The 106949-nt window shown below is 35.4% G+C and overlaps 4 protein-coding genes and 1 long non-coding RNA gene across 5 annotated transcripts; all 5 read right to left on the minus strand.

The window, feature by feature from the left end:
• Positions 1-8664: 8664 nt before the first annotated feature.
• On the minus strand, positions 8665-62329 carry LOC123550447 (endoglucanase-like). Its single transcript, XM_053522580.1, has 4 exons — positions 62300-62329; positions 54607-54716; positions 12870-13191; positions 8665-8960 (listed from the first exon to the last, which is right to left on the minus strand). Exons 1-4 carry the CDS (start codon positions 62327-62329, stop codon positions 8883-8885), a joined length of 540 nt encoding a protein of 179 aa, XP_053378555.1. The 3' UTR covers positions 8665-8882.
• A 509-nt stretch (positions 62330-62838) lies between these two features.
• LOC123526552 (transcription factor Maf-like) lies at positions 62839-76037 on the minus strand. Its single transcript, XM_053523247.1, has 3 exons — positions 75889-76037; positions 66220-66330; positions 62839-63150 (listed from the first exon to the last, which is right to left on the minus strand). Exons 1-3 carry the CDS (start codon positions 76025-76027, stop codon positions 63101-63103), a joined length of 300 nt encoding a protein of 99 aa, XP_053379222.1. The 5' UTR covers positions 76028-76037; the 3' UTR covers positions 62839-63100.
• LOC128548441 (uncharacterized) lies at positions 67912-73905 on the minus strand. The gene is made up of 4 exons (XR_008367043.1): positions 73783-73905; positions 71689-71827; positions 70927-71016; positions 67912-70579 (listed from the first exon to the last, which is right to left on the minus strand). It is a non-coding gene; the product is annotated as an uncharacterized LOC128548441 (long non-coding RNA).
• A 10875-nt stretch (positions 76038-86912) lies between the features above and the next one.
• On the minus strand, positions 86913-89609 carry LOC123541039 (uncharacterized). Its single transcript, XM_053522581.1, has 2 exons — positions 89322-89609; positions 86913-88660 (listed from the first exon to the last, which is right to left on the minus strand). The coding sequence occupies exons 1-2, from the start codon at positions 89607-89609 to the stop codon at positions 87935-87937; spliced, it is 1014 nt and encodes a 337-aa protein (XP_053378556.1). The 3' UTR covers positions 86913-87934.
• Positions 89610-89617: 8 nt separating this feature from the next.
• LOC128548160 (uncharacterized) lies at positions 89618-93453 on the minus strand. Its single transcript, XM_053522582.1, has 2 exons — positions 93254-93453; positions 89618-90664 (listed from the first exon to the last, which is right to left on the minus strand). The coding sequence occupies exon 2, from the start codon at positions 90662-90664 to the stop codon at positions 89618-89620; it is 1047 nt and encodes a 348-aa protein (XP_053378557.1). The 5' UTR covers positions 93254-93453.
• Positions 93454-106949: the final 13496 nt, after the last annotated feature.

The following is a 106949-nucleotide window of genomic DNA, read 5'->3' on the forward strand; positions in this document are numbered from 1 at the left end:
AAGACCACATGGCTGTCAACATATGATACCCTTTGATTTTAGGAGTTAGTAAATGAAAACAAGGTTATGCGTGCACTTCATTGTAAAATATGTGTAGCTTCTAAATGAAGACTTTGGAGCAATTTTGCCAACAGAACTGGAGAATGAAATTTCCACTGGACATAATCCATTTGCACAATTTCACCCTCCGATTTTGGTAAAAAAAACCGTTAAAATTAGAGATGTGTAAAAAATGTGTTCTAAAGTGGAAATTTTTAAACAGTATGAAAGGATATTTTTGAAAAAAAGAAGCATTTTATCCGCCTTCACCAAATGTAAAAGGAAAGGATTTAATTTTAGGGGTGGGGTGGGGGTATTTTGTCCGCATTCCAGCCGTCAGATGAGATAGGAAACTGGATAAAGTGATTCCTCAATTGGTGCCAACCCAAATCTGTAAATATGATCAACCATCTATCTGTTGGAGGTTTCTTGAAGTTCAAGGTCACACTGACCCATTCTCAATCTGATTTTCAATATCTGGATAATACTGTGTCCTGCGTATTACTAACACAATTATGCAGTCATGGTAGCAAGATGTTGAAAAACCGCGACGTGTCAGACTTCATTGTTGAAAAGTTGAAATTACAGTAATACAATGATGAAAATGTGCGAAATAATTTCGAGTTTTCCACCATTGTAGATCAGTTATTTCAAGTGTTTTTTTTTTGTTTTGTTTTTTGTCATCGTGGTTTCAGGTTTTCACAATCGTGATTTTTAATCCCCCGCCACCAGTGGTGGGGGTTATAGGAATGGTCTCCGTCCTTCTGTCCGTCTGTCCGTAATACTCCGTGTCCGCTCCATATCTACTAAACCCCTTGAAGGATTTTCATGAAACTTGGGTCAAATGATCACCTCATCAAGACATGTGCAGAACCCATTAGTCAGCCATCAAGGTCAAGGTCACAACTTAGGGTCAAAGGTTTGAGCCTTCCATTTTGTGTCCGCTCTATATCTCCTAAACCCCTTGAAGGATTTTCATCAAACTTGGGTCAAATGATCACCTTATCAAGGCAATGTGCAGAACTTATGAGTCAGCCATGCCGGCTCAAGGTCAAGGTCACAGCTGAAGGTCAAAGGTTTGAGCCTTCCATTTTGTGTCTGCTCTGTATCTCCTAATTCCCTTGAAGGATTCATTTGAAACTTGGGTCAAATGATCACCTCATCAAGGCGATGTGCATAACTCATGAGTCATCCATGCTGGCTCAAGGTCAAGGTCACAACTCAAGATCAAAGGTCTGAGCCTTCCATTTTATGTCCACTCTGAATCTCTTCAACCCCTTGAAGGAATTTTATAAAACTTGGGTCAAATGATCACCTCATCAAAACGATTTGCAGAAGTTATGAGTCAGCCATGCCAGCTCAAGGTCAAGGTCATAACTTAGGGTCAAAGGTTTGGGCCTTCCATTTTGTGTCCACTCTGTATCTCCTAAACGCCTTGAAGGATTTTTATTAAACTCGGGTCAAATGATCACTTCATCAAGAACTCAAGAGTCAGCCATGTCAACTCAAGGTCAAGGTCACAACTCAATGTCAAAGGTTTGAGCTCTGTATCTCCTAAACCCCTTGAAGGATTTTTATGAAACTTGGGTCAAATGATCACCTCATCAAGACGTTGTGCAGAATTCATGAGTCAGCCATGTCAGTTCAAGGCCAAGGTCACAGCTAAAGGTCAAAGGTTTACCCTTTCACTATCCATAGCAGTGGCGGCGGATTTAGCTGTCTTTCAGACTGCCTTGTCCACTTTACACCATGCTACTTGCGTAATGTTGACTTTTTAACATTAATAAGAAATGGCGATGGCACTGACCCTATTGATGGTCAATGCCACATCAGCGTATAACTTTAAAATAGTTTCTGACCAATAACTTGAGATGGCTTTGGCTTGCAGGTGCTAAACATGATAATGCTTGTTAGCGTGTACTTGTCAAAGGTCAAGGTAACTCTGAACATTGCTTTTGAAAATGATTAGAAAAAGAATAACTTAATATAGGTAAGAGTATAGCCTTTTCTGAGTAGGTGTTTGAGTTCATGAAGTCAAGCTTACAATGACCAAATATCAGGAAAATACCCTCCGACTGCTGACAAGGACATTAAGTGCTATAAAAGCGACTGCTTACTGCATATTGTCAGTGAAATGTTACCAAGCGCCTGTACCCTGGAAGCATTACTAGTTTATTTTGGAACCTAATCCACTTCGTAAACATTTTGTATGTTTTCTCAGATTTTAAGCGATTAATTAAGAAATACAGTCTATAAGAAGAGATCCGTATAAAACTTCAAACGCAACCAAGCAAAACAGAGGACTCGGTTTGATTGAGTCTGTTTATGAGATGTAATGAAATGGGCAGTAGATCTCATGCCCCCTAGCAACGCCGTAAATAGAACTCTGTTATTCAGAAATATTGAACGATCCAGAAAATATTACAACACAATCCCAGTAGGGGAGACTTTGTAACCTCCGGCATTTAAAGACTGCTGTAGCGATAATAAAATCTATAAGACGTGCCTTTTGAAGCATAGAAGGCAATCAAGCAAAATGAAAGCAGACCGAGTCTGTTTCACAGAGGTAATGAAATGTACAGTTCTTCTCACGCCCCCTAGCACAGTTTAAGCGGAACTATGTTATCCAGATACATTTGACTCCATGATCCATATATGGGGAGACATTAAATATGACCGACACAAGGGGCTTAAACTGTTATTGTGATCTTAAATAATATCTATGCGACCCGTTGCAAGCGTAAAATTCATCCAAGCAAAGGCAAACTCTGTTTGGTATAGTGTGTTCATAAGAGGTAACGAAATGTGCATCATCCCTCTCGCTCCATAGCACCTCTTTATTCGGAAGCTTTGAATGGACTTCATAATCCCTAAAGATCAGAAAATATTACAACACTGAGTCAAAGTACAGGCCGCCACATGGCACATGGATACTGCACCACGTTGTGATATACATATGTGTGGATGATAACACAAAAAGATCCTTTGGAAGCATAAAACGCAACCAGACGAAATAATAGCAGATTCTGTTTGACTGAGCCGGTTCACGAGAAACAAAATTTAACAGCAGGAGTCAAATTACGGTTAACTTTTTACGGAGTTCTTGCGGGGGAGTGGGGTGGGGGTAGGGGAATAAAAAGCTATTTTGTGAAAGTGGTCTTATCTTTGCATATATTTGATTTCTTGCAAAATACCCATATAATAAAAATGTGTCGGAAAAAAATAAATCGAGACGCTGTTAAGACCTTCAAACAAAATCACCATCAACATGGAATTTTTAAAAAAAATTAATACTGGTTTTCATTTATTTTCTCAATATAAACTTATCATTTTTATCAGACATTTTAAACGACGGTTAAATGAGTATCTGATTTATTTGCGAAACAGTTTTTATACTGCGCTCAGTTCAAACAAATATCTGGTTGAGATATGGCAAGTGATCATTCCATCGGTACTTGCGTATTACAAGCAAAAAAATAAAATGTTCTACAGATAATGCTAGACTTACAGGCATGAAACTGGGATGATTGCTCATCTTATACAAACCCTATTGTGATGACGGTCAAGGCCACATCAGTGAATAGCTTTAAAATAGTTTCTGATCAATAACTTCAGATGGCTTTGGCTTGCAGGTGCTAAACATGATAATGCTTGTTAGCGTATGCTTGTCAAAGGTCAAGGTAACTCTGAACATCGCCTTTGAAAATGATTAGAAAAAGAATAACTTAATACAGGTAAGAATCGCCTTTGAAAATGATTAGAAAAAGAATAACTTAATATAGGTAAGAGTATAGCCTTTTCTGAGTAGGTGTTTGAGTTCACGAAGTCTAGCTTACACTGACCAAATATCAGGAAAATACCCTCCGACTGCTGATATGAGAATACTAATAGATGTAGACGTTAAATACTATAAGAGCGACTTTATCATGCATCTGTACCCTGGAAGCATTACTAGTTTATTTTAAAACCTAATCCACTTCGTAAACATTTTGTATGTTTTCTCAGGTTTTAAGCGACTAATTAGGAAATACAATCTATAAGAAGATCCGTATAAAACGTACAACGCAGTCAAGCAAAATAGCAGACTCGGCTTGATTGAGTCTCTTTACGAGATATAATAGAATGGGCACAGATCTCACACCCCTAGCACCGCCGTAAATAGAACTCTGTTATTCAGAAATATTGAACGATCCAGAAAATATTACAACACAATCCCAGTAGGGGAGACTTTGTAACTTCCGGCATTTAAAGACTGCTGTAGCGATAATAAAATCTATAAGATGTGCCTTTTGAAGCATAGAAGGCATTCAAGCAAAGTAACAGCCAACCGATTCTGACAGAGGTAATGAAATGTACAGTACTTCTCACGCCCCCTAGCACAGTTTAAGCGGAACTATGTTATCCAGATACCTTTGACTCCATGATCCATATATGGGGAGACGTTAAATGTGACCGACACAATGGGCTAAAACTATTGTTGTGATCTTAAATAATATCTACGAGATCCTTTACAAGCGTAAAATGCATCCAAGCAAAAGCAGACTGTTTGATTTAGTGTGTTCATAAGAGGTAACGAAATGTGCATCATCCTCCCGGTCCATAGCACCTCTATCATTCGGAAACTGAATGGACTTCATGATCCCTAAAGATCAGAAAATATTACAACACTGAGTCAAAATAAAGGCCGCCACATGGCACATGAATACTGTACCATGTTGTGATATACATATATGTGGTTGATAACACAAAAAGATCCTTTGGAAGCATAAAACGCAACCAGACGAAATAATAGCAGATTCTGTTTGACTGAGTCGGTACACGAGAAACAAAATGTAACAGCAGGAGACAAATTACGGTAAACTTTTCACGGAGTTCTTGGGACAAAATAAAAAACTATTTTGTGAAAGTGGTCTTATCTTTGCACATATTTGATTTCTTGCAAAATATCCATGTAATAAACAAAGAGAATTTCTCAAAAGAAATAAATCGAGACGCTTTTAAGACCTTCAAACAAAATCACCACCAACATGGATTTTTTTGCAAATTTTTAATACTGGTTTTCATTTATTTTCTCAATATAAACTTATCATTTTTATCAGACATTTTAAACGAAGATTAAATGAGTATCTTATTTGCGAAACAGTTTTTATACTGCGTTAAGTTCAAACAAATATTTGGTTGAAATTTGGAAAGTGACCATTTCATCGTTGCTTGCGTATTACAAGCAAAAAAGAAGTTCTACAGGTAATGCTAGACTTACAGGCCTGAAACTGGGATGATTGCTCATCTTATACAAAGCCTATCGTGATGACGGTCAAGGCCACATCAGTGAATAGCTTTAAAATAGTTTCTGATCAATAACTTGTGATGGCTTTGGCTTGCAGGTGCTAAACATGATAATGCTTGTTAGCGCATGCTTGTCAAAGGTCAAGGTAACTCTGAACATCGCCTTTGAAAATGATTAGAAAAAGAATAACTTGCTCAATGCATGTAGGTGTTCGGGTTCATGAAGCCAAGCTTACACTGACCAAATATCAGGAGAATACCCGCCGACTGCTGACATGAGAATACTAATAGATGTAGACATTAAATACTATAAGAACGATCGTTTACTGCATATTGTCAGTGAAATTTTACCAAGCATCTGTACCCTGGAAGTATTACTAGTTTATTTTGGAACCTAATCCACTTCGTAAACATCTTCTATGTTTTCTCAGGTTTTAAGCAACTAATAAAGACTTAAAATCTACAAGAACGTAAAACGCAACCAAACGAAGTAGTAGACCCGGTTCGATTGAGTCTGTTTATGAGACACATTGAAATGGGCAGCAGATCTCTCGCCCCTAGCAATAGTGTAACTGTTATTTAGAAATATTAAACGATCCAGAAAATGCTACTGTCAACACAATCCCAGTAGGATAGATTTTTATACTACCGTCATTTAAAGACTGCTGTTGTGATAATTATTAAATCATATAAGACAAAACCTTTGGAGTATAGAAGGTAACCAAACACAATTTAGGAGAAGTAATGAAATGGGCACCACTTTTCACACTCCCTAGCACCGGCTGAAGCCATCATGGATTTTTTTTACAAAATTTTGATACTTGGTTTCATTTATTTTCACAATGTGAGTTTACCCTTAAATGAAAGATCTTACAAGTACAATGTATCTGATTATTTGCGAAACTGTGTCTCTAAGATTTTATATTGCGTCAAGTTCAAACAAATATTTGGCTGAGATATGGCAAGTGACCATTTCATCGGTGCTTGCGTATTACAAGCAAAAACATGTTCTGCAGTTTTAAAAGGCTTATATCTGTTTGAGATAATGAGGCCGGGTTAGAAAGCCAGTTTTTCCACTAAAGTCATAAATCTACCGTCCATTTAAACAACTTGTTATAATTCGCTCAGCTCATTTTCAGTTATTATACTAAATTGTGAAACATGATCTACAGCTGATGTTAACCACTGTCGACATGTTAATTCCACCGCCACGCGTGTATGTTAGAAGAAGCCAGTTACCCTTTTAATGGAGCTACTGGTACAAGTTTTCACGTCTTTGGTGTGACCCGGCCAGGAATCTAAGTAAAGACCTCCCGCACCCGAAGCGGACGCTCTACCACTTGGCTACCGGGGCGGTGAGATTTTAAATTCGTTGATAGTCTGCCCGTCCGTCATTGGCAATTGGTTAGTTTATTCTTTAGAATTGTCATATCTAAAGCAGTCTTTATTAAACTTGAGGACCGATGTATATGGTTCTTGCTTAAGCTTTGTTTTGTGCCAACTACAAAAAAGTATATCAAGAGTTATGGCCCTTGATTTATCGTAGAATGTTATATCTATATACTGGTATTTTACCCTCAGGTATACCATTCTTGAATATATTTAGGCAGAATGTGAATGACTATAATATCTCGGTTAAGTTTAATCATGGAAAAATAGACTTGTAAGTACAGAGTTATGTGTCCTTGATTCGTAAAAAACGCCATGTTTTACAATTCATATATTAACGCACTTCATTTATTAAGCAAACTTTATCTATATTTATATAGAAAGCCAGATCGGAACAACAGTTATATACTCTTTTTCTATTTCGGTATGTTAACATTCAAGCTCAATACATAGAACGTGTGTTTATCTGTAGGATCTTGTTGATTTGGATTAACGACGCAATGGTACCTACTTATATCAGTACGAGTGAAGGATCACACCAGATGGTCTAGAGTTATATGCCCCTGATTTATCAAAAAATGATGTATTTCATGTTAATTAACACGCGTTCACCAATATCCTATTTATGTTTAGGCATTATGCTAGAATGTGACTGAGCAGGCAGCATCTTTGGTCAGTTAGGTCCGGTATACCGAGAGTAAGCATGTCCTTAATTAAGCCATTATTCTAGTTTATCAAGCGTACACTATAAATGCATAATGCTTTCACCAGTGTTAATGGTGTTTTTATCGTGTCTAGTAATACTTTTGATAAAGTTGAACATTTACTGAAGAATTATCCTCTATTGTTTAGCAATATTTCTATGTAACTTATTGAGCTGGGACTCGAAAATGTATTAATACATACATTACATATACCAAACTTGCTAATATTTGCATTCATACACTGATATTCGAGTGTGATAATTTATGTTGCGTCTATGTGATCTTGACATTGAACTTGCCACAGAGAGCATTGGTATTCAGGTGAAGATTAAAAGGGCCACCATGGTCAGTTACTCTTTTCATCAAGAACTGACATACGATCGCTTTGAAAGGGTAAAGTGAAAGATATAATTTCTAAGGTGCACTGTACCACAAAGAAACATGTGGAAAAAACGTTATAATTATTTCGAAGGCGCACTCACTGTACCTACTTTTAGTTTAATAATTTGAAAGTGCACTGTACCACAAAGATACTAGTACATGTGGAAAAACGTTATAATCATTTCGAAGGCGCACTCACTGTACCTACTTTTAGTTTAATAATTTGAAAGTGCAATGTACCACAAAGATACATGTGGAAAAACGTTATAATCATTTCGAAGGCGCACTCACTGTACCTACTTTTAGTTTAATAATTTGAAAGTGCAATGTACCACAAAGGTATACATGTGGAAAAACGTTATAATCATTTCGAAGGCGCACTCACTGTACCTACTTTACCTACTTCTAGTTTAATAATTTGAAAGTGCACTGTACCACAAAGATACATGTGGAAAAACGTTATAATCATTTCGAAGGCGCACTCACTGTACCTACTTTTAGTTTAATAATTTGAAAGTGCAATGTACCACAAAGGTATACATGTGGAAAAACGTTATAATCATTTCGAAGGCGCACTCACTGTACCTACTTTACCTACTTCTAGTTTAATAATTTGAAAGTGCAATGTACCACAAAGATACATGTGGAAAAACGTTATAATCATTTCGAAGGCGCACTCACTGTACCTACTTTTAGTTTAATAATTTGAAAGTGCAATGTACCACAAAGGTATACATGTGGAAAAACGTTATAATCATTTCGAAGGCGCACTCACTGTACCTACTTTACCTACTTCTAGTTTAATAATTTGAAAGTGCACTGTACCACAAAGATACATGTGGAAAATTGTTATAATTATTTCGAAGGCGCACTGTACCTACTTTAGTGCAATGTACCACAAAGATACATGTGGAAAAACGTTATAATCATTTCGAAGGCGCACTGTACCACAAAAGTACATGTAGAAAAAAGTATAATCATTTCGAAGGTGCACTGTACCATAAAGAAACCCGGACATATAAAGAAGACAAACAAAAGTAGTATCATCATTTCGATCATTGAAAAGTTTGTGTTTTATTTCTTTCAACCATCTGGATGCCTTCCACAGAAACACTGATGATACATTCTGTCGTTTGGCGTTCTGGAATCTTGATTGTGAGGCTGTAAACAAAATAATCAAAGCACTGAGAGTACTGATGGGGCGGTGCATTTCAGCTGTTTTTTGTAACATTCTTAGATGAAAGTCAAATATTGAGAAAGGAACCTTTGGTTTGCGCAGGAGATTTCGTATGACTGAGGATGACATTCATGCCAAATATAAGATAGATTGCATGATAAAATGTGAAACACCACATTTTATCAATTATATTCAAAGAGTTTAATAAATTCAATGTGGATAGTAACAAATGTAAGATGAATTCTTTTTATCACATGTTAGCCTTTCTTGTCGAAACACCAAATATTCGACTTTCTTCTGCTATATAAACAAGTCAATTTGACCGACGTCGCCTATACTATAAATAACGTCAATGTCAAAGTTTTATTACAATAGTGTTACAGTAGTATCGTTTCTATTTAATGGCTGTATTACACTCCTGCAACATCAAATATGTAATAAATAGAGAATATTAGGTTACTGTCATATAAATTTAAATTTATTAAGTGAGTCAGAGAAAATATAAACAAGAGGGCCATGAAGGCACTGTATCGCTCACCTGAGGTATTGACCTAAAGATCATCAAAATTAACATTAACATTCTGACCAAGTTTTATTAAGATATGGTCATAAATGTGGTCTCTACAGTGTAAACTAGCTTTTCCTTTGATTTGACCCGAGGACTAAGTTTCTGACCCGACATGCCCCAAGTTTGAGCTTGACCTAAAGATCATCAAGATTAACATTCCGACCAAGTTTCATGAAGATACAGTCATAAATGTGGCCTCAACAAGCTTTTCCTTTGATTTGACCTAGTAACCTAGTTTTTTACCCCACCTGACCCAAATTTGCACTTGACATTACGATCATCAAAATTAATATTCTGACCAAGTTTCATTAAGATATTGTCATAAATGTGGCCTCTACAGTGTAAATTAGCTTTTCCTTTAATTTGACCTGGTGATCTAGTTTTTTTATTCTAGATGACCTAGATTGATAAACTGAACCTTACGATCATTAAGATCAACATTCTGACCAAGTTTCATGAAGATATAGTCATAGATGTGGCCTCTACAGTGTTAACAAGCTTTTACTTTAATTTGAACTGATGACCTAGTTTTGACCCAAGATAACCCAATATCAAACTCGTCAAAGACTTTATTGAGGGTAACATACTGGCCAAGTTTCATTAAGAGTGGGCCCAAATTGTGACCTCTGGAGTGTAAACAAGCTTTTCCTTTAATTTGAACTGGTGACCAAGATTTTGACCTCAGATGACCCAATGTCAAACTCTTCCAAGATTTTATTGAGGGTTCCATTCTGACCAAGTTTCATTAAGATTGGGTCAAAAATTTGACCTCTAGAATGTTTACAAGCTTTTCCTTTGATTTGACATGGTGACCTAGTTTTAGAGCTAAGATGATTCAATCTAGAACTCTTTATTAAGGGTAACATTCTGACTAAGTTTCATTGAGACTGGCTCAAAAGTGTGACCTCTAGAGTGCTAACAGTCAAATTGTTGACAACGACGACAAACGACCGACACAGGGCGATCACAAAAGCTCACGTTTGAGCACTTTGTGCTCAGGTAAGCTAAAAATGAGGCTTAAAAATAATTTTACTACATTCAATTTGATCCGAGTCTGTCTTGCATATAATTCTGGATATCATAACTAAATAAGGTTTTTTATATACTGACAGTGATCATTTAGTTATGGAATTGTCCTCTTTTTAAAAATCTGTTTAAGATCAGCACATAAAATGCGAGTTCACTGTAAGAATATTGCAAAAAGGTAATGTCTACATAATGTTAATGTTAATATTATTCAAATGTTTTGTCAAAAGAATTTTGATACTAAACCTACGATTATAACGATTTTATGCTGAAAATTGCATTATTTCCCAGGGCTTTTCACCAGCAAATCGGGAAGAGGTCTAGGCCTTTAAAATTGGAAAATTTCTGCGCGATAACTGTCCAGATTGGGAAAAAATGCCATTTATGGAAAGATGTTGTTAGTGAAAAAAAATTAAAAAGTAATAGATATTTTAGACTCAAATTTAATTTTTACTGTTATAGATTAGACTATACACCACTTTCCAGACTTCCAAGTTTCACAAATCTAATCACAGGCCGTGTTTTTGGTGTTATTATTACCGGTACCCTCGATTTTACGCTTATTTACTACACAGTCCAACCATGACCTCTGATTTCTTTTGATATTGCCACGCAATTGATTGATTTATACATGTAGTAATATTTCCTGTCATATGACATTTTGTTGGGAGAATTATCAACCCTAGGTAAACAGAGAAAGATGAATTAAATTTATCTCCCCTGAAGCACAGACTAAAATCTCAAATCTGGGACACAGAACATAACGGATTAGACTGGTAATGCGCAACACACAGTACTTTGCGATATAGTAGGACAAAAAATCGATACCCGACAACCGCTTCCCCGATAAAACTAAAATGTAATGTAAAATGCAAAATTTTGTCCGAAGTTCAGTTGAGTTGTATACCGAATTATCCATCTTCACCAAGCAAACGAATGACGTGACTTATACACACGCCATAACGCCGCTTGACAGAACAAATAGGCAACCCGTATCCTCGATGATTTTATTCAATAACACTCCATTCCAGATGCAATATATTCCTAGATTGAATTGCAGAAAGCTAAAATCCTGAACAAATGCTAACATGAGTCACTTTTCGTTTCCTCAAGCGTTTCCGTTATAAAAACTTTTATGTAGTAATTGCAAATACGGTATGCATACACTATACATTTGTACCATGGTCTCACGAACCTAATAAAAGTCCAGTTTATAATTATAATCGCATAGATATGTTTTTTGCAGTTATTCGAAAGAACAAGATGGCGTCGTTTTAAGAAAAAAAGTAAATAAGTAGTCCGCCAAGCTACAAGTCATTGACCTGTATATATTTTTAGACAATTCAGATTAAAACCAAGTGTTTTCCCTCATGACGTCAGAGTGTAAAAATAGTCTGGCTTACCTGCCCCTTCACTGTCGTACTAAAACACATAGTACGACGGGAACCAGACTAGTCTAAAATAGCCGTAATATAGGTCATATTCATCCGCTTTGTTTTAGGTGCTCTTCTTTATGAGAGGATGTAGAAAGTGGATGCGCTTTGCCGTTTTGCACTTAGAAGTGACGGGCTTTCATTTTCCCGTCTTAGTTCCATTGGAGGCGGAGCTTACGCACCGCCCCAAAAACCGTTTTTTATCCTACCACTACGCATTTGTCAGGCCGATATCGGCTTGCCGTGTAAACCTTGAGGTTAATTCAGTCAATAGAGGACTACTTTTTCAACGACATATCCAATGCAATTTGTAAATTGAAGATCATCATTGTACATTTTGAAATAATTACTACGAGTATACTAGGTGGGGGTAGGGGACTACTTTTCACTTTTATTTTTGCGTCAATCTGAGAAATAACATGGTGGCATATTTCTATCAGCCACATATCCACTTATCTATGCTGATGCTGTAACTTTTCTTGAAAGTGCCACTTATTCAATTATTATCTGGCATTTATCGCATTATCCGCGTAAGTATCTTACCAGGACAAAATTGTATAAAGCTTAGTACTAAAATTACGTTAACATGATTCTGTATAACCTTCACTTTGTCTATACAGACAGTCAGGTAGTATTTTCTGGTCATTACCCCCATCACTGAAAGCATGGAGTTTAACCTAATGGTTCTTCTTTACGAATTCACTTACAGCAGACATCTAAATGGTTGCTATATAATTTACTCACTTGTTTCAATAAATGTGTAATATTTTTCACAAAATATAAAGGTTGATGTTTTATTCAAAGTATTCCGTACTGTGTTCACGTGGCTGGCATGCAAACAGTAGAGCAAACAGAAATTTACTAACGCCGTTACAATCACTCCATTCCCACGTGACCTCCGGGTTCTTTCCTTGCCAATCTCCAAGCTGATTGTTACCCTTTTCAAGATCAAAGTGCTCGCCGTAGCCATACTGGTTCACGTATCCATTCGATGAGCGCTGACTGCACCAGCTCAGATTCGGATATTCGTCTGGACACAGATTGGTCGCCATGAACACTTTAGACTGACCCTCAGGTACATGTTGTCCTTGTCCATCAACAAAACCGCCTGAAATATTTTTAATAGACGAGTTCCGTTTGTGACAGGAATGGCCGTACCGGCGACAGTAACCATTAGAACAAATCAACACCCTTTACTCTTATCGGATCTGTAGTTGACAACTGAATATCATGTATAACTAAGTTAGTATTCCCAGGAATATCTGTCAGTACATCTGAGAAATTTTCTAACAAATCTACTACTTCCTGTTTACTTTCTACTGGTAACTCTGGATTTACCTCTACATCTTTGTACGTTTCTGTACCCTGCTTTATAGGACAAAAAACTATATCCTTTTCTACTCTACTTGAAAACTCATCACTACTTTCATTCGGATCTAATCTGTCATAATCTCTCTGATCCTCCTCTACAATAGCTGCTCCAACCTTACTCAATATACCCTTATCTGGTATAGACTTACTATCATCCTTCCTTTCACAGTACTGTTTCAGCATGTTTGCGTGAAAAGTTTTCAACTTTCCGTCTACATCTATCCTGTAATCTAATCTATTTACTACCTCTACTACTACGTAAGGACCCTTCCAATGTAACAACAACTTATTATGTTTCGTAGGCAACAATATAAGTACCTTACTACCTGCCTTAAACCTCCTATCTCTAGCCTTCCTATTGTAATACTTCTTGTATCTAGCACTACTTTTTGCTAACTGTTTCTGAGCTATCTTACACGTATCCTCCAACTTTTCTTGCAAATCCATAACATACTAGTAAGTGGTTTTAACCTCATCATTCTCTGTCTTACCAGCCCATAACTCTCTTAGCACAGTTATCGGTCCACGGATTGTTCTACCGTAAAGTAACTCAAAGGGAGAAAATCCCAAACTTTCTTGCGGAACTTCGCGATAATCAAACAACATAGCATTCAATTACCTATCCCAATCTTTAGGTCTCTCACTACACATACGCTTCAACATCTGCTTCAAACTACCGTTAAACTTCTCTACTAAACCGTTACACATAGGGTGATACGGTGTTGTAGTTAACTGCCTTAATGACAATAACCTACTTACTTCTGCCATAAGTTCTGACGTAAACTGCGATCCACAATCGGTAAGCATTTCCTCTAGCACTCCTAATCTACTATACATATCTACTAATGCCTCTGCTACTCTCTCAGTTTCAATACTAGGTAGTGCTATGGCTTCCGTATATCTAGTAGCATAATCTACCATAGTCAAAATATACCTGTTTTTCGTATCAGTCATAGGTTCGATCGGACCAACGATGTCGACAGCCACTCTCTTAAACGGAGTATCAATCAAAGGCATTTTTCCTAACGGAACTTTACTTACTCTACCCTTAGCTATAGTACGTTGACAAATACTACACGACTGACAGTACCTCCTAACCTCTGCCATTACTCCTGGCCAGTAAAATTCGCCTAATACCCTATCACTAGTTTTCCTTACACCTAAATGGCCTGACAGTAACGAATCATGTGCAACTTTCATCCAGTTTCTCTAAGACATTTAGGTACAATCAACTGTCTACTTGTGTCTAAATTCTGGGCGGTATACTCTCTATATAACAATCTATTCCTAATCTCAAACCTAACTGAACCTTTACCTCTACACTGCTTAATCGTACCTTCCTCAGCCTTCTTTCTACACAAATCTAAAGTGCTTTCTTTCTGTTGCTTTTCTAAGAATTCCTCTCTAGATACATCTAAAATCTGAGACGGAACTTTAAGCTTTACTTGCTTCTTAACTTTGGCTTGCGCCCTAGTTTCTACTGCTGACGCTAAACTACTAAACTGAGGTTCTACAGCTCCCTCTACATTACCAATTATAACATCATTGGTAGGATTATCTACAACCAACGCCTCTACTGTACCCTTGAAATACGGACAATCAATATCTATTCTAGCTACATCTAGCCTATGTTCACTCCCATCTATTTTACTTACATCTACGTGTTTTCTCTAAAAACTGACTTGCTTCTACTAAGTCCCGTTTCACTATCACACATGTACAACCTGTATCTCGCATAGCGGTTACATCCCTACCATTACAAGTACCGGTTTTGTAGGACATGTACTTACACTAAGCATACCTAACTCCTCAACATCACTGAGTTCTATAATACTATTTCCACTCTCTGACCTACTTGACTTACTCCTATCTCTATCTCTATTTCTTCCTCTACCTCTACTCCTAGATCGGTCACGGCCTCTACCTCTATTTCTATTTTCCTTACTATTTCTATTCTCCCCTTTACTACTTTCCTGCTCTACCTCTACCTCTGCTGCTGCATTAGCACTGTTACCGTACTTTCCGCTCCTACAGTAATATGAACTATGCCCTATTCGACCACAATTAGTACACTTCAGTACACCAAAGGGTTGATAACCTCTACCTCTATTAGCAACATTGCTACTACCTCTATTACTAGTGCCTACATTACGTCTACTAGGATACTGTCTCTGAGGTAGTTCATATGGTTTATGGCTCCGGTCATTACTGGTTCGATTCACGACATACTTGGGACCTCCACGAGTCTTTGCAAACAAAGCTGCATCTTCTGCTACATCCTTAGCTTTAACTAACCTCTTACTACTCAAATTCTGGTATAGTTCTCTATTACAGACATCTAAAAATTGGCCCCTAAGAATAAAATCTAACAATCCTTCGTACGTTTTCTCTACCTTACTCAATCTAAGCCAACCATCTAAATATCTACTTATTCTGGCTAGAAACTTCACAAAGGTCTCATTATCACGAGGCCTCTCAGTTCTAAACTTTTTCTTATAGCCATCGTCAGTGAGTTCGAACTGACGTAGCAAAGCGGCTTTCAGTTTATCATAATCCTTCCTATATTCCAACGGAAGCCTATCAAAAACCTCTCTTGCCGTACCCTTTAGAAGGAACGGTAAGTTTAGTGACCATATCTCTTTATTCCAATCCTGCGCAACAGCGTACGTTTCGTACACATTCAAGTACGCATCCATGGAATCAATTTTCTCATCAAAGGGAGACATCTTAACCTTTACCTTTTTCTTACTCATCTTTTCTAAGTCTGTCTTAAACTTATGCTCTGTTTCTAATTTCCTACTTTCTGCTTCCTCCTTCTCTGTTTCTAACTTCCAAGCTAACATTAACTTCTCCTTTTCCATTTCTAACTTATCCTGTTCTATTTTACGTCCGTATTCTAACTTATCTAATTCTAACTTACGTTCATACTCTATCTTTTCCTTCTGCAACCTAGCCTCTAACTCTAATCTTTCCTTCTCTGTCTCTAAACTACTTTGTCGTTCATATTCTATCTTTTCTTTCTGCAACCTAGCTTCTAACTCTAATCTTTCCCTATCTGCTTCTAATCTATTCTTTTCTGCTTCTACTCTTAATCCTCTTAATCTCTCTGCTGTTTTTCATATTCTATCTTTTCTTTCTGCAACCTAGCTTCTAACTCTAACCTTTCCTTCTCTGCTTCTACTCGTAATTTCTCTGCTTCTAATCTATCTTTCTCTGCTTCTAATCTACTATGTCTTTCCTCACGTTCCCTAGCCTGCTCTTCCTTAACAAAGTTACGTAACTCCTCTCCTTCATAACCTAACTCCTTTCCTACCTTCGTTAACTCTACTACACTAGTCATGTTTAAATGATTACACTATGTTAGCACTACACAACACTACCGTACTGCAGCAACTATAACAACCTGAGACACTAAATAAACAATCGTGAGGGAATACTAGACTACACTAGTTTACACTAAAGCTATACAGTTACCACTGAAGCCAAAACAAAGTACTATACGTATATACTATACAAAACGTCCTCACTGAAATAATAATACACTAAGTTGCGCAACAGTACTATGTGTCAATCAAGGTTGCATAGGCAACAATCAACAATGTAGAGTGAGAGTAGGCTGTAACAATACCCTAGCCTTATCAAATATCAATCAACTGTAACTAGTGTTAACACTTTAGTGTAACAAATAAAACAAATATAAATCAAAGTGATTTATCCTAAGATAAAGTATAGGTATTACACAACTGTGTAGCACTAAAACTTAAAAGTTGGTAAAAGTATATGCAAGTAAACAAGCTTGCTAACACACACAAATTAAAAAAAAAGATACTGTATCTGGTATGTATACAGTACACTAATACATAATAGGATCACTGGGAGAAGTAGGGCGACGCACAAGTAAAAGTGAGTAGGATAACTCTCCTTGTCAAGGGCGGTCACTCTCAGCACAAATATATGGTGGCTTAATCATAGAGTGACACAAAATAAACCCAAAAGAAAAAAAAGGAACGAACTCACCGCAGAATCCAAGTACCGTTTGCAACTGTCTATCAGTCTGTGACCACTAAAGCTGGTTAGCTGAAGCTATGGATCTGTCTTGTCTTGTCTTGTCTGAGGTAAGACGTCACTCTGAAAAATGAATAAAACTATTATATGTGTACCAATAGAAAAAAACAAGAGGAATCTTTACAAATTATTGCTGCAGTTAAATGGTTGTTTATAATGTTCGAATAGCTACTGTGTCTGGTCGACCAATCCCACTTCTGACACCATTGTGACAGGAATGGCCGTACCGGCGACAGTAACCATCAGAACAAATCAACACCCTTTACAATATTTACAAATTTATTTACATAAGATGATTATTAACAATGCATAGATGATATGAAAAAAAAACTGATTATAAGAAAGAAAAAAAATCAAAGTTCAGTATCTCCGGATATAAAAGATCTTACAGTTCCATTCTAAAGTGACGTGTCACAGTTCTTTAATTTAATTTCGAACTTTAAGTAGCACAAACAATATCAAAAAGTATCTGGAAATAGAGTCCCTTTAAACCGTGTATACGTTGATTCCGTATTGGCTCCCTATGGTGGTAGGTGATTGCATCCCTGAGCTGACTTCAGAGGATAACAAAAATCAGCGTCTTTGCGGTTTACGGCACAACCATGGGACGAAAGCTCTGCGCTGGGAATATCACATCCAGGCGAGTGAAGACAAGTGAACCTCGGGCATTGTACTTCCGGGTTATGACATCACCAGGTAAAATCGTCTGGCGGAAGAAGCTAAAATATATAACATATGGTAAGCACCATAGCAAAACAAATAAGTCAGGGCATAAAACTGCTCCTTTGGGTACACCATACCTCCGTAGGCTCCCATAAATAATACGTGCTACTTATACAAAATATATGTGCTACTAAGTTCAGACGTCACGTGATTACATTACATCACTTATTACTTCCATTATTACAAAAATTACTTACTTAAAAGACTAAAGTCAAAGTATGAAAAGATATGAAAAGCTTATGATGAAACATTATAGATACGGACATGATAAACTGCAGCTATTATTTACAACTACAAATTAACAAAATTCAATTTAAATCAAACGTTATATCATAGTTGGCATCCATATACTAATGCCATACACTACAACGGACATTAATTAGATGTGCTATAGACTGGCACACAATTTCATATTACAATAATATATTACATACATGGTACTAAACTTGCCATATAGATTTATACATAACAATACAATGCAGTAATGGCGTTCCATAACAACGAAATGTTTGACTTAAGTTTTTGAAACAGTGCTTTACAATTATCATGTTACAAATTTCATTATAAATCTAACATCTTATATAAACGAAACGTTTAGACTCCTCTTTCTAAATAATTTACAAAAGTCTGAAAAATTTAATAAATTGTAACGATTACTGAATGCATAAAGGGAAGTAATTGCATTAATATGCAAATTTGTAAACCTGTCAATTGTCATTGGAGTAAAATGACAGTATATATGCGCATTAAATCACCTTTGGTGATGAGCTAGCTTTTCACTGACGGGATTTGTGTGGCACTGAAACGTTATAAAATTATCCTGATATACCGAAACTAGCTAAAATCATATGCCAAAAAGTAAATGTTACAGAATTCTGTAGAATGAATAAAAATTTACCAAATAAAAATGGTAATGCAAAATCATAAAAAAATCTAACAAATAAATTTCTTACCTCGATCGAGCATAAAGGGGGGGTCCCAGCTAGGTGTCTGCGCAAAATGTTTTTTGATTTTATTTATACTTTGTGGTAATATACCTACATGTATTAAGTTTCATTAACAAGTGTTACTGTTATCAGTTTTGACTTACTTTTATAGATATTCACATTTAAAGTGGGTGGGGTAATCTGACATTCACACAACATGTTGCATTTTAAATTGTACTGAATACTTTTTCAGCACAGAGCCACAAAGTGGTCTAATCAAATTTACTGATTTTCAATGGACGAACTTTACCAAAAAGCTAAAACATTTTTCATTAGTTGAGATATTAAGGTGTTATTTTCAGCAGATATTGTAAACTAAATAAACATTAAAATGACAGTATATCAGTACACTCTGATTAATATTGGAAGAGTGGTACATTCTCAAACTGGGAAAAAGTGGGTGGGGTAAATAAATATTCGAAGCAACACTACAACAATTGTGCAGTTGTTAAGAAATTGCCTCAGATTGTCTATTACTATCTTAATTTTATTAAATACAGCATTGATTGATAAATTAACAAAAAAAATCCCACTTTATACATGTGTGTCATGGAAAAGGCATGGACCTTGAACATGACATGTAGACAAACCAAATTAACCCTGAAAGCTGAAAGTATTTAACAAAAGGTTTTGCCTGAGGCAGTATACTTTGGGGAAAGCTATTGTTCAAATTAACATTAAATTTTCTGCATTGATTTTTCCATGGCACACATGTATAAAGTCTTATTAAAAAGATTTTTTTTTGTTAAAATTTATCAACCAAGTCTGTATTTAATAAAACTAGAATGTGTCTGTAGGACATATGGTGTGCCCCCCGCCCACCCCCACCCCCGACTGGTACATTTGTCACAAATAAAGGGAAATAATTCAAATGTTTGCAGTCTTAATGGGGTATAGCCTCAAAAAAAATATGAAAAGGATTCATTATTCTATACCATATACTTTTTGAGCTATGAGCATCACAAACAAAACATCCACTATTTTGGCTATTTCAAGGGCAATAACTCTGTAATGAATGCTAAAATTCACATGTTCAAAGGTCACATTATGATAAAGACTCAAGCAAGGTTTCATGAATTTAAATTTAAATACTTCTGAGTAAGGCACCGAGAATATTTCTGAGTAAGGCACATAATTAAGTAAAAATGTGCATTTTTTACTATTTCAGGGGCCATAACTCTGGAAATAGGGGGCAGACCCAGATAAAAAATAGTAGGTGCGCAAGTTCATATCATAATAAACACTCATCAATTTATATCAAATACTTTTTGAGCTAGGCGTGTCACAAGGTGAAAATGTGCATTTTTGACTAATTTAGGGGCCATAACTCTAAAAAATAGGGCGCAGACCCAGATTAAAAATAGGAGATGCGCAAGTTCATATCATGATTAAGACTTATGCAAGGTTTCATGAATCTATATCAAGTACTTTTTGAGCTAGGCATGTCACAAGGTGAAAATGTGCATATTTTACTATTTCAGGGGTCATAACTCTAGAAATAGGGGACGGAGCTAGACGAAAAATAGGAGGTGTGCAAGTTCATATCATTATAAAGACTCATGCAAGATTTCATCAATTTATATCAAATACTTTCTGAGCTAGGCGTGTCACAAGTTGAAAATGTGCATTTTTTACTATTTCAGGGGCAGTAACTCTAAAATTAGGGGGCGGAGCCAGACGAAAAATAGAAGGTGCGCAAATCCATATCAAGATAAAGACTCTTGCAATGTTTCATCAATTTATATCAAATACTTTTTGAGATAGGCGCGTCACGAACTTCGGACGGACGCACGGACGGATGGACGGACGGACGCATGGATTAGAGCGAATCTGTATGCCCCCACCACTCATTGGGGCACAATTAAGATAGTAATAGACAATCTGAGGCCATTTCGTAACAACTGCACGATTTTTGTAGTGTTGCTTCGAATATTTATTTACCCCACCCACTTTTACCCAGTTTGAGAGTGTACCACTCTTCCAATATTAATCAGAATATACTGATATACTGTCATTTTCATGTTTATTTAGTTTACAATATCTGCTGAAAATAACACCTTAATATCTCAACTAATAAAAAATGTTTTAGCTTTTGGGTGAAGTTCGTTCATTGAAAATCAGTAAATTTGATTAGACCACTTTGTGGCTCTGTGCTGAAAAAAGTATTCAGTACAATTTAAAATGCAACATGTTGTGTGAATGTCCAGTGCATAGTTATTTTATCATGAAAGTTTCAAGTAAAAAGTTAGAACCATTTTTAAAAAAATAACAGAAATTGTGTTCCTGGCTGGTCACATGTCAGATTACCCCCCCCACTTTAAATGTGAATATCTATAAAAGAAAGTAAAAACTGGTAACCCCCCCCCCCCCCCCCCCCACCCCCTTTCTAGCAAGAAAATAATTCAGACATCGATTCGTCTATAATGTCGGAAGGTGGTGTGCGCAAGGCATATCTAGTCCAGTCTATTTAAAGGGTAATGTCCCGCCAAATACTAAATTTCATGGGATTCACGGCCTATGCGTGAACTCTTACTATTTCTATTTCCACGGGATTCACGATATAGCCGGGAAATCTGACTACTTTGGCGCGGATTGAAATTGACAATTTGAGGCCCATTATAGTGGTTTTGGGGATAAAAACATAAATTACTGAAGTTTATAAAATATCAACTTTCTTATTACTGAGCAGAATTTAATGAAATTTACATGGAAATTTAAGTTATGAAATACAGAAAAATATGAGAGGTATTTCATGCGTGAAATCTGACATTTACCTCAATAACTCAAAAATTTACAGAAAGATGATGCAATACCTGCATTTACACTACAGATAAAATAAGGCCCGTATGTCAATTTGTGACAATCATGCTACTGCCATTCTTCTTTTGAACCATTTTCCTATTTAGTGCTTGTATACCTTGACAAACCAGAAAATGCAGTTACTATTATTCTATCTATATAAGTACATGACTCCACAGCAAATAATACGCTTCATGAAACAAACCGGGAGATGAGATGTTTTGAATTAGATAAGTTCAATAAAATGTTCACTATATACTACAAGAAAATGATTATTCAGTGTCGTAAATTTCAATAATATGAATCATAGTGCATTTGCGACCAGCATGGATCCAGACCAGCCTGCGCAGTCTGGTCATGATCCATACTTTTCGGTTTCAAAGCCTATTGCATTAGAGAAACTGTTTGCGAACAGCAAGGATTCTGACCAGACTGTGCCCGGCTGCGCAGGCTGGTCTGGATCCATGCTGGTCGCAAAGTCACTATGTTGGTTTTCTCATGGTGCGGCTCATATAAACAATTCCATTCTATTAGCTTACAGTAACTCATGACTAAAGACAGTGCAATTTTGTAATAAAATATATTACCGTACGAAGCTGCCACAACGACAGCTAGAACAACTACTGCAAATAAAAGTTTCCCCATCGTTTTTCTGCTCACTGTGTCAGAAGTAAAACAATCTAACCATTGGCTTTTTGAGCACTGTCGGCTCTTTCTATAAAGAGCTGTTGGACCTAGTTTCGTCACTATATATGTTGGTGTAAGTAAAAATACAGTACTTTTTTCGCACGCGTAAATATAACTTGTACATTGAAAACTCAATAATTTGATTTAATTGAAAAAAGATTTCTGCCAATATCTTGATAAAGAAAAATGTCATACCAGTAAATGTTATTTTACCTCAATAGCTAATATTTACAAAAATGATGATCTGATTTTATCATAAACGTGCAGCCACTCTTCTTGAAATAATAATTTACAAGGATAAAATCAAATAATTGTGTTTCAACTAAAATACAAGTATGACGGAATCACATGTTTGTTATTACTTACCCTAACCGTCACCTTAATGACTTTTAGGTCATTTGCGCTTATTAATCATCGCGTTTACGTTATCATAAACAATAATTCTATAAAAAGAAAGAATTCTAACAAGATCCGATTTATTTTCCTATTTAACAAAGAAGGCTGAAAACAGTGCCTTCGAATTATTATACAACAATTCACTGTTCTGACGTCACAATTATTTAAGAAATGAAATTTGTTTTTTGGTGTTCATGCGGAATGAACGACAGAATAGGATCGGCAAATCCATGTTTAATTTGCCGATCCTATTCTGTCGTTCATTTCGCATGAACACCGAAAAACAAGTTTCATTTCTTATATTTACATTATATTTCCTTTCCATTTGTAAACAAGACTGAATTATAAGTTTCACACATTTTGTTGCATTTCACATTAAAATCAACTTCCCAGCCATTCTGTTCACCAGACGGAACAACTGCGACGTCATCTAAGGAACGTTCTCCCTGACTATACGCGGACGTCGTCAAAGCGGCGGCCTGTTATCACTAAGCAGCGGTGACGTAACTTTCGCGCCTTTCCTTTTGCTGTTCATACGAAATGAACGTCATAATTTTTAATGGAAAAGAATATGGCAAATGTAAATATTACGTCATATCGTCTAACGGCATAGCGGCGCGCTGGAAAAGAAACCGACTGAAAACTGGCAAATATTTAATGAATGCCGTCAAGGATGTACTTTAAAGTCCTTGGTAACGTGTTAAAATCGAAATAATATATCTCATTTAGTGATTTGCTCTTGAATAAAACATTGTTTGTCGTTCAGAGCGTATTATCATATCACTTGTGATATAATTCCTTCGCATCTGAACTCCAAACAATGATATATTCAGCGACAAAACACTAAATGAGATATAGGCCCCTATTATTTCTTAAATTAATGAAAACGGTATGCGCGGCATGTGAAAACAGCTGTAAGATTTCTGACTTCTTTCGCTTCATACGGTACGAATCAAGTTCCGAGAAATGTTGCGATTATATATTCAATGTGATGCAATTTAAATTTATCGTTATTTATCTGTTCGCCTATCCAGTCTTTCTTGGAATCTAGACATTTTGTGCGCGTCAGGTAACATGCATTGTTAAAAAAGGTGTGAAGATTAAAAATCTTATAAAGAAATTGTTAGAACTGTCTTTTCTACTGCGCAAAAATATTGCATCTGATGTCCACTCGATGAAAGATGTTTTTAACGTACCGTACCATCTATATTATACATGTGTTTTTATGTAAAGGTGTCCAGTAGTTTTACATTTACGTAAATTCTTTCTCTACGACTTCCACAACGTCGTACAATATAGTTAAATATGTGTGGTATATTTTGAGATGTATTTATGCATTTGCATGTTTTACTGAAAGGCCCCCGTATGGTTTAGGTAGGTCTTCATATTCAGTACTTTTATAAATTATAAATAACAAGAAATATCTTTAAAAATGATGGTCGGCGAATTGTAATAAGGAAAGAAGATTATGAATTTTTCATCTAACATTCATCTTTCATCTAACATTTTGCAAAGTGCAAAACTAAACACCGCACTTTAACAATTTAAATGGTTCTGTTTTAATTTTTCGCAAAGGTTTCGTAGGGTTGCAGTTTTGTTTCGTTTATCCTTAGACGAATAATTACAGCAGTAGTTTGATGAAGATTCATGAAGCGGTTCATGAGAAGAGGTCATTAAACGTGTATATATTTTTAGCTAAATTGGTCCCTATCCCCATTTGTAACAAAATAGCAGGAGACCTTACGATATTGTTACACATCGAGTTTGATAAAAATCCATTACATTTAGTGGTTTAAAGCGAAAAAACATATCTACTTTTGCTATAGGGGTCCCAATGGGCCCAATTCCTATATAAATAAATTTGGAAGAGCCCCTAAAAGATGCCCAGACCAGTATGACAAAGATCCTCGAGCTGTTCATGAGACGCTTAAAAAGGTTTTTCAATTTTTAAAGCTCTACACCCCAAAAAGGTAAAATTCCCCCCAAGCTAACAAAGTTGGCGGGGGCCTAAAAAAGATGCTAAAAAATCAATTTGAATAGAAACAAGAAAAAATCAATTAAAGATTTTTTTATTTTTTTTTATTTATTTCTAAAATAGCCCAAACTAAAATCCCGCTTTAAAAACCAAATGATTTCGCTTTTCAAAATCTTTGACAATGACTCACCCTAAAAAAAAGTAAGGGTCAAGCAAAACACACAATTGTAATTATGCAATATTTCTGTTTCATAAGAAAAGTTTGACCGTATCTATCCATAGAAAACGTATGCAGCGTCCCTTCGTTTCAAATAAATAAATTCAGTCATTAATAGCATATTTTTAATAAAACAGATTTCACGACCCCCAATATTTGCATACCATACTAAAAAAAAAATTTTCAATATAATAATATTAAAAATTAAACAAATAATAAAGCAAACAATACTTCTTTTTTAATTGCAACCGAATAACCCCAAAAAGCAAGAAACCTTTGCATGTACAACGACAATTGAAAAAGGGAAAAATTTTTTAAAACACTTCTCTACATAAAAAATCTTTCACACCCCCTTTTTCATGTGATACGCAGACCGATTCAGCTTTTTTCTTTAATTGATATTTTTTGGTATTTAACGGGTTTTTAAAAATCATATTTTTTAAAACCTACTTTATCTTTTGAGATATACAATATTTTTGCAAATCTACTACCAAAAGTTAGCTTAAAACTGTAAACGCGCGTTTAGGATAACGCTTTGTCACATTTAAACCAGCGTAGCACAATAACAGAGTGAAAAAAATTTTGACACTCTCGCCAATCGGGCGAGTGTTGCTAAATCTTCCTTTTTTGGAAAATTCTAAAATGCATTATAAACATTTGATTTGGGAAAACTGAATCCGTGCATAGTAACGAAAACAAATTTTAGAAGGCGTTCGCCGAAAAACAGCTGCGAAACGCAAAAAATTTTGAAAAATCTTTTTTTAATTTGGGGGAAAAGAAAAGGAATATTTTCTGAATGCCAATCAGAGCATAAAGGGTCCCAAATTTATCTGATTCATTCCGGCTTCCTTTTACCAAACAACATTTAAAAAAACACAACATAAGTAACTAAAATATCCCCAATATTAAAAATTCATCCAAATTTAAAGCATTCAGTGTATAGGAAATTTTTTATTTATTCTGAACCAAGTTTTAAACAACAACTTTTTACGTCCATTTACTTGAAAAAAAAAACAACAAACACTTCCTTTGTATGTTGTAACAACGGTTGTTTTTCGACTGTCCTTACAGCACGTGATATTTTATATATTATACACAAGACCTTCCAGTTTTTTTTAATTTAAAATGCCTTCTAGCCATTACCAAATAAAAAAACCCAAAATTAAATGGTCCTTAATCTGTAATTTTTAAAATGTGACAAAACGGGATAATATTTAGGAAATATCTTATCTGCAAAACCGAAAAAAATGGTTAAACGTATTTTAGTAACACCGTTTCATAAATATTTTTCGGGTTTCGAGGGGTAGGTTTCGTGTGATGAGTATTTTTAAAGTCTTTCTAAAGGCTAATAAATCGTTAAATTAATTTTTTTTAACCAATTTTCTCACAGCATCGTTTATTATTCAAAAATTTTCAATTTTTTTATATATGACAATGTAAGACGCGGTCCGTCTTTGAGTAAAGCATCCTTACTTCATGTAAAAAAACAGATAAAAAAAAAAACACCACATTTATGATAAAATAAGCTTTTAAAAATATAATGAGCCGCACCATGAAAAACCAACATAGTGCGTTTGCGACCAGCAGGGATCCAACCAGTCTGCACATCCGCGCAGTCTGGTCAGGATCCGCGTTCCTTTCAAAGCCTATTGCAGTTAGAAAAAACGATTACGAACAGCAGGGATCCTGACCAACTGCCGGGATGGATCAATGCGGTCGAAAACGCACTGTGTTGTTTTCTCATACCGGCTCAATAATCTTCCTTGTACCTTACACTCTTATTCTTTAGACTTTTATAATTCCTACGATACCTGGGGAAAAAATTGCACGCTGACGAAAAGAACAACCCCCCGCCGAATCGGAAAGCAACGCAGTTAAGTACATCTATCGGTAGTCCTCAACATTGCGTGAAAGAGAAAAGAAAATTGCTCCCAAAATAAAAAGGTGGGGAAACAAAAAGCATTTCTCGGTTTTTTTCCCTCGCTATAAAGATTTTTGTTTGTTTTAAAAGCTTTCTTTTTGCTTAAAAAATTATTCCACTGAATAAATAATCAAAAAAATTTATCCGAAATCTTGCATATTTAAATTTTAAATTCTGCTAGATTTATAAAAAAATATAATCAGTTTCGGGTCTTAGAACCACAAAAAATTTAAAGAAAAAAATTTTTAAAAGCGAACTTCAGGGAAAATACCACTAAATGTAGTAAATATAGCTGTTATTTAAAATTAAAAACAACGAAAAGAAAACATAGAAAAGGTATAAAAGGGTTTTAAAAGCAACGGCACGTGCACTAATTCTTTACATTTTCCTCTTTTAACAAAGGGAATAAACAAAACCTTAGATTCTATTATTTAAAACTGGGAGCTGGTAATAAAAAAACCTTTTTGTGACAACCCAACCAACAAACTATTAATTTTTTTTCAAGGGACAAAAAACTCACTAACAAGGTAATGGGGAACCCCGAGGGTCCCCCCAACTTAACTCTACATAGGGTTGTTCAAAGGGGGCGCCTTTACTGCAGTCTAGGGGAAAAAAAAGGGAAACCATTTGAGAAAATTGAACCTCTATCAAAAGATATTCTAAGGCCCCCTTATGAATAAAGCGGTACAAAGGGAATCTTGGGAGACACTTGAACATCTACTTGGGGGTGTTCTAGGGGCGCCTTACGCTAAAGGGGTAAAAACGGAACCATTTAGAGAAAAACAAAAATATTTACAAAAGGTTGTTCTAAGGCGCCTTATGCTGAACCCGCATATACATCGCCGCATAAACGTTTTTTTTTTTTTTCGTTATGCGGTGTTTTAAAAAAGCTAAAGGGTTTTTTTTCCCGTTTTTTTGGGTTTTTTCCCAACGCATAAACTTTATGCGGCGACGCTCAACCAAAAGCAAAATTGCATATTGGGGCGCAACTTGCCTTTTTGCCACAAAAAAGGGGATTAATTTAACCATTTATTAAAAAGCTAAAAAATACAGTTCTAAATTTTCAACAAAAACGATGGTGATGACGTTGATGTGTGATGATGATGCGGCGTTGGAAATGATGTGGGGGGGGGAGATGATGATTTGGTTTTAATTGTGGAGATGATTTTTGGGGGTGTGATTGGGAGATGATGGGGGTTTGTGATGAGTTGTTGATTATGAGATGTTAAGACAAGGGCGAGCATTTTACGTCTTTTTGAAAATTACGGGAATGATGATGATGATGAAAAATTATGATGATGCTGGAGGAGATAAATAAAGGGGTGGTGGTTGTTGTTTGTGGTAGATGATCGTGGTTGTGAGATGTTGTTGTTTAAAAGATGTTTTAAAGATGGGCGTAGTAATTACGTCTTTTTAAAAAAAAATACGGGAAAATGAGGAAAATTGGGTCAAATTTAAGGAATATTTTAAAGTTAACCCAAAATTGAAAGTTAAAAAAATTATACTCCCTTTGGGAGTTTTTCACTCTACATTGTCTTGGTTCAAATGACTATGCAAAAAACACAATCAAAAAGAAAGACTCCTAGCCCCTAATCACTCTGAGTCCTTTTGTTCAATCCCAAAAAACAAATGTTGTGTTAAAATTTTTTGGAAACAATATAATTCAAAAGTTTTCCTTCCGTTGCCCGGTAACCAGAGAATACACTGAGACCTAGACGGAAAAAATTTCACAATCCCAATTCCTGGGTTTTTGACAAAAAATCATTCTTTCTCATCTTAGCACAAAGAGCACATGTGGAGCTGTGAGGGTTTTGGATTTTTTTTCCTCGTTAACAATTGAAATTTTTTTTTAAAAAATTTGAAATGAGGTTGAAGTGTGCATTGCAAGGGACAAGCCCGCATCTGACAAAAAGGGGAGAAATTATGTTACGTCTCGACATTCATTTTCTGATTTTTCCCAAATACGGGATGTGCGTTTGTAAAATAATTCCCCCTTTTGTTGGGGCCAAACCATTCAAACGTTTTTTGCAAAAGATCAATTTTTTGGGTTTACATTTAAACCTCTTAATAAAACTTTGTCAAATTTCTCTCGAAAAAATCTGTTTAAAGCTTTTTTAAGTGTACAAAAAAAAACTAAGTCCGACTTGATGAAACTTTATCACCACTGTTGTACTAGTATGTTTTTAAAAACGATTTCGGGGGTTTCCCTTTTTTTTTTTTCATAAGACAATGAAAGGAAAATTACAACTTTCCTAAATTTTCTTAAACTTTGGGATGATTATAGAAATTAAACCCCAAAGAAATTTATGAGAAAAAAACGGGATCACCTCCTACTTTTTGAGTTTCTGCCCTTGAAACTGAGATTTTTACATTTTAGGTCATTTTCAAGGGCAGATAACTTAAATTTGCGTCTAGTCTACCAATTGTTATTTGAAAAAAAGGTTCTTAATTTTTTTCCCTGTCATTGTACCAACTTTAAAAGACTTTCATCAACAATATCCTTCAAAAAGTCTCTTACGCAACAAATAATTTTTTTTTTTTTTAAATTTTCTCCCTTTTTTTCAAGGAAAAAGCAATTGCTTACTCATTGAAGTATAGCAATAATTCTATTTTTAAAGAATTATTTAAAACTTTGCAGAAGTCTGAAAATTTAGATAACAACGAATTTGAAAATTTTTTGAAGTTCATTACTGATTTTGAGTTACTACCCCTTTAAAATAAAAAAAACAAAAATCCCCAAATTTAAGGGAATAACTCAAAAAATAGGCGGGGGACCCCCCATTTTTTTTTCATAAATTTTTTTTCCTGATGTGATTTTCTTAAAACAACCAATTTAAAAAAAAAACAAAAGGAACAGTTTTGGCAATTTTCCTTTTTGTCTATAGAAAAAAGAAACACAAACTCCAAAATCGTCTGTAATTGGGTTTTTTTTTGCGGCAAAAATGGCCTTTTTTTTCCCCTAAAAAAATCCCGTTTAAAGCGTTGAAAATCACCGCTAAAAAAAAAACACGTTTATGGCGGCGATGCGTTATGCGGGGTTTCAGTGCAGTCAGGCGGTACAGACGGGAAACCCTCGTTCTTTTTGCGCAACGGGTTTTTAATCTTTAGCGAGACATAATTATCATTTAGCGTTAGTTTTTTTATCTTTTAGCGACCTCGGTTTTTTTATCTTTAGCGCGTTTGGGTTTTATCTTTAGCGTCAGTTTTGTATCATTAACGTATTGATCATTTAGCGAAATTGTTCATTTTACGTTTATTGACTGAATGCGACCCTGGGGAAAAGATGATCAGCCGTGCAGAAAATCATGTCTGCACTGGCCCCAAAGGGAAATCACCCCTTGCCGCAAGCAGGCAAGGGGTTAAAAAAACATGTGTTGCTTTTTCAAAAGCAGTCTTTAGTTTTAAACAATATCGGGAAAACTACCTCTAACAGTGCATGGATAGAAAAAGGAACAAAAGAAATTTTTTTTAATTTTTTTATATATATTTTCCCGATTAATTGAAAAAGATTTTATCTATATTTTTTAAATATATAGAATCTTAAACAGCTAGGACTACAAGAACAACAGAAAAAAAATATGAACAAAAAAACAAGGTCACACACGCCCCTCCCCCTCCCCCTCCCTTCCACCCCTTAAAGCTTTTTTTTTTTTTTTTTTTTTTTTTTTTTTTTTTTAAAAAACAGTGTATATCATAATATTTTATTTTGAAATCACCCAAACCACTGACTTTAAACTTCCAAATGCCTTTTTTTTTTCCCCCTACCGTTCAATTCTATACAAGAAGGGTAAAGCTGTTTTATGGAAGCCCCCAGAATAATAAAATTTTAAAATTGGGTTTAAATTTTATTATAAGAAGATAAAAAAAAAAACATGTGCATCAATTTTACAAAATTGAACATTCGCGACACTGATACTTTCATAAAAAACATTATTTAATTTTCAATTTTACCTATTAAAATGTAACAAAAAACACGCTATTTTCCTTCAATATTAATTTTCCCCACACATTATCTTATCATTTTCACCAATTATACGGGGATATTTTATTTAAAATTTTTTTGTATTTTTTTATATAGCATTGTTTAACTTTACTTGTCCATTACCGGGATCCCCTCTTTGCATATTTTCGATCTTTTACCCTATTTCAAAAGCCTTGCCCTTTTCCCTGAGGGAAAGCAGATGCAACTCCGGAGCGTAAAAACCCCTTTGCCTTTAGGGGAGCAAAAAATGGGCCCTTCATTTCCCCGCCACTCTTAAGATCCTTTGGAACAAATTTAGTTTGATCCGACATCAGTTTTCCGACGGTGCAGCCGCGTCAGGGATCCGGCTTTGCATTGCCACAGCACCCCCAAAAGTACAACAACCCCCAAATTTTCCATAATATGTGCACACTCCAGCAAATTGTCCGTCTCCCTTTGTCCCGAGGACGGGGCTCTGTCCGGAACCCGGCCTGCTCCTCTTCCGTAAAATCCTCGCCAGCATCCCCGCCATTACATTTTATCTTCAGGGCACGGGCCCTTTTACTGGTTCTCTGAGGTAACAGACAATAAACCCTTTTTAAAAAAAAATTGACATAATTATAACGACATATTCAAGTGTATCCACATTTGGGGAAAAAATTAACAGTATGTAAACCCGCATTAAATATTCGCGAATTTTTAGGGTTGCTTATGTTTTGTTTCCTTTTTTTTTCTTTTGTTTTTTTTCTTTTTTTTTTTTTTTTTTTTTTTTTTTTTTTTGTTTGGTTTCCTTTGGGGGGTGGGGAGGGGGAGCAAACATAGAAATTTCCCGCTGTTTTGGTTTTTGTTGTTGTTGTTGTTGTTTTTTTTCTTTTTTAATGAAAAAAAGGAATTAGCTGAGACGCAAAAAAAAAACTGAGAACAATTGAATCCCAAACAGCGTCTAACATTCTTTTTTTTTTTTTTTTGCCATTTCTTATTTTTGGTCTTTTACCTTAAAACGTTGGGACTCCTGTCCGAATACAATAATCAATATTGGGGCAAAATATCACGATTTCAAAGACTTTGACTTTCTGATGAACATTTTAGCATCTAAATTTTTAATATTTTTTAAAAGAAATAAAAAAAAAATTTAAAAAAGGGTAGATAACATACATGTATGTCAGTGAACATAGGTTTGTAAATTAGGAACAGGTTGTTAGCTTTTTATACTTATTAAAATATACAGAAACTATATTTTAAAAAAAATCTTTTTCCCTATTAGAAATTTTTAAAATCTTAACCCTGCATAAGTTAAAATCTCTTTACCTGGGAAAAAAATTATATTGTTTCATTGAAAAAAAAAAACTTCTTTTCAAATTTTTAATAACACTATTTACAAGTACGCTTTGAATACATAAATTTTAAAGAAAAGAATGGCACAAAATCATCAAACAATGCTTAAGATGTAGATCATGGAGACCGTTTCATGTGCTAACGGAATGCTATTTAATGATTTCATTAATGTTCAATTATCAATCTGATTTCTTTTCAGTCCACAAGTAAACTAAAAAATGCAAAACATTTAAGAACATTTAGTGTATTATTATTATTATTTTTTTTTTTTTAATAAACTAGAAATTGTAGTTTCTATTACTATTATTTTTTTCTGAACTATGAATATATATGGAAACTATTTTAATAATTAAAAATGAACAGTTTGTTTCTCAGTAATTTTTCGAATTTTGTAAAACTCAAAACCACTCACCAGTAATTTCAACAACAAGATACGCCAGTAACGCTATCGCAAAGCTAGGAAAACGTTCCATTTATTCTCAACAGAGTTACAATTATAAATGTCCTTTCCTTGTCTATTTGCAACCGTTTGTGTGAGTCCCGGCGTTCGTCGAAGCTTATATACAAATTTCGGAAGAAAGACGTGAAATTTGAGAACGTCAGTTGCAATTTGCAGTTTTACCTGCCAACCGATATCACATCAACAAGTCGGCAAGATAATGATTAATCCAGTCTACCTAAAGTAAATGACATTTCTTGAATGTATTTAAAGCGCTGCATATAAAGGATATATTGTTTTTAATCTGGAAGGCCAGACTGGAAAAATTTAGCCCGGTTACTGTTGGGACGCATTGGATTATGGAACGCCACAGCTGTCTTATGTCGGGACATTTCATGTTATCACATGTATGTGACAGAGTGTGGTCTTAACTTGTCAAAACAGTTTTTTATTATGTTAAAAAATATGTTATCGCGCCTGTCAAAGTGTGGTGTTAAATTTGTCGGAACAGTGTCTTATTATATTAACTAACCAGGTGGACGGATAGCTCAGTGGTTTGCACACTGGCCTTCCAATCCTGAGGTCGGGGGTTCGATCCCCGGCAGCTACTCGGGAATTTTTCAGAAACGCTTTTCAGTGTTTCCCACCCAAATAGAGGTGTACTGGTCAGGAACCCAGGCAATCCTTGCGTGTATCAGTGCTAACACTGGGCACGTTAAAGAACCAGGCTGTCTCTTCGCAACGAACTAGGTTAAGTTAGCCGGACAAGGCTGTATCTGATTTCTGATCTATATGCCGTGGGGGCTTTGTCTCACTCTGTCCCTCTGGTCAGATCGCTCTGTGTCTGTACTAGTAGGGGATGAATTATGCGCCCTGTGTGGCTGCATTTGAACTATGTAAAGCGCCTTTGAACGTGAAATTGATCATGAAAAGGGCGCTATATAAATCTGGTGTAATAATAATAATAATAATAATAATAATAACCATGTTATCTTGTCAAAATGTGGTGCTAACTTGTCGAAACAGCGTCTTATTAAGTTAAAAAATTATTTTTTCATGTCAGTGTGATGTTTACTTATCTAATTAGTGCCTTAGTATTGTCCTTAAGTATTGACCTGGCACTCATTAATCTTCGCCAATATTTTCGGGCGTTTTCGTTAATTTACGCAATATTAGTATCCTGAAAGTATCTACATTACTAAAGTAACATGTAAAGTTAATCGATGTCACGATGGCGCAGAGGTAACGTGTTTCACTTCCACGCACGTTAATACGGGTTCGAAATCACTTACCGAATAGATCTTTTTCTTTTTCAATTTAATGTAGATCTATTGTAATGTTATCGTTTAAATTATTTTATGTATCATATTTCATGAATTCTAATTGTTTTCTCTTGTAGTATCTATTTTCTTGAACGCTGGAGACAGGTAATTTGTCTTTTTATCTAAGATACTTTTAAAACAATTTTATTCCACTTTTTACAACGGGTAAATATGAACCTTAAATATCACGATACGTTTGATCAAATGAGTAGTAAGTCTGCATATAAAATTTGGGGGAAAAAAAGATATGGTCAGACGTAGGACTCGAACCAACAATCCTGATACTGGCAGGTTAACGCTTTGCCCGCACTGCTACCTGCACATGTGGTAGTATATCAAATAAGAATTATATATGTTATATTTAGTTATATCGCTATTTATGTTCGGACACCGAAAATTAATTTACGGAAATATATGGAATATTCATGTGTGCCAGGTCAATACTTACGGACAATACTATGTTAACTAGGCATGTTAACGTGTCAAATTGTAGTGTTTGTTGTCAAAACAGTGTCTGATTATGTTAAAACGCTATGTTATCATGTCAAAGTACCGTGCGATCTTGTCTACCGAATTTGCTATTATCATGTTAAAAAGCTATGTTATCTTGTCAAAGTGTGGTGTTATCTTGTCAAAACAGTGTTTTATTATGAAATTTGCGTAATATTGTTATGTCACAGTATGATATGAGCCGTGCCATGAGAAAACAAACATAGTGGGTTTGCCACCAGCATGGATCCAGACCAGCCTGCGCATCCGCGCAGTGTGGTCAGGCTCCATGCTGTTCGCTTTTAAAGCCTATTGGACTAGGAGAAACTGTTAGCGAACAGCATGGATCCTGACCAGACTGCGCGGATGCGCAGGCTGGTCTGGATCCATGCTGGTGGCAAACCCACTATGTTGGTTTTCTCATGGCACGGCTCATATTAACTTGTCCAAATAGTGTCTTACGTTAACTAAACATGTTATCATGTTAAAGTGTGGTGCTGACTTGTCAAAAAATTCTCTAATTACTAGTATGTTACTAGTAAATGCTCTGTTAATTTCAAAACACTGTGTTATCTTGTCTACAAAGCGTGCCTTCTGAAAGAAACAAAAAAATGGTGATATTGCTTCCCAAACCAAATTACCATATTTAGTATCCAGTTTCCTGTTCAGGAGGTACGATAAAGAAGTTTCCCAAAATGGTACATGTAATCAAGCAAAGGAATGATACGAAGCACATATTGATAACTTCATTTCAATAGACATACTGCTTTCGATAGCAGACAGAGCCTTACATGGTTATAATGACTTTGTACATAAAGTGGCAGCCACATTTGGTTATGAACATAAAGCATCAATTCTTGTAAAATCCTGTTTTCGATAATTGTTTTCTCATATATTAGTCAAAGACTTGATTACTAATTTACCCTGCAAAAGGTATGATTAGATACATTGCTTTTTATTACATCTTCAACCATGAAAATCTGTGTGCAATATTGACAACAGTACCTTCTAAAAGCCCGTTGTGGAAAACAGACGTACTATGTGATGGCATGTTGTGTGCTTGACCGTCCGTTTTCCATCATATTTCGTATCTGGAACATAGCTAAAAAAAACTTTCAAAATATTGCCTTTAAACTTGCGTATTTAGGTAGATAGCGATGAGATTGTGTGCAGATCGGAAAGTCGAATGCCAATGTCAGAAGGTCAAATTTATCCCTCATATTTCGTGTCCGTAGCATAACTTAATAAATATTCAAGGTATTGACTTTAATCTTGGAATATAGGTAGGTAGCGACAAGACAATGTGCACAGCGTATAAAACGAGTAGGTAGGTAAAGGTCAAGGTCATAAATCAAGCTGAAACGTCAAATTTGTCCGTCATTTTTCGTGTCCACGGCATAAATTAATACAAGTTTAAATTATTGAATTTTATCTTAGCATTTTGGTATTTTGGTAGGTAGATGATGTGCAGAGCGCATGAATCAGATCAATGTGTCAAGGTCATAACATAATAAAAAATTTGCATATATGTAGGTTGCAGTAAGACGAACTGAACTTAGACCGTTGTACAAGTGTCAAGGTCACAAAGCTTGTTCAAACGTTTTTATAGAATATACATGGATTGTGATTAGTGCAACAATTCATATTACTCACTTCCTCCACAACACACAAACCATAAATATCCCCCCCCCCCCCCCCCCCCCCCCTCTCACACATACACACACCATCACTACCACCACCAAACACGCAATCACTTTTATAGTTTCTTGTGCCTTAATTAGGATTCCGCCATTACCGCCACACAACCTCCATTCCTCTCCCCACTCCCACTCCACCCCCACCCCAACACGCCCTTCTTTTCAACGACATACCGGATAAATAAATCTTAAAATTTTATTTCCTCAATTTCTAATCTAGAACTTCGGGTGTAGCTTTGCTGAAACTATTGACTAACCATGTAATTACGAATACTCTCTTTACTACAGCCTTATCTACTTTACCGGTTTTGAATATAAAATGGGAGTGATATAAAACGTTGTAATTTGACGAGGGTGCAGAATAAAACCGCTTTTATATTTTTTTGCCTCTTTCAAGCTGTACAGCGAGGGTGCACTCGGAATGTCTGATATGATGTAAAATCAAATTATAAGCTGGTGTGATACCGCCCTGGTGAAATATGTGGAGAATGAATTACAATGATTCAGTTTTGCAAACCTTGTTTGCTAGTTCAAACGAATATTTCTACATTTAAACAAATTTTACCGGGCAACAAAAATAGATTTGACGAGTTTAACTGAACAAAAAATAGACTACTAAATTGAATTTAAAAAGCAATGTTTTAGGTGAAATACTGAACTATAACTTTGATCAGGGGTCTCGGACATGGGGAAACAACTATTATTATTATAAACAAAACGCGTTTTAATACAAAACGGACGCGAGAAGCATGTTCGTTTGTTTGCTTTTTTTCTTAGGAGAAACGGGATACACTAGGAACATGTGCTGGGCCGACCATTTGACCATTTGAACTTCTGAGGTCGGTAGCTGGGAATTATCTTGGAGCCAAAATCTTCTTTATGTTATTCTTTCTATTAAATTCAGAATATCTTTTTTTCATCGTAAAGCAAAATTATTTTCTTTTTCTTCCAAATGTTCTTGTTATACTTTCTTATTAAAAAAAAACAACTAATAAGCACAATACAGAGGACAAGAAATAGCTAGATACAAGTCTCTTCAAGATTCAGTTTTTTAATACGATATTATATATATATAATATATAACTTTGATCAGGGGTCTAGGACATGGGATAACAATTATTATTATAAACAAAACGCGTTTTAATATAAATGAACGCGAGAAGCATGTTCGTTTGTTTGTTGTTGTTTTTTCCCAGGAGAAACGGGATACACTAGGAACATGTGCTGGGCCGACCGTTTGACCAGTTAAACTTCTGAGGTCGGTAGCTGGGAATTATCTTGGAGCCAACATCTTCTTTATGTTATTTTTTCTATTTAACTCGGAATATTCTTTTTCAAAACTTGAAGACCAGAATATCTTTTTTTTCATCGTAAAGCAAAATTAATTTCTTTTTCTTCCAAATGTTCTTGTTATACTTTCGTTATTAAAAAAAACAACAACTAATAAGCACAATACAGAGGACAGGAAATAGCTAGATACAAGTCTCTTCAAGATTCAGTTTTTTTTTAATACGATGTTTGACAAGAATATGGTTCCTAATTTTGACCACTGTCATGTACTTCTATAAGCAAAATGGTTCAAATCTGCTATTAATATATATCATTACTTTAGAGTCTATGACACAACGACAGAGAAACATCTGTTCAAAGCCAATATGGCAGATGTGAAAAGTTCAATATCATATCGAAGATGAACTTAGTGAAATGTTTGTACTAAACATATAGACAGAAACATGATAAAGAAAGATCTATAATATCAGTGTGCTAGTACAAACCGTCAAATAAAGAAAGGAAAAATACGAGAATTAACTGAAAACGGACATGACCTCCACCCTACCTCCAAAAATATCTGAAAACATCCTCATGATAATTAAAAAATTAAAACCCATACAAAATAATTGATACCTGCATTTTACCCGACTAACCTATTTTGCCATCTTGCTGTAAAGTTAAAATGAAATAAATATTTGATAACAATATCAGTGTACTTGTAAACTAATGTTCAGGACGTTATTTTATCAATTAACGTAAAATGGGCACGTTCTCGCTTTTGCGCGGGATTCGGTTATAATTATTGATTAGTATTCTTTTTTCCATGATTGCAATTATACGCGATTTGCATGACAAAAAAATTAGAAAGACAGATATCTGGTTACGACTTGACAATATATTAGGCCAAGTCAATGTTTTTAATGTCTCAACATTTTATTGAATGTTAACATTTTATTGAATGAATGTAGCAGTATGCACAATATTCAATGTATAAAGTGGAGTTTAAATCACATTTTAATTGTTTCTACAGGGTAAGAAAGTAATGTATCTGTATACTGGAAAGAGACTGACTGAGCAAGTTTGCAGACGAAGTTGTGAAAACACATTAATTCAAGGAACGGCCTAAAATGTCCCTGTGTCATCTTATACTATGGCTGTATTTTTCCATAGACTCTTCCACGCGTTAAATACTACATAATTATTAACGACTGTTACAACCCAATAACTATGACGCGCCAGGTATAAAATTAGTGAAAGATAGCAATCGCTGATTGGCCGAGTGTATATATCGATGTAAACGTCACGCAGAGCTCCCTTTTATTTTAGATCTTTTTTCTTTTTTTTAAAGTCTACAACATATTTTTAATCTTAGAAAATACAAGTATTACTTACCAGTCAGCACAAGTTTCACGTGCACCGCGCCTCATCTAAAAACAATTTCCCGGAAAAATAAAGCAATGCTTACCGTATGATGAGCAATTAAACAGTTATTTATCGGGTTTTGGAAGCATGCATATAAACTCACATTAAAATATAATAATGCAAGTTATTATAAATAAAAATCGGAAATTCAATTTATTATAAATTTGCAAGAATATTTCTAATGAAAACCGTTACCTTTCTCGTTAGTTACTACTGTAGCATAATTATTGGCTAACTTTGCGACTTTAAAAAACGGGTTTCGTCGGACTTATTTCATTGTTCATTTGTATCAAACGATGTCTTATATATTGTTCTAAATTTCCTGAAAAATTTATTCAGTTCTCTTTGGTAGTTTAAAGTTATTGCGAAAAGGCTACTGGTAGAGTTTGAAAAGTTGTTAATAAATATAGTAATAATTTCCCTTACAAAGAGACATAGCTTCTTATGTTCAGGCATACTGATCTTTAGGCCTGCTGTTAATCTACGTGATTAATATTAAGATTTAAGAAAATGTCTTCTTCTTAACATAAAGTAATTTCATTCAAATAAATAATGCCATTTAATTAAGAAATGATTTTTTTTTTCGGTGTTCATGCGAAATGAACGACAGAATAGGATCGGTAAATCCATGAATCGCGTTCATATTCTGGCGTTCATTTCGCATGAACTCCGAAAAAAAAATATTCATTTCTGATATTTACATTATATTATAGATTATATTATAAATTGCACATATTTTGTTTAATTTAACATTAAAATCAGCTTCCCGGCCATTCTGTTCACCAGACGGAACAACTGTTACGTCATCTCAGGAACGTTCTCCCAGACTATACGCGGACGACGTCAAAACAGCGGCCCGTTATCACTATGTAGCATTGACGTCACGTTGACACCTTTCCTTTTGTTGTTCATACAAAATATTTACGTTCGCCCTATTCTTTTCCATTGAAAATTATGACGTTCATTTCGTATGAACAACAAAAGGAACGGCGCGAAAGTTACATCATTGCTGCTTAGTGATAACCGACCGCTGTTTTGACGACGTCCGCGTATAGTCAGGGAGAACGTTCGTAAGATGACGTCGCAGCTTGATTATTTGACGAATAAACAATCAAATAATAGGATATCTAATTGCAAAAATGTACTTTTTTGACATAAACAATTGTTCGTAACTCGAAATTTTATCTTCCTAAGTTGAAATTACATGTTAGGTAAGTCGGAATTTCAAGAAACTATATCAAAATTTCGAGTTACGTACCTCGAAATTTCGAGTAAGTATCTGGCACCCGCTCTCCCATCGCCGCCCCTGCCAAATGTCAGCCATTTTTACTGCATTGATAGTAAATGGTAATTTTTAAAACATGCTAAATTTGTAACAAAACATATTCAATGTTTGAGATATGTGCTCAGTGTGTTTTAAAAGCTGATATCTGGCAGGGGCGGAGAGAGGGGTCGGCTTGACCTCCAAGTGTCTGTGCTTATAGCCCTGCTCCGCGGCTATTCAAATTCTGTTGTGTGTATGCAACCCATTACAATAGGTAACAGTTAACGGCCACGTAGAATTTTATATAAAATAGACTGTATTTTGATAGGCGTCACTGTTCATAGTCAGGATTTCCATGCTTTTTCAGTGACAATTTAAGGTTAAAAGATAGGATTGGAGCAGGTCTTTATGCTCTGCATGCCATGCATTCCAAGTCCAATACTACCGCTTTAGATTTCCCGCAGTAGCGTACTATGACAAGTCTATATCTGCATGTAGTTCTCGTGTGGCTATCAGTGTGTAACATTATCGTTTTCGCATTAACCGTTAATAAATAGGCTATAGTATTTATTTTTAACCATCGGTATTCAAGAAATTACTAGAAGTGTTAAAGACCCACCACGACCTAGTGACCTACTTTTTCCTCCCACAAGAACTTGTTGCAAATGATTCTGGTAATACTGGTATAATACAGCTATTCTACGAGATGACAGGTGGACAATTTAGGCACTGTTTTCACAACTTCGTCTGCAAACATATCCAGTCATTCTCTCCTCAGTATAGTTTTATAAACATAGAATAATAACTATCTTACACTGTAGAAACAAAGTGCGGACTAAACTCACCTTTATACATGAGGTACCGTGCATACTACTACATTAATTTAATAATATATTTAGACGTTAAATACATTGTCTTAGCCTTATATATGTCACTGTCAAATTGTTACTAGACACTTGTAACTTGCAACAAAACTATAACGACCAGTCTGACTTTATATTAAATTTGATTCTTCATACCAACAATCATCATTCTTATTATAGATTGCAACAGCAGCAGCAACATACATTAATCATTACTGTATTTTGTCTTATGAAATTTCACCAGTAATACCACTGCTTATAATCTTAAAAACTTTTCAAACTTTGAATGAAAACCCATATTCAATTTGACTCCAAAATCTCACTACAAAATTAGACCCCAAGGTCACTCCAAGATCTCACTTCAGACTCCACTCCAAGACTCCACTCCATATTTTGTCGAATGCCTTTAAAACTGAACCTCAAACAAGAGCTGTCACTAATAGTGACAAACGCCCCCGAAGTGTGCCCAAGAATGCTACAGTTGCCTGCGCAAAATATGCCAGAATAGTTTAGGTATGAATCATTTTCTGACCAGATAAAAAAAAGTTCTCCGAAGGTAACCTTGACCTTGAAGCTAGGGGTCTGGGTCTTGAGCATGACACACCAACTCATTAAAGGGAAGAATTGTGACAAGTAATTTTAACATCCTTTGATGAATGGCAGAGTTATTGACCGGACAAGAAACACACAATGTTAACCTTTGACTTCTAAGTGTGACCTTGATCTTGAAGCTAGAGGTCTTGGTCTTGCGTCTGACAGGTCATCTCAATATAGGGAACGTTTATGTCAAGTAATTTTAAAATCTCTTCATCGATGGAAGAGTTAAGTAACGGACAAGAAACAGACCATGTTAACCTTTAACCTCTTAATGTGCCCTTGACCTTAGAGTTAGGGGTCTGGTTGTTGTGCATGAACGTTTTCTCGTTATGGGGAATATTGATGCCAAGTAATTTCGAAATCCCTTGATGAATGGCAGAGTTACGAAACGGAAATGAAACAGACCCTAAAAACCTTTGACTTTACTTCTGAGTGTGACCTTGATCTTGGAGCTGGGGGTCTGGGTCTTGCGCGTGGCACATTGTCTCATAATGGTAAACTTGGTTTGCCAAGTTGTTTCAAAATCCCTTCATAGATGACAGAGTTATATACCGGACACGACAAAGATCCTATTAACATTTGATTTCTAAGTATGACCTTGACCTTTGAGGTAGGGATCTGGGCCTTGCGCATGACACATTGTCTGATTATGGTTAACATTTATTTGAAGATATTTCAAAATCCCTTCATGGATGGCAGAGTTATGGACCGGACACAAAAACAGACCCTGTTAACATTTGAACTCTAAGTGTGACCTTGTACTTGGAGCTACGGGTCTGGGTCTAGCGCATGACACGTCGTCTCATTATGATAAACATTTATGCTAAGTAATTTCAGAATCCCTTGATGAATGGCAAAGTAACGAACCGGACACTAAACACACCCTGTTAACGTTTGACTTCTAAGTGTGACCTTGACCTTGTAGCTAGGGGTCTGGGTCTTATGCATGAAACGTCATCTCATTAAGGTAAATATTTATGCCAAGCTATTTCAAAATCCCTTCATGGATGGCACAGTTACAGCCCGGACAAGAATTTGCAGTTAGGTCGGACGGACGGACTGACATTGCGATTTTAATATGCCCACCTTCGGGGGCATACAAATAAAAAAACTTACTATAGTGTAAATAAAAAGTTATTTGCTGAAACATCGTTTAAAGATGTAAGGGAGTTATTAATAAATAAATAAAAACCTAAAATTATCAAATGTTTTTGTTAAAATTCACGAAATAGATATATGCTTAATAACCTAATAATAACATAATATATTAAGCCGCATTAGCTTTAGTTGGTTTCATTTGTGCGCTAGTCAGTTACAACTATGCTTTGCACGGAATGTCACGGTTCAGAGGGGTAGGTAGACTGGCTGTACTCATCACTATAACCCGGCGCTGAGTTAACAAAATGTAGAGAATCTAAAGTGGTAGCATATTCATGGCATGCATGTAGAATTAAAATATAATTTCGTTGTAGCCAACGCAGTCAAAAGTAACATCATGTGAAATACATTGCTATTTTAACCTTACAGCTTTACAGACGATACAATTTCAAATGACTTAAAATTTGATATTTTCTTCAGCTTTATTTTTGTGTCTTGATAAAAGAATTAAGAAGCGTGACAAGCAAACAAACAACACAGAACAAAAAAAAATTATATCCGGGATCATGATGACGGAAACTTGACACAAGCCAGACATCCAGGTTATTGCACACATTTTCACAGTTATAATTATCAAGTCCATGTTGGTGCATGTTTATTACAAACAAGGACCGGTTGTTTGAAACTTTATCAGGCGAATAAGCTAACGGTTGGTTAACTTTTAGGGTTATTTTTCGACATTTAAGAAGATTTAGAAAAACAAATGTGTGAGTTAAGAATTATGAACATTGAATAATCTTTACAATAAAATCAAAACATCATACTTGTTTCTCCCGCCAAGATTAGTGTTTTGGATCAAAATTGAACCAGCGGTTAGTTTAACAGCCGACTGAAGTTTTGAACAATTGGGCCCAGGACGCTTCTTAATTACCGTAAATCGCATAAACTTACAGATATGAATAACTGCATCTTGATTTTTGATTGAGACACGCTCAAAAAATACCAAAGTATTAATATCTTACACCCAGACATCCTGGGCCATTGCACCAACCTTGTTCAGTTTTTTTTTTTTAAATATTTATCACAAATAGACGTTTCTTTATTATCATAAATTTACATATATGAATAACCAATTATGCTTCATTTCTGAAATTTTGTATAGACACAAAAAAATACAAAAAGAAAAATACATTATAAATATCCTTCACACAGACATCCGGGTTCGTTGTGCAGCTTAATTAGTGTTTAACATTTTTATCACAAATGTGATACTTCTTTGTTACCGTGGTTTACATAAATTTACATATGTGTAATCCCTTATGTCTCGGTCATAAAACCGATGTCCGTACGGTTTTAAAAAATCGCAGGAGTCTACCAATTTTAGAATCTTTACGGTGTCTGTACAATCTTAGCGTCTATATAGTCACGGTACCTACGGGCCCCGTACTATCTTTAGAGGATACAACCGTAGGATACCCGTACGGACATCGTAGACAAGTCGTGCGGAGCTCGCAAGGAGCCCGGCCGTACCTCGTCCTGTGCTCGTGGATTCGAATGGCACTCGTACTGTGTCTGTGCGACAAGAATAAATCAGTTTGGCGACGTCTGAAAAAAATCCGTTTAATCGTAGTAGAAGTGCTACGAGTATTAAGTCATTTTGGACACGAGCCTGGTGCAGCGCGAGCCGCAAGTGCATCAGTCTGAGATGATGTGGCTCCATTCTGTACCACGCCTCGACATTACTTGGTGGAACTTGATATATATTCCTGTTTTTATACCACCTTGAATCACCAAGGAAGTACGGCCACCTATAACGTCCTACGAGCCTCCTTAATATCCTACGGACATCGTACGTTGACCGTGCGAGTCCCCTGCGATAGTCGTGCGAGCATCGGTAAGCCTTGCCGTTTTCCAAATCTGCACGGACATCGTGCGATACCCGTACGGGCTCTTCCAGGGCCTGTGCGGTTCCCGTACGGTGCTCTTGCGAGTTGATCCCGACTTCGAAAATCTCTGCGAGCTCGTAGAAAACTCGGGAGCTCGGTGAAACATTTTCACCGAGTTTCCGAGTCCTCTTCGAGTTCAAAAAATCCGTACGACGCTCGTACGAGTCAACGATGTCCGTACAGACGCCGTATGAATTTGCAAAAATTCGACTGAAAACCTCCTCGTACGGAACTCGTAGCGTTTTTGTGACTGGGGTATGTATTATCAGTGATTTTAAAGAGGCATTTAAAACTGAGAAAAATGCGTCGATATCAGAGCGTGAAAAAATCAGAATTTTGAGAACTGGTAGGGAGTATATAGTAGGGTATAGTATAATGGTGCACTTATACTGCCTTGCTATATGAGCTAGCTTTTATAGCGATGTGGCAGAGTGTCTACATTAGGTGTGAGCGGTCCTAGGTTCGACTTCCGGTCAGGGCTGAAATATTTTCAGTCTGTTCTAAGTATTACACGTACACAGCACTTCATCACATTGCAAAATCCGTCTGCCAGATTCAGTCGTGGAGATTTTAAAGAAATAAATGGCTCACAACGAAACCTGTGCAAACACGATTATCTGCAAATGAATGAATTAACGCATAGCATGTTAGGGATGTCGGTCACTCTAAAAAGCCTTTGTAACGAATTTCTAAGCATATTGTCACGGATTTCAGTGGGGTTTTTTTTACCATAACAGAAAATGAAAAATGGTTGGCATTTCACAGAATTGATATGTCTGTCCAATATTTAAGTTCTTTTTGATAGTTTCGTGTTACTTAAAATTGATGAATTTTATTTATAAAGTTGTAATTTTATGAAGGAGTTTTCTTCTTACCACTGTATTCTACATTAGGATTTTCATTTCCAAGAAATCGGAACTCGCAGTATAAACTTTTTACCTCACCCAGGGGAGGTAACTCTTGTCAAGATGACAACGATATTCCCAAACCGGAAGTCACATTTATACAATAAATACATGTGACTAACTGAGTAAATTCAGTTTTGTTTCTTTCCCCAAAGAAAATGTTGAGGGGAGGATGGGACGGTTATATGACAGTGGTAAGAAGAAAACTCCTTCATAAAATTACAACTTTATAAATAAAATTCATCAATTTTATTTCACTCATTTTCTTCTTACCACTGTATTCTATATTAGGATAGATTTAAAAGCCTTACCTCTCAAGGATGGCTGGGAATTTTCTTTCTGTATTTCAGTTTCTTCAAACTTCACAGTACAAAAAAGGATTATGAACACACACAAATAAAAATTAATACACACATATATATATATAATGCACATCCAATCTATGAATGGTTGGGCACATCAGAGTTACTCTTTGTAACTGTTATCATTTACATACACATATAAACTTTGATATCATCCTGTGATAAAGTTAAAAACATTCACTGTAATTTTATTTTACTGTCTGTTCCAACTCGCAGAAACTAAAACTTTTCAAAATTCTTCCTATTTACAGCCTGACGAAAAAACATTCATATCCACATTCCTTAGATAAAACTTAATGAAAGTTTATTCCCTTGACCAATCAGCGGAGTCAAGGATGCTCTTTACAGACGCTCCATTAAACAGTGCCCATGAAGGGCCAATAGCTCTAGTTGAGTGAGCCTTGACTTGGATTTTTTCTTCATATGCCATTTTGATTGTCTGAACAATCCAATTTGAAATAGTTTGTTTCGTAACTGGCTTATGTGGTTTAACATATGACAGAAATAACTTCACTTCATCTGTACCATCTGGAAGTTTTCGAAAAATGTCTGTTCTTTTCAGATAAAAATAAAGTGTCCTTTTTGGATCCAACTTCTTGTTGTCATTAAAACAAGGAACAAAAATCTTAGAACCTTGGTGAGATGGGCGATCCTGCTTGGAAAGTCCCTGTCTTAAAAATGTTATGCCTCTGCTCTGTATGTTTGCATATCCTTCCCCAAGCCGGAGCGCTTGTAGGTCGGAGCACCTTCTGAACGTTGTGATACCTGTTAAAAATACACATTTAAGAGTTAAATGTTTTAAAGAAATGTTTCAAAGGTTCAAAAGGGGGTTCTTGTAACATTCTAAGAACTTTTAGTAAATCCCATTCAGGAACAAGTCTCACTGTGGGTGGTCTCAAATTAAAAACACCCCTCAACAGCCTGATAATATCTGGGTGTTGACCAACTAAAACTTTGTCAACTGGGGGCAAAATTGAAGAAACCATTGACCTGTAGCCACAAATAGTTCTATACTGTAACCCCTTATGGAATAAATATGTAAGGAATTCTGCACAATCTGTTACAGAGGCATGATAGGGATTTTTACCCCGTTCAAGACACCAGCTATGGTACTTGTTGAACTTGCAATCATAATCTGATCTTGTGCCTTTTCTCCAAGATGCCTTGAGTAATTCTGAAGCTTTCTTTGAAAAGCCTTTGTTTCTGAAGTGACTGTCGATAATGGCCATGCCACTAGATTGAAAATTTCTGGAGATGGGTGAAATATTTCTGTTTTTTGGTTGATACAGAAGATTTTCGATCAGTGGTAGTCTCCTTGGGTAATCTATGAGCTTTTGGAGGAGACTCGTGTACCACGTGCGTCTTGGCCACTGGGGCGCTATCAGAATTATTTGGCATTGATAATTTGACATGTGTTCTAGAACTTTTGGTATCAAGCATATTGGAGGATAGGCATAAGCCCAAACATGTTGCCATGGAATTGACAGTGCATCCACAGCTAAAGCTCTTTGATGGGGAGTCCAAGTGCAGAAGACTGGAAGTTTGTGGTTGTCTGGTGACGCAAATAGGTCTATCTGGGGATAGCCCCATAACTTGAAAATTTTCTGAACAATCTGATTGTTCAGAGACCATTCTGAATGTCTGATTTTCGTTCTGGACAACTGATCTGCTAGAACATTGTGACATGAGGCAAAATGAGCTGCTTTTATTGATATTTGATTTTTGACAGCACATTGCCAAAGGTCCCAAGTTCGACTGCAAAGTGATAGGGATTTTGTCCCCCCTTGTTTGTTCAGGTACTGTACTACTGTGGTATTGTCGCAACGTACTAGTACTTTTTGATTTTTCAGGATTGGTAGAAATCTGAGAAACATGCGATGTACTGCTTCCAACTCCAAATAGTTGATGTGCAGTAATTTTTCTTTCTCCGACCAATTGCCCTGATAAATCTGATTGTTGACATGACCCCCAAACCCTGTTTTCGAGGCATCTGTTGTGACTGTTACTGAGGCCGACCACTGGTGTAACGATCGGCATTTGGCCGTGTTGGTTCTTTGTAACCACCATGTTAAATGGTTCTTTAATTTTTGTGTTAAGGGAATATGGAAGTCCAGACTTTGGACTGTGTATTTCCAATTTCTGAGTAGATGTAACTGAATTGGACGGATAAATAGTCTGGCATTGGGAATCAATTCTATTGAATTTTGCTTACTCCATTTAAAAATAACCTTAGGGCAGACGAAAAACCTACCTAAATATATTATCTAAGAGTAAAGCAAAATAGAGAACTTTTACCGCTTGTAACTCAATATTTTTAAAGATGTGTAACTCTACCCCTTCTGTTTAAGTAGTAAATTCACTTTAAACACCAAGAAATCGCTTATAAGATTCATCTTTTTCCACTTTTGTACAAGAAATCAATAATAAGTCTTGAAAGAAGGAAATACTTACTAGAAAAAAAGGAAAATAAGGAAAAAAAATTGGCCCCAGTAGGGCTTGAACCTACGCCCCCTAAGAATTGCAGTTAAAATAGGTTTTTGGTAGGAATTGAATACTCTTCAAGAAGAAGGTTCTCTATTAGAGATCTAATACATTAAACAGTAAACACTTCAATACATAGTAAAGACATTTTAATGTTCCGTGCTCTTCTTATTTTTGAGCAGCATACCTATTATCATGGATGGTAGCTCGTTTTTTCGTCTCCACTTCAGACCTGGACATTGTTTATAGCAAAGAATCTCAGGTGCCGACGCAAATATTCCGCCGATATAGCAGATTTCGCAAAGAGTCGATATGGATATGCACCGTGAATTATCTTACAACTCAACATCTCTTAAGTCCTCATCAGTTAGGATTCATCCAAGATGACTCGACCACAAATCAACTTACTTATTTGTATAACTTCTTCACAGAGGCCATTGACTCTGGCAAGGAAGTGAGAGCAGTCTTTTGCGACATCAGTAAAGCATTTGACCGAATGTGGCACAAGGGTCTGCTGATTAAACATAAACGATTGGGCATAAATGGTTTGCTGCTCTCCTGGATTTCCTCTTATCTCTCTGGTCGAAGACAATCTGTTGTCATACCCGGTGCTCAATCAAAAATCAAATGCCATCGATGCCGGGGTACCACATTGATCAATATTAGGTCCCCTTCTGTTCTTGACGTATATAGATAACATTGTCATCGATATACAGGCCAACATCAATCTCTTTGCCAACGATTCGAGTCTCTTTCTGGTAGTCGAGTATCCTCTCTCCGCCTCACGTACTCTAAAAATTTATGAACAATGTCAAATCGGGCTTACACTTGGTTGGTAAAATTTAAACGAAGAAGACTGAATAATTGAATTTTACCCGTATAACTGTTACCAGAGACCATCCAAGCTTACAAATGAGCAACGAGACTATTCAGGAGGTTACAAGTCACAGCATCTTGGCGTGGTTCTTTCCACCGACTGGAAATGGCACTATCACATCGGCTACAGTGTAGGGAAAGATTATCAGCGCATAAATGTGATGCCTTGCAGTTCTGGACAAGAAGATTTTTAAAGTTTTTCCTCTCGGTTGGCAAACAAAGTTCTGCATGGAATTAAAATTCTTTGAACAATTTTGAAAGAGGTCCACACAAGGATTATCTGTGAAGTTTAATGTAATTCTGCCTAGTGGTTTTCAAGAAGATTGTTTCAGAAAATGTTGGACAACACACGACGAACATTTAGCGGTCACTAAAGCTCACCATGAGCTAAAAAAAAACAACACACAAACAAGGAAGCCTTGTTCTAAAATGCAGCCTCCCAAACCGTGCACACGATAAAAACATGCACACCACATGCACACACAAAACTTAAAACAAGAATAAATATCAAACAGGAATGCCACGTTCCAAAAACGCAGCCTGCCAAAAACAAAAGACACGCAAATAAAGGAACCAGTGAGGCACCGCCTAGGACCTGTCAGACGGTTTATGGTGCGCACCCATCCTCACTCTTATCCCCAGTCATGTTCCAAAGTCACGGGACAGCGTAAATTAAAGTAATCCCTGCCAGATGAATATCTTAACACAAAAATGATCCAACAAGTTTTACTCATTCCAAACAAATAATCTTTTTCTTTCTTTAAAAACTTCCTAATTTCAGATAAAATTTTAGAGCAAATACACATGGGCTCATTAGAAAAATATTGTCACTTAACACTAGTCTATAGTCTAGTTTAATATTCATGAATATTTTACAAAAGAGTTAAAACACTGTTCGGGATTGTATTTAGTGAATTTTCGTCTACTCTAATTCCCTCCACAAATTCTGTTAGTTTAGAAAATTGCTTTTTTGATAGTTGGAGTTTACGTATACATATTTTATCGAATATATTATTCACTTTCAACAGTGACTATCTGAAACTGTATCCAATGAGAAACTGTCTGGAATTGTAAGTTTATAACAATCCTCTTCTTGTGATATTGCTTTAATTATTTTATCAAACCTCTCATCAAATTCTTCATAAATGCTTCAACAAACACAATTTCAATGTCATTATCATGTGGAACAAAGGTAGTTCTTTGATATTCAAGCTGACCACCTCCTGATGCCTTGATATGATATGAAAAAAATAGTGTTTATGTTTTTTAGTGGTGAACATTTCATTTTTTTTTCAGCTGTCAGCGAAAGAATGTTATTTGTAATTACGAGTTGGGCTCAAACTCAATTAGAGGTAAACACAAAATTAACGCATGCACGCACACATATACATACATACACACACACTTTTTGTTACATAAATTGTTTGATAGATAGAGAAGAACCGACTGAAAAGGGGAAGTAACTCGACACCTTTTATGATCATTCTGAGAAAGGGTTGCTTCCCATTTTCTGATGAGATGACCCATACCTTTAAATGTTAAAATAATTATGTTGATGTACAGGCAGTTTACATGCATTTTTCGATAGATAAATATCTGGACAAAACTATCAAACAATAGAGATAAATGCAAAACACTGGAAATGCAAGATGATCAATTCAAACAACCCTCTCTTAATAATTGCCAGATAAGATATTCGCTTTTATCAAGTATAATGATTTTGCAGAAATTCTGAAAAATGTTGGACAAAATATAAAAAGTAGATTTAGCTTACCAAAAGTTTCCTTCTAGCGCAAATAAAATAAAAAAATTTAAGGGATATTGTTTTAGCATATTGTTAACAATGTTTAATAATACAATGAGACAAATATGTTCTGTCATTTTTGAAACAAACTTAACTATTATAAGAACTAATCTAAGTATCAAAAGTTTTATCATAACCCAAAGTTTTTCTTTATAAAACGAAACGTCACAACAACCAACGAAAACATCAAAACAATAGCGAAACTCTTGTCCGTCCGCAGTTGGAATATGCATCTACCATCTGGCAGCCGTACATCCAAGCAAACACACATAAAATACAAATGTTTCAGAATCGTGCACTTCGATGCGTAACAGGTGATTTCTCACCTTTCTCCAGTGTTACTGAAATGCTGAGAAGACTTGGTTAGCGCTCTCTGGAAGATAGAAGATTGGATTTCTGCCTTGTAATGTTTTATCAAATCTATCATCATCTTATTGCCATCAATCTCCCGAGTTACTTTCAAGTACCGTCTAGATTTTCTAGACAGATGCACCCGTATAGTTTCAGACAAGTACAGGTCACCTCTGGTTACCACAAATTTTAATTCTTTCCACATTCAGTTGTATTGTGGAACAACCTGCCTGGCCTTATAGTTGCCATCCCTGGCCTTAATACCTTCAAGGTGGCTGTGGCAACCACACAGTACCAGACCAGAGAGCAATGTTTTTATCTTTATCTTTTAATACTTGTTCTTGCTAATCACACTTACAATGCTAACATCTTTTAGCCTATTCTCACCTTAGCTAATGTTGGACCCATCAGTCTTTTACAACTCTTTCACCGTAACTAATAAGTCGACACGCACCCAATGTCTATAACATTCGAAAGAGGAGTTGACATTATTTTATAAATAGATAGATAGTTGTTTTATTATATAAGCAAATGTAGTACATATTATGCTATTTGGAAGCATTTGTCTTTCAGTCTGTATTTCAATTCTGGATGTTTTCATCACGCGACTACATCAGCGAGTACCAGCGAGTACACTTACACTAAGAAATTTCATACATGCATTTACGAGTCGAAAAACAAATTATGCAGACTAAAAAATAGGCAAAAGAAAGCACTTGCAAATTTGAAATGTTAGAAGCTAAAAAATCACGTGACCATTGATAAATTTCATTATGTAAACTTTTTTGGTGGGAGTCTATTTTTAGATGATGCATAATCATTTCATTAATCTCGATTCATTACTATAGTATATTCAATTGAGGAACTACGTGATTTAAACTTTATTATTATGTCTTGTTGTTCTGTAATTTTATGTAGTTGCATTGCACTAAAGACTGATATAAAGATTGATTATGCGCAAAGACATACTGGGCTAGTGGCTATTTGTAACGAATATACATGAGTCAAGGATGGCGGCGCCCTTCGGATATCGGATTCCTTTGACGTAACCTTGTATCCATTACATGCTCAGTCAGGTGTGACATGTTTAACCATAAGTGTTCCTTCCCTTGAGAAGGAACACTTAGATATAAAAAAGAAATAAATTGAGCAGCATACCTATTATCATGGATGGTAGCTCGATTTTTCGTCTCCACCTTAGACCTGGACATTGATTATAGCAAAGAATCTCAGGTGCCGAAGCAAAGATTCCGCCGATATAGCAGATTTCGCAAAGAGTCGATATGGATATGCACCGTGAATTATCTTACAACTCAACATCTCTTAAGTCCTCATCAGTTAGGATTCATCCAAGATGACTCGACCACAAATCAACTTACTTATTTGTATAATTCTTCACAGAGGCCATTGATTCTGGCAAGGAAGTGAGAGCAGTCTTTTGCGACATCAGTAAAGCATTTGACCGAATGTGGCACAAGGGTCTGCTGATTAAACATAAACGATTGGGCATAAATGGTTTGCTGCTCTCCTGGATTTCCTCTTATCTCTCTGGTCGAGGTCAATCTGTTGTCATACCCGGTGCTCAATCCAAATCAAATGCCATTGATGCCGGGGTACCACATTGATCAATATTAGGTCCCCTTCTGTTCTTGACGTATATAGATAACATTGTCATCGATATACAGGCCAACATCAATCTCTTTGCCATCGATTCGAGTCTCTTTCTGGTAGTCGAGTATCCTCTCTCCGCCTCACGTACTCTAAAAATTTATGAACAATGTCAAATCGGGCTTACACTTGGTTGGTAAAATTTAAACGAAGAAGAGTGAATAATTGAATTTTACCCATATAACTGTTACCAGAGACCATCCAAGCTTACAAATGAGCAACGAGACTATTCAGGAGGTTACAAGTCACAGCATCTTGGCGTGGTTCTTTCCACCGACTGGAAATGGCACTATCACATCGACTACAGTGTAGGGAAAGCTTATCAGCGCATAAATGTGATGCCTTGCAGTTTTGGACAAGAAGATTTTTAAAGTTTTTCCTCTCGGTTGGCAAACAAAGTTCTGCATGGAATTAAAATTCTTTGAACAATTTTGAAAGAGGACCACCCAAGGATTACCTGTGAAGTTAAATGTAATTCTGCCTAGTGGTTTTCAAGAAGATTGTTTCAGAAAATGTTGGACAACACACGACGGACATTTAGCGGTCACAAAAGCTCACCATGAGCTAAAAAAAAAACACACACACACACACACAAACAAGGAAGCCTTGTTCTAAAATGCAGCCTCCCAAACCGTGCACACGATGAAAACATGCACACCACATGCACACACAAAGCTTAAAACAAGAATAAATATCAAACAGGAATGCCACGTTCCAAAAACACAGCCTGCCAAAAACAAAAGACACGCAAATAAAGGAACCAGTGAGGCACCGCCTAGGACCTGTCAGACGGTTTATGGTGTGCACCCATCCTCACTCTTATCCCCAGTCATGTTCCAAAGTGACGGGACAGCGTAAATTAAAGTAATCCCCGCCAGATGAATATCTTAACACAAAAATGATCCAACAATTTTTACTCATTCCAAACAAATAATCTTTTTCTTTCTTTAAAGATTTCCTAATTTCAGATAAAATTTTAGAGCAAATACACATGGGCTCATTAGAAAAATATTGTCACTTAACACTAGTCTATAGTCTAGTTTAATATTCATGAATATTTTACAAAAGAGTTAAAACACTGTTCGGGATTGTATTTAGTGAATTTTCGTCTACTCTAATTCCCTCCACAAATTCTGTTAGTTTAGAAAATTGCTTTTTTGATAGTTGGAGTTTACGTATACATATTTTATCGAATATATTATTCACTTTCAACAGTGACTATCTGAAACTGTATCCAATGAGAAACTGTCTGGAATTGTAAGTTTATAACAATCCTCTTCTTGTGATATTGCTTTAATTATTTTATCAAACCTCTCATCAAATTCTTCATCAATGCTTCCATCAACAAACACAATTTCAATGTCATTATCATGTGGAACAAAGGTAGTTCTTTGATATTCAAGCTGACCACCTCCTTCTGCCTTGATGTAGAAAGAGGTCATTAAAAAAATAGTGTTTATGTTTTTTAGTGGTGAACATTTCATTTTTTTCAGCTGTCAGCGAAAGAATGTTATTTGTAATTACGAGTTGGGCTCAAACTCAATTAGAGGAAAACACAAAATTAACGCATGCACGCACACATATACATACATACACACACACTTTTTGTTACATAAATTGTTTGATAGATAGAGAAGAACCGACTGAAAAGGGGAAGTAACTCGACACCTTTTATGATCATTCTGAGAAAGGGTTGCTTCCCATTTTCTGATGAGATGACCCATACCTTTAAATGTTAAAATAATTATGTTGATGTACAGGTAGTTTACATGCATTTTTCGATAGATAAATATCTGGACAAAAATATCAAACAATGGAGATAAATGCAAAACACTGGAAATGCAAGATGATCAATTCAAACAACCCACTCTTAATAATTGCCAGATAAGATATTCGCTTTTATCAAGTATAATGATTTTGCAGAAATTCTGAAAAATGTTGGACAAAATATAAAAAGTAGATTTAGCTTACCAAAAGTTTCCTTCTAGCGCAAATAAAATAATTTTTAAGGGATATTGTTTTAGCATATTGTTAACAATGTTTAATAATGCAATGAGACAAATATGTTCTGTCATTTTTGGAACAAACTTAACTATTATAAGAACTAATCTAAGTATCAAAAGTTTTATCATAACCCAAAGTTTGTCTTTATAAAACGAAACGTCACAACAACCAACGAAAACATCAAAACAATAGCGAAACTCTTGTCCGTCCGCAGTTGGAATATGCATCTACCATCTGGCAGCCGTACATCCAAGCAAACACACATAAAATACAAATGTTTCAGAATCGTGCACTTCGATGCGTAACAGGTGATTTCTCACCTTTCTCCAGTGTTACTGAAATGCTGAGAAGACTTGGTTAGCGCTCTCTGGAAGATAGAAGATTGGATTCCCGCCTTGTAATGTTTTATCAAATCTATCATCATCTTATTGCCATCGACCTCCCGAGTTACTTTCAAGTACCATCTAGATTTTCTAGACAGATGCACCCGTATAGTTTCAGACAAGTACAGTTCACCTCCGGTTACCACAAATTTTAATTCTTTCCACATTCAGTTGTATTGTGGAACAACCTGCCTGTTTTTATCTTTATCTTTTAATACTTGTTCTTGCTAATCACACTTACAATGCTAACATCTTTTAGCCTATTCTCACCTTAGCTAATGTTGGACCCATCAGTCTTTTACAACTCTTTCACCGTAACTAATAAGTCGACACGCACCCAATGTCTATAACATTCGAAAGAGGAGTTGACATTATTTTATAAATAGATAGATAGTTGTTTTATTATATAAGCAAATGTAGTACATATTATGCTATTTGGAAGCATTTGTCTTTCAGTCTGTATTTCAATTCTGAATGTTTTCATCACGCGGCTACATCAGCGAGTACCAGCGAGTACACTTATATTAACACTAAGAAATTTCATACATGCATTTACGAGTCGAAAAACAAATTATGAAGACTAAAAAAGTAGGCAAAAGAAAGCACTTGTAAATTTGAAAGGTTAGAAGCTAAAAAAATCACGTGACTATTGATAAATTTCATAACGTAAACTTTTTTGGCGGGAGTCTATTTTTAGATGATGCATAATCATTTCATTAATCTCGATTCTTTACTATAATATATTCAATTGAGGAACTACGTGATTTAAACTTTATTATTGTGTCTTGTTGTTCTGTAATTTTATGTAGTTGCATTGCACTAAAGACTGATATAAAGATTGATTATGCACAAACACATACTGGGCTAGTGGCTATTTGTAACGAATATACATGAGTCAAGGATGGCGGCGCCCTTCGGATATCGGATTCCTTTGACGTAACCTTGTATCCATTACATGCTCAGTCAGGTGTGACATGTTTAACCATAAGTGTTCCTTCCCTTGAGAAGGAACAATTAGATATAAAAAAAAGAAATAAATTAACTGTAATTTAAAAAAAAAATCACATTTAATTAAATGTTTACCGATTCTGGCCTATTCCTTTTGCAACATATATCAATTTCTAAAGATTAAAATAGGTTATGAAAGTTTCATCTTTGATGCATTTGAATATTGATAAACATAGTGTCAAATAAGCCAGGTAAGAAGTTATTTGTGAAACATTTAAACCACTTGTGTCGTCACATTAAAAAAGCAGGATTTTATAGAGATTTATCTCTGCTGCCTATAAGCCAGAAAAGACTTAAACATTTATGATAAAAACGATTATATACCGACATTCAATGAACCATTTTAGATGATTCAGTAATAAGTAATATGAAAGATAAAAGCTCTTCTGATGGATAGACTATAGTTCCACTTTGATGACACATGGTCGTTTGTGATTGTCACATAAAAAATTGAACTGAGTAAAATTCACATATCAGATATTATTTGAGCAGTTTTCTACTAAGTTTGTACCCCACGGGGTATACAGGTTCCAGGCTGTCTTTCTGTCCGTCCGTGCTAACATTTGCATACTTAGGTGGCTTTAGGGACAGTAGGTACTAGTACTTTTTCTTTGATGTCATTCATTCCGTTAAGCTTTTATGTGGCGATTTTTCTTTACGTGGCTAAATGAACAGCAGAGGGAACAAAAGACTAGACACATAAATATCCATATGTAGGAATTTCCGTCTGTATGTCCATAGATACAATCTTGTGCGGACCAACTCCCTTGACACAATTTAATGAAACTTCACACAGGTGATCTGTAACAACAGTAGTTGTGCATGGTTCTTTGGAGGAAAAATGCAGAGTTACGGGCCTTAGGTTTTCTTTATTTTTCTTTTTGTTACTATACTCTACTTGATATTTACAAATTTCATTTGTCACTTGTCCGAAATCAGTTTCTTTGGCTGACTGTGTAATACTTTGTAAAAATACTACTTTGGAAAGATACAAAGAATTGTCAATCGGTGGAAGCTGTAAAAAATCACCACAAAGTATGACTTGCTAAGTCTCGGGATCATTGATTTCAACTCATTTAGATGTTGAAGATTGAATACTGCATAAGCCGGTGCTAAGGGGCTTGGGCAGTGGTGCATTATTGCTCATGAACAGACTCAATTAAACCGAGTCTGCAATTTTCACTGTTTGCCTTGTTCTCGGTGCTTCCGAGGGATCTACTTTTCAGATTCTATTTACTTCACAACAACAGGCGTTAATGCTAAGTGGCGGTCGTAAAAAGTCGTACCGACTTATCTCAGTGTTGTTATATTTTCTGGTCCTTCTGGTCCTTCGGGATCATTGATTTCAACTCATTTAGATTTGAAGATTGAATACTGATTAAGCCGGTGCTAGGGTCGTGGGCAGTGTTACATTTTCCATTACTGTTTTTAAACAGACTCAAACAAACCGACTCTGCAATTTTCACTGTTTGACTTTTTCTCAGTGCTTCCGAGGCATCTACTTTTCAGATTTTACTGTACTCCTAAAAAAAGCTTTGATGCATTCTTCTACTGGCAGACAGAATTTTAAAAAAAAGTCAAATGTTCTTTGACTCAGCGTAGAGCATTCATTTATAATTAGAATATCAGTTTCTTTTTTCCGTTTGACAACTTTATCAAATTTTCTGTTCGAACTTAGCAAATTTCTTATTTAAGAACTACCATATCGACAGTATAAGATATCCGCAAACATGTATATAATGGTGGACATCTCGATTTGATATACAATCTGATTAAAATCGTCTCCAATCAACGCTACGCACTGGATCTGAATACAGGCTATTGACCCACTCGTTGACATATTGGAGCCTTGCTTTCAACATTTTGAAAGTAAGTTTTTTAATGCGATTATCACGTGCGGGTTTATAGCTTATAGAAACACATGAAAGTTAGTTGTTTTTCCTTTTTCTAATTTTTCCCCTTCAAAATTGAAAAGCGTTTGTAAGGGGTACCGGGGGCATACTATCTCAATTATAAAGCTAAACATCTATAGCCATCCATAAGTAAGTGTTCCTCTTTGGTGTATTGGTCAAGAAGGCAGGAAAATATTTATTCTGTGCTCGATTCCATGTTTTTTTTTTTTGTTTTTTTTTCTTGATTTCACATTTTCCCAGTAATTGTTTAAAAACATAATCTCATGTTCCTATGTTCATTATATAATGAAACTTTTATTCTAAAGAAAAAATACATCAGACAAAATCGGAGTCCGGTTCCTTTTGGCCAAACGCTTGTTGAAACGAGTAGTTTGACTGGTTCAATTAAAAATAGATTGGTGGAAATAAAAATAGCAATATTGGAAATCCGATTATACAGAAAGATGACTTTTACAAGATCGAGAACTCTAGACTTGATATACTACACATGAAACGAAACACCAGTTGTGTAAGTCAGATGCACATTTTGACCGATCTTTCACGATTTTGAAAATATGCCGGAGCATAAGCCTTCCCGATCCCAGTGACACCAGTAATCAACAAATTAAGACCTTGTAAAGCTATACCAACAACGTTTAGTTGGTCCGTTTCCATTTTTGTAGCATGTGTGTAGGTTTACTTTAAATTTAACTGAAATAACTACCGATGAAATATGTATAAAACGCGACCGTCTTTTTAAATGAAAATCAGCCAACCCAAAAAATATATATATATATATACAAAAAAAAACACAAACAGACTGGTGCACTTTTGCAGTTACATTCTAATGAATTGTAAGTTGTTGCATAAAGTTCTCCCAATACATGTGCCGTTTACGCTCGGCCACGACCGTTTCAATGTTTTACGTGATCGTGTACGCGTTGTAAACACGGTCGTGTCGGTATATAACTCCGTTTCATGCATTAAGTAATGTGCATGGTTCGTTTGGTTATCTTTGATTTATTTTATACAAGCATTTTTATGCTTAAAAATCATTCCTTTTCATACCAATAGGTTTGGCGGGCATTGTGTTCAATGCCGTTTAACTCTGGAGATTTGTGAGGATAGAGAGTTAGCACAGTTGAACGGTTTAAACGCGGTGTCCTACTGCGTTCCCTAATGTGTGTTTTGCCCTTGATATCTATTTGTTTTACTTTGTTTATATTTTGATGTGTATATCCCTGATATTTACGCTGCTGTTGGGTTTTGTTTTCGTAGGTGAGTTCTAAGAACGTAACTACAATGTATTCTTATTATATAATTATTATTGTTTTACTTGGTTGGTGTATAGTCACATTCATAAAAAGCCATTTTTTTATTTCAAGGAAAGTTTTAAATAAAAAAACAACAACAAAAAACGTCGGTGCACAGTAGAAGATAAATTAACTCAAGTACCCACTTACGGCACTGTGTGTTTTATGTGAGAAATGTGCTGGTATATTTTCCTGTCCGTGGCCATGATTCTTATAATATACATGTACCTTGCGCTAGAGTATAACATGGTACACTGGCTGTTTCGTTCTGGTCTGGTTCCGGTGCACTAAGCCGTTCAGTTTTGATTCACATTTGCCAAGTCAACCGTTAACAATTACTTCGTACAAATGCGTGACGGTATCATTTCATTGGGTACTTCAACAAGCGACGGAGGCGGCACAAATATGATTATGCACAAGGTGTAGTTAAACACGTTCAAAATGTATTCGTAGAATCTAAATACGGAGAATTTGCTAGGTAGATTTACGTGTTACGGGCAACGTGTTGATATTATTTGCGCAATTATTATCATGTGAGTTATTTTCACGGACGCTTACGCGAACATGAAAACCTCTATGAAACATAACAACAGACAAAGCAGGTTCCTTTAAATACTTAAATTTAGTTCTATAGATGACATTATTTGAAGTTTTAGGGAAGAATCCTTGTTTTATAGCAAGCATTGTGTATACAAAACATGGCTTTGTAAGAGTCGTGTAGAGACAAATTTGACAGTGGTTGAGCGCCCGCTTCAAATATGGGAGGTCGTGGGTTCGATCCCTAGCCACGTCATACCAAAGACGTTAAAAAAATGGTACCAGTTACTAGTAGTAGCTTTCTCGCTTGGCAATCGGGATTAGCAGGATAGTGCTAGGACTTGTCAACCCGGTGTCAGTATAGTATGACTGGGTGGGATATCGTGTCTACGGCGTGATATTCCAGTGAGGCAGCACTGTAAAGTTTGGGCATTGTGCTTACTGCTACAAGTAAACATGTAGTCACCGTCGTTATATGACTGAAAGATGGTTTCTCACCAGCATAACAGATATGTTGTATAACACAACTACAAGTCTCATAAAGAGAAGAGAGGTTTAAACTCCCCAGTAGCGTTTTAGCCACAAACAAGGCGGTGCCCCACTGTGGTCCTTTATTTGTCCGTTTTGTCCTCACAAGTGTGTGCGTGTGCACATCTGCGTGCTGTTAGTTGCGATTTGGAGAGGCATTTGGATTTGGAACGTGGCATTACCTGTTGGATATTTATCCTTGTTTGTATAGATGGTTTATAGGATATGTTTAAAGACTTTTGTCCACGAAATATTCAAAACAAGGATAAATACCAAACAAGGAATGTCACGTTCCAGATACGCAGCTTTCCCAAAACGAAACCTACAACATGCAGATGTGCACACTCATTTCTAACACCCACACTCACATACAAAGCAAGCACATGAGGACAAAACAAACCGCCTCGGAACGGAACGGCCATTGGCACAAACATCACTGGCGAGCATAAACCTGTTTATGGTGTGCACCCATCCTCACTCTTACATGCCACAACACAGAAATCAAAACAGTTCAGTCCAGGTGGGATTTAAGAACTGCTTATCACAGAGTTCTTCCCCTCTTTCGTCAGACACAGGGTTGAACACCTATACATGCGGTGTGTCTCAAAACAGTTGGGTCGAAACCTCTTTAATAAAATGTTTCATAATTTTACCAAATACAGTTGGAAAATTACCATGACCCAAAAGATAAACATATATACATGTATATGTATTTATCTAACTAAGCTGTACTGGTTTCCCAGTAGTTTCCGGACGCAAGTAGTTTTCCGGACCTTTTACATTTCGTGTTGTATAGACTTTATGACGTCGTAAAGCATCTGGGTAAGAATATCATATCATCTAGACCTTTGTTGCCTTTACATATCAGCGAAAACCTAGCATTACTAACTTATTTATTATTTGAATATCCCGGTTGTTTTAACTTAATTCGATGTAATTTTTTACACAAGCGATTGTCAACTGCAGGGGAATTCCAGTTACAGTGCGCATGCGCAGAAATTGAGGCCCCTTGAAGGTATACATCAGTCAATTGATGCTCCCATTTTAGGGGGTTACAGTAAAAACATTCCGAGAGTAATAAAATAAAACAAAGAAAGTCAGAAAAATCGACCAATTCACTATACTGCGGCATTAAATTATCGATTAAAAATGGGAACCAAAATAGAGGGGTATTTACCTACGATACCGTAGATCAATCAAATGTTTAGCAGCAGTGTCCATACCCGAGTGGTCAGGGCGTACGTTAGACTACCAATTTTGAGACCGTTCTTGTTCTTTTTATTTAAAAGTTGTAAATTATATTAAAAGTTCTTAATTTCTTTTTTTTTTGTAATATTACCTGTCCAGTTCTCTCAATACGTTCTGTCATTTTTAGCGTGACATTGCAAACGTCATTCAAACGTGATAAGACGTAACTGTAATAAGCGTATTACAAATATAGTATTTGTTAAATTCTTGAAATATACTTTTCAAATCATTATCACGCCTTAGAATTATGTTTTAATTTTGAATATATATAACGAAATAGGAAATGTTTGCTTTTACAGAAAGGTTACAACTGTTACAATGAAAGGTCCGGAAAACTACTCGGAATAACTGAGATATTAATGGAATTAATTGCCCCTTTTGAGGCCTCACCTACATTTGTGTTAATGAACGCAAGTGTAATACGAATTATGCATGGCGTTTATGAAGAACCTAGCTTTCTTCTGTGAAAATTTTGTGTTTCTACTATTTTTTGTTTGAAAGTTACTGGCAAAACATAGCGATTTCGGTCCGGAAACTACTGGGAAACCAGTAGACAATTTAAACTGGACTTTTGACTACAAAATCTTGGGACAAAAGGCAGTTTATAAGAGATACAAAAACAACTTTTTTGCAATGCTCTCGTTTTATTACTTTAAATATTGTGCAAATTATAGAATTTAAGTTTTTAATAATTAAAACATAAATTTAAAGAAGCATTTTGATGTCATTTATGCGGATCATTCAAATAGAATATAAAGATTTCGAGGTCAACTTGTCAATATGAATATTCCGAAAAAGTTTGGTTCAATCGTTGATATATAAAATTCAAGTAGCTGAACTCTGATGTGATGTTTCTCAGTGTTGCAACAAGGAGAGCTCGCATTTCTCTTTCTTATCTCAGCGGTGCTGCCTTTCCAATCTCAGCGTCATCAGTCTTGGCAACTATATTAGACATAAAATATAAACATGATCATCCTTACGTATGTGAAATGATAAGTATTATAGTTATCAATCTGGATCAATTGCTGTAATATAGAGGAAGTAACTAAAATAATGAATTATGAAAACAATTTAAAACTGGACATTTGTTGCATTTAAGACCGTTGAAGCGGTGTGTGTGTGTGGGTGGGGGGGGGGGGGGGGGGTAGTGGGGTGCAAATTCCATTACATCATTACATCTCATTAACATGCAAAATCAAAACGATATTATTTTCTTGGCAGCGTTATATGCTTCTAAAGGATCATCTTTTAGAATTTGTAAACACAAAGTAGAACCTTTGTGTATTTTAAAAACGTATTTAATATGAGTTTATGTATGAAATGGCTTATTTTTGAACAAACAAAACAGCAAAATCAAAAATAAATGGTATTCTTACACACAAATCCACGACAACCACCTTATGATGAGACAGTTTCAACAGAAAATAAATAACCTGTACTTAGTTACCAACTTAATCTAACTAAGGATATATTAGCTAAGTATATATCTTCAAAGTTAATAGAATTGTTAGGTATCTGCAGACAAAAATGCCATAAATTCTAGCATAGCAACTGGGCGAATTTACATTCTGTCATGTTAAGCTACAAAATCCCGTATATGACAGGTGAAATACAGATAGCCAGAGGGAATAGAAAAAGTGGAAATCCAACAAGTATTGTATAGTTCTAGAAACCTACTTTTATATATAACAAAAAAATAACTTTAGTTTGCACCGTGATCTGTATAAATTCATACGGAATAGTAAAATCGGCGCGTTTCGTGTTAATGTAATGAACCTATCATGGCAGTCGGCACGTTTCAGGTTAAGGAAATCGACCCGTCATGGCATTCGGCACGTTTCAGGTTAAGGTAATCGACCCGTCATGGCATTCGGCACGTTTCGTGTTAAGGTAATCGACCCGTCATGGCATTCGGCACGTTTCAGGTTAAGGTAATCGACCCGTCATGGCATTCGGCACGTTTCGTTTTAAGGTAATCGACCCGTCATGGCATTCGGCACGTTTCGGGTTAAGGTAATCGACCCGTCATGGCATTCGGCACGTTTCGGGTTAAGGTAATCGACCCGTCATGGCATTCGGCACGTTTCGTGTTAAGGTAATCGACCCGTCATGGCATTCGGCACGTTTCGTGTTAAGGTAATCGACCCGTCATGGCATTCGGCACGTTTCGTGTTAAGGTAATCGACCCGTCATGGCATTCGGCACGTTTCGTGTTAAGGTAATCGACCCGTCATGGCATTCGGCACGTTTCAGGTTAAGGTAATCGACCCGTCATGGCATTCGGCACGTTTCGTGTTAAGGTAATCGACCCGTCATGGCATTCGGCACGTTTCGTGTTAAGGTAATCGACCCGTCATGGCATTCGGCACGTTTCAGGTTAAGGTAATCGACCCGTCATGGCATTCGGCACGTTTCAGGTTAAGGTAATCGACCCGTCATGGCATTCGGCACGTTTCAGGTTAAGGTAATCGACCCGTAATGGCATTCGGCACGTTTCGTGTTAAGGTAATCGACCCGTCATGGCATTCGGCACGTTTCAGGTTAAGGTAATCGACCCGTCATGGCATTCGGCACGTTTCGGGTTAAGGTAATCGACACGTCATGGCATTCGGCACGTTTCGTGTTAAGGTAATCGACCCGTCATGGCATTCGGCACGTTTCAGGTTAAGGTAATCGACCCGTCATGGCATTCGGCACGTTTCGTTTTAAGGTAATCGACCCGTCATGGCATTCGGCACGTTTCAGGTTAAGGTATTCGACCCGTCATGGCATTCGGCACGTTTCAGGTTAAGGTAATCGACCCGTAATGGCATTCGGCACGTTTCAGGTTAAGGTAATCGACCCGTAATGGCATTCGGCACGTTTCGGGTTAAGGTAATCGACCCGTAATGGCATTCGGCACGTTTCGGGTTAAGGTATTCGACCCGTTATGGCATTCGGCACGTTTCAGGTTAAGGTAATCGACCCGTCATGGCATTCGGCACGTTTCGTTTTAAGGTAATCGACCCGTCATGACATTCGGCACGTTTCAGGTTAAGGTAATCGACCCGTCATGACATTCGGCACGTTTCAGGTTAAGGTAATCGACCCGTCATGGCATTCGGCACGTTTCAGGTTAAGGTATTCGACCCGTTATGGCATTCGGCACGTTTCAGGTTAAGGTATTCGACCCGTCATGGCATTCGGCACGTTTCAGGTTAAGGTATTCGACCCGTCATGGCATTCGGCACGTTTCAGGTTAAGGTATTCGACCCGTTATGGCAATCGGCAATTTTTGTGCGATTACGTATTTTCCGTATTCAATTTTTATAACATAAAATTGCCCACAAACCCTATAATTTGGTTCGTCCGATATTGATTTATTTGCAGAGAGCTTATGATTTTACATAGAATGACGCCAATCCCGGATCGCTTGGCCTAATTGTTCGCCCACAATTCCCTTTTTTCTATCAATTTGGTGTTGCAGCACCGCAACCGAACGTAGCGAGGGTACCGATTGTTATGTATTGGAACGCTTTAGTGATCTTACTGAAACATGTTTCAGCGATTATCGGTCTTACTAATGTACAATATACTTCTTGTTGTTGTTGTTGTTGTACAATTAAAGGGCGGATACCAGTAACGATTTATTATAAAATGTCAATATATTACTGTTTACGTGCCTAAAATGACATTTCTCAATGCAAGTTCTTCTGTGAAATTTCATTTATGTGTTATTTTAGGTTCATCTAGCTAATTATATAGGTCCTCTGTATCTACTCCCCCCACCCCCCTCCCCCCCGCCGTAAAAAGGTATGCTCCTTTAAAGAAGTAGAATAAAAAAGTATATAATACATTTGTTACTGATGGAAAGTATTTAAAATATTTCATCATAATTCGGACCTTGTTAGAACAGTCGGACATTTAAAAAGATGTCTACATTTAGGCAACTTTGTCAAAAGTTGTTTGTTTCTAAAAACGGATAACATGTATCAAAATATTGCAGACAATTATATATTAAACGAAAATAACCTGCACGTTTCTTCTGAATCTTAAGAACAGGAACACCCCCACCCCCCCCCCCACCGCCACCGCCACCGCCACCGCACATGCTAGAGGAGGAGTCGGATGAGGAAGAACAACCTGAAAGTAAATCAACAGAATTTAAACATTTTTGATACATTGATACCAAAACTGTCAAATGATTTCAAGATTATTCGTTCCTTGCTATAAGGAGATTTATTTTTATGACACATTTCAGCATTTTTTCATTACTGTTCATACATTTACACTCAAATCAACGATTTGGTCATTTCGTACCCCACGGCGATTTCAATTTTTTTTTTAATAAATAATTTTCTCAATCCAATCAATTATTAACACATTTCATTCAATCAATTATTAACACATTTCATTTAATAAGTCAACAAAATCTCATGCAATTAAATACCATTAACTCCTTACAGTCAGCTCAATCAACGACTTTTTAATGTTTATTTCTTGTATTAATTTATCCCACGTAATTATTTCAAGTTAACTATTTCTAATATAGCTCCTGAAAAACTCACACTGATTTTAAAAACCAATTTCCAAAGTTCAACTTCGGATATCATAAAAAATAACTAAAATGCCTCAAATATCAATGGGGACAAAATTACTAAAAGGGGGTGGGGCCGAATTGACCAAAACTGGGACGAGTTGACCAAATTTTATCATGAGGGGGGCGAAATGACCAATTTTGGGGAACGAAATGACCAAATCGGGGACGAGTTGACTTGGGGATGAGTTGACTTGATACCTTCTTACTCTGTTCGAATGAATAACTTGAATGCTTAAAACTTATTCTTGTAAAAAGACAATTCACTCGAGGGTGCATGTAATAGTAGCCAGATTTTTAGATGAATAGACATGCATTAAGACAATTTAGATGATTGAATCCACAATTCTGCCCAGCAATTATTATGTTTTCTTCAAGAACAAAAGCCCTTGTTAGTAATGTAATGAAAAAAAAAACTTTTGAATTGTCAGGATATTCTAATTTTATATTCCAATGCAAAATCCTTAAAACTTCAGGTATTGAAATTTTAGGAAAATATTTTTTTTTCTCAAGTATAACTTTTGACATTAACATACCCAGCAAACACACCACGTTGTTACAACGTTGTTATGACGTCTTTTCCTGACGTTGTAACAACGTTGTTTTTTGGTTGATAATGAAAGGTGCGTTGACGTCTTGTCACAACGTTGGAAAGACGTCTTTTTTGCAACGTTGGAAAGACGTCTTGTCCACAACGTTGGAAAGACGTTGTTTTTTGGTTGATAATGAAAGGTGTGTTGACGTCTTTTTCCACAACGTTGGAAAGACGTCTTTTTCACAACGTTGGACAAACGTTGTTTTTTGGTTGATAATGAAAGGTGCGTTGACGTCTTTTTTGCCACCTTGGAAAGACGTCTTTTTCACAACGTTTGAAAGACGTAGTTTTTTCTTTGATTGTGAAAGGTGTTTTGACGTCTTCTGCAGTGCTGGAACGACATATTTTTCACAACTTTGGAAAGATGTATTTTTTACATTTGAATGACATCTTTTCTCAATGTTGTTTCGTCTAAAAGCACAAAAAAAACCCCAACAGTCTATGGTTTTAAACAAAAGTGTACTGAATAATAGAATAGTCACAAGACGTATCATAACATACTGGGTCTAGTAAGAAAACATACTAAATATGATTCAACTGAAATGTTTTTATTAAAAAGTACATATACCATTCAATCAAAAATAAATTTTGTTGATGCATGTAATCTGTAAAAAGAGCTGTTCAGGGACAGCAACAGTCAATCGACTATTCAATAGCTTTTTAACAAAATATTTCATCAATGAATACAACGATAAACACTTGTGGAAATGGGCAACCATTTTGCTTGAATGTAATAAAGTGTCATAGCATATAAAAACAAGAGCTGTCATAGAAGCAGCATGTTTAACTATTTTAAAACTTGATACTAAGTGAAGAAACATTATCTTGAAATCTTGCATAAAACTGCTGTTATTGTCACTTTTCGGGGGAGTCTTAACAGGAGAGAAAACGTGTATTAACAGAGATTCTCGCGCTCACATGCTGTTGTAACACCTTTTTATTTATGCGCGTTCCGTGGCAAAGCGTAAACGTATTACGGCCCCAAAGCGAATAATTCAAAAGGAAATGACGTGAACGTGATAAAACAAACTTTACCGCGCATTTCATGGGAATTTAATGACGTTGAGGGACAATATATTCATTTACTTGGTTTTGCGTTTTATGCCAGAATAGCGTTAGCGCATGTTATTTTCGTGTTATAACATCTACAGAATCCCTCGGGAATCATTGGTACCTGGCTTGGGTACCAACCAATCCCTCGGGATTCTGGAGATGTTGTAGCACGAAAAACATGCGTTATCCCTACACAATTACTTTATGTTTGAACAAAAAGCATTGAATAATAGCCACAAATGAGTGAAACTGCCTAAAATTCCTTTAAATAATTCAAGAAATACTGGTTCGATACCACACTTTGGTCTGTGAAATCTGTTCTTAGATGCTGACAGAAAACAAGTAGGATAGCTCTGCATATAGTTTGTACAGTCTAGCTAAAATCTTAAAGTTACTCACCCACAGTTTGGGTGAAATTTTTCAACATCTTCCTTTCAAAAAGTTTAGCAGAGAATGTGTATTTGACACAGAAATGTGATCTAAAACGGTTGAGAATAAAATTTAGATATTGGTAAAAATGCAACAGGAATGTAAATTTTCTGCAATATTTCAAATTTAGTATACTACATTCTGCACAAGATTTATTGTTATTTAATGGAATATCTTGCTTAATCATTCCAGTAAGTTTGACTGAACCAATTTCCAACTCCAAAAAAGACCATAATTTATCCAAACTCGTTGACAGAGTTATCTGCTCTTGCCTGCAGATGGAAATCATGATAGTAAGTAAGTAAGTGTTCAAAGTTTCAAAGCCATATGTCAAACAGTTTTGACAAACATGTACTTGTACGCAAACTGAACCAATTTCTAAGTACAAAAAGGCCATAATCCAGCCAAAATAGTTGACAGAGTTATGAACACTTACTTACAAATGGCGATCATATAATAAACAAGTGTTCAAAGTTTCAAAGCCACACATCAAACAGTTTTCACAAAACATGGACTGGTAAGAAATTGTACCATTTTCCAAGTCCAAAAAGAGTCATAATTTAGCCAAAATACTTGTAAGAGTTATGTACTCTTACCTACAGAAACAGACTATGGTATAATAATAATCAAGTGATAAAAGTTTCAATGTCATATGTCAAACAGTTTACACAAAATATGAACTAGTAGGAAATAAAAGGTACCCTAATTCAGCAAAAGTCCTTGATAGAGTTATGTGACCTTGCCTAAAATTGGATATGGTGATGATAACAAGTGTTGAAAGTTTCAAACCTTTATCCCCGAAGGTTTTGCCAAAATGTAAACTGGTACCAAAAACTTAACCAAGGTGAGACGCAAAGCTGATGCCGTATCGAGTAGGATAGCTATTCTTACAGTTCAAATAGTAAAGTTATAAAGGTCCAATTGTTGCATCTTTTATGCAGTTTCCGAAAATGATTTTAATAAAAAATCTTGCAAAAAAGTTCTATGTAGAACAATCTGAACAAAATACTTTTTTTTTCATATATAACTTTCAGCCAGGTCATTTAATATTGATTTATGTGACAAATTATTTTAATTATTCTCAAAATCACTACAAATGGATAAAGTCTGCCCATCACTTAGCTTGAGACAACATTAACCTTAACCAACAAATTCTTGATTTTGCCTTGTGAATGAGTAATCTAATCCATTCACAAAAATATTAAGAATAAATAAAGTAAAGTTTAAGTGTAATGGACTGGCAAAACAATGAACAAACAACTGCAAATTTTTGAAAAACAATTCATTGTGCAAACTTTTTTTCTCGAGATACTATTTGAAATATCTTCACCTTGTAAAATTTTAAATTATCTGAAAAAAATTCCAATAACACTGTGCATCCAGAAAATGAATTGGATACAAGTTCTTCAGTTTTGTATACAACAAAAAATCAAACTTAACTTGCACTGTTTTAACACATTTCATGTATATCACTTTTCAGCTGCATTTAGAATTTACTGAAAGATTCATTTTGTAAGTAAAACTGTTTTGCATTTAACACATTTTAAATTCAAATGTTTGTGTTTTAGAGTAGATTACACAGTATGTAAGTCATGATTTCTGCTATTTCACTATTTCAGATTTCCTTTTGAACTGGATTTCTATCTGATAGTGCATATATCAGTCACAGGCACTTCTCCCACTCCTAGCTCCCCTTTCTGGTCCTATGTCTACGCAGGCTGAAAATATACATTTTAACACACATGTAAACTTACAACGCTTTGTTAAAAACTAGAAGATGATCACACATATTAGAATTATGTATAAAGTTAAATGTATGGTAAGGTGACGGTGTATCATTTTTAATGCATGACATACTAATTTCTTTACTTTATCACAAAGTTTATACGGTAATAAAGTGGGTGGGATAGCGCCGATGTTGTGAATTCATTTCGGACATACTGAGTTTTCAAAATTTCTTGAGCCCTGAATACATTGGACTGGTTCATTCAAATGCTAGAATTTCTATTCTTACTAACACCATTCTCACGTAAGTATGATCAAATATCATTTCTTAAATATTTACCCTTCAAGATCGAAAACAATGTTGTCCTTTCTTCTCCCAGTTTGCTTTTCCTCTGATGTTAACATGGTCATTAGTTTCATTGTCATCAACCTGTGAAACAGAATGAATTTGGTGATAAAAAGTTAATAAAAAAGGTACAATTTGAATCTATATCACTAAAAATTAAATCAATAAGACAAGTATGCAAAGGAGCAGAGTGTTGAGCCCGCCAGCTGTCAAGTGGACCTTGGACCTAGGGACCTGGTTCTTGCGCATGACACTCTGTCTCATAATGGTAAACATTCATGCCAAGTTACATCAAAATCCCACCATGCATGAAGAAGAACTGCTCTGGACAAACTTCAGTATGACCGTAGGCCTCTTAACTGTGACCTTGACCTTTGAGACAGGAACATGGGGTTTACGCATGGCACACCTTCTCACTTAGGTAAACATTCATGCCAAATATAAACAAGATTGGTTCATGCATGTATAAGTTATGGTCCGGACAAAATCAGACAGACACAAGCACATACATCGATGGCGACTATATCGAGCTCACCGTAAGTGGGTTCAACAAAAACTTGACACAAGACAAATACAACTCTTGCATAATTATTATTTTTCATTCTCATAAAGTATTCTTCTAAATTTAAAACATGCACAAAAATGCTTGTGAAACACGATTCAGATGAGTTTCAGTTAAGTTCACGCATATTTTATTCAAGAGGAAGTAAAAAACAGGTAATAAATTTATGGAAACTTTATTCAAATATTACTTACTTATCAAACACCATGATATCCTTGTACAGCTAGAAATTGTGCCACTGGCCCATGAATAAGTGTTGTATATAAGCAGAAGATAAAGATTCTATTCACAGTCACTCATAGATGTTCTTCCAACAGCAGACAACATGGAAACCTGTCAACAGCAAAAAATTTCAAATTAGAGCTACTTTGTAATAATCTACATTTTAAGCACACACAACAGTAGTAAACCCATGCATAAAATAAATTTTGAGAATTTACTGTCTTGCATTTTAGATGTAAACAACCTTGAATCAGTTTCACAACTAGTTTACGGTTAACCTTTAGCCTACTAGCAACAAGTGATTCTGCCTTTGCGACCAGTGCAGACCAAGATCAGCCTGCACATCTGTTCGAAAAACAGATGGTACTGTCCAAACTGAACGATGGATCAGTTCATTTTACAAACTTAGCAGGGTAAAGGTTAATGAAAACTTATGCCTGACTAAACTCAGACATACCAAAGTCTTTGTAAAACAGATCCTAGGTTTTCTGCACGAGGCATATATGTTACTAGTCAAAATAATTCGCCGTTCAGATTGTTTTATATTTGTGACAGGCAATTTAAACGTCAAAACTTTGAAGGACCAAAATAATGGAATATAAATCACAGTACACAGTCATGTAAAGTTATTGGTTTTGCGTTTTCGCATATTTGCATGTAGAGACACGGTAAACTTTAATCGTGTACAGTACATACATACATTTAAATCACCAGAAAATAAGTAATTTTGGATATTATTTGATAATTTTGGCATAAATCATTGAGAAATTGAATCCCCGTTCAATACATGTAAGTTTTTGAATTTAAGACTGATTTTTGAAAATAATCGGCATTTAACCTATAGCATGTAAAGCGTTGGCAGCGATGAAAATTTCATCGGAAATTGCTTCAACTATTTTGGTCTTTCGAGTGTTTGACGCAAGTGGGGATACTGCCCATATGAAAAGAATTATCCCAACATTTCCTAGGATCGCATCAAATTAGTTGGACTATTATGTTACTTCTGAAGAGAATCATCAGGCATCAAACGAATGTGAAGTATAATAAATTATATTATATGGAGATGTCCAAATACAACGTAACAGGATGTTTCGGGACAGTGTGATAACTTGACTGTCGCTGTCTCAACATGTCTAAACTTATTTGGCACGATTTCTTTCAGGAAATCTCTAAAACTTGTGACATCACGCAATGGCTTTGACTACAAACAAAATGTTAAAACTGTTGATTTTATGTTAGTCAATATGGTGACAGCGACAAGTAAGCATAGTTCCGGCTATATTTCTGTTGCCTTTAGATAATGGATGGCACTTTTGTTAAATTTTCTTGTTGTATGGTGGATGGCGTGTGAATGCATTGCACATTATTATGCAGAAGGGGGGATGGGCAGGGACTTTTTTCATATACAGACTTTTGGTGGCTTGATAGAATTTTGATCAGAATTGATAAAAAAATATTGATAGAATCTGTGTTTTAAGAATATTGATGCAGTTAGAAAAACATCACTGTTTTAAAAAAAAAAAAAAACATGGACGTCTAGCCGCTCACTGTCTTATCAGTTCTGAAAATAGAAACTACAACGGATTTGTTTACAAACACCATCTAGTCTAGTCCTATATCATGACCCGCATAAAATTAATTTGACTACCACACCCCTAGCCGCTTCCAACAAGTAATGCTGTTTGGTGACAGATATCAACATACAAATGGCATGTAACTGTTAGACACTAAGCATACGTGAATTTATAAACTAAAAACCCTTTGTCAAAACCTTTATAATTTATGGAAAGTTCTAACTATTTTTTGCACTGTAAACAGTAAAAGACTGCAAAATGTTGACAGTCTGATCTTCATCGCATGCAAGATATTTTAAGTAAGTCCATTTTTAGCCTAAAATGCATAATTATTAATTTATCCTCATGCAGCACAACAATGTCAACATACAAATTTCCGGTAATAGGCCTACCGCGAAAATATATGACAATATAAGTTATAGCTATAACTTCAACAGTTTTAAAAACGTCATGACAAAAAATAACTGCTGTAAAAACTAACAACATACTTACAGGTGGAGAAGCCATGATTTGACATATAATCTGTACAGGGCGCTTTTTAAATACTTCCACGAATTTTCAAAACTCCGATCAACAACATGAACGAGGGCAAAAAGGCACGTGAGCTAGACCTGTTTTGACTGGTCAATTTCGAACACATGTCGGAAATCATGGGACGGAACTCTTTTGAGTTAATGTTAGATGGTTAATGTTACTTACCTCACGACATGACGAATAGCGCTAAACGACAAATATGCAATAAAGTATTCACGCAATGAAATTATTTTTGCAGCTTGAAATAGTTTAAAGTTTCAGAAGATCTAATGACGTTGTTCCAACGTTTTTACAACGTCGGAATAGCGATGTCGGATTTTGGTCGCTGTAAAGCCGTTGGAACAACGTCGGAATTAGCGACGTCGGATTTTGGTCGCTGTAAAGCCGTTGGAACAACGTCGGGATAGCGACGTCGGACTTTGGTCGGTGTAAAGTCGTTGGAACAACGTCGGATTCTGGTCACCGACGTCGCGACCCCAAAACAACTTTAAAAAGACGTCTTTGCGACGTCGTGTGTTTGCTGGGTAGTAATATGTTCAGTAAGAAATCCGGATTTATGTCGACTTATTTAAAAAGTAAAACATTTTGGCATGGTATCTAACTATAACAGATGTCCATTTGTTTTATTCTTATCTCTAAATCAGATAAAGCAGCTGTTCAAACAGAGAATGCGCATGCGCATGATTATATGGTTAGAAAAACACTGAATTTATATCATCATCAGAGTTGGAAAGGGAGGTAATCAAAACAATAATGCAAATAATACATTCTGCTTTGTAAATAGAGTGTTCAAATCTTTGACAGAGTTGAAAAAAGAATATCATCAAAATGAGATTGAACAAGAGACTGGTGTTGTTTTTTTATGTTAAAAAAAATGTCAGATAAAGTCAGTATGGCCCTCCAAAGGATGAAAGTTGAAATCAATTGATTTATTTTTGGTGAGGGTACTTATTTTTTACTAGCACAATTTGATTTCTATGAAATGATATCGATGTATACACTAAAATTAAACTAAATTTTCTATTGTTACAAAAAAAAAACAAGTGAAAGTGAGTCTGGATTATAAACGGACTAACTTATGAAGCGATGGTCGGTTGTAGAACAAAATGAAAGGAGTAATGAGCTAGTAAAAATATTAGCATTAAATAAAACAGAAAAAAGGCAAACTTCATAAACTGGATATTGCCTATACTCATTCATTTCATTCATGTTTTTTTATTATTATTATTATTGTTCTAACGATTTTTTTTTTTTTTTTTTTTTTTTTTTTTTTTTTTTTTTTTTTTTTTTTTTTTGATTCTAACGAATATATATTTTTTTTCGATAATCACCAAGTGAACAGGATTTAACACAACGTCAATACGTCAATAAAATACTGACAAATCCTCAATCACAGTCACGTTTTACTTTCTGTTTAAGATGAATGGTTTACATAGCTTTTTGTGTTTATCAAAAACGGGCAAAATCTTCAAGAGAAAACAATAATCGGATACAGCGAAATGTCAACAAAACTTGCCTCATACTCGGTCAATCATATGAGCCGTGCCATGAGAAAACCAACATAGTGGCTTTGCGGCCAGCATGGATCCAGACCAGCCTGCGCATCCGCGCAGTCTGGTCAGGATCCATGCTGTTCGCTATCAAAGCCTATTGCAATTAGAGAAACCGTTAGCGAACAGCATGGATCCTGACCAGACTGCGCGGATGCGCAGGCTGGTCTGGATCCTTGCTGGTCGCAAACCCACTATGTTGATTTTCTCATGGCACGGCTCAATTATAGTGTTTTTAATTTTGTTAGAAATAAGTGAATATTTTTTAAATTGTGTATAACAAATACAAAGTGAAAGTCATTTTGCACTTACTGAAAATGGCCTTAATCAGGAGGCGATGATCAGTCGTAGAGAAAAAAAATGTGTTGAAATAGTGAAAAATTGTAAAAAAAAATGAATAGGAATCGAAAAGTAATGGAATATATGCGATTTATAATATACTAGTAATCAGTAATATAAAAGTAAAAAAAAGAGTATAAAATAACGATGAATTAGAATAAACAAATCCACCAACCTTCGCCTCCACTAACACTTGCAACTAGCAGTGCCCAAACTGTGACAATTATTAAAAATTCCCTTTTCATTGCGACACGATGATGCTTCTGTTTTATAGGCAGCACTGGGATAGATCCGGTATGACAAGATGAGAACATTACAAGCTGCCAAATGTTATATAGTAAATGTTTAACAAAAAATATGCAGTCATGTGATGATTTTGCCATTTGATAGGCAAGAAAACGGGTTACTGTGCTGTGCAAAAATGTAACAATTTCCCGAGGGAGTGAAAAATAGTAAGGTAATTCAGTGATTTCATCATTGATATTCAAATAAGTTGAAAGAATGAGATACTATTTCGAATTTCAAGTGCAGTTTGTTTTTATTTTATAAGTTTTATACCGTTAGAAGTAAAATTCAATGTAAAAGGGTAAAACTAAGTCCGCATCTTCTGGTAGTTGTCTTTGAATAGCACTCTGTACATCATTGCGGGTTCCATATGCACCGCCGTATGAATACGTCTATTGTATTCTGGTACTTATAACATGTGTGAATGTTGCCGGGGCTAGAGGGCGTGGACGGTAGCCACTACCGTCCATGAACAGCCTAAATCAAACCAAGCCTGCAACATTTTCGTTTATGTCGTGTTTGACGACCTGTGGTTTCCATTTTGTGTCGATTCGCCGTAAAACCCAACTCACTCACTCACTCACTCACTCACTCCTCCCTTTCATTTTATTTGGAAAGGCAAAACAGTATCTGAAATGCCTTAAGAATACTTTTGTATTTTCTTAAAACATTCAAAAAGAAAAATCGTCATATATATATAACTGAGCAGAGATTAAGACTGTCTGTTTCTTATGGAAACGTATATCGTTATCCTTGTGAGATGTTTATATGGTTCAGTCGAGATTCTGTAGGACGACATGACGACATATAACACAGCAACTCGTAAAAAATTATGACTACAAGTTGTGGTCATGACGTTAAACAAGAACTCAACTTGACGTCTTAAACTAAGAGACAAATAATAAAGAACTTGTCATGATGTTAAAAATTATGTCTACTTGTCGTATTAATTACTGAGTGGGCTTAAATTTATTAAAAGAAATTCAGAATTTTACGAATATGTGTCACATATCTTAAAACTATTCACTTTCTTTAAAAGCCATATATTTTTTTCAGCTGTTTGCGTTTTAGAAACACATACTATTTATCAAAATACAATATTCATTTTTGCTCAAAAGGCTTTGTTTCATTCACATGATATCTACATGTGAAGTGAAAGTAAAACGAATTCTAGCGCAAAACTTGGCTCATTGCAATTAACTGATGTTAGCTTCTAACATAATGTAATGTTGCATGTAACATTTTCAAGGACATAAGATGTAAAATTGTTTTCAAATTATTAACTAAAACAATAATTTATTCTCGTTAATTTAAGCCTGATCTTGCAATAAAACCTTGATTGGGCCTCTAAGCCCTATCTGGCAATGTTACAAGACTGTATAATGTATACAGCAGTGAGTCAGTCTTACAATTGTTGTCGATCAAATCGTAGGGATCACTGACTGGCGTTAATCTGTCGGGGACCATGTATTGCCATACAGTATTCCAGTAACTTGTTTTTAGTGCCAGTAGGTCAAAGGTCAAGGTTGTTGAGGTCTGAAAATTGAAAATCATTTCCATACATGATGCAGTAACTTGAGAATCATCTTCTTTTCACTTACAGATTGTAGGTGTATACTTGTTACTCTGATTCTATGTACTATCTACAAAATTAGAAACTGAAAATGGTTGCCAATGCTTGCAAAACGTATTTGCTGCAGAAGCAGTGCTTGAAACTAGTCATTTGGTTGTCTGTGTTACAAGCTGAAATCACATCAAGTAAAATATTTCTTGTTCCGTTCCGTTCCGCAAAATACCATTACCTATATAACTAATGGTACTTTGCGGAACGGAACGGAACCAAGTCAGGAATAAAGCTCAGCTGCATCTAATGTAGAACTGACTAATCTTAATATGTTATAAACATCACCAGAAGTTCAATCGTAATGTGTCAGATGTAATCATTACTCGAACATTACAGACAGAAAATTCTTCTTTTCACTTACAGATTGTAGGTGCATATTTGTTACTCGGATTCTATGTACTATCTAAAAAAAATAGAAATTGAGAATGGGTGCAAATGCTTGCAAAACGTATTTGTTGCAGAAGCAGTGCTTGAAACTAGTATGTTGGTTGTCTGTGGTACAAGCTGAAATCACATCAAGTAAAATATTTCTTTTTCCGTTCCGTTCCGCAAAATACCATTACCTATATAGCTTATGGTACTTTGCAGAACGGAACGGAACCAAGTCAGGAATAAAGCTCAGCTGCATCTAATGTAGAACTGACTAGTCTAAATATGTTATAAACATCAACAGAAGTTAAATCATAATGTGTCAGATGTAAACATTACTTGAAGATTACAGCTGGACAGTTCTTTTTTTTCACTTACAGTTTGTAGGTGTATACTTCTTACTCAGATTCTATGTACTATCTACAAATTTAGAAACTGAGAATGTGTGCCAATGCTTGCAAAACGTATTTGCTGCAGAAGCAGTGCATGAAACTAGTCAGTTGGTTGTCTATGGTGCAAGCTGAAATCACATCAAGTAAAATATTTCTTGTTCCGTTCCGTTCCGCAAAATACCATTACCTATACAGCTAATGGTACTTTTTGGAACGGAACGGAACCAGGTCAGGAATAAAGCTCAGCTGCATCTAATGTAGAATTGACTAGTCTGAATATGTTATAAACATCAACAGAAGTTAAATCATAATGTGTCAGATGTAATCATTACTTGAAGATTACAGCAAGATGATTCTTTTCACTTACAGATTGTAAGTGTATACTTGTTACTCGGATTCTATGTACTATCTACAAATTTAGAAACTGAGAATGTGTGTCAATGCTTGCAAAACGCATTTGCTGCAGTATCAGTGCATGAAACTAGTCAGTTGGTTGTCTGTGGTGCAAGCTGAAATCACATCAAGTAAAATATTTCTTGTTCCGTTCCGTTTCGCAAAATACCATTACCTATATAACTAATGGTACTTTGCGGAACGGAACGGAACCAATTCAGGAATAAAGCTCAGCTGCATCTATTGTAGAAATGACTAATCTGAATATGTTATAAACATCACCAGAAGTTAAATCATAATGTGTCAGATGTAATCATTACTTGAAGATTACTATACCCAGCGGGCATGCGACGTCGAAACGACGTCGGTTCTAAGTTGTTATTAGGTCGCGACGTCGACAACCAAAATACAACGTCTTCCCGATGTCGAAAGTGCGACATCGGTACGACGTCAGATTTCGACGTTGTATCGCCGTTGAATTTTGGTCGAAATTGTAATTGTTGCAAGTGGACCTGGTTAATGTTTTACAATAAAATTTAGTCATTTCCTTAATCAATAAACTAATCGGAAATGGATAAAAGATGCATCGCAATTTCTCCAGGAACTGCATTCACTAGTTTACCTCCCTTGATAAAGTATGAGTCACCGCTAGGAGACGATTTTTCTGAAGTAAACATTGTACTTTTTTAAATTAGATATTTTTTAAACTCATTTTTATCATGAATTAAACTTAAATGAATCACAGAAACTTTAAAAATATAAAAAAACAATAACTTTTTTTACTTAACGCGCCAAAAACCCACGTGCTATATTCATTTCCGGTTGTAAACAACGAGAAACGAGTCAACAATTATACTTTCTAAATCCAACAAAGTAATCACTAGAGAAATTGGAATCAAAGGAAGTTTCACATAAAAGTCCTGATTTAGAAAACTTCGATATCGACGCTTAATTATAGCTTCTAGAAGAAAACCATTATGAAAAATAGGTTGTTTACACGTTGGAAACCCGACGTTGAATCGACGTCGGGTGTCGACGTTGTTTCGACGTCGGGTTTCGACGTTGTTTCGACGTCATTTTCAACCAAAACACAACGTCGAATCGACGTGGTATCAACGTCGTTACGACGTCGAATGCCCACTGGGTATGACCCTCTGGACGGGGCCTTTTTCCCCCCAGAGGCAAAGCTTGAACAATCTTGTTAGAGAGCCACTAGGCAATGCTACATACTAAATATCAAAAGCCTAGGCCTTGAACTTTCAGTCAAGAAGATTTTTAAATGTTTTTTCCTACGTAAGTCTATGTAAAACTTAAGACCCCCAGAGCGGGCCTCTTTTCACTCCAGGGGCTTAATTTGAATAATTTTGGTAGGGAACCAAAAGGCAATGCTACATACTAAATATCAAAGGCCTAGGTCGTTTGGTTTCAGACAAGAAAATGTTTAAGTTTTTTTCCTATATAAGTATATGTAAAACGTGGGACCCCCGGGACGGGGCCTCTTTTCATCCCAGAGGCATATTTTGAACAATCTGTATAGAGGACCATTAGATGATACCGCAGGCCAAATATTAAGGCTCTATGCCTTGTGGTTTTGGACCAGAAGATTTTCAAAGTTTCTACCCAGGTGACCGCTCGTGATGAAATAATGCACGGAGGGGCACCTATGGTCTTCCTCCGCCATCAAAGCTGGAATGTCGCCTTATGACCAATAATTGTGTCGGTGCGACGTTAAACCCAACAAATAAATAACATACTAAATATCAAAGCCCTATGACCTGTGGTTTTGGACAAGAAGATTTTTAAAGTTTTTCCTTTCGGTTGCTATGGCAACAAGAAATCTGTATGGAATTCAATTTCTTGAACATTTTTTAAAAGAGACGATCGAAGGAACATCCCTGTGAAGTTTCATTAAAATTGGCCTGACGGTTTAGGAGGAGATGTTGTTTAAAGAAAAGTGTAGACGGACGGACGACGGTGAGCGATCAAAATAGCTAACCTTGTGCGTTTGGCTCAGATGAGCAAACAAGAACACTTCAACAACAATACAGTTCTGTTCTTAATAATATCAATTCAAAGATTGTATTAATGCATTTACTCACTATATACAAGTACTTTTTGGGGTTGTGAGAAATACAATTTTATAACAGGCAGTTCATTCTGCAAAAGTATGGGAGAAAAAACATTGAACCTATCCGAAACCACAAGGGTAATACCATGTAGATATTTCTGATGGCCTGATTTATTATACCTGTACTGTAGTTCATGAGAAGATTTCTTTACAGAAACATATAATACATGTACATGTACTAAATTTACAATTCTAAACATTTATATTTCTATGTGTATCCAAAGTGATAAATCTCTGTCAGAAAAAACTCTGCTTTGCAACGTACAGTTCTGGAAGGGAATGTTTTTATAGGATTTCTGTTTTATTCTGCTAACACCGCTGAAACTAGTACAAAGATGTTCTTTTTAATCATCTTCTATAATAAGGAACACTTAAATAAATTTTACATACTGAATAAAGTTTAAGAGAGGATATTAACAAGAAACTTCAAATAGTTCTCACATGGTCTGATGGCCAAACAAACAAACAAAAGTTTGCCTACCTACCTACCTACCTACCCTATTTTTTTCAGAGTCGTTAGCGGAAACAAGTAACTTTTTTAGGCCTTACAGGTTTCCATTTTTCATATTTTCGGTGATTTTTTTATTTAAATATGTAATAAAATATTTTCATCAAGTAAGCTGAAAAAACGACAGTGTTCATTTTACTTAATTAAATAATATACGAGTCGAATATTATTAAATCTTTAACACACAACTAAAACACGTACTCGCAGAAACGTCGCAGGAACCGAATTAGATCTGTATAATAACTACGGAAGCATATCTATGTAGTTTAGTCAACTTAATTTCTTGTATTAAATCAAAAACGTTTGCTGTACGTACACCATGGGTGGTTTATAGTACAGAAATATGCATTCATTTGTACAGCGTTTTAATGAAAAAAAAAATGTCAAAAGTGTTGCAAACTTCTGTCAACAGTTTTACAAAATAAAAGCAGGTCATTATACTGAAGTTACAGTTGAATGTGATATATTTTAAGTTGGTTCCATTCCGTTTCGCAAAATACCAATACCCATACAGGTAATGGTATTTAACGGAACGGAACGGAACATGATAAATTTATTTCTAATAGGACTATCAAATACTTCAATTAAGTAAATTGATGATATAATAACGGAACTCCGTATAGTAGTTTTTATTTATAACGGGTGGTTTCGTAATTTTCAAGCCTTATTTTTAACATATTATTATTGTAACAATTTGCGTTGGGGGTCAGGTCATGGATGATTTGCAGCAAAAGAATATGTTTATTTGAATTTGTACTAAGTATATTTACTTAGTATGCTATCAGTTGTGTACTTTTGTTTCTTACTATATTCTGGAGTGTGATGTTTGGTGCAGGTCTTAAGAAGACGTACATAATGCTCTGGTTTTAGTTGTTTTAAACCTTGATGGGCTTCCCTAGTCGTTGAAGAGTTAGCTCCCTTATATAGTTTCGACGCCATTTGCTTTGCTATACTGGGCAAATTTAGTCCATTTATGCGGCACTATGTGTAAGTAATGATCTTTTTGTTTTTCTACAATGAAATATGCATGTTTACGTTTAAAGGATAATTCAAACGAGCAAATTTCTGCATTATCAGATGCTATAGTTTGGGTGTTTAATTTAAATTTCTTTGCTAAAAGCTTACTAAAATGCTGCAAAGAAGTATAAAATACTATCTGAATGCTGACTGAAGTACACAAAAAACATACCAATCACAAATATATGATTCACAAAAATAAGTCATTACAATTTACAAATATACTTGTAATAATACAAAACCTTTAGTCTGTTAAGCATTTAGCACAGTAATTTAACACCAAATCTTTTAAAACAGCACCATTCAAGGCTGAACACCACTAAATCCAGCTCTTCTTTATTTCATATAAAATCCACTTACTTTATAACAGTTTTTCGACATTTTCTAGCATATCAGATTTTCAGAGAATTATATTCCCATAAAGAACTAGATCGCTACTTTACAAAAACAAAAAGAAAAGTGGGTGTTAACTTTTATATAATAAAACTACAGTTCAGTAAATACAACCCGCTGAATTTACTACTTTTCGCTTCTTTCAATTTCTCTTTTCGGGACATTAAATTCTTACGCCGCCATTTTTACCTAGCATGCGATAGGAACATGCCGATTTCAATAGAATGCAAAGTGATACATACTGAAACGCGGTAGGGTAAAAGTAAGCACGTTGCTGTCGAGGAAATGCACTAGGAAAGGAAAAAAGATCAGTATTATTTATATTGGACGACTTGTGACTAGACCAGCGGGGGCTTACATTCTATTTGGTAGTGATCAGCCTTCAATCTCTAGTAACATTTAGTGCATTATGACCTAATGACCCGGACCGATTTATATACCGTACGGCACAGAGTTTAGCTAGGAATACTAATATAATGCGATATAGAGTCTAATAATGCAGAAATTTGCTCATCTTCATTTACCTTTAAACATAAACATGCACATTTTATAGTGGAAAAACAAAAAGAAACATAACTTACACCAATGGGCCACATAAATGGACTAAATTACTAAAAATAAACTCGCCGAGGTTAGCATTAAAAATTGGCGTGAAACTATTAAGGTAGCAGATGGCGGTTTTTTCTAGTACTTCAGACTTCCGAGCGATGTGGCCAAGTCAGACGGCTTCCGATATCTTACGAGATGCAGACCTGAAAATAAAAAGATACCGGTTTACATCTTACTTGAAGAAGAAATAAAATACATAGTAAACTTCATACAAAGCATAGATTTTTAAATCCACAAGCCACCTGAAAGATAATTTCAGCCCGCGAAAATACATGACATTTCAGCCCAAATTAGCCATATCTCCAACTGGCCTTAAAATGTTAGGGGAATGGATAGAGACAAATGGCCACTTGCATTCTGTACTCAGTTTCAAGTATTACTTGCAGAGCTGGACAAAAATACCTGTCAACCGATTACTTTTTTCACTATTTTCAACTGTGTGAGGCCTATATGACATTTGACAGTTCACGAGACGCTCAATGCTGATAGTGGCATATATGCATTTCAAGCAGTTATATGAAAATGATGCCATCAAGCTTACATTCGCATCTGCCAGAATTTCTGCAACATACCATTCTTAAACTTGTTAATCACAAACTCACATCAACAAATATTTCAAACATCAAAACTGCCTTCACTTCAAGGTTTTATCTCTAATGACAGATTTTGACCCTGGCCAATTCGAATCTGTGGCTGGAAACTACCAACTGCTACCTAAAGGTAACTTGACAGAGAAAACCAAGATGGCGTCACGAAATTAGGGTTGGTCACATTATTTACTCTTATAGACGATATGCTGCTACAGGGGTCTAAAGATGCATTTTAATCATTTAACACACACATAAACACTTGTGAAAATGCTTTTAACTTATAAAAATATATAATCAAATGTTCTGAAACTCACCATGAAATCTAGTCAATTTTTGTGCGCATTTTGCAGAAAAGTTATGTATCCAAACTGAAAAAAAATTATATCCTCATATCTTAGAATGTGTCCTTCAGGTGCTCCACCTATGAACAAAAGAACTTATCCACTGAGTTGTATGCTATTTGCTCTGAAATTGACTAGTTTTCATGGTGAGTTTCAGAACATTTGATTTTATAATTTTATAAATTAAATGCATTTTTACAATTGTTTATGTGTGTGTTAAATGATTAAAATGCATCTTTAGACCTCTATAGCAGCATACTGTCTATAGGGATAAATAATGTGACCAACCCTAATTTTGTGACGCCATCTTGGTTGTTCATGTCAAGTTACCTTAAGCTACTTCCGCAAAGTGAAATTAGAAGTTCATGTGAAAAATTAGACTCCTCGAAACAGCTTCCGAAATGCTAGGACACAAAAAATATATGATAAAAGTAGAAAAGATATATCTGTAGGTAAACTTGCAAGCATGAAAGCTACGCTGAACCCTATCTCCACAGTGCTTTGGAAGAAAATGAGTGAACATTTTTGGTGCAAAACTTTGGTATCGTATGCAACCTAAATTGCTATATAATATTTATTCTCAAATCAAAGAAATGCCTAAATAGTGCACACGAGCGTTACTTTTTCAAGAAAATGCCGTTAAACATTCTAATGCGCAAAACACGTGCACAGTTTTTCTAAAATATTTCGCCGCCATGTTTATTTCAAGGAATTAAATATATGATTGTTCTTTTACCTCAGATTTCCTTTCTGAAATATATATTCCTCCTTATTCATGGTTAGAGATATCCATTTAGTATAGTTTTGCACTGTCCGATCGCCTTAACGTGTTACCGATCCTTTACATTTAAAGAATGAACGCAGTGTGTAATGATAGTTTTTCGCTTTACATACCTGTCTTGGACAAGAAAGCCGTTTCACTTAAAATGTGTAAGCATCCGCTGGCAAAATATTGATGAAAGATCGGAACTTTTTCTAAAATAAAGTTCAATTTCAATCATTTTCAAAAACTAGAAATATTGCAAATTGTGTTGAATTTATAAATAAAAATCCCCAAAATAAACCATTTTAGAACTTTTCTGGGAACTATACGTTTCAGCCGAACAACGCATTTTAAGACGACACAAAACTGATTTCTCTTTGTAAACAATGTCAAAGTTCACCTGAGGGACATTGCTGAAAATGTAAACGTGCTTACTTGTTTCAGTTTTACGTCCTGTAGAAAACAATGAACTTTCAACTTTAAATGCATATATGTTCTATAATTATTCCAATATCAAAAACCGTCCGATCTTTTCCATGAGAAATAAACGGAGCAAATTTAACTATTTGTTGACACTTCAACCGTGTGAAATTAAAGGCATGTACTATCACGAGACTCCCGTGCATTTTGAACCTCGTGGTGAATAAACTGAATTTACTTTAAAGTATGGTGTCTCAGTTGAGCCAGTTATTTGTTAATTTCAGAGAACATACATTAAAGAAGTGTTAATGAGATTATGCATGAGTACGAATATTTACTAGTCTACTTTAAATTAACGACGATAGAAAACAAGTGTGCACTCAGCAAATAGCAAGTCTATTATTTTCAGGTGTATACTGAACACTGATCCCAATGTTCATAATTTTCAGAAGAAGAACTCGTTATCCTTGGTTTCGTAGACAGTCTTAGTACTGGACCTCTAATTCCGCTATCAACACCGCTGTAATGTAAAGTCAGTGTCCATTTCTATGCCGGAATTTCAATACACATTTGTTATCAGTTTAAATCTATGAAAGTGTTAAAAATATCATTGTTTAACGAAGAACCAAGATAAGAAAAGTTACTTTTGAGACATTGCTGATTTTATTCATCAGGTTTCCGCGTGAAAAGTTGATTGTACTTTGTTTGTTTCGTAGTTATCTACAATTGTATACAAATTGTATTACCTCCTAACATATTTGGCTGTACATTTTTCTGCGATTTATTCTCACTGTGTTTTTTAAAAACATGTTGCATAAATTCTCATATTGTATAAAAAGTCGATAGATCAAAATTGGTTAGTTTACGACGCATGAAACATCTAATAAGGAATCATTATACACATCGAACATGTCCCGGACCAGTATGCGGAAATACAATGGCCAAATGTTTCATGATTGTCTAAAAACGTACCGCAGAAAGTGCTAAAAATACCATTTCCACCATATTTTTCGTGAGATAAGCAGCGCGTAAGTACATAAATTCCACTATATTTAATTAAACCTTTCTTATACTTGCACAATCCTTGAAACGAAGTAGGTCGTTGCCAAATCTTGTTCACATTAGGTCTGAAACTAGTCTTACAATTTTAGGCAGTTTGGTACACCATACATAGAAAAATCATTGTCCGCACATTGCACTACTTTTATGTATGCTGAAAATAGCAATATGTACAAAGGGCTAGATTCACTAACTATCAAAATTGGCCTAATATCAGAATAAACTGAAATTTTCAGCAAGTTATCAAAAATATATAAATTTTTGAAATCCGGGGTGATAAACAATATACATTTCCCAAATGCATGGCTCTGAGTAAAGAAAAACTCAATATAAAATGGGGGTATATGAAATGAAATACCTTTTATTCTTATTTATGTTAGTTTGTTAACAACAAAAGTGACATGTTCACTTTAAGAAATATTGATACTTCCAAACAAAACAAAAATCAAATGTTTTCACTCCTGCGTATATGAAAAAAACAAGGGAGATAACTCTTATTTTCTAGAAATCTGAAATTTTACAAATAAATAGCGATATTTACGATAAATTATGTTTTTCACATTTTGTATTCTTAAATACCATATATAATTGTTTTAACTAATAATATGTAAAAATATGACAGATAAAACTATCAAAAACTACATCTGTTACCATGGAAACAGTCACCTAATTCCTTAATTTTACTGTATGTAAACAGCAGTTACAATAACTACCGTAATTATTTTTTAAAAGGATAGAACTTTTCAAGTCAAAATAAAAGTAATTAATTATTAAAAAGAATTGCATAAATGACATGGAACGGTAACCATAGCAACTACCTTGAAATACAAAATTTCTAATATTCAAATTTTCAGTTGATTTTTTAAAAGCAAACGTTTTAAAAACTCTGCGAACAAGTTAATACATTATTATTTCTATGGAATGCACTCTCAGTGTTATTTCCACAGAAACAGAACTTCCAGTACTATGTTGTTATATAGTGTTTGTAATTCTTTTGAGCTGATTATACAGAAACATTTTGAATGTAATCAGTTAAAATATGACCTTTTAATAAATGATCATTTTAACATAAATTGGTTGCTATTACCTTTTTTCAATGACCATCCAGTTTTACATACTAAATGATATACAAGTGTACACTCATATACAGAATATATCCGTACTTAAAGAAGAAAATTGACTGGATGAACATACTGAAGGCTACCATGGTTACAAAACATGACTCATACATCACAATAAAATCTGCTGATGAAAAGTTTTAAAAATATCAAACATTTAACATTGAGCCTCAGGGATGGTCTAAGTTCTACATAATGTCGGTGCGCTGTAGTTACTCTTCGATACAACTCGCCTCACTTTCCGTCTCAGAGCTATCAATTGGATCTGGTAAATTACTGGCATCAGACAAATGTAATCCCCAGTCACAAACTCCGTACCGATTGATGAAATACCTCGCATAACTCAGGTACCAAACAATTGCAGCCACATGCGCGCAAACACCAACAACACGTGCCCCTGCGCGGCACTTGCAATACCATGCCGTCACCTCTGACGCGGTAAATTGTAACCACAACAGGTATGTTCTTGACGAAACGTGACGACTCTGAATTCTTACACGGATAAGATTTGCATTTTCCTTATGCACATAAATATCAGAATCTCCATCAATATATTCCTGTATATAACTTGGACTAAGCCGTAACTGGTATACTCCGCAGGTAAAGGTTCTAAGTTGCTCCTCTGTGAGTTTTGGGAAACAGTCTAAGTCTTCATCATTTACAGCAGACCATTCTGCATTTCCGCGTTCTAACTTATTTTCCTCGACATACGTTTTAAGCATGTTTACTTGAGAACTCAAGTGACGCATGTGTGCTGCTAACTGAATGTCACTTTCTTCAAGATTTGCCAAACTTAAAGGAGGTAAATATTTGTTACAAACTGCACATACTATACGCACATAGTCACCAATATATGGTACTTGACTGGTAGGTAGCACGTGGTCCAGGTATTTCCAAGCTTTGATCCTCGCATTAGCTGACTCTACAACCCATCTTATCTGAAATTAATGTAACAAACTGATAAATACTGTTCGTGTTGATATTATTTTTTTATGAATAGCACTATGAGGAAGGTTGCGATTTCATACGTATACGAGCATGCGTACTCGTATGCGAACGTGAAAAAATGTCCCTTTGTAATTTCAATCAGTTTCCGAAAAGGCACAAAACAGATTCTTAAATATTAAAGTGTATATTTACCTATAACGAGCAAATAGCGGACACTTTTAGCAGATAATATAATACTACTGCACATACTGACATTAGTGTGCAAACTTAATTAGCAGTTCTAAATACACATTTTACATTTACAATACTGGACATTTGACACTTCAAGTGTTAATCTAGCAGCAGATTTTCTCTACTTATACATCTGTCTAACATATATTAAGGTTTTATCATTCATAGCCGGTGAGCTTATGAAATTAATTTGTTAATCCTTATCATGTTGGACACAATTGATTCAGCCTTTGCGATCAGTGTAGATCATGATTCGCCTGCACACCCATGCAGTCTGATCAAGATCTGCTCTGTTTGCCATACAGTCAGTATCTTTTTGGTAAGCACCCCTTTTAACAGTTAATAGTACTGTCAAAACTGAATGATGGACAAGTTCATTATGGAAATTTAGCAGGGTAAGGGTTAATAAAATATAAATACCTTTGTCACCATACGACTTGAATTAGCATCATCTGTTGGCATCTGTTTTGCACCTTTAGTCATGAATGCTGGCATCTCTGCTCGTAAACCGAGATCTTCTAACAAAGAAACAGAATCTCTAAATCCTCGGTCCACAACAATTATATCTTTCTCTTTCACAAAGTTTCTTATGTCCTCCGTATTTGAACGAAGCATGTGATTTAAAATTGCTGCATCATTATTTTTACTGTCAGCAAAGAATGGTCCTACTATGGTAACGAAATAACCAGTTGTTGTCACTACAACCATAGGTTTCACTAACGGTCGACCTTTGTGTATACTGTATGATCTTCTCTGAAACTTAAATTGCCACTTTTCTGAATATAAATGTACGTACCGTCTAAAACCAGAATCATCTCATCTTCTTCAGCACCAAATAAGTGTTTTGCAAGAGGTCTTGTATGTTGTGAAATAATAGTATTTCTAGTGATACTTTCAAGTCCAAGATACAAGAGGACAAAACTCCTCATCAGTGCTTGCCTTACAGTCCTAATAGCCCGTCGCACACTTGATTTACTTACCCTGAAAAGTGTTGCTAACAATTTATTAGACATTCCGGACCGTAGTTTTAATAAAAGCAGCCCTACCGATGTCCGACTTGTCCGTGCCGGTGTAGCTTTTACTTTGTCCTTTATGTGTGAGAATAAATAATTGAACTGTTCGAGACTAAGTCCAGTTAGATTTCTCATTTCTTCATCCTTTATATTGTCAAAGTCCAATATGTTTTGTTTCTTACAGCACATTTCTCTCATTTGCTTCAGTAAATTCAGAATAGTTGTTCTATTCATAAACGATTGCTCTGTAACTGGTATATTTCGTAAACACTCTGGTCTAAGCATACATGTTTTTTCTTCAATGTGACTTGGACAGCATCTTGCTCCAGCAGGAATTATAACATTATGATGAAGAAATGCAGCAAATCGGGCAGGTGCCGAAATAACTATAAGTTTAGGTCCTGGTTTCTTGCATGCCAAACACCGTGCATGTGTTTTTGGTGTAGATGGTATATTTAACTTTACCGAAGGTGGACTGGCTGCAGGAACAGATGAATTTGAAGCGGTTGGGTGAAAATCTGCATCCCTGGTAGATTGAGAATCTCTCTTGCTATTGTTTTGCTTAGACTTTGTACATATATCATACGTGTAATACTTGTGTTTACATTTGTTGCATATGATATCTTTTTCTGAACTGATCTCGATAAATAATGCCTTTCTGAGGTATTTCTTCACATCTTTGTTTATAATGCGTCTTTCCTTTGGTTTGGTTCGTCTGTTACACACAACACAGTTGTAGTGTTTCGTCATCTGTAATGAAGCAAACAAATCATTGCATTTTCTCATAGAACATGTGTATAAATAAATTCAGAATTGGCAAGATTAATATAACTCCAAATGTACCAGACGTTTTCTTCAATTACTGTTAGAAATTTTTCCGGGGAATACAACCCCCACCCATTCCAGATGAGCATGCTCTATAATGCCACTCCACAAACTATCCTGAGAATGTGTACCTACACATTCATAAAGAACTTGGTGCTGTGATATATTTATAACGAAAAGGTGAGAACACCAAAACGTTTTTGGATTTTGATGAAGATGCGTAGGTTATCAGTGCTTTTAGAATATATCAAATATTGATGCCTGGTAAGCTTATATAATTTTAGTAACATTTGACTGAAAAAAGAAAACATAGAAATGTAAATCACATGACAATAATATGTTACAGATTTTTTTTTACTAAATATAGCCTTCAATGAAACGTCAACAGAAATCCAGTTATTACAGTGTAAGTTTTATCATTTCGCAGTCAGAAAACATGACTGTAATGATCCTTGCATAATTATTTATGGTCATCTTATTCAATAATTCTTGTTCAGCAGACACAACTCTTTCAAATGATACCAAAAGACATAGGGTCATAAGGCAAGGAAGAATTGCGTATACATATGTTGATGGGTCGGATACCTTAATTCAGATATTTAACAGTAATAATTAAAACAGCAGAGGAGTTGTATCAAGAGCAAGTACTAAACAGACTGATAGAAAAGCGTTGTTAATAAAAAAAAAAATCATGTTTCACATCGGATTAGAACTCGGGATTTCGGATTGGAAGGCCATCATACCATCCACTACACTACAGAGGTATCAGTTACGTTATAGCAAATTAATGTACTATTTAAAAATAAAATATAATCTAGTAATATTCATTTTACGTCTACCCTTTTTTTCAACGGGCTGCATACTCTGTTCTAAACGTTATTTCATTTTCGCACTACTATAACGTCATGTCTGTGGACTTTGTATGTAATGTAGCTAACGTTAAGGTAACTTGACAGGGAAAACCAAGATGGCGTCACGAAATTAGGGTTGGTCACATTATTTACTCTTATAGGACGATATGCTGCTACAGGGGTCTAAAGATGCAGTTTAATCATTAAACACACACATAAACACTTGTAAAAATGCATTTAATTTATTAAAATATATAATCAAATGTTCTGAAACTCACCATGAAATCTAGTCAATTTTTGTGCGCTTTTTGTGGAAAAGTTATGTAACCAAACTGAAAATAATTTATATCCTCATATCTTTGAATGTGTCCTTCAGGTGCTCCACCTATGAACAAAAGAACTTATCCTCTGGGTTTTATGCTATTCGCTCTGGAATTTCATCAGTAAATTATAAATTTCTATATTTTACACCCTAAAAAGTTGAAACCTGCCTGCAGTATGAGGGTCGTTAAAAAAATTCAAAGTACATGTAAGTTTACTTTGTCCTTATTTCTGAGACTTTACATCCTCACATATTAAGGGTTTTGAGTGAAGTGTTCATTTCTTAGTAATTCTACATTGTTTGTATTTAAATTTTGTAAAACGTTTTCAATCTTTTCAATCTATGTCCTAGTTCAAATGTGTTTGCTACTGTTTGAATAACCCTCAATGTCAAAACTTTACTGACTTGCATGGAAATCTCATGGAAAGCGTGGATCTTAGGCCATACTAAATTAATGTATGTTTAATATAATTGATAAAGTACATTTTCTTGATTTTCTGTTGCCTCCCAAAAAAATACAGAGACAGTTTAGGTAAGGATTTCTTCATTTGAACATGAAAGGGTCATAAAACATAATGTAATATACCCAAAATCAGCTATGTTTAGGTACATGTTCCATTCATAGGACCGGGTGAGTTTTACAATAAACATATTTTTGGAATTGCATGGCCCCTTGTTACTGAATTATTTGCAACAAAATATTGAAATTTATAATTTATTGATGAAATTCCAGAGCAAATAGCATAAAACTCAGAGGATAAGTTCTTTTGTTCATAGGTGGAGCATCTGAAGGACATATTCAAACATATGATGATATAAATTATTTTCAGTTTGGATAAATAACTTTACCGCAAAATGCGCACAAAAATTGACTAGTTTTCATGGTGAGTTTCAGAACATTTGATTTTATAATTTTATAAATTAAATGCATTTTTACAATTGTTTATGTGTGTGTTAAATGATTAAAATGCATCTTTAGACCTCTATAGCAGCATATTGTCTATAGGGGTAAATAATGTGACCAACCCTAATTTCGTGACTCCATCTTGGTTGTTCATGTCAAGTTACCTTAAAACCTACTACAAATTGCACAGTACAGTTTGGCACATTTACAGTAGTGATACAGAATCCCTTTTCACATTCATCAAAATTCCAACAATGAGCTATGTGAATTCAGTGTATAAAGCCAAACAATGTGTGGAATTAACTAGCTGTTCAAGCCTGGGATCGTCGAATAAGAAGCGATTACGAAAGTCGGAACAAAATGGGGACGAATGTTGTCAACATTTTAGCGTCTGCAAAAAAATGCAAACGAAAATAATCAAATAAAACGTTACTTACCTTTCTTGTGAATTTGAATTCCTTCAAATATATACTTAATCCATTATCTAACGTATCATTTACACCAGTGGTTCCACTAATAAAACAAAAAAGTTCATTTGTTTATCTATTTTTAGCGTGACGTTTGACAGATTTTCTTCCGTTTCGTACTCCGACTTATTCGCTCCTTCTATTTTCCTACGAGTGGCATTAAGTGTCGTATTTGCTTCTTGCAACAAAATACTTTCTCTGTTTCATAATTATTTTTTTGACCTTTATTCGTCTTAAAATTAATGTTTTGATGTTAAAAACTGCCGAATTTATGAGTCATTCTCCCGATAGGTTAATAAAAACTGGCAGTTCAAGGTATTAGAAAAAAAGTAGAATGCATAATGAGCGCAGGTGTCGACAAACTTAAGATTTTCACAGACTATATATGAATATACAACGAATTTAAAAACAAAAAATAAAAGCTGTCGACAGCTGCGCTGATATCTAAATTTTGATGTGAACATGGAAATAACAATAAAAAACTTGAAAATCGCCGATTTGGGGTATGTTTGATACGATATATCTGCTATATTGCAATCAATATTTTGACAACAAATGTCTTATTCGTACAGATTAAGGTATAAATTAATGAAAAATAGTAATAATTTTGAGACAGTAAATACTGTAGTAATTGTCATAATCTTAGGCCAAAACTATGGGTTAGTGAATCTAGCCCTTTATTTTCGTTTTAATACATGAAGTGGTCAGATTTGAAAACAGATTTTGTAAAAAGTTTAGTTCTATTCAGTAAGACAATTCTCCTATGCACTAATTGAAACATTGAACTAACTTTTGCCATTCATGAATTTTAATAAAGTATTTTGAAAGGATTTATAAATCTAACCAAAAATTTGGAAAAATATAGGTAAAATATCAGCTTTGTTTATTTTCAAATTTTAGTATCACTTTTCAAACAGCTACTTTTAGTTTTGGTCTTGCAAACTGAGCTGTTTTGTGCTATGGAACAGCTGCATTCGAAAGCTTTTGTTCACTATATTTTCACACCTCAAATGAAGGTCACTCTAAATTCAAGATGGTGGAAGTACCTTAAAGGAGTCAAGCCCATCAAGGTTCAAAACAACTAAAACAGTTTTCCATACATAGCACTATGTAGGTCTTCTTAAGACCTGCACCAAACATTACAATATGTCCTTTTCAGGGGTAAGACTTTGTAGACAGTACTGGAAAATTAGAGCCAGTCATTGTAATGACGTGGGGGATGAATGTGGGATCTTTTCTTTGACGGTTCCGTTCCGTCCCGCAAAGTACCATTAGCTATATAGGTAATGGTATTTTGCGGAACGGAACGGAACAAGAAATATTTTTAGCGGCTTGTACCACAGACACCCAACTGACTAGTTTCATGCACTGCTTCTGCAGCAAATACGTTTTGCAAGATTGGCACACATTCTCAGTTTCTAAATTTGGAGATAGTACATAGACTTCGAGTAACAAGTATACACCTACAAACTGTAAGTGAAAAGAAGAACGGTCTTGCTATAATCTTCAAGAAATGATTACATCTGACACATTATGATTTAACTTCTGTTGATGTTTGTACCATATTCAGATTAGTCAGTTCTACATTAGATGCAGCCCGCCCGCTTAGCCCAGTAGGGAGAGCGTTGGTTTACGGATCGCGGGGCCGCGAGTTCGATCCCCGGGCGGGGCGTATGTTCTCTGTGACGATTTGATAAAAGACACTGTGTCTGAAATCATTCGTCCTCAGCCTCTGATAATTCATGTGGGGAAGTTGGCAGTTACTTGCAGAGAACAGGTTTGTACTGGTACAGAATCCATGAACACTGGTTATGTTAACTGCCCGCCTTTACATGACTGAAATACTGTTGAAAAACGGCGTCAAACACAAAACAAACTAGAGCTATCACTAAAGGTGATGAATGTACCACCCCCCCCCCCCCCCCCCCCCCCCCGCATGCACTGACACAGTACATTGCAATTTGACGCACACAAGATTGCATAATTATGTGGACTGTATGTATATCGACTTTTTGTATACAGTATAGTAACAAAAAACAAAGTCCCATAACTATGCAGAATATTTATCTAAAAGAATGTAACATGCACCATGCACAACTAGGGTACTGAACACTTGTGTGAAGTTTCATTAAATTGTGTGTAAGGGTTTGGTAGATTAGGCACGCACAAGATTGCATATGCAGACTGTATGTACATAGTATGTTAACAAGAAACAAAGTCCCATAACTCTGCATTTTTTGTCGCTGAAAGAACCTAACATGCCCCATGCACAACTACTCTTGTTACTGATCACTTGTGTGAAGTTTCATTAAATTGTGTCAAGGGGATGAGGAGAGATGGTGCGCACAAGATTGTGTCTATGTATATAGTAAAGTAACAAAAAAACAAAGTCCCATAACTCTGCAAAATTTTTTTCTGAAAGAACCTAACATGCCCCATGCACAACTACTGTTATTACTGATCACTTGTGTGAAGTTTCATTAAGTTGTGTCAAGGGGATGAGGAGAGATGGTGCGCACAAGATTGTGTCTATGTATATAGTATAGTAACAAAAAAACAAAGTCCCATAACTCTGCAAATTTTTTTTCTAAAAGAACCTAACATGCCCCATGCACAACTACTGTTGGTACTGATCACTTGTGTGAAGTTTCATCAAATTGTGTCAAGGGGATGAGGAGAGATGGTGCGCACAAGATTGTGTCTATGTATATAGTATAGTAACAAAAAAACAAAGTCCCATAACTCTGTAAAAAAAATTTCTGAAAGAACCTAACATGCCCCATGTACAACTACTGTTGGTACTGATCACTTGTACGAAGTTTCATTAAATTCTGTCAAGGGGATAAGGAGAGATGGTGCGCACAAGATTGCGTCTACGGACAGACGGACAGACAGACAGACAGACGGACAGGCGGACAGACAGACAGACAGACAACCTGAAACCAGTATATCCCCCCCTTACAACTTTGTTGTCGGGGGGTACAATAAATAAGTAAACATTAGTTGCAGCTGAGCTTTATTCCTGACTTGGTTCCGTTCCGTTCCGCAAAGTACGATTAGCTATATAGGTAATAATATTTTGCGGAACGGAACGGAACAAGAAATATTTTACTTGATGTGATTTCAGCTTGCACCACAGCCAACTGACTAGTTTCAAGCACTGTTTCTGCAACAAATACGTTTTGCAAGCATTTGCACCCATTCTCAGTTTCTATTTTCTTTAGATAGTACATAGAATCCGAGTAACAAGTATACATCTACAATCTGTAAGTGAAAAGAAGAACGTCGGGGTTGAAAACTTCAAGTAATAAATTACTTTCTGACACTTTAAATTTTTAAACCCTTCGGGTTGATGTTTTTAAATTTTTCAGTTATTTTTTCAAACATAAATCAACTGAGCTTTATTTCTGGTTTGGGTTTTCCGTTCCTTCCCTTTCCCCGAAAATTTCCCAAAAAACTATAGTAACGGAACGGAAAAGAAATATTTTATTTTAAATTGGTTTTAAAGTTTGTACCACAGAAAACCAACGACTATTTCTTGCACTGCTTCTCCTTTTTCATACTTTTTGCAAGCTTGGACGCAGGGTCAGTTTCAAATTCTTTAGATAGTACAAAAGGGTTAAAAATTAATTTTGATACAGCTACAATTCCCCCTGTAATTTAAAAACCATGCGAAAAACCCAGAACAATAAATTTCAAAGAAAAGGGTTTATTTTTTTCGGGAGATGGGGGTCATAATTTTTTGGAAAGAATTTTTTTTTTTTTACTTTTTGGATTATACCCCGGGGGTGCCTTTTAAAATTTGTTCCTTTCCCTTCCCCCCAAAGTACCTTAGCCCTTTTTTTGGGTGAAAAAAAAACTAAAGCGTTAAAATTTGGGAAAAAGTTTTATTCAATCTCCCTTTTTCTATGCCATATGGGATGCAATTATGGGGTTAAAATTTCCCAAATGGGCACAGATGTCCCGCGGGGCAAAACCATGCTTTTGTTCTGTGCAAATTCAAAAAATTTTAAATTAAAAAACTTTGTGCATTAAAAAGGTAATTTTTAAAAACAAAACTAAAAAACCCTTTAGTCGTATAAATTTTTTCTTTTAAACGGCTATCAGATCCCCGCAGTCAAAAACACCTTCGAGTAAAAAAACCCTAAAAGGCCCTTTTTTAAAATAAAACCGCAACTTTCCAAGGTTACTAAAATTTAAGAAAATTAGACAAAAAAAGGGGTTATGATAAAAATTTTCTTTTTTCCCATTTTTAAAATCAAGAGTGAAGCTCACTTTATGTAAAGGGTCTTCAATAGTTTTAAATTATTACTTTTTTAAAATTTTAAATAACTTTTTAAAAGGGTTTTAAAAACTTACATATCTAAACCCTTTTTCTTTCGGGCCTTTTAATAATGCTTGAAAAATTAAATGTCTTTAGTTTTTTTTTCCAAAATAAAACCCTTTTAGGATTGTGTAGGTTTTGGGAAATGAGTTCCAACAAAAAAGGGTATAGGGTTTCAACAATGTGTAAGAAAAAGACTCTCGGGAATGCCGCTTTTAAGGAGTTTTTTTTAAAAAGTATCATGTAAAAACTACGGGACTAGTTTTGGGGTTTATGAAAAATTTTTTCCCAATAAAAACCACAAGCCAATGCCCCTTTTGGGCCAGTTATTTCAATTTTTTTCCCTCCATCCATTTAAAAGGGTCTTGGGGGGCTTTCCGCACCCCCAATAGATAAAAGAAAAACGCATCACTTGGGTCTCTATGCAACTTCCCTCATTCTTTCTTGAATTTCTTCATAAAAAAATTTTGCGGGGTGGGGGTTTTAAAAACTAAAAATTATATGAAGTTTTTTTGGGCTCCCAAAAAAATTTTTTTAAATCAATGCCAAAAATTCCATTACAAAAATTTTTTTAAGGATCTTTTTTAAATACAAAAAAATTCTTTTTTAAACTTTTTCCCTAAATTTTTGAAAAAAAGCTTCGGGCCTCTAGATTCCAACTTTTATTAAACTTCCAAAATTGACATTAATGACCCCTTTTTGGGGAATTTAAATGAGAAAAATTTTTTTCCAATTTTTGTATTCTTCGAAATTTTGATTCCTGTTTTTGATACAGGTCATTTAGATTGACAAGGGTATTTTTTTAAATGAGCCGCGCCAAGGGAAAATAAAAAATGGGCATTTGAGACCACAGGGATCCTACCCCCCTGCGAGGTTGGGTTTAAACGTTTTCTCTAATTGAAATTAGGTTTTGGGCCCACAAAAACGCTGGACCCTACCTTTTGGGGGGTTGGCCGAAAATTTGTGGGCCCAAAATTTTACACTAGGGTTGGTTTTCTCATGATGCTCCCCAATTTTTTTTTTTAAGAGGAACATGTGCAAGTTCAGTAAAAAAAAGTACGGTTATTACTTTGCTTTTTTTCCGAGACCTCAATCTAAAAAAAAACCCTTTTTTTAAAAAACTAACACCATACTTGCACTGTTACAAAAATTCAAAAATTTAGGGCCTTTAAAATTTTTTTTAAAAAAGGTTGATTTTCACTCCTTGCCCAAACCTTCGGGGGTAATAAAATGTGCTTGGTAAATCTTTGGTGTATTCTCAGATTTCTGTGATTTTAATTTTTAAATTATTTTTTTTATTTAAAAAAAAAAAAAGAATTATCTTTATTTTTTTTTTTTTTTTTTTTTTCTGTTTTTAAAAAATTTATTAAAACCAAAAAAAAAAACCCCTTATTTTAAGCAACTCTTTCCCGCTATCTCCCAAGGAAAAATTGGTGAATTGGGGCAAAAGCAAAAAAAATTTTTAAATTGAATAACTTTTATTAAAAATTAATGTTTTTTTTTTTCGCAACAAAAATTGATGTGTTGGGTTGGGTTTTTCCCAGATTTATTTTTGCGTGTATGGGTCTTTATTTTATTTTTTAAAAAAACCTTTTAAAAAAAGGTTAAAAAAACTACAGGCTCCCCCAACACGACATAAACAAAATTTTTTCGGGTTTTTGGGGTTTGGGATTGAAGCCTGCGGGATCCCCAAACCCGGACGGGTTTTCCCAAATCCCATTTATTTTTAAAAACTTCGGGGTAAATTTTTTTATTTTTATATCCAAAAAAATTTCCCCCACATATTTGGTTCAAAAAATTAAATTTTGGGTTTAAAAAATTTTTGGGTTTGCTTTCAAGTAAATGGTGGAAAGTAAGATTTCCCTTTTTTTTTGGGTTTTACAAAGTGTGGGAAAATGAAAAACCCTAAAAGAAAAAATCCGGGCTAAAGTTTTTTGTAATGGCAATTTTAAAGCAGTTTCTATGAAATTTGACTTAGCAAATTTTTTGGAAAAAAACTCACAAAATTTAGTGTTGCCGAAAGTCATTGTATCCAAACTAACATGTTTTGTCACACTGATTTATGCAAGGTGGTGCTTTTTTCAACTGCTACAGACAAAAAATTTAACAATACCATTTTTCATTTTTTTTAAAAATAAATTTATAAATTTCGGCACTTAAATGACACCCCTTTGAATTTATTTTTAAATTATAATTTTAAATTTTAATTGATTGATTAATTAATTAATAATTAATTTCTCGCTTTTTTAAAATTTGGGGGTTTTTTTTTCCCCAAGGACATGAGAATGGGTTTTTTTAGGAATTTTTTCTTTATGTTTTTTAAAATCATTAAACGAAAGGGGGGGGGGAAAAAGTAACCGTTTTTTTTTTAAACGCTTTTTTTTATATGTCTTTCTAAACAAATTGTATTGAAAACCTGTTTGCATTTGAGCCATAGAAAACTAACAATGTTTTTTGCAAACCAGCAGGGACCCAGCCCCAGCCTGCGCACCCCGCCCCCGCCCTGGTCAGGCTCCATTTTTGGCTTGCAAAACGGTTTCTTAATTGCAATGGGATTTGAAAAAGCGAACAGCTTTGTTTCCCGACCAGACTTTGCGGATTCCCCAGGCTGGTCAGGATCCTTTCCGGTCCATTTTTGGTGCTAAAGGTGCGGCTTATTTAAGGGGGTTTTTAAACTACTACCATTTTTATCTTTAAAATTTTAAACCCATGATTATTTGCAATATTGTCGGTTTATTAAACAAGTATCGACGTGCCCTCAAAACAAAATTTTAAGGTAATTTATATAAATATAAAAATTAAATTTAAATAAACCCTGTGACATAAAAAAAAAACCAACATATTGGGTTTGCGCCCAGAAAGGTTTCCCAGACCACCCCTGCGCTCCCGCAGTCTGGTCAATTCCATGCTGTTCGTTTTAAAAAAACCCTATTGGTATTGGAAAAAACTGTTGCAAACAAGAAATTGGGATCCTACCAGACTGCGCGGATGCCCCGGGGGTTTCTGGATCCATGCTGGCGCAAACTCACTATTTTGGGTTTTCCCCTCAGGGCGGGGGTATAAAAAACTTGGGGAAAAAAAACGGATAAAAAGTTATGTTAGTGCTTATACATTTTATGTTTTAAAATATCTGCTTCACCTTGTTTACTTTGAGAAATTTGTTTCAATTTTTGAGCCACGCCTTTGAGAAAAAAACATAGTCGTTTCCCACCTGCAAAAAAACCCCAGCCCCACTTGCACATCCCCCCCACATTTCAATAAAGGGGCTCCTTTACTTTTTCGCTAGCATTTCTCTGGGTTGAAAATAGACAAAAGCGAAAAGGAACCAGATCCGCACGGGGGGCTGGATCCTTTGCGGTCCCCAAAACGAAATTATTTTGGGTTTTTCTCAAGGCGAAACCCCGTTTTAGCATTTAGCCCACAACATTATGTATCTCCAAAGACATTTTTGCAGCTATAAATTTAACACGGAAAACGGAATCTCTGTTGATTTCGTTACCCTTAAATTTCCCAAAAATTTCAGCTCTTTTTTTTTTCTAAATTTTTTTATATATGATACATGTAATCTTGGGACCACATTTTTTTTCCTTTTTCCCATATATCAAAAGTCAGAGGGTAGGGGGGAAACCCTGTTCGAATGTTGCCAACACATTTTTCCGACACCGTTTAAAAAATTTAACTTTTTTCCCTTAAAACAAAAGACCGGGACCAGCTGCGCGGAGGGTGCAAGCGGTCGGGATTTATGGGGGTGACAAACACATTTTTTGGGTTTTTCCCCCAGGGTTGGGGCAAATTTTTTTCTGCTGTTTTTCATTTTTTAAAATACGTTGTAAAACCTTTTCATTTGGATATCGAGGGAAAATATTTAAAAATTGGGTATAAAACCTGCTTTCGTTTAAACCGCCCATTGAATTGAAAACCCCATTTTTTTCCGCCCCCCGTTTTTAAAAATTTATTAACACCACTAAAACCCAAGTACCCAATAACACAATTGAAAAATATTTTTCATATTTTCACTTTGGTGGTACGTGCATTTCAGAGCGCCTAAAATTTTATTTTTTAGTGATTTTCCCAAAAAAGCATAAATTTCTATGAATTTAACCCGAAAATTTTAACCCCAAAATCAAAATTAAAAAGATGTTTGTTTTTTTTTGGGTTAAAACGCCTTTTTAAAACGGGCATTTAAAGTCTTTGAAAAGGCGGGGAAAGTTTACCAAAACGTTTTTCCTGGTTTTTGTAAAGTACAAAGGTTTTTCTTTGCAAGAAACTCCCAAACTTCCCCAATAAAATAATCAAAAATTGATGTAAGAAGAACGAAACCACAATATCTTTCACTTTTAAAAAGGGAACTTTTTTTGGTCCCTCAAATTTTCTTTTGTTATAGAGTTTTCCCAAAATTCAGTAGTTTTGCCGGATTTTTTAAATTCAAAATTCGACATGTTTTCCTTTCGGGTTTAAATGACTCTTGTTTTCCCGGTTTGGGGTTTTCTTTAAATGTTTCCCTGTTTGGGAATGACCCCCTCAGATTTTGGTGTGTCATTGAATATGTTTTTCTAGATGATTTTTCGGACTTTGGGTGCCATTTAATCTGTCTTCTAGATACTAAGATTTTCCCATGCATAAATTGAACTTCGATTTTGGGTTGTGACATTAAAACCTGTTTTCCTCCTAGAGATTCTCGATCAGTTTTCATGGGGCTTTGAATTTCTCTAGATACCCCTCAAACCTTTGATGTGTAAACTAAATCCTGCCTTCAGAAGCCCCTCAGATTTTTGGGTTGGTCTTTGGGAAATCTGTCTCCTAGAAAAACTCTTACATTTTTTGTGTGTCTTTGGGAATTGCCCTCCTCCCTCCCCTCTCAGACTTTTTTTTGTGTCATTGAATCCGTTTTTCCTAGACCCTGTCTTTGAATATTTTTTTTGCTGAGCTCTCAGTTTTTGAGATGGGGTCTTTAAAAACCCTGTCTACTAAAGACCCCACAGATTTTTCTTTTGTGTCATTGAAGCGATTTTTAGATGACCTCAGATTTTGGGGATGTTCATTGAATCTGCCCTCCTTAACCCCCAGAGCGATTGCCTGGGGGAAACAAAAGTGAGAAAAAAAAGCCCCAAGAACAGATAGAGAAAACACCCTTTTGTAAAAAAGGCCCCTGCCCGGGACAAAACTTCCCCTTAGTCTTTTGCAATAGACAGTTTTTAAAACGGCCCTTTGTTTTTGAAAACCATACATGCGAAGCCATTTTTCCAGGGAAGAATCTTTTAAAGGCCCTAGTTAGGTGGGGGGGACCCTAAAGAGAAATCTCAGCCCCCTTTCCCATTGGCTGGACCGGGTTTTCGAACCCCGGCCCCTCTAAATTGACAGTCAACGTTTTCCCCCTTTAAAAACCACTATTATAGATGCCCTCTAAATTTTTGGTTTGTGTTTTTTTTAAAAATCTCTTGAAGTCTCAAAACATTTGTTTGGACTTTGAGTCTGTCTGCTTGAAAAAACATTTTTTTTTAAAATTTTATTTTAAAAAGGGGCCCTCTTAAGGGCCCTCTTAAAATCTTGGTTGCTTTGAATCTTTCCGTTTGAAAATTTTCCCAGCCCTTTTTGAGATTTGTCTTTAAATTTTTTTCCCCTATTTGATGCCCTCCAGGTTTTACTTTCTTTTAAAAATTTTTGCTTTGTGTTGACTCTTAAAGATTTTGGGAAGTGCCCTTTTAAATGTGTTTTAGGGATTTAAAGCTTAAATAGGAAAAAATGAATATAAAAAATAAATATTTCCCAAAAAAACCCTTTGAACATAACGTCTTTAAACAAAAAAGTTTTATAAAAAAAACCCTTTTTTTTGTGTATTACTTTTCTAGAAAAAATCCATTTAAAACTCGCTTTTTAGACAATAAAACCCGCACAAACATCAATATTCAAAAGGTATATTAATAAATAATTTTCTTTGAACTTTAACCCAAAAATTATGAATGTACCTAAATAGTAAAGCAACGTTTGTATGTTATTTTTTTTGGAAATTATTTACTTTTTCCCATATTGTTTTTTTTTTTTTTTGCTTTTTTTGATCGGGAAAATTCTAAATATTCTAAGATGCACCAAAAAGGGGCCCTTTTTAAAATAAAAATTTTTGGGTTTTAACACTGAAAAATTTAGAAATTTTTTCAGCTACAATATTTCCCAAAACTGCCCTTAAAACCGTTCCATACGTAGGAGTGAAAAACAAATGCAATTGTATCTAAATTAGAACTTTATTCCCTAGTTTAAAAAATTAAAATAATTGGGATTTGAAAGAAGATAAAAGGAAAACCGATTAAAAAATCTGAAAAAAAATTTATCTTAATTTTTGAATGATTTTTAAACCCAGTTTGGTAATAAAATTTTTGCAACCGAAAAGGGTTTTGAAGGCTTTTGAGACAGTAAACCATAGTCTAACAAAAGGGCCCGGAGATGTTCAATATAATATCCCCTTAGATTGATTTTGCTTGATTATAACAAGATTACCAGATAATTTTAAAAAAAATTAAAAAGACAAAATTAAATATCTGGCTTCCGAAATCAAAAATTTCCCAGGGGGAAAAACTTTTTGTCTAAAAAACAGATAAAGGCGAATCACAAAGGGAAAGTTGGCGTTTTAACTCTATTTTAAATTTTCCCCTTTTTAAAGGCAATTTAATCTGAACATATAGTATTTTCCCTCCCCCCCCCCCCCACTGGGGGGGGGACTTTTTTGTTTTTCCCTGTAGTCCGTCCGTCATCTGTTCCCGTCCGCCCGGGTTCCTTTTTCAACTTCATTTTTGGGGGGGAACCAAATTAATTTGGGGGGAACCCTTTTGGGGAACGGGGGGAATTTTTTCCAAAAATTAAAAAGGGGATGGTTAGGGTTGGGGTAATTGATTTGACGATAAAAAAGGGGGTTTGGGTGTATTTTATAAAAAGGTTTCATGGAAACAGGGCCTGAACAGGGGAAACCCCAAATTTGAAAATTAATTGAGAACCCTTGACCAAAAATCTTAAAAAAAAATCAAAAAAGTTTGTTTCACGCATAGGAAAATGCCCAATTTTGTTTTTGGGAAAAAACCGTTTCCGATAAATTAAATTGAGAACCATTTGGGACCCAAAATATTGAAACTTCAAAAGGGTTTTTTGGGGGACATGCAAGTAATGAAAATTTACGGTTTTTGGGGTCACTTGATCACAGGTCAAGGTCACGGGCGTCGGGAAAGGGGAAAAATTCTTTTTCCGGTCAGAAATTTGAAAACAAATTGACACAAAATTTTCCCAGAATTTTTAAAATTCAAAATTTTTGGCTGGTTGCAGAGGAATGATCCTTTGATTTTGGGACCCACTCAAATTAAAAGGTCAAAAAACGGGGTTCTAAAACATGTAAAAGCATTTACGGTCAGTTACTTGAAACCACAGGGACCCAGAATTTTGAAAACCTTTTAAAAAAAAAATTTTAAAGATACTTTATTTCAGAGTTTTCGGGGCTAAAAATTTTTTGTTTAACTTTTTAAATTCATCAAAACAACAGGCGACAGTTTTTAATTTTTTGTAAAAGGGGGGGTCCCAGAGTTTTAAGCAGGGAAAATTGGCAAAAAGGGTAAAGTGCCCTAAAGGGTTGGGGAATGGGGTCTGACTGTTTGTTACAAAAAGGTTATCATTTATTTTTGGGTCTTTTTTTTTAATATTGTTAAAACAACAATTTACTGGGACAAACTACTTACTATTATTATTATTATTATTACTATTAACTTATCATTTATTTTTAAAATTTTTATTATTTTTTAAAATTTTTATTATGTACTACGCCATTGATTAAAACATTGTATAAAATGGGCCCTTTTAATAAAAATTATTCGTTTCATTTTCGAATGAGGGAACTTCAAAGGATGAGAACGGCAGAGTGGAATCCTATCGATTTGGGGTCCTCTTATCCCGGTCAAGGTCCAGTAGATAAAAAAGGGGAAAAATCTTTTCCTGTTAAAAAACTTTGAAAACCCCACATGTTTTAAAACCCTTTAAAAACTTTGTGGGGGATAGGAATTACAGAGAATGTCCCCCAAAAATTTTTTTTGGGGCAATCCTCGATGGTAAAGGTCAAAAGGGGGTTTAAAACATAGAAAATTTCCAATCAAAAATTTAGAAACTTGCCCCAGAATGTTAAAACTTTTTTTGGGATGACCGAAAATGCAGAGTAGATGACCCCCAAATGATTTTGGGGCCCCACTTGTTTAAAAGGGTAAAGTTCACTTTGGCCTAAACCCAAGCCGTATCCAATTCATAACTTCAGAACCCCGGGCCCCAGAATTTTGGGGAAACTCAGGATGTTTTGGACATTCCAAGTAGTTTATCCCAACTCAGGAAACCATCAGTGTTTTTTTGACTTTTCGCCCCTATCCCTTGTCGACTTCTTGCATATTTCGTTTTTCATCGAGAGTGACTGCGCCTTTTTTTCAAAAGCATCTTCTAGTTAAGAAGTAAAATTGTTTACTGAAATACTGTAAATTTTTTCCAAACCCCGGGAAAAAATTTTAAAATACGTTTTAATTTTATGAAATTTTAAATATCCCAAAAAAGGGAGTTTTCTTTGGTTATTTTTTTAGTTAATGGTTTCAAAATTTGATTCCGATTGCAAGAATTTTTGGGGGAAATTTTGTCAGGGTTTTTCCTACTAAACTTAAAAAACTCTTTTGGTAAGAAGAGCGTTTTTTTGTCACAAAGTGTAACATGGGAGGAAACCGAAAACAAGGGGAAAACCATTATTTTTTTCTGAAGTTTTTAAACCTTTAGTTGGTCGTCGCCTTTTAAACATATATTGTCATACTGTATTATGCATGACGAAATTTTTTGGGTTTGTTTTTGTTTTATTATTTTACACCACTTTTAAAAAAGAAAAAAAGCTTTATTTACTTTTGTTAAATTTAAAACCCCCCTAAATTTATAAAATGGCCCCGTCCAATCATTCAGTTTGGGCATAAGTATTTTTTTTATTCGAAGGGCTTTTTTCTGAAAAAATTTTTTGGGCAAAATTTTTAGGGCTGAATTTAAAGAACAGTGCAAAACATAATAAGCCTGATCTTGGTCCGCCCTTGGTTTAAACAATGCACCACTGTTTTGGGAAAAACATTTAGGAAATAAAATTCCTATTTTAAGGCCCCAATTTTTCTCATTTAAAAGTTTGCTGTATTTATAAAAAATAACCGCAGCCAGGGAGCCCGGGGGCCGGCTTTTAAAATTCGCCCATATTTTCAAAAAAAAAATTAGTGTCTACATTTTTTTTAATTGAATAATCACGGGCGGGGGGGATTTTTTTTTTTTTTTTTTTTTTTTAATTTTTAAAGGGACTTTAAG

Source organism: Mercenaria mercenaria, chromosome 14, assembly GCF_021730395.1.
Source record: "Mercenaria mercenaria strain notata chromosome 14, MADL_Memer_1, whole genome shotgun sequence".
NCBI lineage: Eukaryota > Metazoa > Mollusca > Bivalvia > Venerida > Veneridae > Mercenaria > Mercenaria mercenaria.

Bases quoted from the DNA above. Each gene is read 5' to 3' on its own strand.
- LOC123550447 (XM_053522580.1), bottom strand. From the start codon at position 62,329: ATGACAGAACGTATTGAGAGAACTGGACAG. The intron at 54,717-62,299 runs GTAATATTACAA...TTCTACATCAAG, and splicing joins GTATTGAGAGAACTGGACAG to GCAGAAGGAGGTGGTCAGCT. The intron at 13,192-54,606 runs GTTTGATAAAAT...AGAGTAAAGGGT, and splicing joins GATGAAGAATTTGATGAGAG to GTTGATTTGTTCTAATGGTT.
- LOC123526552 (XM_053523247.1), bottom strand. From the start codon at position 76,027: ATGTTCTCATCTTGTCATACCGGATCTATCCCAGTGCTGCCTATAAAA. The intron at 66,331-75,888 runs GTTGGTGGATTT...ATTTACTTTCAG, and splicing joins AAGTGTTAGTGGAGGCGAAG to GTTGTTCTTCCTCATCCGAC. The intron at 63,151-66,219 runs GTTATTTTCGTT...TGTCTAATATAG, and splicing joins GATTCAGAAGAAACGTGCAG to TTGCCAAGACTGATGACGCT.
- LOC123541039 (XM_053522581.1), bottom strand. From the start codon at position 89,609: ATGGTTGTAGTGACAACAACTGGTTATTTCGTTACCATAGTAGGACCA. The intron at 88,661-89,321 runs GTATTTATATTT...CATTAATTTCAG, and splicing joins CAAGTCGTATGGTGACAAAG to ATAAGATGGGTTGTAGAGTC.
- LOC128548160 (XM_053522582.1), bottom strand. From the start codon at position 90,664: ATGACGAAACACTACAACTGTGTTGTGTGTAACAGACGAACCAAACCA.